We start from the raw sequence: 144,179 nt of genomic DNA on the forward strand, positions 1-144,179 counted from the left end.
TTCATCACCTGTTGTTCGGAGGCGGTGGTCTACATGCTGGAGTGCCCTTGTGGCCTCCAGTATGTAGGGCGGACCAAACGTGCCTTACATGTGCGTTTGAATGAACACATTGGGAATATCCGTAGGGGGTATACCCAACATTCGGTCTCCAAGCATTACCTGTTGGCACATAACAGAGACCCTACCAACACAATTTTTTGGGGAATTGACAAGTTCAATCCCCATTGGAGGGGAACCCATTTGGTAAGAAGCATTTCAAAGCTTGAAATGATGTGGATACATAAATTAAAAAGTTACATCCCTCATGGCCTCAATATTGAAGTAGACGTAAATGCGTTTATTGACAATGCTTGAACAATATATTATTGGTTGGAATAGCTTATATAGCTTAGGCCTCCTGCTGTTTTTTCGGATTGTAAACTTGGTGTGAGTTCCATGTGTCTCCGATAAGGGATTTTTTGTTTCTGTATCTGGGGCACCTTCATACATTTTTTCTATGGTGCTGACATTTTTTAATTAATAATGTATCAAACAAAACATTATACATCTTGGCCATATAAGCCCCCTTGTCCACTCACCTGGATCGTTCTGTCTGTGTCTATTCACATCTAATATTATTTTATATCAATATTATTTCAATTAATATTGTTAAATTTTTTTAATTTTAATATAAATTTTTGGGGATGGTTTTCCTACCCCCTTTTTTTCTCTCCCTTTTTTTTTGGTATATTCATTGAATTTTCATATTCAATGAATTCTTATATTTTTGTGTTTTTAGTCCATGGTCCTCAGATAACTTTGATGGTTATGGGTATAGGTCTGGCTTTACGTAGTAGTAGGGCAATTTTCATTTTTTCCCTCATGTAAAATGGTGGATTAGGTGACAATATGGGCATTCCAGTCCTTTTTCCCTCATCTAATATGGTGGACTAAGAGACAACATGGAGCTCAGACCGAGGCTGTCTGTTTAAGATTTGGTATATAGGCGGTGCGTCAGAACGCCGTCCCGCATCCCGTGAACACGTCCGTTCGTGACGAAACGCGCGTAGGGAGGTAGGCGTTCTGACGTCTCCGCGTTCTACGCCCAACTAGGAAGTGCGGGCGGCACACGAGTCCGGCCGGCTCGTTTTTTTTATACGATAGTTTTCTTCTATACACATGTGAGTGTAATATTTTATATTTTATTCCATTAAACTAAGTGGTTTTACGCTATGCGAGTGCCTTTTGAATTTTTTTTATATGATCCACGATACCCTCGTTTCCTGACTGGAGGCTTCGTATTGGAGATAGAAGCAGTGTGGTGCCTGTGACGGTTCATCCAGAACTTCTGTGCTGTTGCTTTGCTGATCTCATTAACACTGAGATCTATAACTCTGGTAAGCGGCCCCTCTTCTCACTGATGGAGGATTGTTTGGATTATTTTTCACACAGGAATTTGTGGGTGTTTACACCTTAATATCACCTTGGAAGAACTAACACTATTCTTTGGACAATTTTTGTTTCAATATATATAAATCCTTTGTTGTTTTTGAATACTATTTATGCTAATTTCATTATTGGTTTTGATCTAGTATATTTTTTTCACTTATATGATGACAAGATATTATTCACATATATAATTTATTATTTGAATTTCATTACTTGCATTTTTGTCACAAAAAATAGTTTTTTTCTCATGGTTATTGATATGGTTTTTGATTAGGTTTTAGTAATATTTTTTGTTTTTAGCGCAGCTCACTTTGTTCACTTATTTAGTTTGATATCGGAGTATTACGATTAGGGTTGCTGCTTATAGGATTTGTTAAAACATTTTTTTGTTTGAATAGCGCAGTTTACCATTTGTGCCATAAACAAAAATGTACCTTCTTTATCTCCACTCGTATCCATAGACACTGGTTTGGCAGCTGGGGCTTCTTAGCTGCCTTCTGGAAACGTTCTGTCCTCAGTGCCTTTGTGGATGTTCTTGGACTTCAATGTCATATTTCACATGTCACTCCGGCGCCACAATTATATCATAGGTACTGTCTCGACTCTTCTCACAGCATCAATCCGATGCTGCGTCTGTCCCCCAGCTAGCTCTGAGACCAAAAACTGTGTGATCAACCAATGCTAATTGCTCAGTTCTCAGTCTTCAGGCTGCAGAGAGCTGGTGGTTGTCAGTCACCGGCTCTCTGCTCTGCCCCTCCAGCACTCACTAGAGCATTGGGTTGTGGAGGAGTGGCTGGCTCAGGCTCTCAGTCTCTCCCTGAGAGGCTGAGCCAGCTGCCAATCCAGGCTTCTGAGTGGATCTCAACCATATATTAGGGATCTTTTCAGAGCCTGGACCTGCCCTGTGACAGCGGGTTCTGGCTGGCTTTTGGCTAACAATTGGTCACAGAAGTGCAGAACTAACTGGACTCTTGTCAACCCCCTGAAATATAGCCAAAATAGTTATGGCTATACGCCTTCTCTAAATTGCCAGCAGGAACATGTGCTGTTATGACATGTTTTGTGCTGGGCAATGTGCTTTCTCAATAGATCCTGTTCCTTTTGCTGGTACAATTGATTGTTCTTGGCTAGTTTTGAGAACTTGCAAGATTTTGGTTAATTCCTTCATAGAGGTCTTTCTGCACAGATATGTTTAAACGGCAGATAGCTATGAAAGCTTTGAAGTGTATGTATAACCAAAAGTTTTGGATAGAGTAGGGAATGATTACAACTTTTTTTCCTTTCTTTATCCTTGCTAGGTAGCATCACTCTCTCTAATTATCCTGGTGACTATTATCTCCAGGGACCTAAAGTGATGGGGAATACAAAACCCTAGAATTGTCACTAGAACAAGAGATGAGAGGAAATGCTAACTTCCTCTAGTGAACTGACATTTGCATTGAAGCCACAGCTTCAAGTCCTCTTTAAAACAGAATTCTAAGAAACTCAGTTTTGTGCAAGAAAAGTTTATTTTGAAATGCAGTTGGTACAAATACCTAAATCTATCCTTGTATTGGTTTACCATCTGTCCTCAGTACAACTCAATCTGGAAGAGGAAGGGTTAGTCCCCTCGACAGTCAAGGTACTTTGTGCAATGCTGTCAACCTGAGGATAGGATGAGTGCAGTTTGTGGAAGCAGTCAAAGTCAGCAGGTAGCCAGCACATGGATATGCATAAAATCTAGAGATGCGTGAGCGCCTGTAAGTCACAGCAGCTTGCAGCCAGAGTGACTCCACAAACTCTGTGTATAAAACCAATAATGAAGTGCAGCACTAAAGTAAAAAGGTGTATAACACATACAATATGTACAGGAATCCCCCAAAAAAGTGTATAACGCATATACTGCATATCAATCCAAATAAAACATGATGTCTATAGAAAGTTTGTTCCAATCCATCAGCAAAGTGTTTTCTCAAGAAATAATTGGATTGCTGTGAATGCGGCATATGAATAATACTGTACATAAGTATCATCCACATAAGGCAAATTATTTGCCTGTGACTCCGCTGCCATCTATGCACTCACCAGCGGTACCTAATGATCATGCCCATCACAATCCTCCTGGAATTTTTGGGTCTCTTAGGTCTCCACACAATCCATTCCGATATGCCACAGTACTGCTTAAAACACTGGCTCCATCAGATGCGGCCCCTCCTTAGCCTTGTCCAGGGAGGAATTCTCTACAGCTGTGCTATATTTTATGGGCAAATTAGTGTGAGGAACTTTACAAAGACCTTTCAGATCAATAAGAGTAAGGTAGAAATAATTGTAATATGATTTAACATTTTGACCATAGGTACCCTTACCATACCATAGCAGTTCAAATTGCAGTTGTGTAAAACTGGAACAGGCAAGGTTTAAACTACTGCAATTACTAGTCGGGGTTCCCTAAAAAAAAAGTCCCAAGATTCAAGAAAACAATTTCAGTATACGCCTTACTCAAAACGGTTCTATATGGAGACTGAATAAATCCTGATGAGTTTTTTTTTTTTTTTTTTTTTCCTGCTAAATATTTCCCTGATCAATATTTGCTTGAGAAGGCGGTGGACCCAGCCATATCACGCCATAACAAAACACTGACTCTACCCATTGAAGATACCCCAACATTTAAGGATGATTGGAAGCCCTTTTCAAATCTTTATTGTCATGAACAAGTCTTGCTATGCAGCCTGCTATATAGAGCTTCACGGATTAATCGTTTAAAAAATATAGATCGCGATTCAATCCCCCTCACAACCTTAATACAGCATTTCCCCGATTCGTGTTAAACAAGTGCAGAGCTTTCAAAATAAAAACTCAGCCAGCAAATGTTTATCAACAGCGATAAAGAGAAACAATGTATCCCTCGGTTCTTTTACATCAAAGGAATGAACTTCCGTATGTAAATGAGGTCAGTTTAACCACTTAAAGACCTAAACCTTTTTTTGACATTTATTGCTTACAAGTCAAAATCTGTATTTTTTGCTAGAAAATTACTTTGAACCCCCCAAACATTATATATCATTTTTTTTTTAGCAGAGACCCTACAGAATAAAATGGAGATCATTGCAATATTTTGTCGCACTGTAATTGCGCAGCAGTCTTTTCAAAAGCATTTTTTTTTTAGGAAAAAATATACTTCAATGAATTTAAACAAAAAAAAAAAAAAACAGTAAAGTTAGCCCATTTTTTTTTTTTTTGTATAATATGAAATATGTCACACTGAGAATCATGAGAGAATCGGGATCTTTATTCTAAACAAAAAAAAAAATTGTGATTCTCATTTTATCCACAATCGTGTAGCTCTACTGCTATAGCTATCTTGTGAAGAACCAGTATGCATGAGGCCTTAGTGAGCACTGACCACTGCATTTATATTTATTTTCATTGTATTTCAGTTTAAACCTGGTGAAAATAAAAAAGGAAATCGATTGTAAGACAAATGCATGGACTGCCATTTCTGACCTCATTCTAAAGCCTCGTACACACGATCAGATTGTTGGCAGGGGCTTGTCTGTTGACAGACTGTTGCCCTAAAAACTGACCGTTAGTACTCTCCTTCTGACAATTGTTCAAATTTCGGCCAACAGATGTTGGATGGCAGGCTAGTAAATTTTCGGCGGAAAACAGTCTGTCTGATACAAGTTGAAAGTACAAACACGCATGCTCAGAATCAGTGCTCACCAAACATGAAATTAGCAGAAGGGGCCCGATGGGTGGCACTCAAGAGTCGAAATACCTTGTAGTACGTCACTATGTTTCGTGTTTGTTGGCCCGCAATTGTGTCCCGTTGGTATGCAAGACAAGTTCCTGGCACGCACCCTTTGGACAAAAATCAGATGCTTGGTTGGCCAACAATCTGATCATGTGTACGAGGCTTTAGGATGAAAACTCTCTGGCTGTCATCCTGAACCTCTGTCCTCAGTACTTTGAGTCACTGGCCCAAAAGTGAAATTATAGCAAACTCAAAACTCGTGTTTTTCCTACTTGCTGCCAGTCAGAAACTGTTTTTTCTTAGCATATGTAACTGTGAATGGGTGATGCCTGTCTGAAAGGGACCTAAATTATCTTTACCTGTGTTGTGAAATTTTTAGAAATTAAATTCTCCACAATTCTGTTAGATACAGAGATGAATGAAGGCTTGTTTTTAAAGTGCTTTTACTACTTGTTAATATTTAAAAGTGTAATTCCAGGAAAAACGTAACTAACCTAAAATCTACACCCACCCCTTTTCTAAGACTATTCTATCTACTTTGTAAAAGGAAAGATGCCTATATTCACCTATTCTGAAGTTGATCGGTCCCAGCGTCAGTGTAGAGGAGGGCCACCCAACAATAGTAAACCTATGGGTGATGTCATTGCCCAGGCTCTTCAGCTGTTGTCGCTGTTCTCGCCTCTACCCAGAAGCCACTGCTGGAAAGATCATGTGATCATCAGAATATGTTAGTATAGGCATCTTTCCTTTAACAGGGTAAATAGAATAGGCATGGAATGGAGGTGGGAGTAGATTTCAGCTTGGGTTTTGTCTTGAATTACACTTTAAATGCTTTAGTGTGCATGGTCTGGGCATAGATTCACTCAAACAAGAACAAGGAACACATTTTGGCATTCTGTGAAAGCAATATTGCTTGTTCATGGCCATTAGTTTGCATTTACCATTGAAGTGTGAATGAATGCTGTTAAGTGTGTCATATCGTATGGGAACGTACAGCTGTAGCCCTCCTGTTGACTGGTCTGCTGGGCCAATCAGCAGGTGCCTGGTCTGCTACAACTTTCACCCTCCTCCATGACCTCCTGCCAGTCCATTGTGACTCTTCTCATTACTGAACCTTTCCTCTGACATGAATATGGCTCTTACTAGTTTAATATTGCTACTTTCTTGCTTGATTTTCTATGTCCTCGCAGAGGATCTTCCCGCACATCGAAAGTTTGAATATAAATACAGTTTCAAAGGTCCCCATATCACCCTTCCTGATGGAACTTTACCATTCTGGGAAAGACTTGGAGGTAATTTCATTCTATGACAGTTAAGAAATGCTGCTCTTTTCTAACTTGCTGTAAAGATTAAGCTCTTTAAGACTTTTATATTTCAGACGGGTGCCATTTGTTTTATTTATTACACGGATGTAAGCAAGCATGCAAGAAAAACACCACTTTAGGGAAGCCTAAAACATATTCTATTGTTTTGTTAGTTTAATTGTTTATAGGATAGAATTGACAGCACAGCAGCTCTCAAACCTTTGTTTTAATTTGTGTCATTTTATTTTAATACATTTCAAAGATTGCTGCACACATTTTATTTTCATCTTGCATTACAATTTTTCCTATATGTGATTGACTTATATGTATACATTATACACCATTGCAGAGAATGGTTGTGCAGTACCTCATGTCAAATTACTAGAAGTCCGTTTTCATTTGTTATCCTGCTCTGAGCTTCTCCTTGGCTGCTATTAGTTATTGCCTTTAATCATTTTTAGCAATACACCATTAACTAATCAAAGGTCTGTAGTGTTCTATAAGACTGCCCTGCTTTTATTGCATACCTAGTAAGCCTTTCTCTTTTCATAAAAATATGTTTTAGGCTTTTAGTTAAACTCGTGAAGGAAATATGGGGCCGCCATAGATGACTAAAATGCTGGTTACCTGGTGGTCATACTGAACCCCTGGTTTCAATGCTTTCTGAGTCACAAATACAAAGTAAATCTTCAGCAACTGAGGAGCTCCTTGTCTGCATTTTTTCAGAGACATAAATAGGCACTGGTGACATGCATAATTGTTTCCTGTGCTAAGGTAAACTAAGAGGTTTCAATTGCATAACAGCTGCTGAAAATGCTGGTTGCCTGGCAAAATTTCTTTGACTTCAGTACATTCTGAGAGGCTGACCTGAAGCAAGCAAGCACGCAACAAAGGAAGTTGAAGTGACGTCAGAACTCCTGATCGGCATACATAGTGTAGGAACTGAAGCTATTAGATCAGCATGACAGCCAGGAAACTAGCATTTTCAGAAGGAGAGGTCATTAATACATTTTATTACATTAATAAATGTAATCCCCAATTGACTTTTATTTTTATTTAGCAATCAGTGGTTGTGATATAAAATACTGTTTTTTCATCCTTGGTTGCATCTCAGTGCTCCTAATTTCCTGCAGCCACTTTCCACCTACATGCATTCACTCCAGGGATGATTGCATGGCCCTTTTTATATTTACACCGGCTGGACCACTGAAATGTTTTGTTTTTGTTTTTTTACCCCAAAAGTAAAGTTGACCTGAATGCCCTTTCACAGCCCACAATGAAAAGTTTTTTTTGGGGACTTTGAGTGAGGCACAAGACATGTGAGAAATTATGTAGATAATTTAATTGGCAAAAAAACTAAGCATAACTCATAACATGTGATACATGATTGAACATGGGTATTTAAATCTATATACAAAACGATGACATACAAAAAAATTCATATATGTATACATGCACGCACCTGCAATTGCATAGTTCCCCGTGAAAGTAACTGGTATAAAAAAAGCCAAATGCTTGTTTGGGTATGAATACAAATGTGTTATAGGATACAGATGATTCATAGTTGAGGTCAAGCTATGTTTTGAACATGATGACATTTAATAGGCTTGACGCGTTTCGTCGCAAGTTGCCACTCATCAGGAAAAAACTCATAGCTTATCTGAAAAGTACCAAATAAGATCTAATGTTTGGCCCAGATGGTAAGAAAAAAAGGTAGGGGAAACAAGATGTGTAGCTTCCTGGAATACTTGCATATGAATTTGTTCTTCATAAGCAGTATTGCAAGTCAGGGTCTGCGAAGTGAGTCTAGCCCAGGAGCTGAGGGAGTGAACCCAAGGAAGAAAAGAGCGCACCAACACACCCCAGGAGTACCCAGCCCACAACAGCACATAACCACGTTTGCTTTGAGGACCTTTTTGAAGGTCAGATCAGCAGGTTTAAATCATTACAGTGTCCCAGTTCAGTGATATATCTGCTAACTTTATTTTCTGTTAAAGCAGCAGACTTTACCTTGTAAGCACCAAAATCCAGGCAGTTGCATTCCAAATGAAGTCCATCTTTATTGTAGCATAAAAACAACTGGATACAGCTAAATAAATTAGAAAAAAGTCAAAGCGTTTCACGCTGTACCATCACTTAATCTTAAGTCAGCACTGAGTGATTCCTTTGATAAGCTTGAGAAAGTAACATCTATATTTTAGACATTCAGGTTCCCTTTTAGTTTCACATGCTTGTGTAGTGCTGTATTTGTTTGATAAACTGCATATACTCATGGTTACAGATGCAATTCCTGGTCCAGATGAAATTCGCCTCGTTCCATCGCTAAAGAATCACAAGGGATCAGTATGGACCAGAAGCGATTTTTCTCTTCCCCACTGGGAAGTGGAGATGTCCATTAGGATCTCAGGACATGGGGTCAAAGGAGCAGAAGGAATGGTGAGATCATGGAGCTAATATATAAATATTTGCCACTGTATCCAACATGATGATTTTATTTTTTTTCATTATTTACATTATACCATAGTACAGAACATCCTCCACATGAAAATTTGAGAAAACAAATTAAGGGTATTACAAAAGTATATGTAGAGATAGTGGGCTTATCAATTATGTCAATGTGCCCACCTGATGACCCAATGCATAGCTACCGTGCCTTATTTTACCACACCAGTCCCAACATCGAGTGCCAACATGCCATAGGGATTGAAACATCAATTCATTTTAGCTCTACTGTCCATCTCTCTCTTTATCACAAATAAGAGCTGCTGCCTAGGAGTGGAAGCCACACAACTCCATCTCTACCATCAGGAGCTCTAATGAAGACTGTTCACTCTAAGGTGTTTCCCCTTCAAGGTGAACCCTTGCCACTCAATTTTGACACAACTGTCAATCTCTGGTCTTTTGTTGTACCTTACATTTGTTTTATTTAGAATGGCTTTGACCTCTATTGTCCAACTACCTCCTCTAGCTTTGGCCTTCAGAAATGATTTTCCCTTGATATGAAACTAGGAGTCTAAGCCCTTAATGCTGACCAGCACTATTCTGCTGGACCTGTAGGTCTATCAATGAAATACCAAAGAATGTTGACCTTTGACGTGTCAACCCTCCCAATTATGACCACAAACATAACGGCATCAACAGTGCTGACTTTCCATAGTGGTTAAACATCAAGTCCTATTAGCTCTATTTCTTAAATGTCTTGTATTTGTTTTGAGGATTTGTATAAGTAATCTAAAAATACACCACTCAACAGCAAACATTTTCTCAATTTGACAGTTTTTTTTTCCACACTATCTTAAAAGTACTGGGTGACCTAGCTTTTGTTACTGTAAATATGAAAATTAGTAGGCTTTTTGGAAGATATGAGTTACATGATACTACCTATGGGTGGTGAATAAAGTAAGACGCTCTAATTAAAAAAAAAAGTTGAACAAAGCCGCGCTTAGGCAATACGGGAATCAGAAAGAGAGCAAAAAGCATACAAATATCTATATATACGGGTTGAAGCCCCCCAACCAAGAAATCCCCGCAAGGGTCTTTCAAAATAATCAATAATCTCAGGAGAGTGTGGAGTGTCTGGCGCTACCCGATATTAACGGTGAATACCACCCTTATTTCCACTAAGTACAATATTACCACAGTACAGTAAGTTGTTCGTTATAAGTTTGTAGAAAACAATCGTAATCATAAAAATTCAATAGACTGTGCATAAAGGGACTACAAAAAAATCTTCTAAAGTGCTTTGTGCAAGAATAGGTGCTACATATAATACTTAATGTGAGTCACATGCGTATTCACACAATTCCCTATATATGTTATATTATTCACTATCAATGAACCTCAAAAAAAATCCAGCTAAAGTGCAGCCTCATGAAAAAACAAAAACAATTGTGGCTATAAAGTTTGCTATATGTACCAAAAGTAAGACGCTGTACCTGTTTAGGCTTAAAGGTTAAAACCAGTGTAAGAAAATATATATAAACCAGTACATAATTATCTGTGACTTATACTCTTTAATCACTTTGCAGTGTTTAAACAAATAAGTGCCATATAGTACTCATCACCACAATTTAACAAAGCGTGTATATATCAAAGAAAATCCATAAAAAATTATATATGTATGAAAGGGTGAAAAATAAAAGTCCAAGAATATCCCAGAAATTGTCCTGTATAGTCTGTGTTTACTCTGTACACTTTATGCTGTGTGATATCGGTGAACAATTCTCTCCCCTCCCAAATCACCAGTACTCCATCACGTGTGGTAATAAAGATACACTCACCAGATCCCCTCTGCTGTATTGGTCTTTATGACCGAGGGGATCTGGTGTTTCTCTATTACCACACGTGGTGGAGCACTGGTGATTTGGGAGTGTAGAGAACTTCTCCACTCCCACATTTCTCCCTAACATCCAAGAACAGTTTGAGAAACAATGCCTTTTCCAGCATGATGGAGCACCTTGCCATAAGGCAAAAGTGATAACAAAGTGGCTTGGGGAACAAAACATAAAAATTTTGGGTCCATGGCCAGGATACCCCCCAGACCTTAATCCCTTTGAGAACTTTTATATCCTCTAGAGGCGAGTGAACAAAAAAAAACTCACACGTTCTGACAAACTCCAAGCATTGATTGTGCAAGAATGGGCTGCCATCAGTCAGGCTGTGACCCAGAAGTTGATTGACAGCATGCCAGGGCGAACTGCAGAGGTCTTGAAAAAGAAGGGTCAACACTGAAAATATAAACTCTTTGCATAAACTTAAAGTAATTGTCAATAAAAGCCTTTGACACATATGAAATGCTTGTACTTATGCTTCAGTATACCATAGTAACATCCGACAAAAGATCTAAAAACACTGAAGTAGCAGACTTTGTGAAAATGAATATTTGTGTCATTCTCAAAACTTTTGGCCATGGCTGTACAAGCATTCAGCCTGGTCTCATCTGTTTCCTGTCTGGCATATGCCAATTATGTGTTGTCTTATTGTATCCCTGATAAGTTCGGCAGATTTGTTGCGACAACTTGTCTTGTATCTGAGAAGCTTTGCCATAATAAAAAAAAAAAAAAGAAGAAAAGCACTGGGTGGTATAACAATTAAATCAAAGCACTACTATATAACCCAAGCACATACCTCCCAACTTTTTGAGATGGGAACGAGGGACACCTATTAGCAAAAATATGTATGCATAGGACACACACCCCTGCCATGCCTTCCCTAAAGGAGAATTATACCAAAAAAAAAAACATTGGCTAAACCCATAAGTGCTTTTTTTTACCACTACTATTCCTTTATACTGGCTTTTGAAATTTACAAATGTTGCAATTTCAAATTTGGATGAAAGGCTTAGCTCATGGAAACACATTTGAAAGATATTAAGTGCATTTTATATACAACTATATCGATCAGTCCAAAATGAGGGACAAATGATGAGGAAAGAAGGACAAAGGGACTTTGTTCAGAATTAGGGACAGTTGGGAGCTATGCAAGCAGAGTTGAAAAAAATTGCTTAAGAAAATTCTATGGCCAGTATCAAATGTGTTCAACTTTCAGAAAGTCTAACAACTTGCCGTTGTTCATATATGATGTGCGTTCTAGATCCCTTTGTGCGGTCGCAAGTTTAATGCTGCCAAATGGCTTCCATTATAAAGGGAGCAGAGAAAATTGATTTGTACTGTGCACTGCTAGAAGTATTTAATGTAATCCAGAGGAAGCAATCATTCTCCACTGCTAACTGGCAATATTATCTTCAATTATAGGCTCTGTGGTATACCAGGAAACCAGGGGACTTGGGTCCAGTATATGGCTCTAATGATCTCTGGGATGGACTGGGGATTATTTTTGACACATTTGATCATGATTTTATGGTAAGAGCAATAGTTTACATTACGATTTCCTTTAAAACCGGTCACAGGGCATTTGTGCGTGGTATGCCATAGCATGTATGTCCTAAGTGCGTGATAATAAATTACCTTTCACATTGTGTATTGTGTGTCCTCAGGGCATACTTTAGTAAGGGCACGGATGAGCACCTTACTAACTTGCAAACTTAGTGAGGCTTAGAAATTACTTCTATGGAGCAGGGATGGTGAGAAAAGTGGTCGCTTGGAACTTTTAAAATCCCTTTTCATAGTAGGCCTGTTTATTAGCATTATGTGATAGAGATAAGATTACATAATGTGGTGCTTCCTAATGATTGGGCACATTTTAAATGTAAAGGGACAGAATAAAAGAAGGACTTGACTGGCTATAGGTGATATGAATTGATCTTTAGAGCATTAAACTCCTACAGGAATGATGTATTGGAAAATACATAGGACACCATTTCTGTACCTTTGAAAATACTATTGGTAGTAGCCTGGCAGTCTTTGGCTTCAGCCATTTCTGAGACACCAATTAACCAAGTCAGAGGCTCAAGAAACATTAAAGGCATAAGGTCAACACAACAGCAAGGCAACTAGTTTTCAGGAGGAGTATGGCAGTGTTAGCTTTTGTATATCTCTCAGCACAGGTTTTCCTTTATGTTCTGGAGCCCAATTCAATAGATTTTTATTATATGTCTTACTGGGTCCTAGGAAACGGAACCAGAAAAAGAAAAGGGGACATCAAACCAACCATAGTGTATCAACTAGATTTATTGTAAATATAAAAGCCAATAAAGGTTGCACTCACAAACATAAATGAAAATGAGCGTCTCTCAGATCTGTATGCAGTCCAGGCATTGGTGGGGGTGGGTGACCAGATCGCAGCGCCTTCGGGGACTCTATATCCAGGGCCGCTGTGGGAAGGCACTGTGGAACTGGAAGGAGCAACCATAGAGAGAGACTAATGAAAAACTGCCAGGACATCTGTCATTGCAATGGCTTTCGGGAAAGAAATTTCTGACAAAAAGACCCCCCCCCCCCACCTTTATCTCAGGGACTGAGGGATCAAACTGCACACTGATCTGAGAAACATGCTCATCTTCATTTATGTTTGTAAGTGCAACTTTCAATTGCTTTTATATTTACAATAAATCTATTTACTACACTATGGTTGGCTTGTTTTGTTCACAGCCTCTAGCTTCCCAACCTGACAAGGGAGGCAGCCTCGCCCAGCCTGCAGTTAGTTAACCATTGATTAGAAGTGGCTCACAGCCTCCAGATTAAGTATTCAACAAGCTGACACTTGTATTACAACTCGTTGAAGTTTACTTTATTATTGGTATATCCCAATTACTAAAGAATTTTCATTTATGGGTGGATGTTACACTTTAACATCTAGGAGTTGCTTCCCCGCTCATGTTATCACCTTCCTCCTATGGTATTTTTTTTCTTCCTGTTGGAAGAGCGCCAGACATTTTTCTCTTTTTTTTTTATCTTTCTTTAGCTTTGGGTCTTAGGAAATATGTGTAGGACTGGCACATTCTGCTGCTATGTTGGTCCTTCTGTATTAGATACATCTACTGCTGAATGGATGATGGGAAATAGGGGTTCAGTCCACAAAAAAATAGTTTTAGACAGTGTGGCAAACTGTACACTTGCTTCATATACCCTTTGGGGACCCCGATAGTGGGAGTTGCAGGTCCCTACTCATTGCAGTTTTTACAGTTCTCCCTGCTGGAAACTGTATCCATGTAATATTACAGAGCACACGGTAGATACACACGAGTATCATTCCTTCTGCAGTAAAATCCATCAGATTTCATGTTGGGCTGGGAGGGGTTACAGGGCAAGGAACTCAACTGTTGACATTTTGCAGTGGTCATTTCCAGATATTTGAAAAAACAGTCTAATATTATCCACCTGTAACTGAAACTAGTTTTAGGTATATTAGCTTTAAAAGGTGTATATACTGTATTTTATACTTAAAGGGTTAGTTCACCTTTCCTGCACTTTTACCACAAAACTCTGTATGCATTCCAGGATCCCTAGCACATTACATTTAGCTGCTAAGCCAGTAAAAATGATCCGTTTTCTGCCCATATGTGTAGGCCTTGCATGGCATCAGCAAATCTCCTTGGTGCTTGAGCAGAACATTGGTTGTGCATCCTCAGCTGCCACTCCGGCTCATTCAAACTGTGCGTTTGCTCTCTTTCTATCTAGGGAAGAACACATTGGGCATGTGTGCAGTTTGTTCCAATAGTTTTTATTACAATTTTAAATCATCATACAGAAGTTTACGCTCATAGTCCCCTTTCACACAGGCAGATAGAATTCAGATTTTTGCTGCGGATAGATAAGTTATCTACCGCAGATAAACTCGCACAATGCTTTCCTATGGCCCCATTCACACACTGCATTTTAGCCATGGTTTCCTTACATGGGGTTTGATGCGGTTAGAAATAACTGCAGGTAATCGCAGTGTGCTATTTCTCCTGCAGATAGCAGCAGCAACAAGGAAACAAAAACAGGAAGCACATCGGAAATGGCAAAAATGTTCCAACGGAGCTAAACGCAGCTGCATGTAAATGCAGCTAATCGCAATGTACAACTCCAAGCGATCACTGTGCCTGGAGTCTTTTAACAGCGGCAGAACAGCCGCCCGTGCGAAAGAGGCCAAATAGTTATCATACAATTGTTAAAGCAAGGATGTGTTGGCCAACATGATCAGTGACCCTGAACCGTTAAACACCAACAAAACATAATTATCAAAAATATAATGTATTTAGGGAGACTTTTACCATCCCCTGGCAGCATCTTACCAAAACTTTTCCATATGGTATCACAGAAATGATTTTAAATTTTTTTTTTTTTACAAACAAAATGTTTATTAAGTTGAGAAAAAAAAAACTACAGGCACAAAGTACATAATACATACAGTACGTAAATAAAACGGAGTTACATCAAAAAATAAACCATCATTCTGAGTGGGAACAGCTGGTAGCATGAGCCAAACTAATGAAGAGGGTGCATTGTAATAACAAATAACACGGTCCAGTGGATAGGGGGTAAAGCAAAGCACTGAAACAGAGCAGCGCAGGGGGTACAGAGCAACATTACGGACAGTCTTGGGGGAGATAGGGTAAGGGGGGAGACCGAGGCGGCCGGATCCTCCAGAGGACAACTATATTGGGGATCAGGGATCAACCTCTATGTCATTACAAGTGGCTGCGTTACTTAACCATATATCCCATATCTTCCCATACTTAGCAGGGCAGCCCCTATGTGCATATATTTCCTTCTTATAAGGAAGGACACCATTGACGGTAGCTATCCATTCCTGCACACTCGGGGGTGTCCCTCTCATCCATTTCCTTGCCACCAACAACCTGGCAAGAAATAATACCTCCTGTAGAAAAGTGATATGGGGCTTGTCAAAGTCTGGATCTGGGAATATCCCCAGTAAGCACTGTTTGGGGCACATGGTCAAGGGGGATCCCATCTCATCATGTATAAATTTAACAATATGGGACCAGTAATCATGTATTACCGGGCAAGACCACAGCATGTGGAAGAAGGTACCGGGCGAGCCATTGCATCTGGGGCAGCTAGGGTCTTGTACCGGAGTAAACCGAGCAAGGCGGGATGGGGTGATGTAGGCCCTATGAACAATATACATTTGGGTCAGGCGGTCAGAGAGTTTGGTAGACACCTTTTTGCATGTAGTCAGAGCATCTTCCCACTCCTCATCCTCCAAGTGTCCCACGTCCCCGACCCATCTATCCCTCAGCTTGTATGCAGAGGCGGCCGCTACAGGACGGAGAAGATCATTGTAAAAGAGGGAAATTAGTTTGGAGGGGTCCTGCCCCAGCAGGGTAGCTAAAATGCCCGTGCGGTCCAAACTCGGGGGATGATCGCGAAACTGGGTCTGAAGGGCATGCCGGAGCTGGAGAAATCTGAAGAACATATGGTTGGGGATATGGAATTCATCTTTAAGCTGTTGGAAAGATTTAAGAACCTGATTACTGTAAACATCTGAGAGGTATGCCACGCCCTTAGATAACCACAGGCCACAGTCTGGTATCGACAACAGTTCCGGTAATCCCGGATTGTGCCAAAGGGGGGTGTGCGAGTGCATAGCGGGTCGTCCCAGCCTGCGTCCCACCAATTCCCATATCCTGCAGTGAGCATACAGCAGACCCCGGCGATTACGCAGCGCCTCGGGGTCCATAGGAGTCTTAAATAGCACTTGGTAGGGGTGAGTGTACCCAGCAGACAGGGGTGAGCACACCAGGGTCAGATACCGCTCCCGGTCCTGTTTGTCCAAATGAAAAAAGTGAGAGAGTTGGGCAGCTAGATAGTACAGGTTGAAGTCGGGTAACGCTGCGCCGCCCAAGTCGGTGGGACATTTCAATACCTGCCAGGACAGTTTATGTCGGTTCCGCCCCCACACGAAGGAGTTAAGGATCGCTTCAATGTCTTTAAAAGTTCGAAGGGGTAGATATATGGGGGCATGCCAGAGGACATACAAAAATTGAGGAAGTACAATCATTTTTATCAGGTTAATACGGCCCATTATTCCTAGGGGGAGTTTAGCCCATGTTTGTGTTTTGGTTTTAAGAGTCGCAATTAATGGCTCTATATTAAGTTTAATGATTTTAAAATTTAAAAAAAAGAAAGGAAAAGAATCAGAAAAGAGCAGAGTAGGGTGGGTCCCCTCACAAAATAGCCCAGCCTTCAGTGAACCTGGAGATAAGCAATCTAGGGATTCCACACTTTCTCAAACCTAGCTTGCTTATCTTGTCGAATACTAGTCAGTTTTTCATTGATCATAATCCAGGATATCTTGTGTTTCACCAGGTTAACTTTTATTACAGGTGATTTTCATGCACATGCAATAGTTATTGCATGTGTGCAGTTTGGACAAGCCAGAGCAGCCTCTGGGAGTGTGCTTCATATATTCGGCCCAGGTATTGAGGGTTTTTTGCTGACAGGCCATGACCTACATATATGGATGGGAAAAGGAGTACCTTTTTACCAACTGAGCAGTGAGTGGTATGTAATGTACTGGGGATCCTGTAATGCATAGATGGTTCTGAGGGAAAGGTGAACTATTCCTTTAAATTAGAAGAACATATTTGCTCCCTCTTTGTAAAGCCTTGTTTTCTTTCAATCTTTTACATTAGTATACATTCCTTTTCCTTTTTTTCCACAACTGCTAACCAAAATCTCCAGTTTAATGCTTTTTTTTTGCCCAGGGAAATAACCCAGCAATAGTTATTGTGGGGAACAATGGAAAACTTCAATATGATCATTTACGGTATGTACAGTGTTAATAAAATGGCTATACAATGTAATATCTCTTAGGTGGGGATTAAATATTTAGGTGAAAAATGTGTATAAAGAAGTCACACCAAATATATAAATAAATAAGTGTCCTTAAGAGACCATTCTTAAGGGCTAAAAAGGAGAAATATATGTGAAACAAGAAAGTCCAAAGGAAACAAATCACCCACAATTCACTTGCTCCACCAGTGTCCCCTCAATCACAATTCGTAATGCTTCCACCTCCACCGCCATGTGGCACCAAATATTAAAGCCTCTTACTGGATTCTGTGGCCCGTCACCGTCATATAGTATGGTCAAATGCACATGTTACATCTCCTTATGAAGGGAAACTCAATGTGATGCAGTCAGGGTTGGTTCATCAGCAGGATGAAAAATAAAAGGCATATACGCCCATAGTGTAACCCATAAACATTTATTCAAAAAATAACAAGTGAAACTTGCAAAGGGATTCATACTAATCAAATCCTTAGGCAATAGGTTTAAAAACTTGCATATAACAAAAATATGTAGAAGAATATATATCGGCACAAACTGATGAAGAAATTCTTATTTTATATATATATATATATATATATATATTTTTTTTTTTTTTTTTGGGGATATATATTATAACAAACAGTAAAAACATAGCTTTTTTTTTATTGTCGCTCTTTTTGTTTATAGCACAAAAAATAGAAACGCAGAAGTGACCAAATACCACCAAATGAAATCTCTATTTGTGGGGGGGAAAAAGGACATACATTTTGTTTGGGTACAGCGTTGCACGCCCATACAATTGTCAGTTAAAGCGACAAACTGCCGTATCGCAAAAAAAATAACTGGGGGGTAAATCCTTCTGGGGCTGAAGTGGTTAAGCGTGTATTTGTGTCCAGTTTTAACTGTCAATTTTCTGTGAATGACATTTGTAGCTTAATTTCCTATGAACACCTTCACTAAATGTACATATTCCCAATGTCTGCAATTTCTGGATTGAGTATTCATTGTTACAATTTACCATTTCTATGCATTTGTTTGTTTTTCCACAACAGTGATGGCTCGAGTCAAGCTTTAGCAACTTGCGTTGAACATTTTCGCAACACAATACGCCCATTTAAAATAAAGATAACATACTACAAAAAAACATTGCAGGTAAGAGACCTAAGTACCATACCGATAACTGATACAGTGGGCAAAATAAATTATTTGATCCCCTCTAGATTTTGTAAGTTTGCCCACTTACAAAGAAATGAAGGTTCTATATTTTTTTATCATAGGTGTATTTTAAATGATAGAGAAAATACCAAAAATCCAGAAAAAACACATGATAAAAAATGTATAAATTGAGTTGCAGTTCCATGAGTATAATTATAATAAATAATAATAATAATAATTTGATACCTAGGCAAAACATGACTTGGTGGAGAAACCCTTGTTGGCAAGCACAGAGGTAAGACGTTTCTTGAAGTTAGTGACCAGGTTTGCACACATCTCTGGAGGGATTTTGGGATCATCTCTAAATCCTAAAGATATCTTGGCTGTCTCTTGGCAACTCAAAGTTTTTGCTCCCTCCATAAATTTTATATAGGATTAAGGTCTGGAGGCTGGCTGTGTTTGGAGGAAGAGAAAATGATCACTATGATCCCAAGAACACCATCCCTACAGTCAAATACGGAGGTGGAAACATTATGGTTTTGGGCTGTTTCTCTGCTAAAGGTACAGGCCGACTTTGCCGCATTGAGGAGCCAATGGACGGGGCCATATATTGTAAATTCTTGTATGAGAACCTTTTTCCCTCAGCCAGAACACTGAAGATGGGTGGTGGATGGGTCTTCTAGCATGACAATGACACAAAACATACTGCCATGGCAACAAAGGAGTAGCTCAAGAAGAAGCACATTAAGGTCATTGAGTGGCCTTGCCAGTCTCCAGACTTTAATCCTATAGAAAATTTATGGGGGAAGATGAAACTTCGATTTGCCAAGAGACAGCCAAAAAACCTTAAGGATTTAGAGAAGATCTGTAAAGAAGAGTGGACCAAAATCCCTCTTGAGATGTGTGCAAACCTGGTCACCAACTGTAGGAAACGTCTTAATTCTGTGCTTGCCAACAAGGGTTTCTCCACTAAGTCATGTTTTGTTTGGGGATCAAATACTTCACTCACTGCATTGCAACTTAATTTATAGCATTCGTTTTATGTGTTTTTCTGAATTTTTGGTTGATAATTTGTCTCTATTATTTAAAATACACCTATGAAAAAAATTATAGACCCTTCATTTCTTTATAAGTAGGCAAACTTGCAAAATCTGCAGGGGATCAAATAATTCCCCCACTGCAAAAACTATTATACTTGTACAGTGCGTTGTGTTTTATATATATATATATACACATCAAAAGTATATAAGGGTGATAAGAGCGGCAAGAAGAATGCAAAGGCAGTGGGTGGTGTGTCGGCAGTCCTAGCCCTCTGCATTTCTCTTGAGGGCGCTTGGCCTTATGGAGAGTGGGGCATCCTGTCCAACCACATAGCTAGCCTTGCACAGCATGTAGGAAGATGGGACAAAGTACTACAAAATTAACAAATAAAATAAAAATGAATCTAAGAAAAAAAAAGTTTGGGCTTTACATACACTTTAATTATATACAAAGTCATGCCGATGCTAAAATTAGAAATACACTATACATATTTTAGATGTCCTAACTGACAGTTTGAAACTAAATGATCATTGCTTTCTATGGTATACAAAAAAATATATTCTCATGTGATATTCTAATTAATACCTTTTGATTTATTGATAAAGATGCAGCGATAAAATCAAATACAATTATCACAACATTAACAGCGCTAGAAAGCAAATAACTTACGAGTATTGGTGCAATTAGATGTAGACCACACAAAATGATAAATCCATATGTGCCAGAGTCCCAACAAATGTCCATATAGTAAATAAGGTGCTCCATGACCCCTCAGAATTGCAGGGAAGCCTTAAAGCATATACACCATCACCGGAAAAAGAAACCTCGTGCTCAGATGTGATCCCCGTTGGTAATGCACTTACCAGAAACAGTCCAAAAAATAGCCTTAATATCTCCTGGTACACCTGGATACATTTCTATTCTGATGAACAAATCCTTTCATGAGATGGCAATGCATTGAACCTGGTCTCTTCTTATGGTGTGAAAAAGGATCCTGTTTTTAAATGTTTTACTGTAATTTCTTTAAGTGGCTAACCCAATGTTACATGTAAAAAAAAAGAAGAGGGAATTCACATAGTGTAACACCGTTTTATTGGGGACATGACCACAACCGATAAAAATATGCTTACAAGAAAGTTGAATAAAAAACCGCAATAACAGTATTAAGTCTTTACTTCACATTTCATGGCTTTCTCACCGCTTCCTGATGTTACTGAACGCAATGAGAACCGGGTTGACACAGATTGGGACTGGCAGACAGGGGAGCTGTGTGGCCACGCCCTAACGTGTTTCGTAATCATGTCTTCCTCAGAGTGGCCAAGCAACACAGTTCATCCCTTATATACTCCAGACGGATGAGAGATTAACCTCCACCCGGCCGGAGTGTCAAACGCCAGTGCGGGCGTCACCTGCTAAACTAAACGTCAGCCTTCAGACTGCACACAGAGCCACCCATACTAGCACCATGCAGTACATAGACTGCGCAGAGAGAGGCACATATTGGCCCACACTAGTTAAGATTCTACAAGGATGCAGGCTAGGGGCTTAATCAAACTTCAGTAAATACATAGTAAAATGTACATCGGAGAACATTAAATAGCGAGTAGACTTTCAAAAAACAAAAATTGCAAAAGGAGACATTATAAAACATTAATAATACAATGTAATTGTAGCACATTATACAACAACAATGCAATCCAATTCCAGAACATAAATTGTCAATGTTAGGACGTGTGCCCGCTGTGATTATCAAATGCACCGCAGCAAAATCGCATCCCACATAAAGTAAAATAGCACAAATGTGGCAATACATAAAATATATATTATGCAAAAATATTAGCTATTCTCACTTTCTCTGCAACTAAATTATATGTTTGTAAATTACACCTTCACTGCATCTCAAACGCAGTGTCATGCATAATACCGAATCCCCATCCTCAGATGTAAGGTCGGTATTAAAATTAGAACATATTAAAAATATATATAAGCAGCAAATAAATTAAAAATGGATATAAGGAGCAGATAAATAAAAACCACATATAACCAATCAGGGAAATCCTATAAAAGTTCAAATGAAATCTTATATTAGATCCCTAATGAATAAGAGTTCCAGAAATATCCTGGCAAATAGTCTATATTTAGTCCACCAAGATTAGTTATAAAACTTGGTCTCCAGAGAAAAGTATTAATACATACACCCCCATAATGCCACTCTGCACGACATGATCAGTTATTAAACCTGGTCTACAGAGAGGAGTATTAATATATACACCTCCATAATACCACTCTATAAGGAAAGATAAAAATATAATTGAGCCTATACTAAGAAAACAAGGTCCAGATCAATGTCAATACACAATGATCTGATTGCAGTAGGCCCAAAAAGAAGACATTTAATTAAAACAGCTAAAAAAAACAGAACCTAATAGTCACTAATGAACCATTTTAAATCTAAATCGATATTCATTCCATTAGGACTAAGCGTGTTGGTCAACAAAATCCACTGGGTCTCGCGTTTAGACAATTCACGCACAATGTTGCCGCCTTTCCAGGATGGATATAGTCTGTCTATTCCCCAAAACTTTAGACCTGCTGGGTCTCTCCCATGTTTCTGTCTAAAATGTAGAGACACTGTGGTCCTTATAACCTATTAGAATATTGTAAATATGCTCAGAGACACTGTTGGCCAATGTCCTCTTGGTCCTGCTAATATACATTAAGCCGCAAGGGCATGCCAACGCATATACGACATGGGTAGAGAGACAGGAAATAAATTCCTTAATCTCAAATTCCATGTCATTAGCTGTAGCCCTAAACCTATTTAAACCTCTAATGTGGGTGTTCACTTTTTGGCATGCTTTGCATTTTCTGCAGAAATAAAAATCAGCATGGTCCCAAAACATCTAGGGCCTGGTGGGGGGGATCCAAGACCTTTTTTACGACTTTGTCACCAAACGAAGATGCCTCCTATAGATAAATGGAGGGGCATCTGGAAGGACTCCATTGAGAACTTTATCCATCTTCAGAATGCCCCAATGCCTTCTGAAGATCGATTCCACATGATTATACTGTTCATGAAAATGCTAATAAAGCCCCATTCATGCTTTGTATTCTGAATTTTTGTCCTTGTTTGAGACAGAATTCCAGAGTGACCTCACCGACCTCTTTGATCACCTAATCCAATCATTGGGAACTATACCCTTTCTCTACAAATCGGCTCTTAATCTGTTGTGCCCGCACAACATAATCTGATTCACGGGAACAATTCCAAATGCGCATGAATTGACCCTTAGGTATGTTGCGCAGCCACAGGGGATGATGACCACTATTGATCGTAATAAAACTATTCCGATCAGTGGGTTTGAAGTATGCTTTAGTAAGCAATACATTTTGACTCCTAATAATGGTCACGTCCAGAGAATGAATGGATTCCCTACTCCAATTAAACTCTAATTTAATATTAATCATATTAGTGTTCAGTCACTCTGGGAACTCTATCAGTGAGGTCTCTGACCCCTGCCAAATAAAAAACGGGTCATCAAAATATTGTTGGTAAAACATAAGCTCCTCCTTCTTACCGCAATAAATCCACTTGTCCTCCCACTGGCTCATAAATAAATTTGCAAGACTGGGTGCAAATTTTGCGCCCATTGCTACTCCATGTCTTTGGTTATAGAATTTACCATTATAGCAAAAATAATTGTGCCTAAGGCAAAATTCTAAAACCATCCTGAGAAACCTGAGAAACTTTTTTGGAATTTGAGGGATATCGTCCCTTCAGCAAACGGCCCAATTAAGAGCGAATAATGCGCCGTTATGTTGAATAATGGTGTATAATGATGATACATCCGTAGTTACTAAAAAGGTCTCAGCTTCCTCAGGAAAAAGCTACCTCTTTCAATAACTTCAAAAAATTAGTAGTATCCTTCAGATAGGCCTTTGTGCTAATCACACTCATTTGTAAGAAGTGATCAAGATATTGCCCTATTCTTGATGTAACAGATTAAATTCCATTTAAAATCGGCCTACCCAGGGGCTCCACTGGATCTTTTTGAATTTTGGTAAGGTGTATATAGTGGGAATATGATTGAAACTCTGTGTTAAAGAAAGCTTCTCCTTTTTAGTGAGAACCTTCATATAGAATCCGAAATCCACTAAGTTGAAAAGGTCTATCCCCTAATTATTTGTGGGGTCCTTCTCTAACTATGAATATGTATGCTCATCTTCTGAGAGCATAGTTAACAACTGGGAGTGGTAAAACCTTTTCTCAAGGATTACCAACCCCCCCCCCCCCCCCTTTAGCAGGGCAAATGATGACATTTTTTTTGTTCTCAAGGACCCTGATGACTTGCTGAATGTATTTGGGATGAATACGCTTTTTAAGAGTTAAACTCCCCAAATCATTTAAGATCATTGTTTAAACACCTCTACCAGGTGATTTGCTGGTTGTGGAGGATTAAACAGAGATCTATTCTTAAGACCACTGTCAATACCCACCGTATCTGCTCCTTTCCTTTTCCTTATATTAAAATTATTGGTTAGAAAATATTTTTTCATATTTAACTTCCTGACATATTTGTGCATGTCAATGTATACGTTAAGTTTGTTTAACGTTTTTTGCGATGTGCATCTTAGTCCCGCATTGAGTATATTCGTCTCCTGAGTTAACACTGCTTGACTCAAATTATAAATCCCACTCAGTCCACCTCCTTTTTTTTTTTTGGTGGACCCCATGTTCTGTTCTGCACCCCCTTTGTGCATTATCCTTGGAGGGCTGCCTGGACTGTATGGTTTTTCCCATTCTGGAGGGTTCCACCATTCCTGTGTATTTTGTGGATAACGAGGTTGTGAGGGTTGCCCTCTCCAGGGACGGTTCCCTCTGCCTTTCCCTCTCTAATGACCTCTCAAACCCCTCCCTAAAAAAGGAGAGGGGTGGGGAGATTGTGGGTAATAACTATTTTCCATGTTTTCCAGAGGCTCATAATAATAATTTTGTGTTAACAGTATAAGCACTCTGATACCCAGAAACAGGGGGATTCATAGGTTGAGAATAACCATTGTTTTTACCTCTGGGGCATTGTTTATTAAATAGTTACATAGTTAGGTTGAAAAAAGACACAAGTCCATCTAGTTCAACCACAAAAAAAAATAAAAAATAATATCATACAATCCCATATACCCAATTCTATACCGACAGTCGATCCAGAGGAAGGCAAAAAAACGCAGCAGAGCATGATCCAATTTGCTAAAGCAGGGGAAAAAATTCCTTCCTGATCCCTGAGAGGCAATCAGATTTTCTCCGGATCAACTTTACCTATAAATGTTAGTACCCAGTTATATTATGTACACTTAGGAAATAATCCAGGCCTTTCTTAAAGCAATCTACCGAGCTGGCCAGAACCACCTCTGCAAAGTCTATTCCACATTTTCATAGCTCTTAATGTGAAGAAACCTTTCCGTATTTGGAGATGAAATCTCTTTTCCTCTAGATGTAAAGAGTGCCCCCTTGTCCTCTTTGTTGACTGTAAAGTGAATAACTCAACACCAAATTCACTATATGGACCCCTTATATATTTGTACATGTTGATCATTTCCCCCCTTAATCTCCTCTTAAGAGTGAATAAATTCAGTTCCTCTAATCTTTCCTCATAGCTGAGCTCCTCCATGCCTCTTATCAGTTTGGTTGCCCTTCTCTGCACTTTCTCCAGTTCCCCAATATCCTTTTTGAAAACTGGTGCCCAAAACTGAACTGCATATTCCAGATGAGGTCTTACTAATGATTTGAACAGGGGCAAAATGATATCTCTCTCTCTCTGGAGTCCATACCTCTCAATACAAGAAAGGACTTTGCTCGCTTTGGAAACCACAGCTTGGCATTGCATGCTATTATTGAGCTTATGATCTACCAAAACCCCCAGATCCTTCTCTACTATGGATCCCCCCAGTTGTACTCCCCCTAAAATGTATGATGCATATTCTTAGCCCCCAGGTGCATAACTTTACATTTCTCAACATTAAACCTCATCTGCCACATAGTCGCCCAATCAGACAGAGCATTGTGGTCGGCTTGTAAACTGGAGACATCCTGTAAGGACGTTATTCCACTGCATAGCTTGTTGTCATCTGGAAAGACGGAAATGTTACTTTTGATCCAATATCATTCATAAAGATATTAAAAAGTAAGGGTCCCAGCACTGAACTTTGGGGTAAACCACTGATAACCTTAGACCATTCAGAGTAAGAATCATTAACCACTACTTTCTGAATTCTGTCTTTTAGCCAGTTTTCTATCCATTTACAAACTGATATTTCCAAACCTGTAGACTTTACCTTAGACATGAGCTGTGTGTGTGGAACTGTATCGAACGCTTTTGCAAAATTCAAGTATACCACGCCACTGCCACCCCTCTGTCCAAGGTTTTACTTACCTCCTCATAAAAAGAAATCAAATTTGTCTGACAACTTCTGTCTTTCATGTCTGTTGCTTAAAATATTTTTTTCCTGCAAGAACTCGTCTATGTGGTCTTTTATTATTCTCTCCAGTATCTTCCCAACTATAGAAGTTAAACTAACAGGTCTATAGTTACTTGGTAAAGACTTTGTTCCCTTTTTAAATATAGGCACCACATTGGCCCTGCACCAATCCAGTGGTACTATTCCTGTCATTAATCAGTCCCTAAAAATTAGATACAATGGCTTTGAAATTACAGAGCTCAATTCTTTTAAGATCCGTGGGTGGGTGCCGTCAGGTCCAGGTGCTTTATCCACCTTTATTTTGTCCAAATATTTCTGGACCATATCACTTTTGAGCCATTGTGGATTTGGGGCTATGTCACTACCACCCCCATTATGGACATGAGCTCCCCCATGCTCCTTTGTATACACAGAGCTAAAGAAAGTATTTAATAAATTAGCCTTCTCTTTGTCCCCAGTCACCCACTCCAGATTATTTTGTAAAGGGCCTACATGCTCAGACTTGACCTTTTTACTATTAATATATTTGAAGAATTGTTTGGGGTTTGTCCTACTATCTTTTGCAGTCTGTCTTTCGTTTTGACATATTCTGTTATATTCTTTGTAACATTTAAATGACACTAGTGTTCCTTCATTTTTATATTTTTTAAAAGCTCTTTTATTATAGTTTATAGCTTTTTCAAGTTTGGCCGTGAGCCACATAGGTTTTATTTTTAGCCTTTTAAACTTATTGCCCATGGGAATATACTTTACAGTGAGATCACAAATAGTCTTTTTGAAGAATTCCCATTTCTGTTCTGTGCCCATTGATGCCAATATTCTCTCCCAGTCTAGGTCCTGGAGAGCAGCCCTAATCCTTCAAAAATTTGCTCTCTTGAAATTAAGTGTTTTTATCTTTCCCGTATGTGATTTTTGCTTACAGCTAACATGAAATGAAATCATGTTATGGTCACTGCTACCCAGGTGTTCCTTTATCTGAACATTAGTAATACGCTCTGCATGGTTTGAGATTACCAGGTCCAACAGAGCATCATTCCTAATTGGGGTCTCAATAAACTGGACCATAAAATTGTCCTGTAATAGGTTTATAAATTTTTGCCCTTTAACTGTCCCAGCAGTGCCATTACTCCAGCCAATTTCTGGGTAGTTAAAATCCCCCATTATTATCACTGTCCCAGCCCTTGCAGCCCTTTCTATCTGTGCAAGGAGCCGAGTCTCCACCTCCTCATTAACATTGGGTGGTCTATAACAAACTCCAATGATTAACTTTGAACTACGCACATCTGTATGCAGTTCTACCTATAATGCTTCAGACTCATCACACTCTCCGTCCACCAGGTCCTCTTTCTCACTTGTTTTGAGATCACTTCTCACATACAGACAGACCCCTCCACCTTTCCTTTTTACTCTGTCTTTCCGAAAGAGTGCATAGCCATGAATATTAATAGCCCAGTCATGTGAGGAATGAAGCCAAGTTTCAGCAATACTGATTACATCATAGCTCTCCTGATGCACCAGAGCTTCCAACTCACCTATTTTGCTTGGCAGACTTCTGGCATTGGTGAACAAACATTTTGATGCTTTAATATATTTTGACCGGTCACATACTATCCTCTTGGGTGTTCTGAGATTGCTACTAGGACTTGCTACTATACTTACCTTGGGTTTATGTGCTTTGTTCACCCTACCACTAATGCCCCTAATATTACCCTCTGGAATATTTTCCACACTGATTATCTCTATCTCTGGATCCCCCCCCCCCCCCCCCATCGCCTAGTTTAAAAATCCCTCTAACTTTTTGCCCATCCTTATTCCCAGCTGATCTGCACCCTTCTCATTTAGGTGCAGTCCATCCCTTCTATAGTACCGGTTATCGACTGAGAAGTCGTCCCAGTCCTTCAGGAACCCAAACCCCTCCTTACTACACCAGCTCTTCAGCCACTTGTTTAATCCATAATCTCCCTCTGCCTTTCTGGTGTGGCTCAATGTACCGGTAGTATTCCTGAGAATACTACCTTGGAGGTCCTTTTCCTCAATTTAGCTCCCAAGTCCCTGAAATCATTCTTTAGGACACTCCATCTGCCTCTGACTTTGTCATTGGTGCAACGTGCACCATGACAGCTGGGTCTTCCCCAGCCCCTCCCAGTAATCTGTCCATCAGATCCGTGATGTGCTGAACCCCGAGCGCCTGGTAGACAACATACAGGTCGGCGCTTCAGGTCTTTGTTACAGATTGCCCTCTCTGTCCTTCTAAGAATTGAGTCCCCTACCACCAGAATCTGTCTTTCCTTTCCCTTCGCTCCCCCCCACTCTCACTGGATTTCTTCCGCTAGCAGCTAGGAGAATCCCTCAGCTCCAGCAGCGCTGGTATCTTACTGGGATCACCAATGCCACTCAATGGAGCGTACTTATTGGGATGCTCCAGCCCTGGATTGGCCTCCCTGGCACTTGCCCCTCTACCCTTCCTGACTGTTATTACCCCTCCCTCTATTGCCCAGGGGCAATGGCATTGATCCAGACTCTCTGGTGTGTGCCCTTGCCAGTGGCATTATTGTATTAGATCTAGTGTCATTCTCATTTCGATGATCATTCACCGTATAGTTAACCCTAGCACCCCCCTTCCTGCAGACCTGGACGGTTTATCCATATCCTGCCAAAGATAGAATTTTTTTTTAAATCGCATATGTCTCTCTGAAATTTTTTTGAGTTTTTGTAGAAAATTTGGATTTCAATGGCATCCTCACTGCCTTGGGTAATTCTCTTGAGAAACAGGTGCAAATCTGGTGGGATATCTGCACCTTTGTGCATTACTTTAAGGAAAGAAATTATTATGCGGAGTCTCAGATAGGTAAGTTTGTCCCCAAGATGCTCTGCACAACATTGATTCCATGTCTGAGTGGTTAGACTTCTTTAATGGAGTTGGTTTTAAACTACAACAGCTAGTTTTGAAACGGAAAAAGAAAAAAATTATCCTGTTAGAAAAAAAAATTAAATTTTTACAGGAGATATTGGGTCCTATTAAGGGAACACAACAATTGATCAACTTCAATAATGAAATTGAAAAGAGAAAACTCAAAATTTCGGAGAGACATATGCGATTTAAAAAAAAAAAAAAATCTATTTATTTTTGGCAGGATATGCCACGTCTGAATCTGCTGAAGGGGGGGGGGGGCTAGGGTTATCCCTACAGTGAATGATCATCGAAATGGGAATGACACTAGATCTAATCCAATAATGCCACTGGCAAGGGCATGCACCAGAGAGTCTGGATGCACCAGAGAGTCTGGATCAATGCCATTCCCCCAGGGAAATAAAAGGAGGGGTAATAAACAAAGTCTTAAAAAGATTATTTTTCATTATTCATCCCAAATACATTCAGGAAGGCATCAAGGCCCTTGAGAACAGAAAAAATTTCATCATTCGCCCTGCTGATAAGGGAGGGGGGTGGTAATTCTTAAGAAAGGTTTTTTACCACTCCCCGTTGTTAACTATGCTCTCGGATAAGCATACATATTCACATTTAGAGAAGGACCCTTACAAATAATTATAAGATGGACCTTTTCAACTTAATGGATATTGGATTCTATATGAGGGTTCTTACTAAAAAGGAGAAGCTTTTTTTTTTTTAACACTGAGTTTCAATCATATTCCCACTATATACACCTTACCAAAAATTCTGAAAAATCCAGTGGAGCCCCCGGGTAGGCCGATTGTAAATGGAATTGAATGTATTACTTCAAGAATAGGGCAATATTTTGATCACTTCTTACAAATGAGTGTGATTAGCACAAAGGCCTATCTGAAAGATACTACTAATTTTTTGAAGTTATTGAAAGAGGTAGCTTTCCCTGAGGAAGCTGAGATCTTTTTAGTAACTGCGGATGTATCGTCATTATACACCATTATCCAACACGACGACGCATTATTCACCCTTAATTGGGCCTTTTTTCAAAGGGACAATATCCCTCAAATTCAAAATAAGTGTCTCAGGATGGTTTTAGAATTTTGCCTTACACACAATTATTTTTGGTATAATGCTAAATTCTATAACCAAAGACGTGGCGTAGCAATGGGTGCACAATTTTCACCCAGTCTTGCAAATGTATTCATGAGCCAGTGGGAGGACAAGTGGATTTATTGTGGTAAGAAGAAAGAAGGAGCTTATTTTTTACCAACGATATATTGATGACCTGTTTTTTATTTGGCAGGGGTCAGAAACCTCACTGATAAAGTTCTCAGAGTGGTTGAACATTAATACTTTTCTCCTTTTACCATCCAAGCAAGAACATCTGCCAAGTTTGAGAACCGATAACCTTTGTTCATCGATTGAACTCTGTTCAACCCTCGGACATTAATTGTATGTGTCAGCTCACAACTTCCACCTTTAATTGCAACTAGGATCATCCTGCTAGTTCTGTGTATGTGTCAGCTCACAACTTCCACCTTTAATTGCAACTAGGATCATCCTGCTAGTTCTGTGTATGTGTCAGCTCACAACTTCCACCTTTAATTGCAACTAGGATCATCCTGCTAGTTCTGTGTATGTGTCAGCTCACAACTTCCACCTTTAATTGCAACTAGGATCATCCTGCTAGTTTTGTGTATGTGTCAGCTCACAACTTCCACCTTTAATTGCAACTAGGATCATCCTGCTAGTTCTGTGTATGTGTCAGCTCACAACTTCCACCTTTAATTGCAACTAGGATCATCCTGCTAGTTCTGTGTATGCGTCAGCTCACAACTTCCACCTTTAATTGCAACTAGGATCATCCTGCTAGTTCTGTGTATGTGTCAGCTCACAACTTCCACCTTTAATTGCAACTAGGATCATCCTGCTAGTTCTGTGTATGTGTCAGCTCACAACTTCCACCTTTAATTGCAACTAGGATCATCCTGCTAGTTCTGTGTATGTGTCAGCTCACAACTTCCACCTTTAATTGCAACTAGGATCATCCTGCTAGTTCTGTGTATGTGTCAGCTCACAACTTCCACCTTTAATTGCAACTAGGATCATCCTGCTAGTTCTGTGTATGTGCTTTTGGTGATCTATGCTGCTGTCAAATTCTTTACCTCTGTCCATATCAGAATGATGTTTATTTAACTTTCTTATTGTCTCACTATACCTAAAAATTTAGGAGCTGTTCTTATCTTTATGGCACTGACCTTTTCTGCTCTCTTGCTCTTTCTTGTAGTGAGCCTTGGTGTGAAAAGTTGATTCTGTTAGCCATGTGTTCCTCCTATGCAATCCTGACTAATTAATTGGCAATACCCCCACCCAAATTCAGTATAAAATCAGGGTTTACATAGGGGATGCCCAGGCAGGGGTTGCATTGGCCACTAACATCTTGGATAAAGTATTCATATTGGATTAAGTATTGCACTTCTGCTCAGCACTTCAGCGATTGCACAAAGCGAAAATACACAAGAGACTTCAGCAGAACATTAAACAGACTACAGGTGACCTGATTCTCCAAACTTTTTCTTCTCCTATTCATGCTTCCTCTCAATCTCACCACTCTGTATCATGCACTCTCTATTTTTCCTTCTCACAGTTGCATCGTCTCTGCTTAAATTCTCACTCCTTCACCCACCTTCTCCACCCCACAGCTTACATTTATCACCCTCACTCCTGTCTTCACCTTATTATTGCACTCATCAGCTCCTGCTAACTCTAAATCCATATACCAATAAAGCCTGCAGGCCACTGGGACATGTCCTCCCACATAAGTCACACTCCCATATCACCTCTCTCACCCTTCTTCTCCTAACTTCTGGAGATATTTCCCCAAATCCTTGACCACAATCATTTACCTTCGGCCAACATACCCAGCACAACCCATCCTCTGCTAGCAGCCGCAATCCACAAAATCTCATTTCTATTCCTCTTCAGCCTAGAGCCAGCCTCCCCTTCTTCTGTGCCCTTTGGAATGCCCGCTCTGTTTGTAACAAACTCACCACCGTCCATGACCTATTTATCACTAATTCCCTGAACCTACTTGCAATTACTGAGACCTGGATTCAAAAATCTGACCTTCCTTCTCCTGTGTCTCTCTCCTATGGTGGCCTCCTGTGGACTCACTCTCCCAGGCCTAGTGGACGGAAAGAAGGTGGTGTTGGAATCCTCCTATCCTCTCAAAGCACTTTTCAGGTTCTTCATCCACCCCCCTCTCTGTCCCTCTCTTCATTTGAAGCTCACTGTATTCGCCTATTTTCTCCGGTTTCATTGAAAATTGCTGTGATCTATCGGCCCCCTGGACCGGTATCAAACTTCCTTGACGACTTTTCTGCCTGGCTACCCTACTTTCTCTCCTCTGAAATTCCAACACTCATTCTTGGTGACTTCAACATCCCTGTTAATCTTAACACTCCTGCTACTTCTAAGCTGCTGAGCCTAACCTCCTCTTTTGATCTAAAACAATGGACACGTGCTTCCACTCACTCTGTTGGCAACTGCCTTGACCTCATCTTCTCCTACCTATGCACTCCGCACACCCTTTCCAATATTCCTTTGCCTCTATCTGATCACCACCTTATTAGTTTCAATCTCTCCTTGTCTGCCTCCTCCTTACCCTCCAACTACCAAACTATTACCCGTAGAAACCTTCGCCATCTTAACCCTTCTCTTCTTTTCTCTGCTACAGATTGTCTCTACGACAAAATCTCATCCTTGTTATGCCCCAACTTGGCTACTTATGTCTACAACAGTTCACTGTCATCCACCCTGGATACCTTGGCCCCCCTTACTACGCACAGAATCAGGCCCCGACCACTACAACCCTGGCAGACAGACAATACCAGAAGCCACAAAAAACGTAGCCATGCTCTTGAGCGTCTGTGGCGTAAAACTAAGTCACAGCAAGACTTCAGCCAATATAAATCTGCCCTCCAAAAATACCATTCCTGCCTGCACGCTGCCAAACAGACCTACTTTATCACTCTCATTAACACCCTCTCATGCAGTCCCCGTCAACTCTTTTCTACCTTTACCACTCTACTTCGTCCTCCATTACCCCCACCCACTAACTTACTCACTGCCCAGGAGATTGCTTATCACTTCAAAAATAAGATTGAGACGATTCGTCTCGAGATCTCCGCTCTACAGACATCTCCCTCACCTAACACTCCCTGTCCTCCTGCGCAATCAATACTTTCCTCTTTTGACCCAGCTACTATAGAGGAAGTCACTAAACTTTTTTCTAATGCCCACTTAACCTCTTGCCCCCTGGACCCTGTTCCTTCTCAAATACTACGGTCACCATCTGACTCAATCCTACACTCCTTAACTCATATCTTCAACCTCTCACTCTCTACTGGCATCTTCCCCAACCCTCTAAAACATGCACTAGTCACTCCCATACCAAAAAAAGGCCTCAGACCCCACCAATCTTAACAACTTAAGACCCATCTCTTTACTCCCTTTTGCCTCCAAACTCCTTGAACGTTTAGTCTACAAACGACTGAGCAACCACCTCATTGAAAATAACCTTCTCGATCCTTTTCAGTCTGGATTTTGCCCACAGCACTCCACAGAAACTGCCCTCCTAAAACTCACGAACAACTTTCTAACAGCCAAAACCAACGGTCATTATTCCATACTCTTACTCTTGGACCTTTCTGCTGCCTTTGATACAGTTGACCACCCCCTCCTCCTCAAAAAACTCAATTTGCTTGGTCTCCATGGCTGCACTCTCCGTTGGTTTGAATCTTTCCTATCTCATCGCACCTTCAGTGTCACTTACAACTCCACTTCCTCTTCTCCAACTCCCCTTTCTGTTGGGGTCCCCCAAGGTTCTGTCCTTGGACCTCTATTATTCTCGATCTACACGTCCTCCCTGGGTCAGCTGATAGCCTCCCATGGCTTTCACTACCATTTAAATGCTGATGACACCCAAATCTATTTCTCTACCCCTCAGCTCACTCCATCAATCTCCTCACGCATCGCTGATCTAAAACCGAGCTCTTAATATTTCCTCCCCCACGTACCCCTTTGCCTGACTTCTCTGTCAAGATCAATGGCACATCTATCAGTCCATCGCCACATGCCAGGGTGCTAGGGGTAACCTTAGACTCCGAACTGTCCTTTCAGGCCCACATACAAGCCCTGTCCAAATCATGCCGCCTTAGCCTCCGCAACATTTCCAGAATACGCCCCTTTTTACCTAATGACACCGCCAAGCTTCTAATTCACTCCCTGGTCATCTCTCGCCTCGACTACTGCAACTCCCTCCTCATTAGATTACCTTTACACAGACTATCCCCCCTCCATTCCATAATGAATGCCGCTGCCAGACTCATCCACCTTACCAGCCATTCAGTGTCCTCCACCCCTCTCTGCCAATCCCTGCACTGGCTTCCACTCACCCAACGAATAAAATTCAAAGTGCTAACAATAATTTACAAAGCCATCCATAACTCTGCCCCCAGCTACATCACTGACCTAGTCCCAAAATACCAACCAAACTGCCCTCTTCGGTCATCTCAAGACCTCCTGCTCTCTAGCTCCCTTGTCATCTCCTCCCATGCTCGCCTCCAGGATTTCTCCAGAGCTTCTCCCATCCTTTGGAACTCCCTACCCCAATCTGTCCGACTGTCCCCTAATCTATCCATCTTTAGACGATCCCTGAAAACCCTTCTCTTCAAAGAAGCCTATCCTGCTTCTAACTAACACTGTTTTACTTCCTCCATCAGCTTATCCCCCACAGCTATTACCTTTTCTATCAATTGCTCCTTCCTTTTTTGATTGTAAGCTCTAACGAGCAGGGCCCTCTGATTCCTCTTGTACCAAATTGTAATGTAAATGTAATGTCTTCCCTCATGTTGTAAAGCGCTGAGCAAACTGTTGGCGCTATATAAAACCTGTATAATAATAATAATAATCCGAATAATATTAAATTAGAGTTTACTTGGAGTAGGGAATCCATTCATCATTATCTGGATGTGACCATTATCAGGAGTCAAAATTTATTGTTTACTAAAGCATACTTCAAACTCACTAATCGGAATCGTTTTATTCCGATCAATAATGGTCATCATCCTCTGCGGCTCCGCAACACACCTAAGGGTCAATTCATGCGCATTGTTCCCGTGAATCAGATTATGTTGTGCAGGCACAGCAGATAAAGAGCCGATTTGTAGAGAAAAGGTATAGTTCCCAACGATTGGATCAGGTTGGTGAGGAATCTTGCCTTGAAGCAAGGACAAAGCATGAATGGGGCTTTATTAGCACTTTTCATTAACAGTATAAGGATGTGGAATCGATCTTCAGAAAACATTGGGGCATTCTGAAGATGGATAAAGTTCTCAATGGAGTCCTTCCAGATGTCCCTTTATCTATAGGAGGACACCTTTGTTCGGTGACAAAGTACAAACAAACCCAAGGATAAACCGAGGAAAAAACCAAGCTTTACTTACCACCAGCCCACAGACAACCGAATAACCTGTCTAACAGTATGCCTTAAAAACAGGGGTTTAGTTCAGCACACATTTTCAAATGCATGCGTAAGCCACAGAGCCCCGCCAAGGCACCCCAGTATCTGTGGTACTTAACACTAACTTATAAGTGTCCCCACAGTGTAGGCACATGCATTCTGATGGATAGGTGAAAGCAGGTGGACTGAAGGAGAGCCACCCCTTCTTAAAGGTACAGGAGCACACTGAACATCCAGAACAATGGCAACACAGGTGTCAGTGAGATGCCTGACCAAAGAACACAACAGTGATACATAAAGTAGTAGACGTGCATTCATTTTCGTCCGAATGCATTTTCTTTATCGTTTTAACAAACAATAACGAAAGTGCAGAATCCGAAAAACGAAAAGATCCGACATAAATGCTTTATTTTCGTTTTTGTTGTGACAACAGTTCAATATAGATAGGAGATTCGACATGATGCTGACAATAACAATCCGTGTCTATCAAACCTGTGGTCGAATGTGCCTAACCTTAACTCTATTAGTCCAGGATTATTCTACATAGAGAAAAGATTTGACATAGAGAGAAAAGATTTGACATAGAGAGAAAAGATTTGACAGAGAGAGAAAAGATTGCTGCTGAAATTGGGTGGGGGGAGTAAAATAAAAATAATGATGACGATGATAAATGTTACTGGCCGAACGTAACCAAAGATGAGAGCAGTAAAATAGATAGATCTGTTGTGTAGGTATTGGATAGGAATAGTTCGTAGAATCAATAGGACCTTTAAGATTACTTTGGAACCGGAGGCTAGGACCTGTCTTTTAGGGATTTTGGAGGAGGGCGGAGTTTCTCCCTTGGTAAGAACGGCAGTATTAAGGTGCTTATACCAGGCTTAGACGGCTGATAGCAATGAATTGGCAGACCAGGAACCCCCCCGCATTTGAAGCATGGGTTAATGCTATTGACTCTACAATCTGGTGTGAAAGAGAGGTGTATATAAGGCAGGATAATCTAAGGAAATATGAGGAACTATGGAGCCCTTGGTTGAGTGAGAGGGGTTGCCCGGTGGGGGTGTGGGGGGGGATGCTTCCCTCCCGTGTTGGTGTTGGTGCGTTCGGCGCGAACGGTGTGCACGTGGGGGGTGGGTGGGCTGGGATTAATGGGTTGATTTAAGGGCAAGGGTGTAATAACTTGAATGATACACATGACCTTTGTGTCTGTTTTATCTACTGTTTTTTTTTTTTGTTTCTGCTGTTATTAATTTTGAATGAGATAATGGTGACAGTGTGTTGAGTACATCACTTTTGCAGTTATTTAAGTGGTTGATAATTTAATAAAAATAAAGAAGTTAAAAAAAAAAAAAGATGAGAGCAGTAAAATAGCTAGAACTCTGTACACACGTACAGCCAACTTACTTTCACTTATGATTGCTAGCAGAGAGAGACACACACTGAATCATTTCAGAAGACGGTCAATCTCAGCTGGTCCGTTTGTCAGAGAATCTATATTATGTAGCAATTAAGCATAAGCACAGAAGCAGAAAAAATAGTGAAGCAAGCTACAGTTCAACTTTAACTTTTTCATAATAATCTGCTGCTATTGTGTTAGTGTTGTGAACCTGATAGTGATACTAGTGTTGCTAGTGTGTTTTGATAGCCTCAGAGGCTGCCCGTGTTGTAGGAGGGGGGGGGGGGGGTATTTATTATTCTAGATTCTATATTAAACATTGAGATTCTATATAGATTCTATATACCCTTTCTTGTTACTTGTCTGATCAGTGATCACTATCAACAGTCCATTTTCTGTTTGAACTATATACATTCAACATGAACGACAAAGATTCGACAAAGCAGTGAAAAACATACAAATGTTGAATCTTTGGCTTATGGTGTCTGTCAAAAGTTCTAAGAAGATTAGACGGAGCAGCTAAACTATACGGAGTCATACAGTTTAGCTGCTCCATCGATTCTTCTTTGAACATTCAACAGACACCATCAGCCTCAATGACGGATTCGGCCTTAATTATTTTGGATTTTCGGACGAATGTGATTTTTTTCACGAAAAACAAAATAAATAAAAAAGAATTTCGGGAGTAACTAAATAAATGTATTTTTCGTACGAAATGAAATTCCGAAACGAAATATTTCAGTGTGCACATGTCTACAAAGTAGTAAAAAAGGTCTTGTATCCCCTCCACCAGGCCCCAGATGTTTTGGGACCGTGCTGGGTTTTTTTTCTGCAGAAAATGCAAAGCATGCCAAAAAGTAAACACCCGCATTAGAGGTTTAAATAGGTTTAGGTCTACAGCTAATGACATGGAATTTGAGATTACGGAATTTATTTCCTGTCTCTCTACCCATGTCATATATGCGTTGAAGTGCCCTTGCGGCTTAATGTATATTGGCAGGACCAAGAGGACATTGGCCAAGAGAGTCTCTGAGTATATTTTCAATATTTTGATAGGTTATAAGGACTACAGTGTCTCTCTACATTTTAGACCGAAACATGGGAGAGACCCAGCAGGTCTGAAGACTATATCCATCGAGGAGAGGAGGCAATATTGTGCATGAATTGTCTAAATGCAAGACCCAATGGATTTTTTTTGACCAACACACTTAGTCCTAATGGAATGAATATCGATTTAGATTTAAAAAGTTTCATTAGTGACTATTAGGTTCTGTTTTTGTAGCTGTTTTAATTTCTTCTTTTTGGGCCTACTACAATCAGATCATTGTGTATTGACATTGATCTGGACCTTGTTTTCTTAGTATAGGCTCAATTATATTTTTATTTTTCCTTACAGAGTGGTATTATGAAGGTGTATATATTAATACTCCTCTCTGTAGACCAGGTTTAATAACTAATCATGTCGTGCAGAGTGGCATTATGGAGGTGTATATATTAATACTTTTCCCTGGAGACCAAGTTTTATAACTAATCTTGGCGGACTAAATATAGACTTTTTGCCAGGATATTTCTGGAACTCATATTCATTAGGGATCTAATATAAGATTTCATTTTAACTTTACAGGATTTCCCTGATTGGTTATATGTGGTTTTTATTTATCTGCTCCTTATATCCATTTTTAATTTATTTGCTCCTTATATATTTTTTTTTAATATGTTCTAATTTTAATACCGACCTTACATCTGAGGATGGGTATTTGGTATGATGCATGACACTGTGTTTGGCTGGATTTACACCTATGCATTTTTAGTGATTTTTGCATTTTGCAGATTTGTACTACAGTCCATTTATCATGGTTTCCTATGGAACACGTTCTGTAGAGCAAATCTGCAAAATGCAAAAAAGCACAAGAAATGCATAGGTGTGAATTCAGCCTTTGAGATGCAGTGAATGTGTGGTTTGCAAACACATATTTTAGTTGCAGAGAAAGTGAGAATAGTAACTATTTTTGCATAATATATATTTTATGTATTGCCATATTTGTGCTATTTTACTTTATGTGGGATGCGATTTTCCTGCAGTGCATTTGATAATTGCAGCGGGCACACGTCCTAACATTGACAATTTCTGTTCTGGAATTGGATTGCATTGTTGTATAATGTGCTACCATTACATTGTATTATTAATGTTTTATAATGTCTCCTTTTGCAATTTTTGTTTTTTGAAAGTCTGCTCTCTAATGTTCTCCGATGTACGTTTTCCTATGTATTTATTTAAGTTTGATTATGCCCCTAGCCTGCATCCCTGTAGAGCCTTAACTAGCGCAGGATGTCATGTTATGGGCATATTTCATTAATGGGGTGGTGTCCAGTACAAGCATGGGAGAGTGCACGCATTGGAATTATCTTTACCCTGTTTACAGGTGGTCCAATATGCATTTAACATATGGTTCGGCATTGCGGGACGCACTGTGACTCTCTCTGTGCAGTCTATGTACTGTGCGGATCTAGTGTGGGTGCTCCGTGTGATGTCTGTGTATGTTGGGCTTTTTATATTGCTTTGTACGTCCCTGGTGCCTGAGGCTATGTGTGCAGTCTGAAGGCTGATGTTTAGTCTAGCTGGCTGCGGTGCCGCCCACGCTGGCATTTGACACTCCGGCCGGGTGAGGGTTAATCTATCATCAGTCTAGGGGATATAAGGGATGAGCTGTGCTGCTTGGCCACGCCCTCTGAGGAAGATATGATTACGAAACGCGCCAGATCGTGGCCCCGCAGCTCCTCTGTCTGTCAGTCCCAGTCTGTGTCAACCTGGGTCTCATCGCGTTCAGTAACATCAGGAAGCGGTGACAATGACATGAACTGTGAAGTGCAGACTTAATACTGACTTCGCTGTTTTTATTCAACTTTCTTGTAAGCATATTTTTATCGGTTGTGGGAATGTCCCCAATAAAACGGTGTTTCGCTATGTGAATTCCCTATTTTTTTACATGCAACATTGGATGAGCCACTTAAAGAAATTTTCAGTGAAACATTTAAAAACAGGAACCTTTTTCACACCATTGGCCCCTTTGTGATAAGTGCATTACATACGGGGATCACATCTGAGCACGAGATTTCTTTTTTTGGTGATGGTGTATATGCTTTGATGCTTCCCTGTGATACTGAGGGGGTCACGGAGCACCTTATTTAACCTATGGACTTTTCTTGGGACTCTGTCACATATGGATATATATTTATGTGTCGTCTACATCTAATTTCACCAATACTCTTAGTTATTTGCTTTCTAGCACTGTTAATGTTGTGATAATTTTATTTGATTTTATCGCCGCATCTTTATCAATTGTTTTCCTTTATATAATAGCTGCTACAGTGCATCAATTTCTTTTTTTTTCCTTGAGCGCTAGGATCAGTGATATACGTAGTGTTTCTGATATACCTTCTGATTTATATTTAAAATGCTTTTAGGTGCTTTTATATATAAGACTTGTGTTTTTTCATACAGCAGTGAGGCAAATGTTGTTTTTTCCAGTCTGTATAGCAATATAAAAATAAGTAAGTCCGATTTGATGAAAAATTATTTAAAACGGAATTCCAGAAAACAGAAAATCTTCCCTAGTAGTGGGACTGCACCTTCACTGCAAGGGTTATCTGCTCGCTTAGCCTAGGGGACATGAAAAAAAAAACACATGTACTTACCAGTACCTCCTCTCCCCCAGCAAATGATGCCCCTCTCCGCTTTGTCCATCAATGTCCTCTGGTCCAGTGCAGAGCTAAGGGCTCTGCATCGGTCTACATGACATTAGAGGAACTTAGACCCATCAAAGCATGTAGAGGGGGGAGGCTGTGAGGGCTTGTCTGGTAGCACATTGAGGCCTGCAGGAGCAGAGAAGGAAGTGTTCTGGATTTAAAAGCTTATTCTGAAAACTATCAGACATTAAAATGATTTTTCCACAACATGGTAGTAAAGATGATCTGTTTAGTTACACAAGATTGCCACCTAGTGACACATTAGTAAAATGCTAAATCTTTATCTGTAGCTGCTGTGAGTGATACATACATCTCACTGCACTGTCTAAATTCAAAAAATATGTAATGCTCAACTGTAGAACGGATCATAGCTACAATACAGCTCCTCTATAAAAATAGATTATAAAATGTACAAAATATAATGAGAAATAAAATTGCATGTCCGGAACCAAAATTGTTTTCTATAACATTGGACTAAACTAGATAGGATTCAGGAATAGTAGGATTGTTCCTAGCAGACCTTCACTTCACTTTTCTTTAAAGTGGTTCTAAAGCCTAAACATTTTTTACCTGAATGCATTCCTTGCATTTAGGTAAAAGATGTTTAGGCATCAAAGTGACAAGGGGGCCGGGTCCCGCTGTCTCTGTCCTTGGACGCAGCAGAAGTGGCTTCCCATAGGGGGACCTTGACCGAGAGGAGGTGCCAGGAGCACTGGCTGGGGACCAGAGAAGAGGAGGTTCGGGGCCACTCTGTGCAATTCCTTTGCACAGAGCAATGCATGTATAGAGATTTTATTTTTCCCCCCCTTTACAATCACTTTAAACTAGATGTGCAGCTTTGGTAAGACTACAAAGACAACAATTGTGCATGCACTTGCTCTCTCTCTCTAAAAATGCTTTAAGTCCCCATTCACACCTGAGTGATTTTCTGCTTTAAGCTTGTAGCTCTAAAACACTCAACAAACCAAATCCCATTAATTTCAATTACCCCTGTTCACATCTGAGCGTTCTGTCACCTGAATTAAAATGCCTGTTATGAGCAAGTACATGAGCGTCTTTTTGGCAGATTGGAGGCAGATTGGCCCTATATATTTCAATGGGAATGCCTGAAAATGTGCTACATGAGATTTTTAGGAGCGTTTTGATGTTTTATATTGGCTAAACAAAAACCCCCGAAGCAGTAAGATTCTTGTAATAAGCTTCTAAAACGCATGTAGTACACTTCGAAAAACGCTCAAAAATGTTTAAAAAAAAAAGCCTGAAATCCACTCTGCTCAGGTGTGAATGCAGCCTAGGTGAATATGATATGAGTTACAATGCATCTGTTTTCAGGTCTCTGTGTACACTGGTATGTCTCCAAAAGACAGCGCCTATAAGGTTTGTGCAGTAGTTCCCAACATGGTGCTCCCATCCACTGGATATTTTGGAGTCTCTGCAGCTACATCAGCACTCGCTGGTATGTTTCATTTCTGAAAACCAAAAATATTTCAATTGAAAATTTTGTCTTAATGTGTATAATGATTTACATAATTACATACAAATTATATGGTTAGCACACACACACAGGCTCACACACATATTGTACATTAACAACATTTTTAACAGGATTCTGCCAATTTGTAAACTTCAGACCATTAGCAGAACTCCGGGTGTGCTGTATTAGCAGTGGTTCTCAACCTTAGTCCTCAAGTACCCCCAACGGGCCATGTTGTCAGGTTTTTATTTACTTTGCACAGCTGCTTTAAAGCAATATCAATGAGATAGTATTGATAAGAGCTATTTTATCTAAGGGACATAGTGCCTTGGGGCAACTTAAAGTGGTTGTAAACCACGAATGTTATTAAAAAAAAAAAAAAACTGCAAGGCAGTGGCATAGTGTGCTAGTAAGCAACACTAAACAAAATCCTTACTCTCCAAAAATAATCCATACACATTCACAAATTCTTGGACTTGTAATTTTATTTAATTTCTGCCTTCTTGGAACATCCTCTGTAAGCTCCTGATCTCTAGTTTTCCCCTTCACTTCCACTTGTTTGGAACGAGCAGTGCAGGTTGGTTGCAGTCATGTGAACTGCCCTATGAACACTACAAATCCCACAGTCCACCGTCCAAGTATGAAAGAGTAGCAACAAAAGAAATTTGATGATTTGGTAGAAGCTGAGAGTAATAGAAGGGATCTTTTTGTGTTAAGAATAAAAACTTGAGTAGATTTTTTTTCCCCTTATACCAAAGTTAGTGTGACTTTAATGATCTTTACAGAGATCACAAAAAAAAAACTAAGCTTTGATGGAAGTAGCTGCTCCCTGACTCAACTCACATACAAGGTCATGGGTCGTGGAACAAAGTAACTGCCCTGTATATACCACAAAACCTTCAATATACACCACACACAATATTTTCTTTTCTTACATCAAGGGACACAGAGCTATAGTAATAACTATGTGGGTTACATTGCGTATCAGGTGCTGGACACCTGGCACGCCCCTTAAGGCGTGAACTTCCCCCATATAACCCCTCTCATTACTGGGGGTCCTCAGTTTTTTCGCCAGTGTCTAAGGTGTTGGGCACGTGTAAGGATGTGTTGTACTGAGCTCCACGGGCAGTAATCCTTTGATGAGGGCCAGCCATCCTGACTGGATCCGATCTGATGTCTCCGGAATGGACTAAATAAATGGTACCCGGGCCTCGTCATCCGAAGACTCGAGGTTTTGCTTGCGAATGCTTTTAAAGCTGGGCCAGTACTTTTTGTTAGCAAAGCCAATAAAAGTTTACTGGCAGGGTCTTCTCGCAGGTCCAGGATTGCAGGATTACCTGAGTGTACCCCTGTTCCTGAAAATTTCATTTCAAGGTCTCAGAGCCTACCGTGAAGGGCGAAGATTGGCTTTTTTAACTCTGATAAAACCTTGCGCCGAGGAAAGGTAGGGAAGATTTTCTCAGGAATCTCTCCTTCCATGTATTGTGTTGTCATGTCATGTCTATGTGTCACCACTGGAGGCTGTATTGAGCACTCACAATTCTGACGCTGGAAACAGCAGAAGCTTTCACTCTCTTCTCCATTCAAGCCAGCTCAGACCCTCAGGTATGAAGGGGGGTTCTGATCCCTTCCAGGGCCCCCAGATTGGTGGTTTTTCTGACTCCTTGCATGCCAGCCAGCCGTTCGGGTGAGGGGAAAGATACTACGATTCTCAAAGTCTGGCAGGAATGTTAGGAGCAGAGGGAGTTCTGCGATTTTCTTCTCTAGGTTACATCTAGAGTTTCAATAGCCCGGATGGCCCAGTCGGCTTTCGATCTGAGGGTCCGGGGGTTCGGGTCTTGTTTGGGTGCTGCCTGTGGGGTCCTTGGGGCTGCTGATGTGGCAGTCTTTATGCAAGAGTGTCCGTCTCCTCAAAGAATGCTCCTAAGGTTCCAGAGAAGAAAAAAAGAAAAGAAGCCCCTCTTTCTGGACTCTGGATCAGCTGTTATCCCAGTCGGTGATATCAGAGATTGCCTTAGTGGAACAGGGTTTTTTTGGCTCAAACCTTTTAAGGTCCCAGAGCCAAACAGAGAGGTAAGACCCATTCTAGATCTCGGAGATCTGAATCGGCACTTGAACATCCGATCCTTTCATAATTCAATCGGCTGTGTCCATCCTGCAAGGAGGGGAGTTGCATATCTCCATGTGCCATAGTTTCCCGCTTACCAGAAATCTCTGCGGTTTGAAATATAAAATAATTTTTATCAATCGTGGCACTGCCATTCGGCTTAGCCACAGCACTACGAGTGTTCTGAAAGATTCTGGCACCTCCTTTAGCCAGGTTAAGGGCTCAAGGCATAATGGTCCTAGCCTATTAGAAGATCTACTTTTAATAGATCATTCAGTCTCGGGTCTAAAACCAGAGTCTGATCTCAGCTGTAGATTCTCCTTAAAACCATCAAGGAGGTTACTTGGGGGCTTGTTATAGATACCATATAGTAGAGGGTATTCTTACCCCAGACGTGAATCGGTTCCATTGTAGGACTAATTCATCTTATCAGGAAAGGAAAATTCCTTCATTCGGCTGCAGGAGATTTGTAGGGGAAATGGTGGCCTCCTTCAAGGTCGTCCCTTATGCGCAGTTTTATTCAAAGACTGCTTCAAGACATCATCCTGTCGGTCTGGAATAAAGAAGATTCAGGCCTTGTTTGTTTCCAATACGCTTGGCTGCCGACATAGGTCAGAGCCTAAATTGGTGGTTGTTATCCAGCAGGAGGGAAAATCTTTATCCTGCAAGGTGTTAACAGATGCCAGCCTTCTAGGCTGGGGAGCAGCACTGGAAGAAGATTCTGTCCAGGGGAGATGGTCCAGGTTGGAGAACCTTGCCTATCAACTTTGTTGGAGGTTTCAGGCAGTACATCTGGCCATGGAATCTTGGCGGTCAGATTACGGGACTGTCCTGACAGGATTCAGTCTGACAGAGCCACGGCGGTGGCTTACATCAATCACCAGGGGAGGCACGAGAGGTCTTGCAGCCCAAAAAGGAGGTGAATAATGTTCTAGCTTTGGCAGAACACAACACTCCTTGCTTATCAGCAATTTTAATATTTCAGGCGTACTACTTGAGAACCCAACAATTATTTCCAGGAGAATGATCTCTTCACCCCGACATCTTCCTAGCAATATGTCAGATGGGGTACTCCAGACATGGACCTATTCACGTCCAGATTCATTAATAAGGTCGACAACCTTATGTCAAACAAGGGGACCGCTAGCAGGCGGAACAGACGCATTAGTCTTCCCAGGGGATCAGTTTTCACTGATCTATGCATTTCCACCAGCTCTGCTACTTCCGCATCTTCTCCGCAGGATTAAGCAGGAACAGAAGGAGGTGATTCTGGTGGCCCCAGCCGGGTCCCAGAAGATCTTAATTTATCAAGATCATAAAGAGAGCAGTAGAAGTCCTTTGGACTCTGCCAGACCTCCTTGCACAAGGTCCGGTATTTCATCCTATGGGCAAGGAGTTTAACAGGTTTGACTGTTGAATCCCACTCTATTAAAGATTCCAGAGTCACTTACTATAGAATCTGGAAGGCATAGGTTTCTTGGTATGGATCCAGGGGTTGGCACCCCAGGAAGTATGTCAATAGGCAGGATTCCTGCATATGGGATCTGAAATGAAGCTGGCCTTGACTTTTATCAAGAGCCAGATGCAGGTCATGTCGATCTTTTCCTATAGCCTCTTGCTTCCCATTCTTGGTGCGTAGCTTATTCAAGGGGTAACACGGTTTATCCCCCTATCAAGGCACCTTTAAATCCTTAGGATTTAAAATTGGTCTTTTCGGCTTTGCTGAATCAGCCGTTTGACCCTTACAATAAATTCCCTTGGTTCTTTGACAAATAATCTTTTTTGCTTGCCATTTATTCTGCTAGAAGAGTATCAGAACTAACGTCTCTGTCTTGTAAGAGCCATATTTCATCATGCATAAGGATGAGGTGGTTTGATGTCCTAATCCTGAATTCTTACCAAAAGTGGTAACATGTTTTAATTTAAACCACGTTATTATTCTTCCTTCTTTCTCCCCAGAAGCCTTGATCTGGGCAAGAGAGAATACTACAGTCTCTTGATGTAGTAAGAGCGATCAGAATCTATTTAAAGGCGACCGCTCAGATTCGCAAAACACAGGTTTTGTTTGTACTGCCAGAGGGTCCAAAATATGGACAGGCAGCATCAAGATCCACTATTTTCCAGATAGATTTGTCAAGTGATTGATCAAGCTTCAGATTAAAGAAGAAAATTCTTCCTTCTCATATTAAGAGCACACTCATCCAGGGAGATTAGTGCCTCTTGGGTGGTGCATCATCAGGCCTCTATGGCTCAGATCTATAAGACCGCAACTTGGTTTTCAGTGCAGACATTTACCCGATTTTATCAAATCAATATTAAAGTTCATGAGGATATTGCCTTTGGGCTGCAGTATGAGTCCTCTGGCCTCCTGTTTCCTTGATTCTGTCTCCCCCCCCCCCCCCCCTCTTCAGTTGCCATTGCTATGGGACATCCCACATAGTTATTACTATGGCTCTGTGTCCCATGATGTAAGAAAAGAAAATAGGATTTTTAAAACTGCTTACCTGTAAAATCCTTTTCTTTGATGTACATCAGGAGACACAGAGGTCCCTCCCTTCTTCTTCTTATACACTTTGATTGCTTGGCTACAAAATTCCCAGTAATGATGGGAGGGGTTATATGGGGGAAGTTCAACCCTTAAGGGGCGTGCCAGTGTCCAGCACCTGATACTCCGATATAACCCACATAGTTATTACTATGGCTCTGTGTCCCCTGATGTACATCAAAGAAAAGGATTTTACAGGTAAGCTGTTTTAAAAATCCTATTTTTTCAACTAATGTTTACAGGTTAGAGGGGCACCATTTGTTTTTCTAGTAGATATTGAAGATGGAGATCTTTACAATTTCTCTTGCAGACTCTATGTATACGTATGCGTAAATGCCCAAAACTCTCAAGTGGGCAGGAATTAAGGCACAAAGATTGTATTGATGGAGTATCCAGCACGTTGTGAATCAGCCTATCAGGCTCCATCATAATTAAAATATTACTTTTAAGTGGATTGACTCTTTACTGGTGTGTCTGTAAACCCATCTTTCAGATTTTAGTACTATTTATACATTGATCTTTTACATCTGAAATAGTTTATAACTGATTCTTCTTTTCCATAGATGACCATGATATCATGTCCTTCATGACATATAGTCTAAGTACCTCGTGGGAAGAGGTAAATATTAATATATAATGTGTATTTAAATGGTGTTAAATAAGCATTTTTGACTTTTCTTGGAGTAAAATACAGGCTCCTTAACGTCTTGACCATGGATTATATGCTACCACATTAAGGTGAGAACACTGGCAAACAAAGTTGTTAGGACAGCCAATATAATCCCTTCCACTCCCAGGTATTCACAGTTTTTTGGCAACCAATCACGGGGAAATATCAGGGCAGAGGCGGGTGTCCTGTATTGTACACCAGGAAAAATTTTACAGGTAAGTTAAAAAAAACTTTTTTCTTAATCATACAGTGCAGGATGCTAACTATAGTTTGAGCTAACAGGCTCAAAACAAGGGAACCAGGTTCCCATTTCCAAGCAGCTTGAAGCTCCTTGCAGCCGAATCTGACATCAGCAGAGGCTTGTACATTCACCAGTGGTAAAACTTTACAAACATGTGAATAGGAGAGCAGGTGGCAGCTTTGCAAATGTGAGAAAGACACCTGGTGCTAAAAAGCTCAAGAGGCATCGACTAGACGTAAAGTGAACCTTAACATGGAAAGTAGGATTCCTATTCTTCAGGGTGTAAGCCTTAGATTTAACCTGCCTTATCCATCTAGAGATGGTGAGACAAGATGCAGAACAGCCCTTACAAGAGCCTGCAGGCAGGAAAAACACAGAATTCAAGGCCCAGGTAGATGCAGTGGCCAAGTGATAACCTCACACTGCACAAACTACATATAAACAAGAAGTATATTTTTAGAGTGTTTTGGAGCAAGACCTAGAGAAGAAAGGGTGATGTGCCAATTAAGGTGGAAGGAGGAGACTTGGGGCCTCAAAACCATCTTGTCTTTATGAGGAACAATGAATGGGGAAAGTATAAGGCTGCCAGGTCTGAGATCCATCTTGCTGACATAGCCACACGAAAAACTTCTTTATGAGTAAGGTCAGCCAGGAGAATATCATAAATACGCTCACAGGGAGACCTCTGTAAAGTCAAAAGAACCAAATTAAGATACCAAGGCAAGACAGGTGTACAAACAGAGGAAGTGATATGGGCCATCCCCTGAACAAAGTCCTTTACTAGAGAATGAGTGCCCAGCAGTCTCTGAAAGAGAATGGACAATGCAGAGACTTGACTCTTCGGGGTGCCAAAGGCCAGATATTGCTTCAGCCAAGACTGGAAGGAGGATTGGATACGTCCCACAGAGTGCCATCTAGGGTGAAACCTCCTTGCTTTCAAGGTGCAATGATGGTCCTTGCGAGAGGTTAATTTCTTAGCTTTAAGCATGTAGGAATAATGGAGCCAGGAATATCCTGATCTTGGACTTGGGTTTTGAACAGTGAAGCTGTCAAAGCAAGCAACTTTTAAGCAAAATGGTAGACCAGTCCTTGAGACATCAGGTCTGATTAGTTTAAAGTGCCCACAAAGTGTCTCCCGGGAGTTTGAGAATTTTCAATTTCCAAGTTTTTCTGGGTTGATTTGGTGCCACCAAGATCACCAAAATGACCTACATCTCCATCCTGTGAGGCAGTTGAGGAAGAATCTGTAGTGGACAAAGGAGTATATCAGCCAGTACTAATCCCACAAGGTCACCAGTGCATCCACAGCAAAGTTCTTTGAATCCCTAATCCTGGCCACAAACTTGTCCCCCTTGTCATTGAAGATGGATACCACTAGATCTCTTTCCAGCATCCCCAGAGGAGACAGATGTTACAGAACACTTTGGGGTTAAAAGACCCCTACATCCGGACGCTGATGACTGACTAAGTCAGCATCAACGACCATGTCCCTTGGACTGCTTTCTTCCCTTGCAATTTCCCTTGTTGGGGTGATGCAACCACAGACCAGGCTGATTGCATCCAGAACTTTTGGACCTGCAAGAAGGTGTTGAGATCGCTCAAGTCTAGGTGGTGAGAAATGCCCCAATTGAGCTTCAAAACAGGTTACCATAAAAGCACTGAAACTGTTCCTCACAGGGATTTACTGAGGAAGGAAATAGCTGGATCCACCACAGGCACGTTCTACTTTTTATTTTTTGGTAGACTTGCTCTACTGAATGCTGTTGTGCAAACCACTTCCTCATCTTCCTCCCCCTCCACACCCTTAACAGGAAGCAATGCTGCTCTGATGGATAAGTCAGACAGTGACTTATCAGGGGATGCTGACTGACGGCACTTACACGTTGCACGGCCTCTGATCTTTATGAGAGCAGTTAAAATAGAGGCATGTGGGGACTGAGATCCTGAGACCCAAGAGTTTTTAGATGATAAACCTCACCCTGTCCATTATGTCACCTCATCCCATTTCCTTTCTGTCTGAAGTTTGTCATGAGGGTTAGGGGATTCCTTTTGGAGTTCTCACAGCCTCAAACAGTGCAGAGACTGTTGGGTGGAACAGAGGGGGTGCAACTTTACAGTGTTCCACAACTGAGGCTGCTGGAAAATTTGAGGGCTGATGCGGAGACCTGAGCCACAAACTGGTGCAGAATAGAAGCTGGAGCTTTAGTGTGCCTGTGTTCAGTTTTTCAGAGCAATGGGCGAGAACAGTTTGCCTCCAACAGAGGGGATTATGCACACAGAACTGTCCATTGCCAAAATGTGTCTCAGAACTAACAAGTTGTGCACATTATACTTATGACTGCAATGGAACATTTAGCAGTAATCAAGCCCAACAATACTCAGTGCTGGATACATCCATAATGCCATCCCAATAGATGACAAAAAGAGTGAAACCTAGTCGTCTTGATAGTCCATAATCATTTATTGCAGTTTACAATGTGGTAGCTGGAAGATAAAAAATGTACAAGGTATGTCAGGGGCCAACAATTCATTTTCATCAGGTCTCAAATGAAAATTACAATGCTTCCCATATAACTAAACACTCCTAGGTTGCGAAAGACAAAGTGCTAGATATAATACTGCACAATTATCTTTGGCACATGTCTATCATGACTGATATAGAACACATTTCCCAGGAGCTTTTAGATTAGAGTCCAATATGAAGCATTGTCATTTTTATTTGAGCATTGGCTACCTTTTATCTTCCTGTAGCAAAAAAAAGATTATGGACTCTTAAGACAACCATCTGGTGCTTTTTTTTTGTGTCAATAAATATGTGTAGATCTACTTTGTGAGCTTACTGGAGATGCGCTGTAGGCTGAGCAGCATATCTCTGTGTATGCCTATACTGCTGTAGCTACAGTGAGAGAAAAAGGTATTTGATCCCCTGCTGATTTTGTACGTTTGCCCCCTGACAAAGAATTGATACGTCTTTAATTTTAATGGTAGGTTTATTTTAACAGTGAGAGACAGAACAACAAAAAATCCAGAAAAACACATTTGAAAAAAGGTATAAATTGATTTGCATTTTGAAATAAGTATTGGACCCCTTTGCAAGACATGATTTAGTCCTTGGTGGCAAAACCCTTGTTGGCAATCACAGAGGTCAGACATTTCTTGTAGTTGGACACCAGGTTTTCACACATCTTAGGAGGGATTTTGTCCCACTCCTTTTTGCAGATCCTCTCCAAGTCATTAAGGTTTAGAAGCTGATGTTTTTAGTAACTCTAATCTTCAGCTCCCTCCCCTTTTTTGCTATAGGATTAAGGTCTGGAAAGTGGCTAGGCCACTCCATGACCATAATGTGCTTCTTCTTGAACCACTCTTTTGTTCCCTTGGCTGTGGGTTTTGTGTCATTGTCATGCTGGAATACCCATCCATGACCTATTTGGAAGGAAGGAGATTCTCACACAAGATTTGAAATTGCATGGCCCCGTCCATCATCCCTTTGATGCGGTGAAGTTGTCCTGTCCCCTAAGCAGAAAAACACCCCCAAAGCATAATGTTTCCACCTGTTTGACTGTGGGAATTGTGTTCTTGGGTTCATAGGCAGCATTCCTCCTCCGCCAAACATGGCAAATTAAGTTGATACCAAAGAGCTTGATTTTAGTTTCATCTGAAACACTTTCGGCCAGTTCTCCTCAGATGTTCCTTAGCAAATTTCAGATGGGCCTGTACATGTGCTTTCTTGAGCAGGGGACCTTGCGGGCACTTCAGGATTTCAGTCCTTCACAGCGTAGTGAGTTACCAATTATTTTCTTGGTAAATATGGTCACAGCTGCCTTGAGATCATTGACAAGATTCTCCTGTAGAGTTCTGGGCTGATTCCACACCGTTCTCATGATCATTAAATGTCCACGAGGTGAGATATGGCATGGAGCACCAGACCAACGGAGATTGACAGTTATTTTGTGTCTCTTCTATTTGTGAATAATTGCACCAACTGTTGTCACCCTTTCACCAGCTGCTTAGTGACGGTCTTGTAGCCCATTCCAGCCTTGTGTATGTCTACAATCGTGTCTGTGACATCCTTGTAACGGCTCTTTGGTCATGGCCATGGTGGAGAGATTGGAATCTGATTAATTGTTTCTGTAGACAGTTGTCTTTTATACAAGTAACAAGCTGAGATTAGGAGCCCTCCCTTTGAGAGTGCTCATAATCTCAGCTTGATAACCTGTATGGAAGACACCTGAAATCTTGCTGATTGATAGGGGATCAAATACTTATTTCACTCATTAAAATGCAAATCAATTTATAACTTTTTGAAATCAGTTTTTCTGGATATTTTTGTTGTTATTTTGTCTCTCACAGTTAAAATAAACCTACCATTAAAATTATAGACTGATAATTTCTTTGTAAGTGGGAAAAATGTACAAAATCAACAAGGGATCAAATACTTTTTCCCCCTCACTGTATGTATATAATAAAGCTAGCCATAGACAGATAAACAGGGACTGTTCAAATTTCGATCAGTGTGTAGACAGAAGTCGACTATGTGATTGACTTCTGTGAAAGTGACATGCTGGAAAACTTTTGTTGATCAGCGGCTGCAGTTGTCAGCTTTTGTTGACAGAGGTAGGTACAGCTGTAAGGATACAATGTCCTGATGGGGAAGGAGATTGCTCCACTTGTGGGGGTGGTGAATCTTTTCAGTTTTTTTGTTTTCAGCCCACTGACTGTAAAAATAAATATTGGTCTATGCCTGCGTTTCATAACTCCAGTACTCAAGGTGACCCAACAGGTTATGTTTTCAGCATTTCCCTCCGATGAAACTGCTGTGGTAATTACTAAGCCAGTGAAACTGATCAAATCACCAGTGCAAAATAATGGTAAGCCTGAAAACATGACCTGTTGGGTCGCCTTGAGGACTGGAGTTGAGAAACACTGGTCTATGGCCAATTTAACTAAAAATAATAATGATACAGTAAGTATTTTGTACAAAGACATTTGTAACATTTATTTACACAAGAACTGCTTTTCTCCCCATACAAATGCAAATACAAGTGTAGCACTTATCCCCGAAGGAGCTGCTGGTTTTATTTAGGCCTGCACTCTGCTAATAAACCCCACTAACTTGACACAGTCCCCTTGACACAGCTGTGGTGCAATACAATACAGTACAATATAATATAACACAATATACAGTGGGGCAAAAAAAGTATTTAGTCAGCCACCAATTGTGCAAGTGCTCCCACTTAAAAAGGTGAGAGAGGCCTGTAATTGTCATCATAGGTATACCTCAACTATGGGACACAAAATGTGGAAACAAATCCAGACAATCACATTGTCTAATTTTTGAAAGAATTTATTTGCAAATTATGGTGGAAAATAAGTATTTGGTCACCTACAAACAAGCAAGATTTCTGGCTCTCACAGACCTGTATCTTCTTCTTTAAGAGGCTTCTCTGTCCTCCACTCATTACCTGTATTAATGGCACCTGTTTGAACTTATCAGCATAAAAGACACCTGTCCACAACCTCAAACAGTCACACTCCAAACTCCACTATGGTGTAGACCAAGGAGCTGTCGAAGGACATCAGAAACAAAATTGAAGACCTGCACCAGGCTGAGAAGACTGAATCTGCAATAGGCAAGCAGCTTGGTGCGAAGAAATCAACTATGGGAGCAATAATTAGAAAATGGAAGACATGCAAGACCACTGATAATCTTCCTTGATCTGGGGCTTCACGCAAGATCTCACCCCATGGGGTCAAAATGATCACAAGAAGGGTGAGAAAAAATCCCAGAACCACACGGGGGGACCTAGTGAATGATCTGCAGAGAGCTGGGACCAACGTAACAAAGGCTACCATCAGTAACACACTACACTGCCAGGGACTCAGATCCTGCAGTGCCAGACATGTCCCCCTGCTAAAGCCAGTACAAGTCCGGGCCCGTCTGAGGTTTGCTAGAGAGCATTTGGATGATCCAGAAGAGGATTGGGAGAATGTCATATGATCAGATGAAACCAAAGTAGAACTGTTTGGTAGAAAACTGAGTTGAGCTGAGTTGCAACCAAAGAACACCATACCTACTGTGAAGCATGGGGGTGGCAACATCATGCTTTGGGGCTGTTTCTCTGCAAAGGGAACAGAACGACTGATCCATGTACATGAAAGAATGAATGGGGTCATGTATCACAAGATTTTGAGTGCAAACCTCCTCCCATCAGCAAGGGCATTGAAGATGAAACGTGGCTGGGTCTTTCAGCATGACAATGATCCCAAACACACCGCCCGCGCAAGGAAGGAGTGGCTTCGTAAGAAGCATTTCAAGGTCCTGGAGTGGCCTAGCCAGTCTCCAGATCTCAACCCCATAGAAAACCTTTGGAGGGAGTTGAAAGTCCATGTTGCCTAGCTACAGCCCCAAAGCATCACTGCTCTGGAGGAGAACTGCATGCAGGAATGGGCCAACATACCAGCAACAGTGTGTGAAAACCTTGTGAAGACTTACAGCAAACGTCTGACCTCTGTCATTGCCAACAAAGGATATATAACAAAGTATTAAGATGAACTTCTGATATTAACAAAATACTTATTTTCCACCATAATTTGTATATAAATTCTTTCCAAATCAGACAATGTGATTGTCTGGATTTGTTTCCACATTTTGTCTCTCATAGTTGAGGTATACCTATGATAACAATTACAGGCCTCTCTCATCTTTTTAAGTGGGAGAACTTGCACAATTGGTGGCTGACTAAATACTTTTTTGCCCCACTGTACCTCTATTGACACTTCAGGATCCACTGGCTCCACCTGCTGGGAGAAAACAATACTCCACACAACGGGGTACTTAACCAAAGTATATTTTACTATAAGTATTGGCAAACAGTCGGTTACAATAATTGTGCTGTTATCCGAACATAGAATGACAGAACAATAACTTTTGATATAACAATTATAAACAATATAATTGCAAGGGCGCTCCCCCTACTTTTATAGCTATGTGTGAGATCTCACTTAAAGTACTCAGTCTCTTTGGTCTTCTTGTCTTCGCTAGCAATGATAATTCCTTATAATTTGTAATCCAAGGGTTAAAGTAATTAACCACTTCCCATCCGGCCAATGTACATATACGGCCGGGTGTGATTGGCCCTCCTGATCACATTACGGCCGTGTCCAATCACAGCCGTCATGTGATGTAGACAAACCGCCGGTTGCTAGGCAATCGGCTCTCCTCTCCTCACACAGAAGTCGTTGCTGAGGAGAGGAGAGCAGATCGCTGCAGCCGGCTGGTGATCAGTGAGTATGAGCTGTTTTTACAGCTTTTTACTAACTGATCACCAGTCTAGTGTAAACACACATCACCACACAGTGTAAACACACGTCACCACACATGTCCCCAAAACACACATGTCCCCAAATAATAAAAAGACGTCCCCAAATAAAAAAACACATGTCCCCCACATATGTCCCACTAAAATCACATGTTCCAATGATTATCTGCACACATATGTATGTGATCACCTGCACACATATGTACATGATCATCTGCGTACATATGTCCGTGATCACACAAACCAATTATTATACACTTAACGGATTTTTTTTTACCAAAAACATGTAGCAGAATACATTTTGGCTTAAATTTATGACTAAATTTGATTTTATTGGATTTCTTTTAAAATAGAAAAAAGAAAATATTGTTTTTTTTCCAAATTTCCGCTTTTTTTGCGCTTATATCGCAAAAAATAAAAAACGGAGTCGTGAATAAATACCACCAAAATAAAGCTCTGTTGATAAAAATGGAATTTGGGTACAGTGTAGCATGACCGCGCAATTGTCATTGAAGGTGCGAGAGTGATGAAAGGTGAAAATTGGGCTGGGCAGGAAGGGGGCGAAAGTGCCCTGTAATGTAGTGGTTAAAGTTCAGTTAAGGATGATCTTAGTGTTGCTCCCGTAATTATAATACAATTCTTGAGATATGATAATAAGTAGGCCTTATGCCTGCCTAGTGTCAGTTGCTATACTCCTCCTCTGTGGAACTATGGATCCCAGCAAGGCCTGTATATAAGTCTGACTAGGTGCAAAGTTTAGTAAACTGTGGGCCGCAACCCGCTCACCAACTGGATCGGAAGCTCGGTATGGTAGCTCTGGTCCGGTGTTTGCAGCTTGCTTCTATGTCAGCCGGCTCCATCACTCCGTTCCGTTCCAATAGGTGGACCTGGTCTTCCGATGCTCAAACTAGGGTCTCTGGATCTTCCCAATCCGATCACTGTGTCTCTGGCACTTCAGGTCACTTACTCAACCGAGCAGGGTTCCCTTCCTTAAGGGCAATAGGCCGCTTCCTCCCGGAGGCCTCCTCACAAGTCCTCACAGGTAGGCTTTGCATTCCCAAGAGACCTAAGATGGACGCTCGGGCTCCTTTTATGTCCTACCCAGCATGCACTGTCAGAGAGGTTGTCCATGGGTAGGTCATCTGGCATCCTGGGTAAAAAGGTCAACTCTCCAGTGTAAATAACTGTCACTTCCTGTGCCAAGTTCAATGCTGTGATAAAGCAAAAAAATCATTTAAGTACACTATCAGTGTTTGGCCGCTAGATGGCACCAAACACTAAATGCTAACATAATTTAGTAGGCAAGGAAGCCAGCGCTACACAAGCATGGCTGTATCCATGCCTATCTTCTTATTCAGGTTTCATACTATAGTTAAATATCATAAATTGCTGCTTTCTCTCTATATTTGTTTAAAAATGTATTCCATTTTTGTTCTTTTCATCCTAGTCTCCAGGATCGCAGATCCCAGCTGAAGAAAGGGAGAAGTTTGAGAAAGAGTTTGAAGAGTTTCAAAAAGAGCTAGAAAAGAATAAGGACGAATTCCATAAGAGTCATCCCATACCAGGTTCATACTTTCCCTTGCAGGTGTAATCTAGACCATGTGTATATATAGACCATTACTAGTATTAAAAAAAAAATAATAATAATCCAGTATATATCCTATATTTTGTAGATGCTATAACTTTTGCGTAAACCATTCATTATATACGTTTGATTCAAAATAATTCATTAAGCATATAACATATTGGCCTAAATTTATGAAGAAATTCGATTTTTTCAAAATGTTTTAATTGGATATGTTTTATAGCAGAAAGTAAAAAATGCTATGTTTTTTTTTTCAAAATTGTCAGTCTTTTTTGGTTTATAAGGAAAAAAAAACAGTGGTGATCAATTACCACCAAAAGAAAGCTCTGTGGGGAAAAAAATGAAATAAATTTAATTGGGTACAGTGTTCCATGACCGCGCATTTGTCCGCTAAAGTAACGCAGTGCCAAAAAACAAAAACTGGCCTGGTCATGAATCTTCCAGAGGTCAAGTGGTTATAGGAAGTTACAGTCCAACCAATAAAGTCCTATCCACCCACTGTACTTTGATGCACAGCTTACAGCAAAGTTTCTGGCCCTGTGTAAAGTGCAGCTGCACATTGTGTGTATCCAGCATTTTCAAAAAATTTATATTTGTGAATGCTTTGGACAAACTCTGCCAATGTTTCACCTAAAAAATTGTTAGGTGAAACATATCAGAGAAGTAGGACCCAGGTAGGTCTGGATGTGTAAGTACAGTAAAACCTTGGCTTGAGAGTAACTTGGTCTAAGAGTGTTTTTACTTGATAAACGAGCGATGTCTTGATGTACGAGTAGCATTACATCACAACTGAGTATACAAGAGAAGAGAGGCTCCTCTATGTGTAGCCATATGGTTATATTTAATGAAGGTACAACATTTAGCAACTCATATGGTTGATGAATAAAAGAGGCACATCTGGGGTAAAGCTGTCCACATAGACCATCCCCCGCGCCGCCATCATCCCTTCCATGCTGTGTGAGGATGGTCTATGTCAGGCATGTCCAAAGTCCGGCCCGCGGGCCAATTGCGGCCCGCGGTCCGGTTTTGAACGGCCCGCCTAGTTGTTTAAACATATACATCTTTTGTGGCCCCCGGCGATCTCCCAGCGCCGGGGCCACAAAAGATGTATAGTCCGGCTGCCTCGGAGGGAGGAGACGGGACGAGTGCTGTGCACACAGGAGGAGAATTTCCTGTTTACACGGCAGCTGTAATAGGAAGTCCCGTCTCTGCCATTGGACGACTGTGCTGTCCATCAAAGGAGGCGGGACTTTCTCTTAAAGAGGCCGTTGTGTAAACAGGAGATTCTCCTGTAAGATGTCTTTGGCACTCGTCCTGCCCTCCATGGCTGCACTGATGGTAATGGTGGCTGCATTCCTGGCAATTGCAATTGTGGAGCTGCATTCCTGGCAATGGTGAGTGAATTACTAGCAATTGTGGCTGCATTCCTGGCAATGGTGGGTGAAATTCCTGGCAATGGTGGGTGAAATTCCTGGCAATGGTGGGTGAAATTCCTGGCAATGGTGGGTGAAATTCCTGGCAATGGTGGCTGCATTCCTAGCAATGGTGGCTGCATTTCTGGCATTGGTGGATACATTTCTGGCATTGGTGGATACATTCCCGGCAATGGTGGGTGCATTCCCGGCAATGGTGGGTGCATTCCTGGCAATGGTGCCTGCATTCCTGGCAATGGTGGCTGCATTCCCGGCAATGGTGAGTGAATTGCTGGCAATGGTGGCTGCATTCCCGGCAATGGTGGCTGCATTCCCGGCAATGGTGGCTGCATTCCCGGCAATGGTGGCTGCATTCCTGGCAATGGTGGCTGCATTCCCGGCAATGGGGAGTGAATCCCTGGCAATGGCGGGTGAATCCCTGGCAATGGCGGGTGCATTCCTGGCAATGGCGGGTGCATTCCTGGCAATGGTGGCTGCATTCCCGGCAATGGTGAGTGAATCCCTGGCAATGGCGGGTGAATCCCTGGCAATGGTGGGTGAATTCCTGGCAATGGTGGGTGAATTCCTGGCAATGGTGGGTGCATTCCTGGCAATGGTGGGTGCATTCCTGGCAATGGTGGCTGCATTCCCGGCAATGGGGAGTGAATCCCTGGCAATGGCGGGTGAATCCCTGGCAATGGTGGGTGAATCCCTGGCAAGGGTTTCTGCATTCCCGGCAATGGTGGCAGCATTCCCTGCAATGGTGAGTGAATTCCCGGCAATGGTGAGTGAATTCCCGGCAATGGTGGGTGAATTCCCTGGCAATGGTGGGTGAATTCCCTGGCAATGGTGGGTGAATTCCCTGGCAATGGTGGGTGAATTCCCTGGCAATGGTGGGTGAATTCCCTGGCAATGGTGGGTGCATCCCTGGCAATGGTGGCCGCTGCATTCCTAGCAATTGTGGGTCTGCAGATAGACACTGATCCTTGTTTTGCTTCACAGTTCTTTATTTAAAATTTTAAGTTTTTTTTTTCTGAAGTTTTCTTAAAGTGAAGGTGCGTGTTATACGTCAATAAATATGGTGTATCCAAATAATACACTTGAGCTCATCTATTCACCGCACACAGCCACAAAGGCAAGAGAATTCTTGTGGGGAAGTGTATTAGTGCTCTGATGGACATACTTAGACCGAATTTTAATGGTTCAAAGAATGTCAGGCAAAATGGTCGGCCCTCGCGCATGTTCAGTTCATCAAATCTGGCCCTCTTTGAAAAAAGTTTGGACATCCCTGGTCTATGTGCACAGCTTTCCCCCGGATGCCCACATACTTAGATGTGCCTCTTTTATTCATCAACCATATGAGTTGCTAAATGTTGTACCTTCACTAAATGTAACCATATTGCTACACTTAGAGGCGCCTCTCTTCTCTTTTATACTCTGTAGCTCCTGCTGCCATTTTGTTTCTAATCCCCCTGTGGAGGCTTCCATTTATGGATGGACATTGTATAGCTACACAACCTATCACATTGCTACAATCTTTTTACTGTATATGGACTATAAACTGAAAGACTTATGAATAAATGGTTGTGGAACGAATCATCTGAGTTTACATTATTTCTTATGGGGAAATTCACTTTGATATACGAGTGCTTTGCATTACAAGCATGTTTCCAGAAGGAATTATGCAATCCAAGGTTTTACTGTATTTGAAAATGTTGGATAACACAAAAATATTGGATTTGACAATACATTCTGGGAGCAAATAGGCTCCCTACATTTTATCTGTAATCTTGAATTTTTGAACGAGACGCCTAAATCGCTGCAATAATTTATTTTTCTACTCAAAACTAAAAAAGTGGGGTTGAAGTCATGTGTCTGAATGATATTATTAATGTCTTCTGTCTTTAATCAGACGAGAATGCATTTGAATCAGACAGTCAGCGGGAGTTAGAGATGGTTCTTTACGGACAGGCCCGGCTGCTGGAGGAGCTGAGAGTGCTGAAGACCAGACTGAACATGACCCTTGAGGAGCAGTTTAGACACAGAAGCATTTTAATAACCATGAAAGCCAATGAGACTACTACTGTGAACACGGAACACGTGAGTATCTGCCCTTCTCATTATGTGATAATGTTGTTGTGGTCTATGTGAGTCACTGCTACCACTGCAGACATTATTATTTGAATATTTAAAGTATTTTATGCACAATTAAATTTCTGGGAATACATAAACCTAGAAATAATTCAGGTATAGTAATATATATGAACTCTAGCCCAGTTACTATAGAGAAAAACAACATTATTTGCAGCTTACAAGGTCCCCCTCCTTCCTACTTACTTCATTCATTCATTTACTTAGACTGCTGTTGTCTTAAACCGCTTATCATTTCAAGGATTAAAAGCTTAACTCTCTTTTGCTGTTTCCTGTTTTCATTTTGCAACAATGATAAAATGTTTATCAAACGTTCTTGTTGTCCTGCACAGATCAGGGTATATAGAATAGCTTGTTACATTTAAAATAAATATTCAGAATCTAGTCAATTACAATTCTGCAATATAAAATCATGTGGAGGAATGGTTAAAATCCTGGTCTGGACAAAACTGCAATATGAATTATGCCTCCCTAGAAATACACTATATGGTCCAACATTTATGGGCCCCTGACCATCACACTTAGGCTGCTTTCACACTGGGGCGAGAGCAGCGTCGGCGGTAAAGCGCCGCTATTTTTAGCGGCGCTTTACCGTCGTTTTAGCGGCGGTGTGCGGGCGCTAGCGGGGTGGTTTTAACCCCCGCTAGCGGCCGAAAAGGGGTTAAACCCGCCCGCAAAGCGCCGCTGCAGCGGCGCTTTGCCGGCGGTATTGCCGCGGTGTCCCATTGATTTCAATGGGTAGCAGCGGTATAGGAGCGGTGAATACACCGCTCCTTCACCGCTGCAAAGATGCGGCTGGCAGGACTTTTTTCACCGTCCTGCCAGCGCATCGCTCCAGTGTGAAAGCCCTCCGGCTTTCACACTGGAGTTAAAGGGGCCGGTTTTTTTCAGGCGTTACACAGGCGCTATTTATAGCGCTGTAACGCCTGAATACCGCCCCAGTGTGAAAGCAGCCTTAAAACGCAAAACTTTGTGGGCAAGCTGAATTCCATGCACAAAACTTTAATTTAAATACATAGCTCCCAACTGTCCCTGATTTCGAGGGACTGTCCCTGGTTTGGAGCAATGTCCCCCATTCCTCCTCATTTGTCCCTCATTTTGATCTGATCTATATAGTTGTATATAAAATGCACTTTTTATCTTTCAAAAAGTGTTTCCCAGTGCTAAACCTTTCATCCAAATGCTAAATTGCTGCATTTGTAAATTTTAAAAGCCAATATGAAGGAATAATAGTGCTAAAAAAAAGCCCTTGTGGATTTAATTAACCTTTTGTTTTTGGTTAATTCTCCTTTAACCATTTGCTTACTGGGCACTTAAATCCCCCTCTTGCCCAGACCAATTTTCAGCTTTCAGCGCTGATGCACTTTGAATGACAATTGCGCGGCCATATAACACTGTACCCAAATGAAATTTTTATCATTTTTTTCCCACAAATAGAGCTTTCTTTTGGTGGTATTTAATTACAGCTGGGGGTTTTATTTTTTGCTAAACAAACAAAAAAAGATGCAAAAAAAATAAATAATAATAATAATAATTTTTCTTAGTTTGTTATAAAATTTTGTAAACAGGTCATTTTTCTCCTTCATTGAAATGCGCTGATGAGGCGGCACTGGTGGGCACTGATAGGCTGCACTGGTGGGCACTGATAGGCTGCACTGGTGGGCACTGATAGGCTGCACTGGTGGGCACTGATAGGCACAGTTAAGGCGGCACTAATAGGCACAGTTAAGGCGGCACTGATAGGCACAGATAAGGTGGCACCGATCGGCACAGATAAGGCAGTACTGATGGGCACAGATAAGGCGGTACTGATGGGCACAGATAAGATGGCACTGATGGGTGGCACGGATGGGTGGCATTAAGGGGCACTGATAGGTACCACTGATAGATGGGACTGATGGGCACTGATAGGTGGCACTGATAGGTGGCTCTGATAGGTGGCACTGCTGGGCACTGATTGGCGGCACTGATGGGCACTGATGGGCACTGGTAGATGACACTGATGGGCACGGATATGTGGCACTGGGGTGCAGCACTGTTGTTGAGGCAGATTGTGGGCACTGATAGGTGGCACTGTGGGCACTGATGGGTGGCACTGTGGGTACTGATGGGTGGCACTGTGGGCACTGATGGGTGGCACTATGGGCACTGATGGGTGGCACTGATCGGGGCACTTTTTTATTATTTAGGTGACACTGGCAGGGGGCAGGTGGGCACTGATAAGCTGGCCGTTATCGGGACTGATGTCCCGATCGTGGCCGCCGGTGATCAGCTCTTTTCTTTCTCCTCGCGTTTTCAGCGCGAGGAGGAAAAATAGCCGATTACCGGCTCTGTTATGTCACATGATCAGCTGTCATTGGCTGACAGCTGATCACGTGGTAAGGGGTTGGGATCGACCCCTTGCTCCGATCCGTGATCAGGCGAGTCTCATAGACTCGCTGATCACAGAGCACGCCGCGCGCGCCCCTCAGGGGGGCACGAGGCGACGTCAATAGATGTAGTCCCGGCAAAGCAGGTCCGTGCTGTAGCCGTCATTCGGCTATAGCGTGGATCTCTAGTGGTTAAGGGGGTGTGACAGCGGGTGTGGCAGGGGGCGTGTCCTATGTCTACATACATTTGCTGGTAGGTGTCCCTCATTCCCATCTCAAAATGTTGGGAGGTATGTAAATATATTCCACAAAAATCCACTGCATGTTTACCAAATGCCTTTACAAGCCTAGGTATTACTTTGTAGAAGTAGCATAGACATCATCAATGTGCTGCACATGGTGCAGAAAGCAGAGCTGTGGGTGGGGTCCAGCAAGCCCACCCACTACAGGCGGTCTGCAGAAAACTATAGGAAGGGCAGTGCTGGATGAAACTCTGTGGAGACCCCTAGGTAGTGGAAACCATGGGGTCCCCCCCTCGCAGGTTTCTGGAGGTTTCTAGTGGGACAACATTGACTAAGTAGTGTGCTTGTTGGCCACTAGATGGAGATGACCATCATTACTGTACATTAAACGTACGTAAGTTTCATAGTTTCATAGTTTCATAGTTAGTAAGGTTGAATAAAGACACCAGTCCATCCAGTTCAACCTGAGTGTCTACAGTTATCCCCATCCCTGTACATTGCAAACTTACATTGTTCCTTACCCTCAAGGAGCCCACAATCCAAGGTCCCCATTCATATACTAGGGCCAATTATTATTTTTTTGAACAGAAGCCAATTAACCTACCTACATGTCTTTGGTTTGTGGGAGGAAACCGGAGTGCCCGGAGGAAACCCACGCAGGCACAGGGAGAACATGCAAACTCCAGGCAGGTAGTGTCGTGGTTGGGATTCAAACCAGCGACGCTTCTTACTGCTAGGTGAGAGTGCTAACCACTACACCACTGTGCCGCCCCGAAGAAGTTGCACCAATATTTTTTACAAACTGATAGCTGAAAGAAGATGAGCGTTTTAGGCCTCATGTACACTGCAGCTGGTAAACGGATGTTTAGGAGCAGTTGGGCATTTTTTTCAGCAGCCCTTGAACTCTCCTCTGTTATCTTATCAGTACATGTACACAGGGTCCTTTAGGGCCGGTTCACACTGCGGCGCGAGGCGAGGCGACACGGCTCGCCTCGCCTCGCTCCCGCAAGTCGCCCCCATTCTGTACAATGGAACCGTTCTGAGAGGAGCGACTCGAGTCGCTCCGACTCAGAAAAAAGGTTCCTGTACTACTTTGGGGCGACTTCGGGGGCGACTTGCATTGACTTCTATACAGAAGTCCTCTGCAAGTCGCCGCTGAGGTCCGTGCAAGTCGCGGCGAGGCAAGTCGGAGACGCCTCGCCGCGCATCGCTGTGTGCACCGGCCCTTACAGTCGTTTCTAGGCAGTTGAGTCTAGAGATTTTCTTTGGAGAGCAATAAAATTCATTCAGAACGAATGTTCAGAGGCTTTTGAAACGCAAAACGCTTGTAACAGCTTGTGAACGCATGTAAATGTTAATAACGCATGTAAATTGTTTACAGGTGTTTTTAATTTTTGACTATTTGGAAAAAGAAAAGCTTCTAAATGCAAACGCAACCAAGCGCGGCATATAAATGCGGCAAAACTGACATTTTTAAATGACGGTTACTATTTGTCAAGTTAAATTGTTCAGGAAAGGTTGTACATTAAGCCTAAGAGACAAATTGTCATGTGACCCTTATGTCTACGGTTTATGGACTTTAAGTTGTTACTGGGTACATTACATTAATACAGTATTTTCTTTATAAAGTTTTTAACCGCTTGCCGACTGACATAAGGGCACGTACAGACATCCTAACGTGCCCGCGATCTTCTCACGGAGAGGAAGAACGGGGAATGCTGATGTAAACAAGCATTTTCCCCAGTTCTGCCTAGTGACACTGACACTGATCACCGCTCCCTGTATTCGGGAGCGGTGATCAGTGTTGTGTCGCATATAGCCCCTCTCCCCCCACAGTTAGAATCACTCCCTAGGACACAACCCCTACAGCACCACCTAGTGGTTAACCCCTTCACTGACAGTCACATTTACACAGCAATCAATGCATTTTTAATTGCACTGATCTCTGTATAAACGTGAATGGGCCAAAAGTGTCCTATCTGTCCGCCATAATGTCACAGTCATGATAAAAATTGCTGATCGCCGCCATTACTAGTAAAATAAAAAAAATATATATTAATAAAAATGCCATTAAAATATCCACTATTTTGTAGACGCTATAACTTTTGCGCAAACCAATCAATAAACACTTATTGCGATATTTTTTTTTACCAAAAATATGTAGAAGAATACGTATTGGCCTAAACTGAGGAAAAACATTTTTTTTATATATTTTTGGGGGATATTTATTATAGCAAAAAGTAAAAAATAATGCGTTTTTTTCACAGTTGTCACAATTTTTTTGTTTATACCGCAAAAATAAAAACTGCAGAGGTGATCAAATGCCACCAAAAGAAAGCTCTATTTGTGGGGGAAAAAAGGACGTAAATTTTGTTTGGGAGCCACGTCACATGACCACGCAATTGTCGGTTAAAACTACGCAGTGCCGAATTGCAAAAAGTGCTCTGGTCTTTAGACAGCCAAATGGTACACGGCTTAAGTGGTTAAAGGATTTGTAAAGGCAGAAGGTTTTTTTTTTTTTATCTTAATGCATTCTATGCATTAAAATAAAAAACCTTCTGTGTGCAGCAGCCTCATACTTACCTGAGCCCGATCTTCCTCCAGCGATGTCCACAAGACCCTTGGCCGTCTGGGACCTACTCCTGATTGGCTGAGACACAACAGCAGTGCCACTGTCTCCTGTGGCTGTCAATCAAAGTCAGTTAGCCAATCAAGAGAAAGAGGAGGCGGGGCCTTACAGCAGCTCCATTTCTGAATGATAAACGGAGCTGAAGCTCGACTCAGGTGACCACATAGCAAGCTGCTTGCTGTGAGGGCACTGAACGGGAGGGAGGAGCCAGGAGCAGTGAAGAGGGACCCAAGAAGAGGAGGATCGGGCTGCTCTGTGCAAAAAAACTGCACAAACCAGGTAAGTATAACATGTTTATTTGTTTTTTTTTTGTTTTTTTTTAAATGAGACTTTACAATCACTTTAATGTAAAGTTTTAGTTTCTTTAAGTTGATTAAGTTTTTTATCTTTTGTAAACCATTTAAGAAAGCTTCATTGTAATTTTCTTTCAAGATCAAATCAATATTATTTTTTCTTCTTTTGTCGAGTGGCCCTTAAACAGTGTAGGGCCCATAGGCTGGTGCCTAATCTGCCTTTTTGGTATTCCGCCACTGAGGAGGGAATAGTAACAAGACCAGTCACTCAGTACAAGTAGAGAGCCCAGTGGTGACTGGTCTTTATTACAGAAAGCTGACACACAGACAAAGTTTCACAGTGGATTCGAGATCTGGAAGGAATACACAAAGCATATCAAGATTCAATTAAGAATGCTCATGAATCCTGTATTTAGACATCTTGGATTTATTCCAGAAAGGTAATGTTAATGTAACACTCCAGGCAGGAAAAAGTATTACTTTTGCAATGGGGCCTTTTCACATTGGAAGGGTTAGAGTATATGTAAACCACCTTGTAAAACAGCCCATTCAGTTTAAAATAGAAAGGCAAAACATTTGTGTATATTGTATATATATATATATATATATATATATATATATATATATATATATATATATATATATATATACATATATATTATATACATTTTTTTTATAAATACCTTTTTTCCCCTTCCTTAGAAGTTATCACATACCTTCTGTTCTCAGTTGAAAAAGTATCCCAGAGAGCTTGGGAAGGAGAAATAGCAGCATAATGATCTTCCCAGTGAATGGCTCGGGGGGACGTGCGTGTCAGAACAAGTCTGATCATTGGAGGGGAACAGGCTGAGTTCTCATCACAGGTAGAAAACCGACCACTCTTATGCCTAGTTTGGTCAGTTTTAATAGGAAAGCAGGGCGACTGGCAGGAACACTGGGATTTCACGCAAAGGAAGCATTACAAAGAAACAGGATATTTTTTTCATACAATTACATGGTACAGCAGGCACATATCATATAAAATGTTGGGGTGACATATTCTTTAAGTGCTTTTTAAATTTAGGTGTAGAGGAATGAGATACAATACTTGCCCTCACTCTGGCAGGTTCCCTTAGAGTGTGGCCAATCTCCAGAACCCAATTCTCTAAGCTCTGGCCGACAGTTTCAAGCTGACATCAAGTGCAATGAAGGACCAATAACCCTGCATTCTACATGAAGATAGCAAGGGCCCACCCACAAAGGGCCAGTACTGCCTGAGTAAAGGGTTAGTTTTAAAGTGCATTTTCAGGGCATTTAGGTTAGACAACCCATTTTAAGACTTGCAGTTGGGAAGAGGCCTTAAAGCAATAGTAAACCCGCAATTTTTTTTTTTATTTTTTTTTTTTTTTACCACCTGCAAAGCAAAAGGCATAATGAGCTAGTATGTACCGCATACTAGCTCATTATGAAATACTTACCTTAGAACGAGGCCCCGACATCTGGCCCGATCTACGCCGAGGGAGCTGACATGCTCCCTCTGCGTTTCTTCCGGGTATAGCGGCTCCGGCGCTGTGAGTGGCCGGAGCCGCAATATCGTCACTCCCGCGCATGCGCATGGGAGATTTCATCCCGGCCGGGCCGGCCACTGCCGGACTTTCAGCCGAGAATCCCCTTGTGCGAATGCGCCGCTGCAGTGAGCGGCGCATACCGAGGGGAATATCTCCTAAACCGTACAGGTTTAGGAGATATTTTTTTTTACCTACAGGTAAGCCTTATTATAGGCTTTCCTGTAGGTAAAAGTTAAAAAAATGAGTATACAACCACTTTAAATACTGTACATTTCATTGAGCCGTGGTAATAGCGCCCCCTCAATCGTCCCCACTTTTCTGTAAAGGCAGCAGATGGGGGTGTTCACATGACACTATCACAAAGCCCCTCCATCTAATTTGGAAAGCAGTACCATCGCCGAACGCAACCCATTCAAGTAAATAGGGATGTTCTGTAAATGTCCCGCCACAGCTGTGAATTTCCTCATTGGTGCAGCACTTACTGGAAATAGCTAGTTAGGTACTGTCCCCGGATGGGAGGGTAAAAGTTAATACTTTCCCAGTTCCTTGGCTTTTGGCGGGTTTTTCTCTGGGTCCGACCCACTGATCTTGTGTTATAAAAGAGGGACAGTGGTCCGGGGCCTAGGGGGTCTGGAGCCGTAATAGGCTAGAAAGAGCTGAGAGTGTCCCTGGAGAGGTCTGGTGCCCTTAAGCAAAAGAGAAGGAGAACAGCACCTGTGAGAAACAGAAGAATGTTGCTTACTACTACTGGGATGTAAAGGTCATCAGAACTTGGGGTTTACCCTTGTTAGGTGTGACTACTGCAAGTCACCTATTCATCAAGTTATGTTACCGTTTCCCAATTGTTATTAGAGTTCTTATCTAAGCAAGGAGACACGGAAAGAAGTTCTCAGTATATCTGCTCAGAAGGTCGCACCCAACTCCGAGGTTCTTTATTAACACAGCTCTTTTATACACTCAAAAGACAGGCGTTAGAAATGTTGAAACAAAACAACAACTTCCATAAAAGGCAATTTCTAAGTGTCTTCTGCTTTTAGAGTTGATGTGGCAGATGACCCTTACGACATGGTTTCCTCTTATGTGTACGTGACTGCACCCATCCGGACTTAAGGATGATGTGTCTTTAAGATACTGAGAATAAAACAGACGATAAGCATTTAGTGAAACATACTGTCAACCATCTTGGTTTCTTATACCTTGATCCTCACAATTTCCCCCTTTGACATCACCCTTCCCTCTTACCCTGGGTCCACCTGAACAAGTTCTAGTCGGCCTATGTCCAAAGTACTCTCCCTGACTGCGAGTTGTCAGAGGGGTATACACCCATCCCCCTGGATAGTACCAACATCTAAAATTCAGGAAGAGTGGCTTTTCTGAAAGATGGGTGATGTCAAGGAACCAAATCCACCTATCTTATCCAACTTATCAACTTACAAAAGTTCCATCTTTTCTACAGCATTTACCTTGGCTTTCTTGCAAAAGCACATGAGCAGTTTAAAGCACGCATAAAGAAGAAATACAAATAAAAGCACCACTATAATTGTCATCGCTGCCTTCTTAAGCCAAGAGAATAACCCTGAGAAGCTAAAAGTTCCACCAAACGGATCCCAGTCACGGCCAATATTACGGGCCTTCTCCTGTAGATCCTTTACTTCCGTGCCGTGTCGTGCAATGATGTCATAATAGTCGGGTATCTCGATGCTGGTGTTATGTATCCAAGTACAACATTCATAGTCTTCTGTAGCCTCACAGAGTCCTGTTAATGCTGCACTCATACTTTCAATTGCTAACTCATGTAATTCTATTTGTTTTGTGATGGCTCTGGTCTCTAGATTTAACTTAGTAATGTCATCAGAGTTTTTCTCCAAAATATCATTAATTATTCCAGTATAGTTATTTAGTCGCTTCATTAAGTCTATACCCCATCCTGTCCAGGACGGGAACCAAGCCCATGTCATGTCCTGCTCTAAGAATATTTCTCTCTTGCTACGATATCTGAGGGGATATCTGGGGTGCATACTAGCTTCTAGTAGGTGATCACCTCGTTCATCACCCACTACTCCCATTACGGGTACCAAACTTGCGAGGTAGCACCATCCCTGAGCCCTTCTAGGTATCCAGGTATAACACTTATCCCCACAACAGATGTATATATTGTTTCCTAGAGCTACTGATCTTGAACTGATATTATTTCTATAACGAGAGGTGTATCCATAGAGGGATAAGTTGGATACTAACCACCTAACATTATTATCCACAATGTTAGTGAGGAAGTCAGATAATGTCTGGTGTGTGCTGGAATTACTGGGGTAGAAGCTTCCATTTAATACGACAATGGACAAATTAAACTTGCTGTCTTGGCATTCTCTATTTCCTCCCGTTGTGTTCCCTAAGTTGAAACACCAGGCAGGGGGAAAGGCGAGACCATTTGATTTAAACATTACTGTCTTGCTGGTATTTGTTCCAGTTATGTTAATGCTACTGTTAGCAAGGTCAGTATAATTTATAGGAACTGCCATCAGTGGTATTTTTGCTGTACTGGGGTGTAATTTACTGCAAATCCAACATTTCTCATATCCTGACTTCCGAGCATAAGCATATTTAAACTTCAGTAATAACATTTTTTTAGAAAATCCTTCATCCTTGTGAATTTCATTCTGTGAGGTAACCAAACTATTGGTCAGGATTACTGAAACAAAAAGAATAAAAAGATACATGTTGTCATTTGCCAACTGGCTCCTTTTTACAGTGTGAAGCGTGGATCCAGGCTGCTTTACCCTCCAACTTGACCGATGTGGGAGTGGTCAGCAGTACTTGATATGGTCCTTCAAACCGTGGCTCTAAAGCTTTTCTGGTATGTTTCTTTACATAGACCCAATCTCCGGGGCTCAGCGAATGAGTACCTGCTATTGAGTTAGGGTCTGGAAGAGAGGAATACACACTTTTGTGGATCTTAGTTAGATGCTGTTGTAATTGTATCACATATGCAGTCAAACTATCACATTGCAATTGCATACTCTGTGGAAAGTATAAACCTAGTCTGGGTGCATTCCCAAAAAGTATTTCATATGGGGATAACCCTGTTTTTCCCGTTGGAGTATACCTTATGGAGAACAAAGCTAAGGGTAGGCATTCAGGCCATGGTTTATTTAACTCCTGCATAGCTTTTTGTATTTTTAACTTTATTGTACCATTTACTCTTTCTACTGATCCTGAACTCTGTGGGTGGTAAGGGGTGTGGAAACTTTGTTGAACCCCTAACATAGCCATTACATTCTGCATGATTTCTCCTGTAAAGTGTGTTCCCCTATCTGATTCTATGGTTTCAGGAAGACCAAACCTAGGTATTAACTCTGTGATCAGTTTCTTCGCTGTGGCTTTCGCTGTAGCTGATTTCACTGGATAACTTTCTGGCCAGCCTGAAAATAAGCAGATGCACACGAGACAAAATTCAAATGGGCCGCTCTTAGGCATTTGGATATAGTCAATTTGCAGTCTCTGAAAGGGATACTGGGCCCGAACCTGATGTTTACGTGGGGTTTTCACTCTCTGTCCTGGGTTATTTAACAGACAGATTTGGCATGCAGCACAGTAGTTCCTTGCAGTACTACTGAATCCAGGGGCTAGCCATCCTTGGCTTACAATCCTATACATAGAATTGGAGCTGACATGAGTGGGCAAGTGGACAGCCGCTGCCATTGCGGGGTATAGAGAGGCGGGTAGACATATTTTGTCTCCCTCTCTCCATACATTGTCAAGGCCTGGTGCAGCTCCCTCCTTAACCCAACGGTCCTTCTCAGTAGTCCCTGCTTGTTCCTGTAGTTCGATCAGCTGCTGCCATGTGGTTTCGGGCATACTCACCTGTACCGTGGCTAAGGTCTCAGGGCTTACTTCCCCTAGAGCTGCCTTCTTTGCAGCTAAATCTGCAAATGCGTTTCCTTTTGCCTCAGTTGTTTTTGCGCTCGTGTGTGCCGCTATCTTCATAATGGCTACTCTTCTAACTTTTTGAAGATTGTTCAGGACTCTTTTGATTCCTTCACCATGTTTAACAGGTGTGCCTGCTGCTGTAAGGTAACCTCTAGCTTTCCATATGTGACCATAATCATGTGCAACACCGTAGGCGTATGCAGAATCAGTGTAAATGTTCCCTTCTTGTCCCTCTAAGTGTTCTAAGGCTTTTTCTAAAGCTGTTAGTTCCGCTTCTTGTGCAGACATGTGTGCTGGTAGTGACTTTGCCTCAATTACCTGTGTGTCCGTTACCACAGCATAACCTGTGTGATATTTACCTTTGTCATCGGCAAATCTACTACCATCTATGTACAGTGTGTGTTCTGCATTTGCAATGGGTGTGTCTGTGACATGTGGGAACCCCGTGGTCTCTTGTTCCATAAGTTGAAAACAATCGTGTTCATCAGATGTTATGTCATGAAATGAAAGTGTGTCAGAATCCTGAGTTTCTTGTGCTGTGCCTTCACCATTACTCCCCCCTGTCAAATCTGTCTGTAAGGGTAAAAGTTGTGCTAAGTTAAAGGAAGTGCATCGCTGGAAGGTAACATTGGGAGGTAGGAGCAAGGTGCATTGCAGACGCAGCTGCCTCGCCATTGATATGTGTTTTGGCTGAACTTGTGACAAGATGGCGTGTATGTCATGTGTGGTATGTACCACTACAGGATTGTCTGAGACAATTTCTGAGGATTTGTCAATGATAATTGACACTGCTGCGACTGCTCGTACACAGGACGGTGATCCTCTAGAGACAGGATCGAGAGCCGCTGAGAAATATGCTACCGGCCTTTGTTTGATGTGTTGTTGTGTCAACACCCCTGTTGCGTGTCCCGTGATTTCAGCAATGTACAAATGAAATGTTTTGGTATAGTCAGGGATCCCGATCGCAGGTGCCGAAATTAGTAACTTTCTTAAGGTGCTAAAAGACTTATGACCTGCTTCTGTGAGTACATAGGGTACTATTTTCAAGCAATCATATAATGGCTGCATCAGAGAACTGGCATGTGGTATCCATTGTCTACAATATGACACTATTCCCAGAAACATACGAAGTTGCTTAAAGTTGCGTGGGACATTCATTTGTCTTATGGCCTGGACTCATTCTTCAGTGAGGTGTCGGGTACCCTGGGATATACAGTGGCCCAAAAAGACAACCTTTTTCTGGCATACCTGTAACTTAGTTCTATTCACTTTGCACCCTTTTTCAGCCAGGAATTGTAACAATGATAGAGTGGCTTTTAAACAAGTATCGTTATCCAGACAACATAACAATAGGTCATCTACATATTGCAACAATACACAAGTGTCAGGTGGTTGCCATTCCCCCAACACTGTCTGTAGGGCTTGCGAGTATAGAGTTGGCGAATGCGCCATCCCTTGCGGTAGGCGTGTCCAGGTCAACTGGCGGTTTTTGAGACGGAACGCAAACCACGGTTGACATTCCTTCGCCAGGGGTACAGAAAAGAAAGCATTAGCCAGGTCTATAACAGTAAATGAGGAGCTATCTGATGGTACTTCTGAAAGTAAAGTATGCGGGTTTGGTACTAGTGGCGTTATTGGGGCCAATATTTTGTTTACCGCCCTTAGGTCTTGTACCATTCTATACTTTACTGGGCCATCCCCCAATGTCTTTTTCTTGACTGGATACAATGGGGTATTGGCTGGTGACTGTATTTCTTTTAATGCTCCACTTTTGAGTAGAGCCTCCACTTGTAGTTCTATAGCTGCTTCCTGGGGCGCACTGAGTGGGTACTGTTTCTGCTGGGGGAGAACTGCTCCTGGAATCAGCTGTAGAGTAACCGGGGGTATGGGCAAAAGCCCAACGTCTGCTGGATGTGTTTCCCATAGCCCTTCCGGAAGGCTAGACAGAATTTGATCTATTTCCGGCGAGGGTGTATTGGACGGTTCTGGCTCTTCTTCCAAACATTGTATTTTATTACAGATTTCTATACCCTCTGGGTCATCTCCTATTGCTAGGGTGACCATACCATCTGGATGATAAGTAATGTTTGCTCCTATTTTCTGAAGAATATCTGCTCCTAATAAATTAGTAGGGGCTCCTCTGGAAATCAAAAAGCGTGACAAAAACATGTGATTCCCTATTTTTACTTTTAAAGGTTTAGTCAGTGGGGCATCGGACAAAAGACCGTCATAACCACTTATGGGTATGGTGTCACGGGAGGTCATGTGTGGAGGGACTACTGAATCAGATAATAAGCTGCGTGATGCTCCTGTGTCAACTAAACAAGGAATATGTTTACCTTCCACCTTCATCAACATGTGGAGCATTTTATTCTCTGATTCAGCTAGGACTGGGGCAAGTCATGCGGTCGGATCGTCCCTATCGTTGGTACGCCTCTGTCTGTTGTCCCTCGTGTCTCTGTCCGTGTTTCCTTCCTGTTCGTCCTTTATTCTTTTCCTACAGTCTCTTTTTATATGTCCCACCTTGTTGCAGTAATAACAGGTAAGAGGTTTACGGGAGGAATTCCCTCCTTCATTGACCCGGGCAACAGTGTTAACTCCCGGTGTCCTTCTGGGTTTAGTTTCTGCTAAATCAGCCTCTATGCCTTGTGCTTTCTGCAACAATGTTCCTCTGTCCCGTATGGCTCTCCATTCGGGAGTACATGCCTTCAGTTTGTCACCTATTTGGGGTACTAGTCCTTCCATAAACTGTCGATTGAAAGCCCTAATGGTGACGGGTAAGGCTAAATCTAGACCTTCGTCAGCCATCATGCTTTCCATGTTGAGGTAAAATTCTGTAACAGTCTGACCTGGGGCCTGTTTTATGGGCGCTGTCGAACCCCTTTCCTGCTGTTTCCTTTGGCAAAATTCTCGTAACTGATTAATAAACAGGGGTCTAGAGTCTATATGACGGGGGTGTACTCCTGGTGGATTTGCCGCTGGATCCCCTTGTGGTCTATGTGGAGCAATTTCATTCATAAATTGATTAAACATCGTTAGTGTCATTTTATGTCTACACAAATCTTCCCCATCTTGCCAAGCTGCTTCATGTGTGTCTAGTAATTGTGTCACGAATCTACAGAATGCGGCAGGTTTTGCTACGGGATCAGGAGCATTCTGTATTAATGCCATAAGAGTGTCAGCCGACCAAGGTGTCCATGTCCTCAGAACGACTTGTTGAGTCACTGTAGGTGGCTGTCCTGCTTGACCCGCATTTGGATTATTTACTTGTATTACCCTAGTCCGACTGTGGACTGGAGCTACGGGCTCTGGTCTTTGAGCTCCGCAATGTACACATTCCTGTGCCCAGTCTGTATTCTGGGTACCGCATACTCGGCATACCCATCCTCTTCCTCTTAAGGAAGGATAAAGTTTTGGTCTTTCGTTACCCGGTGTGGTAGTGGTATAAGGAGGTGGAGTACCTTCCGTTTTTACTCCATCCTCGGGAGCAGAAGGGAGACTCTTGCGTCGGACCTTCATGTCCCATCCACCCTGTTCATGACAATACTTCCATCCCTCCTCTTTAGCCCTGTTGGAAACCTTAATTAAACATTGTATTTGTGATACCCATCTGTTCTGCAGGACCTCTCCCTGTCTGTCTCTCTTTATATTCTCCCAACCTTCTACACTTAGCCCATTTTCTCCATCCATTCCAAATTTCTTGAGAACCCTATTCGTGCCCTGTGCCTTGTCCTTCCCATACAACATTGTAATTATGTCTTTAACAGCACAACATTTCTGAGATTCCTCCTGGGGTTTACCATGTGTCTGGCCCATTTTGACAGTCCTGCCTAGGTGGCGTTTGGATCACTTACTAAGTGTCTCGTTGCCTTCTCCTCCTAGGGTGCCAAAATACTAAAACTTTGTCTGGGGTACTTATTCTGAAACCGAACTACTTCTACACCCCAACCAGATAAATGCGACTACTAATACAACAGAAACAATAATCACAATCATCACTTGTAGGTGGCCAAACACATATGACTAGATCTCCGGGACTTTGTGGAGACCTTATTCCCTTCCCTTTAACATGGAATTTCTCAGCAATCGTTTCTTATTCCTGCTTTATTGAGGCAGTCAGGACTTATACTTTCAACCCGTTTTTAGGCTCATGAATCAAAAAGCGTATATCAAACTTAAGTGTCGGACCCCCCAAGTACTCTTACGAGTTAAGGGCGCATTCCGTTACTCATTGGGATGATATATGTTTCAATTCACACCATACAAACAGGGCTTATCTCAGTCACAACAGACAGATGACAAGGAGACAGACAAGAAACAACGGTAACATAAGTCAAATATTAAATTCAAGACTCGCTTACTACAGAGGTTGGTATTACCTGAAGAACAATACAGACAGATCGGGTGGGCACAAATCTAAGAAGCACAGAGTTTATAAGAAAATAAAGCTTTTCTTACCTGCGCAGGTTTTGTCTGTGGTTCCTGATGTGCCCGACCTCTTCGTTCCGTCCTTATGTTCGTTCGCCTCTTGTAGTTTCTTTAGCGATGTCCCTGTTCGTGCGCCAAAATGTTAGGTGTGACTACTGCAAGTCACCTATTCATCAAGTTATGTTACCGTTTCCCAATTGTTATTAGAGTTCTTATCTAAGCAAGGAGACACGGAAAGAAGTTCTCAGTATATCTGCTCAGAAGGTCGCACCCAACTCCGAGGTTCTTTATTAACACAGCTCTTTTATACACTCAAAAGACAGGCGTTAGAAATGTTGAAACAAAACAACAACTTCCATAAAAGGCAATTTCTAAGTGTCTTCTGCTTTTAGAGTTGATGTGGCAGATGACCCTTACGACATGGTTTCCTCTTATGTGTACGTGACTGCACCCATCCGGACTTAAGGATGATGTGTCTTTAAGATACTGAGAATAAAACAGACGATAAGCATTTAGTGAAACATACTGTCAACCATCTTGGTTTCTTATACCTTGATCCTCACACCCTGAAGACACCAGCTGCGGGAGAATGCCTCTGATGCACATTAATTTACATGGACTCCTTTGCAGGTAGGCTGGGGCAGCACATACCCTGAGTTAGGGATGTAGGAAAGAATGTTTCCGTATGCTGGACTTTGTAATGCCTTTTGCACTTTTTCCAAGTAAAGTTTTAAAATCTTGTTCCCGCCTGGTCTGAAGTTACTGAAAGGGGTGTAATGCAAGTAACTGGCACCAATGTACAGCTCAGGTCACTAAGGTACTTTGGGGTATAAAGACATCAGTACCAGAGTTAATGCGGTGTGCAGATACAAGTGGTTACCTAGGGTAATGGAAGGTCACCAAGCAGCCTTTCATTTAGCGTGTGCCTGGGATAGGTGGGATAGCTGCATGAAGAAGGGAGATGATGTTGGCATTCTCTCCATGAGTGGCCCTTCTCCTATAGCAACAGGAACAGACTCATGCCACAGAGGTCCCCAGCCTATTCCTAGGTACGTAAGAGATAAGTAAAGTAAAGTTTGCAATATCACGGCAGGACCCCCATACCTTTACTGGGAGTGAGGTAGTGGTGATACGCTGGACAGGTGGATGTGAACAATGCTCAGCATGTCCCTCCTAAATGCAAGTTACAGAGAAGATGTACATTGTCACGGGGGCCAAGAGTTAACTGGAGAACTTGCATGACCTTGCAGGAAACCCATGTAGAGGCGAGCAGCACCCTTTCATATTTGTTTTTTGGTACACTTTTAGGACATCACATTATATTTAAAGGGGTTAGATTTTCTTTTTTTTTTAAATCGCAATCATGTTATACTTACCTGCACTGTGCAGTTTGGCCCCGATCCTCCTGTTCTGGGGTCCCACAGGGGGTTTCGGCTCCTTCCCGCTAAACCTAACCCCCTCTGGTAAGCTCTTTCCTGAGGGGGTTAGCTTGCGGGCGCGCTCCCGTGTCATACACTTGGCGTCCATAGTCACAAAGTACATGACTCGGTCCCGCCCCCCCCGGCGGCCTCGTCATTGAATGTGATTGACAGCAGCATGAGCCAATGGCTGTGCTGCTATCAATCTATCCAATCAAGGGCCAGACTCATCGGAGAAGAGGACACCGGGGGACACGCACAGCAGGTGAACGGGCTCAGGTAAGTAAAACGGGGGGGCTGGGGGAGCCCATGACAGCGAGGTGTTTTTTCACCTTAATGCATAGGATGCATTAAGGTGAAAAAACACAAACCTTTACAACCCCTTTAATTATTTATCAATAGGTCGCGTGAAGATTTTCACGGTTGTTTTGCATTTAACTGGAGAACAGTTATGGTGCAATTGTACACGGTGTAGATTCATCTCTAAAAGCAGAGGTCCACCTTAAAGTCGAGTATTCTCCCAGGGCATTAATGAAAATGACACAAAAGAAAAGGTACCCCATGTGCTGTAAAGTGATACTGCTACAGGTGCCTAGCATAGCCCAGAAGAACCCACCCTTGCTTGGCGCCCAACAATGTGGGGGACATGGAGGACATGACGACCACCACAGCACCCTACCGTTGCTACACACGTATCCCATAATAATCGTTTTTTTTTTTGGTTTACATATCAAGCAATTGCTCCCTAGGGGGGACTTTTCCGTAGATAGGCCTGAAAAGTTCTTAGCACAGATCCATCCTAAAGCAACGCATGCACAGAGTTATTTTATTACATTGAACATATAGTATTTACCCTGTGACTGGGGAGACTGAACTGATGCATTAGGTAGCATGCTACTTTGTTTCTGAAGAGCCTGTACAAATATGACAAAAGTACATTATGGAGTCTGTTTACACCACTTGCACAGAGAAAAACAACAATGCTAAAATAAAAGGGGATCTCATTTTATGTAATATGATTTATGATCCTATTATTTCCCACAGGTGCACAGTTCTCTGGATACAGTGATGAATGGGATGCCAGATCTTCTCACCATGACAAAAGACCTAAAGTGAGTATGATGATTTCCACTGTCCATAACGATGAGTGCAAACAATAAAGACTTCATTCAGCCTTCTTTTTAAAGCAGTATTAAACCCAAAATGAAAATTTTAATATATTGCAGCTTAATCATTATTAGATGTAGTGTCTGCATTTGTTTTCTTTTTTTAGGCTTTTTCTCATCTGTTTTCACCAGGTGATCTCGCCAGTAAAATACCTCTTTTATTACAATGCCCCCACTCAGGATGAAGGAGCACAGGGGGCACTTTGGACAGCAGCATTGTCAGTCTGGGGGAGAGCAATCTTAGATGTATTAGCAAATTAAGATACACTAACAAATTGAAGCTGAACTCCAGCTAACACTACTAATTACAGCAACAGTTTTGTTCCTTTTGGGATAAAGATTTTATGTGAATAAATAAAAGCTGACCACTGTAAGCACCCCTATCGGTGCTAAATGGTTTGTCTCAACCCTCTAACTGCTACATCCGCACGACTGCTCTTTCTGTTGAAAAACAATGCACTTACTGGCCAGGTGATAATAAAGGAAGGAAATCCTAAAAAAAGAAAGCAAATGCAGCCACCACATCTAAGTGTTGGTAAGCTGCAATTTAATGTTTGATTTTGGATTTAATAGGGCTTTAATTTGAAATTACCATGAGGTGTCTTTATTTTATGATGCCTGCATTCGCATGTGCTTGCCTTTATCTGTGAATGGAGACCACATGTCTGACACCCTTCATAGAGATAGGTTGCAACACACCTATTCTTGGGAGCCCTCTACCCACTACTCCTTTAGAGAATATCAAGAAAACAACAGCATACTACTAATTCCTTATCACTGTTTTTTGCTGCATAATGTTGCAGAAACTTGTTTTGTATGTATTACTGGGCTCCATACACAAAAGGAACACGCATATAGGCAGAATCAGATCCTTCCTGGTGTCTTCCTTCCAATCAGCTCTGCAGGACCTCTGGGTTCAGCTTCTCTCTCTCTAGGCCCCCAGGTCGACCACTCAGAGCCACACGCCCACCTCCGCAGAGGAGAGGGCAGGCGCCCCCTTCCTCCTGGACTCTGTTCCCTGGCTCAGTTAACTCTGAGGACATGTACTCTGGCCTTATATAAAATATCCCAACATGCAATTCAGCACTTTCCCTCTGCCATTTGCCATGGCTGTAGGAAAAAGCCAATGCAATCACTTGTCAGGTCCCCTCCCACTGTTCAATATGCCTCCCTATGCCTCCCAGTGGGGGACAGTCAAAACAAGCTGAGCTGCACCTGAGTACAATGAACAGACCTAACCAATAGATCCTACTCTCTGGTAGGCAGAGAGCACTTTGTTTTACCTGACCGTCTTCTTGGTAAGCAGAAAGATCAAAGACTAAACTCTCCTCTAGCACCTACCTAGGAGGGTGTTACACACATGTATCAAGCTTCAGGTGTTTGTTTCCTGGGCTGGGCAAGGGGAGGAAATTGTGCATTTCCAGGCACTTCCATTAAACTCTATGGGGCTAAACACATCTGAATATGGTGAAATAAAATTGTACTTTTTGTCGAATAGAGTGATTGATCGTACATAGAAAACAAGCAGAAAAATGCTCAAGTGTGAATAGGGGCATAGCAGATCTTGTGACGTGCTCCCTTTTCTGAATGTAATCTCCAGCAATCCACCACCACTTTCATTTTAGGATTATAGGAACTGATGTATATCTCTTCATTCTAGTTTAATGGCAAGCTGCTCTTATGAAAGCAGCAGTGGCAATTATTCTGTATATTTCTTCTAGTTCATGAACCCACATATTTGTCTACAGTAAGAAATGATGGTATAATATTAATATTGTAGTGACATGATATTCATATTCTAAATTGGCAAATTAATACACAGGTCAGTAACTCACCCTTTGGCTTTGTCTTGGCACAGGCTGGGCAAGCTTGTTTTCCTTTTTAATGCATGTACGCATTATTTAACCCATAGGCCATAGTGCCACTGATTTGTGTGCAGCCGCGTCTATATCTTATTTACTTGTGATTTGTCTTGCTAGTGAATCTGCATATTAGGACTCGGGGGGAAGGACTGCAAAACTTAATGTACAATGACCTTGGAAAGCATGACCCTTATTAAAGTCTATTTATAATTTTACTTTTCCTTCCCAGGGGCAGTTTTCTATTTACTAATGACTATTTTAAAGCAGAATTCTCTTAAATTGTAAGGGCTCAATTTGACATATGGCAGCACTTGCCACCCCTGTGTAAAATGACCTGCAATTTTCAGAGGGTGGTTGACAGGCAGCTGGGAGGCATTGCCTCCTTGCCACCTGCTCTAATGGCGGCCTCGTCATGTATACAGCCCTCAGCGCATGTCCTTCTTTAAGTGGATAGTTGGGGGGGGGGGGGGGCAGAGAAACCGCAGCTTAACTGCCTGCATTTACTGGCCCCTGGCTGTATGCCTGAACATGGCCCTAAAAATGACAATTACAGATATTACTTGTATATGCTTGAGTTATGGTGTGACCTGTGCTCTTATCCCTAAATTTGTGACTGCCTATGTCTTTACCTTTGACACACAAGATCAGCAGAAAAAACCTTTTGTCCTCTCTGCACATGTGGATACACACATGTCAAAGTCCACTGGGGAGTAAAGAAAACTCACCCCTCTTTTCAGGTCTCCAGTTTTTTTGGAGTGAGACTCCTACCTACAAAAAAACATTTCTTTGCCTTCACCTAGGTTTCCAAGATTTGTTATTCAACCAGCACTATATACTGTGCAGTTTGATATAACCAGGACTGAATTCACAATGGGCCATTCAGGGCAGCTTCCCCTAGCAGAGGCGTATTTAGAATCTTCAGGGCCCCGGTGCAAGAAACCATGAAGGGCCCCAACCATTGCTAGGTCTACAAAAGATCTGGGACTAGAGCCCATACCAGTGAAGTAAGGAAAGTCATATGCTTGGACGGGCATACACATATATATAACGTACATGTGTGTGTGTATTTACATAGAAAATATTGTTACATATCTGAGTGCGGATCCCCCCTTACATCAGGGTCCCCTCTCACTTCTTGCAAAAAATTCTGCCTCTTACTTTATTGAAAGATGGCAGCCTGAGTTGGAGTTGGACTTTAAGCAACATATTGTACCTGAGTAAATATTTATTTTACTTTACTCATTTATATAGATCCAAAACCTTTCATAGCGTTTTACAGAGTACACGGAATAGTAAAATGGAATGAACAAACATGACATTATGGGTTGTCATAGAAAACAGAAGCATAGAAAATCCATGCAAACAATGGAAGGCATATAACCTACATTACAACACAGCAATGCTAACTGTTTACCCAGATTATGTCTAAAACAACATTTCTTGTCTGACCATTAGTCTGTATATGGGAAAATTTTGTAATCGGGAGAAAGAATGAGCTAGACTATAAATCATACTGTATGCGAGGTGCATTCTGATCTTTCACGCAATAATCCTCTTATAGAAGTGAAGTTCGCAAGATTGCTGCCAAGGCCAAAGATCTGCCTTCATCGAAGGAAGCAGCAAATTCTTCCCCTAATCCAGCCTCTGCCAAAGAAGTTAAGGAGGATTTTGTTAAAATAAAGAGAAGCCTGCAGGACCTGGTCAAACGTTCGGTGAGATGATGGAAACAAGTTACTCTGGAACTAAAATTAATATTTTTGTTTAAAACGTGGCTATGGCAAAATATAAATGGACTGCTATCCCAACAATGATCTGTTCAATGCCTTATAGCCTTGCCTGTCTTTCATTAGAAGTTAGTTGTGAATCTTTGTTTTTTTTTTTTTTCATTTAATTACAGTTTTCTAGTTGTATGAGTTTTTTCATTTATATGATTTATACTTTTTTTCCTCACCAAAAAATCACACATTTTTCCAATTAGATTCAACTGGAAAATGGGATGTGTACATTATGTAAACATACCTTTTATGGGAAATTATTAGCTTAAAAAAACAGCAACAGACACACAAAATAAACACTAGCGCTACTCTTTTTCATTAAAAAAGAATTAGGTTTCATTTCCAGAGGTGAGGAGCATCCTGACGACTCTCGTGATTATTAAAAGATGACTAGTATCCACCACGACTTCCATGCTAATTATTTTAAGGTATTGGCCCCGTGGGGGTCTTACACTCTTCCAACTTTGCATCTGACCAGCCTGGGCCTCTCTAATTGACCCCACTCATCTCCCAGTCTGGGGGAACTTTTCCCTTCTGCCCCACTTTTTCCTCCCCCCTTTTTTTTCCCCTTTCACTTCCCTCTTTCTCCCCTGTTTCCTGGTCCCTTTCCCACCCCATTCCCTTTTTTTCCCCTCCCTTTTTTTCCCCTCCCTTTTTGTAGATTTCTCCCCTATTCATGCATCAGGCCCCTTTCATGATGCCGGGCACATGAATTACAGCAGCGGAGGTTGTTTTTTTAAGCACCTGATTAGAGCTAGAGGCTCTAATAGGCTTCAAAATAGGGTGGGCTCGTGGCACAAAACATTGCGCCAGGAGCCCACTCAGATGTTACAACAGCGAATGAATATGCGCTGTTGAAGCACTGATCCTCAATCCGGCCAGTCAGAAGCAGGTCTGAGGCCCATTTTCCGATTAGCCAAACAGAGAAGAGTCCCAATTTGCCCAATTGGAGGAAATGGAAGCCGCCACAATGCCCATGGAGAGCAGAGGAAGGGAAAGCCGCCACCAAGCAAGGGAAGCCACCAGTGAAGTGCTGCCCACCATAGATGGGGTAAGTGCACCAGACCCATCCGACCGACTATTTGCTGCCCCCCCAAAAAAAATTACCACCAGCCACCACTGCATCCAGCTAATAGCTGCAGTTAGTGACAGACATTTGTCTAACCATGATTACCCACATCTACCCATCTGTCCTTAACCGTAGATGATCACAGGATGTCAGATTACATCCAAACATCTACAGACAACTACTGTTGCCAGCAGCCTGTCATTGCTTTGTGTAGGCTAAGTAGGCAGATATTTGCAAACACCTGTAATTCTGTCCACTGGAATTCTTTGAATTTTGACACCAGAATTTGCACTATAGCCTTAAAGCAATGTTCCAGTCGAAATTCTTTTTTTTTTTTTAAGTCAGCAGCTGCAAACACTGTAGCTGCTGACTTTTAATAACACTTACCTGACCAGAGAGCCAATGTCGGCCCCCTAAGCCGATCCGTCCATCAGATTGGGTGCAGACGCCACCATTCCAACTAAGGGAAACCAGCAGTGGAGCCTTGCGGCTTTGTGAATGGCCAGCTTGTCTTCTGGGACACACACAGGTCCCAGAAGACAACAGGGGGCTCACCGCAGAAGAGGATGTGACGTCCTTGGCCACGGCCCAGCTGGTTCGGAAGTACTTACAAAAAAGGTGCGAGAGAAAGTAAAAAATTATTTTTAAATATCCAAAAGCGAGTGGTGGAGAGGTGGTCTTTCATTTAAGACCACCTTTGAAATTGGGTGGAACTCCACTTTAATTGCGAGTGGGAATGGCGCCCTAAAATTAGTTGTTATTTATATGGTCAGATCAAGTAGAAATCACAGTAATATTAGACACCTCCTAGCCACTTCTTTTCCCCTAAGGTTCCAACTAAACCACGCTTATCTAGAGAAGAGTTTTTCCAGTAAATCTTTCTTTCTACACATATGACTTAAACATAGAAAAGTTCAGTTCTAATGCAAGAAGCTCCTCCTTTGGCTGAGAAAGTAAGAGCCAAATGTATAGCGCTCTGTGATAAAAGGCAGAATAGTCCAGTCAACAATGTTCTGGTTCTTTTGTTTCTCACTCACTGTACTACCAAATTATATGAGTAACACAGTGGCCTGCTTTTGCTTTCCTGGTACCATCAGTTGGCAAAATCTGCTGTGAAAGCCACAATAAAACGTGGTACTTCCAGGTTAGGTTGGTAAGTGTACACTACCCCCTGCCATTCACTTAGTAGTGCTTGATGCTTGAGCAATAAATCACCAGACCCAAGTTCTGCCACAGAAGGGCTTGCATAGCCCTAAATGTGTGACTTTCACAAAGTCTGTATTTATATAAGAATTTCATGGTGTCTTCAGTACCTGGATCAAAATATCAGGCTGGGAACAAAGGAACAGGTACCTTCCGGTGCCCACTTTATAGTCTCTGGGGCTGATATACTGAAGGCAAATAGACTGTGCATTTAGCAAGTGAAGTTGCTTAATGGCTTGGTAAATAAGGTGGTGCTTCACTTTCGCAAAGAATACCCAATCACATGCAAGGATCATTTTAAAAAAAATGCATTTTTACTTGCACGTGATTGGATGATGGAAGTCCGCAGAGCTTCCCCTAATTTACTAAGCATTTACTCATTTACTTGAGCAACTGCACTTGCACGTGCGAAGTGCATAGTCTGTTTGCTCTTAGTTAATCCACCCTTCTGTGTTATTTTATTCCCTTTAAAGTGGAACGTCAGTCATTTTTTCAACTTTCCATCTATTAAATCTTCTGCCCTTGTTGTTTTAACTTTGGATAGTAAAACATTTTTTTCTGCCAGTAAATATCTCATACAGCCCACTTCCTGTTTCTTGTCTGGTAAAAAGCCTAGGCTTATGACATCATGCCCAGCTCTCTCTTACTCTGGTGAGAGTTTGCCAGAAAGGAGGGGGGGAGTCATAAGAGGGCCAATGACAGCTGCAGAGCTGAAGGTGTGCCTCTGTGTAAATCCAGGAAGTGAACAGGCAACAGCTTCAGTTGCCCACAGTTAAAATGGTTGCAGCCAGACTTAGTGGAGGGAGATTTCTGCAGCATATTTGGCAAGTACAGAATCACAGTATATATAAAATAATATGCAAAGTGGTTGGAGGGAAGCTTCAGAATGGCAAAGATGTTTTTAGTACAAATTATGTGAGCAGACTGCAGTTCCTCTTTAAGTAACATTCTGAATAGCCTTTAAATTCATTCCACTTTTAGTCAATCCATTTAACTTTTTTTAATTTGCTCCTGCTTTGAATTACCTTGTTTTCTTACTTTAACATTTTCCTGTTATTAGCCTAATATCTTTCCTCTGACTGGTGCTCTTTATTATTTTTCACCAGGAATTGGCCCCACGATGTCCTTCAAGCACAGCCCAAACCTCCTGTTTGTCCAGTAGTGTTTTCCTGGCATTTCTGCTTTTGCAAAGTATTTTTACTGTAGCTTATATATTATTCAGGTGAGTCATTTTCATCTTTCCGTGTGCTTCTCAAGAGGTATACATCTTATCATAGGACTGCACTGGCAAGTGTTTGATGTTTAGTTGTACACAGTTGTGTATTTAGCTCTTCCCATTCATGAATATTTATGTATAAAATGATATGTGTTAAGTGTAAACTGCCATCATCTGAAATCATGGGCTTCAACGGACTAGTAAGAAATGTAAAGTGGGACTCCAGACAAATATATATAAATTTGTATTTTGGATAGCATGGTCAAAACTCCCAATCAGGAAATTTCTCTTTGTTTCCTGTCCGGAAGCTCATTGATTCCAGGACAGAATGTGGTGGGAAAACAAAAGCTTAAGCAGGCCATAGATGGAGCGATTTTCTTTCTTGCAACCATGGGTTCACTTGATTCCTCCACCAACACAGTCAGTGTTGATGGCGAAATCCCTCCCACAGAGAGCCATTGTGTTCTCGTGGCTGAGGGAGCCGTCCCTGCTGGGAGAATGTAGTGATTACTGCTAAGTGGCTATTACAGCTGCTAGCAATAATTGCATGTAAAATCTGACAGGCTGGTTGTACCCAAGTTGACTGATTGATCAATCATTGTCCATACATGGTTCAAATCTCAGCCGGTCCCTGCTGTAACGGCCGAGATTCAAACTGTCTATGGCCAGCTTTACAGTTACCGGAACAGGAGAGGAGGGGAAATCTTTCAATGGAAACACCAGTTCTGGTGATTACTATCTAAGAAGGGAGCTCAATTTGGTGAAATTTCCTTCTACTTCCAGTAGTGTATGTGGGGCAGGAAATCAACCCTACCTTACGCTGTTCCAAACTTGTAAAGAACATTTTGGTTGCAGTTATTTAAAGCTCAGAACTTAGTTAAAGTAGAACTATAGGCAAGACTTTTTATTTTCATTTTGGATAGAGTAAAGGAGGGTTATAACCCCTATCAGATTTTTAATAGCCATCTATGTCCCATTGCAGAGATTTCCCTTCACTTCACTTTAACTGGCCATTAACTTGGTCATACAACACTGTACCCAAATTAAATTTATATCATTTTCACAGAAACAGAGATTTCTTTTGGTGGTATTTGATCACAACTAGGGTTTTTATTCGATTTTATACAAACAAAAGTTCAAAAATTTTGAAAAAAAAAATATTTTTTAATTTCTGTTATAAAATATATCCAATAAAATCAAATTTTTTCATATATTTAGGACAAAATGTATTCTGCCACATGTCTTTGGTTAAAAAAAAAAAAAAGAAATCCCAATTAAGTGTATATTGGTCTGCATCTACAAGCCATGGTATATATACTGGAATTTATGCAGCTATAGACGCTTTACTAGTAATGATCAGCAACTTTTAGTGTGGTGTGTTATCTGGTGCCAACCTACACTGACTGGGAGGGACACTAACTGACACTGATGTCGCTAGTGACACTAAGGCGGCGTACACACGCGGGGACTGTCTGCCGAAACTAAGTTCGTCAAACAGTCCGCTCAAACTTTTGAATGAACGAACACGCCCACACACGGCACTTTTTGAGCGGACAAATACGGCAAACTTTGTTCGTCGTACTAAGTCCGCGCAACTTTTGAAATGAGCGGACTCGCCCACACACGAGGCAACAGTCCGCTCATTTCGAGCGCGTGTGCAGGTAGACGGGGCCCGCGACGGAGACGTCGCGGGCTCCGCCGCCTGGAATGGACTTAAAGGGGAACCCCAACGCCGAAAAAAATCGGCGTGGGGGTCCCCCCAAAGTCCACAACAGACCCTTGTCCGAGCACGCTACCCGGCCGGCCAGGAAAGGGGGGTGAGCGAGCGCGCCCCCCCTCCTGAGCCGTACCAGGCCGCGTGCCCTCAACATGGGGGGTGCCTTGGGGAAGGGGGGGCCGCGCGGTCCCCCCCACCCCAAAGCACCTTGTCCCCATGTTGATGAGGACAAGGGCCTCTTCCCGACAACCCTGGCCGTTGGTTGTCGGGGTCTGCGGGCGGGGGGCTTATCGGAATCCGGGAGCCCCCTTTAATAAGGGGGCCCCCGGATACCGGCCCCCCACCCTATGTGAATGAGTATGGGGTACAATGTACCCCTACCCATTCACCTGTAAAATAAAAGTACCCAAAAAAAAACAACACACGAGATAAAATATTTTATTGCACAGCTCCGGGGGTCTTCTCGCCGGACTCCTCCGCTATCTTCTTGTAGCTCTTTTGCTAGCGGAGGAGTCCGGCTTTCTTCCTCCCCGCCGCCGGCCTCTTCTCCCGACTTCGGGGGTCTTGTCCCCCTCTTCGGTTCTTCTGCCGGGCCACCGCGCCTTCTTATAGCTCTTTTGCAGGCGGTGGCCCGGTCTTCTGTCGCCGCCTTCCGTTCTTCTGTCGCCGCCTTCCGTTCTTCTGCCGGGCCACCGCGCCTTCTTATAGCTCTTTTGCAGGCGGTGGCCCGGTCTTCTGTCGCCGCTGTCGCCGCCGCCTTCCGTTCTTGTTCTTCTTCTTGTTCTTCTTGTTCTTCTCCAGGAGATGTTGACACGTCGCTCTCTCCGGCCGGAATGCCAGAGCCGCGCTGAGCGGCCACTTATATAGTGACAATGGGGCGGTGTCACATGGTATATGTCACATGGGTTGGTCACATGGGTTGATGTCACATGGGGACTATGACATCGTAAGGGGCGGGGTCACCATGTGACCAACCCATGTGACATATACCATGTGACACCGCCCCATTGTCACTATATAAGTGGCCGCTCAGCGCGGCTCTGGCATTCCGGCCGGAGAGAGCGACGTGTCAACATCTCCTGGAGAAGAACAAGAAGAACAAGAAGAAGAACAAGAACGGAAGGCGGCGGCGACAGCGGCGACAGAAGACCGGGCCACCGCCTGCAAAAGAGCTATAAGAAGGCACGGTGGCCCGGCAGAAGAACGGAAGGCGGCGACAGAAGAACGGAAGGCGGCGACAGAAGACCGGGCCACCGCCTGCAAAAGAGCTATAAGAAGGCGCGGTGGCCCGGCAGAAGAACCGAAGAGGGGGACAAGACCCCCGAAGTCGGGAGAAGAGGCCGGCGGCGGGGAGGAAGAAAGCCGGACTCCTCCGCTAGCAAAAGAGCTACAAGAAGATAGCGGAGGAGTCCGGCGAGAAGACCCCCGGAGCTGTGCAATAAAATATTTTATCTCGTGTGTTGTTTTTTTTTGGGTACTTTTATTTTACAGGTGAATGGGTAGGGGTACATTGTACCCCATACTCATTCACATAGGGTGGGGGGCCGGTATCCGGGGGCCCCCTTATTAAAGGGGGCTCCCGGATTCCGATAAGCCCCCCGCCCGCAGACCCCGACAACCAACGGCCAGGGTTGTCGGGAAGAGGCCCTTGTCCTCATCAACATGGGGACAAGGTGCTTTGGGGTGGGGGGGGGCCGCGCGGCCCCCCCTTCCCCAAGGCACCCCCCATGTTGAGGGCACGCGGCCTGGTACGGCTCAGGAGGGGGGGCGCGCTCGCTCGCCCCCCTTTCCTGGCCGGCCGGGTAGCGTGCTCGGACAAGGGTCTGTTGTGGACTTTGGGGGGACCCCCACGCCGATTTTTTTCGGCGTTGGGGTTCCCCTTTAAGTCCATTCCAGGCGGCGGAGCCCGCGACGTCTCCGTCGCGGGCTCCGCCTACCTGCACACGCGCTCGAAATGAGCAGACTTCCCTCCGAGCGGGAACAGTTTGCTCATTTCGAAAGTAGCCTACACACGGGCGGATTGTTCGCTCAAACCAAGTTTCAGCGGACAGTTTTTCGGAATTTCCGAAAAACTTTGTTCGTCAAACTGTCCGCTGAAACTGTCCGCTGAAGCCCCACACACGAGCGGACTGTCCGCTGAAACACTGTTCAGCGGACAAAGTTGAGCCAACAGTCCGCCCGTGTGTACGCGGCCTAATACAGTGATCAGTGATAATATTGTACACTGTACTTATGGCACAAATAGGTGACAGGGGTGATCAGAAAGACAATCAAGGGGGTTAACTGTGTGCCTAATAAATTAATGTATGCTGCTTTTACTGAGAGGATCTGGATGTTTTTTCTCCCTGAATTTGGAGTTGATTTTAGGGAGAAGAAACAGCCAAAGCACTGTTCTGTATGTTTGTAAACATACAACTCTGTGCTGTGGTTGGCCACAGCTGATCAGCAGGTATACAGCCAAAATCATTAGCTGTAACCTGCTGACAAATTTGTGGTTTGCACAATTACAGCACAGATCAGGAGTGGGCATGCGCACATGCTCCCGAAAAGCAGAAACCCTACCAGTATGTTGTTGTGCCTGACCTTGTCCCACCTGCTAGCACTCAATGTATTGTTAGTGGGCGGCAGGTGGTTAAGGCATTTTATTATAAGTCCATCAGTTTATAGACCCCTTACCATCACACTTTATTACCTTAAAAAAAAAAGCCTGATCCCCTGCGCTTCTATGTGTACATAAATATATGTGCAAAAAATAAATAAAAAGCTGTAATAAAACATGACCAATAACTCCTCAGGTTTGCCATTGTGTACCTAGTGGCATTCTTATATAACGGTGAAATGTAAAAAGTGGGTGAATGGTGCAGCACTCCCCTATAGGTACAATATACATTTCACAATGCAGGCACACCATATATATAAAGCTTTAAAAATCACTTGAACTGGTGAGATGCATTAAAGCTAGGTAAATAAATCATACAAATAAAAAAAACTGTCAATGCTATAGAACAAAACACCACTGTGCTATGAACAACAGTGACAAACAATATACTCCAATGATTAAATCTACTTGTTAGATTGTAATACGCAAAAGTCCAACTATTCCGTGACTGTAAAAAACACAAAAGCTCCAGTGCCTGCCACCTTCCAAATAATGCGCTCACTTCCATTCAAGACTTACAGCAGGTCAACATGCGCCTTCCCCTTTGAATGGAGGTAAGCGCATAATTTGGAAGGTGGCAGGTGCAGGAGTTTTTGTGTGTTTTTTTTTTTTACACGGAATTCACCGAATAGTTTCTTCATAATTTTGGACTTTTGCGTATTACAATCTAGCAAGTAGATTTAATTATTGGATGTGTATATTATTGTTTGTCACTGTTCTTCATAGCACAGCAGTGTTTTGTTCTATCTCATTGACAGGTTTTCTGATTTGTATGATTTATTTACCTAGCTTTGATTCATCTCACCCATTCAAGTGATTTTTTTAGGGCTTTATATATATAGTGTGCCTGTATTGTGCAATCTATATTGTACCTATAGAGGAGCGCTGCACCATTTACCCACTTTTTAAACTTTATTAACTTCCTGGAAAGACCATAGAGAATAATACAGTCGCTGTCCCCAATATTGAAGGAATACACTATACTGTGTATAAAATAAAAATTGGTGTTTACAGTTTCAATCTGTACCATGCACATTCAAGCAATACAACACCAGTGCAAGCATGTAAAAAAAATCATATGAACAACAATGGATTTTATAGTATAATACACATTTGATGCTTTGAAATCACATGGGAAAAAAGCCTAAAAACAAAACTCCTGTGAGTTTTTGCATTTCCACCAGTTTGACTCCTAATTTGGCAATAGAAGTTATGTATAACCCTTCCATATGTCATTCCTGTTCACCAATTTGTCCTGTGCTGGGTTTAAAATGCAGCTTTTTATGTTTTTTTCTCCTCTGCTGAAAATAACCTCACAATGAATTCTGAAAGAACAGACGGCAAAACAGAATGATCTCAACATACAAATGTGTATCTTAATTATGTGATTTCACATCTATGCCAAGCAAATGTTCCCAGTCTGGGCATCTCCATCAAATGTACATGTTTTGCTGACCCGCATATGGGTGTTTTATCTTGGTGGATAGAAGTGAATGGCTCATTAGTGTTGGTCAGTGGCTACTGCATATTTCATGTAGTCTGGTCATACGTTGAGTTGAGCCTCTGCAAACCTCAGTCATCATTTCAAAGAATTAAACATAAACTTGAGACAGTCACTTTAAAAAGATATTAGCACATATACTTTTTTTTTTTTTAAATAGCAATTTTACTGATTTTCAAAAATGTATCAACAAAGGTAAATTCTTTGTACGATAAGTTACATGAACAAAAGCAAAGTGTTTACAGAGGAAATCCACCTGAGGTGGGAGAAAAATACTACAACTGTAGTCAATGGTACTACAGAATATGTCTAAGTTGAAAAAAACAAAATAAGATTAACCTCAGCTAGAGATCAATGCGATATATAGTAAGTCATTACTAAGATCGCAGTGCAATTTATAACAGCAATTGGATAATAAAGAAGAGAGAAAAGAAGAGGGAAAAAAAAAAGATCTTAGCGGTGACTGGTTCGCTGTTTCAAGGAGGGTCTTCCTGGAGATGCCATAACTCCCAGACTTGGTCATGAGCCTCCAATCTATTTTGTAATCTAACAGTCTTTCTTTCTATCAGTTCCACATCTTTAATTCTAGCGTATAGGGCCCCTGAAGAGGGAGGGGGCCGCCGTTTCTAGCTGAGAGCAATTAGACATCTCGCAGCCGTAAGGATGCGATGAAGCAACTTCCCACAGACTTTGGAGATTGCTTTCGGGGGGAGGTCTAGGAAAAATAACTTTGGTGTCATAGGGAGAGTTGCCCAAAAAAGAAAGGCTGCCCAAGAGTTGCTGGACAGAATGACAAAACGGGGGACAATTAATGGGCAGTTCCAAAAAATGTGAAGGAGGATGGCTTTTTCTGCCAGACAATGCCAGCATCTGTTGGAGCTGGAGGGGTAAATGGAGTGGAGTACATCTGGTGTCAGATACCAAAAAAAAAGGATTTTATATGACTTTCCTTTGTACAAAGTACACAGGGAGCTTTTAGCAGCCTGGGACCAAATAACCTGCCAATCTGCCAGAAAAATCTTGTCTCCCAATGGATCATGCAAGAGAGTTTACCTTGGGTTTGGATGGGGTAAGCATTCAGCAGTTTATAGATATCAGAAATCGTGGCCTTTCATGCCGTGCCTTCTAGAGTGATACGCTCAAAAGAGGACGGGGCCGAAAATTGTAAGTTGGGGGTTATTGCTTGGGCATAATGATGGATCTGTAGATATCTGTAGAACACTTGGCGAGGCAGGCCAAATTTATCTTGTAATTCAGTAAAAGGTAATAGTTTACGAGACCTAGGGTCTACCAAGTGGCCAAAATGGAACAGATTTCTCAATGTCCAAGGAGAGGACATGGAGTAGGTGAGGCTCGCCAGGCATTTTAGGATTATACATGAAGGAGGCCAGCAATGATTTTTCCAAGGAGAGGACATATTGGCGAGACAGCTTACGCCAAAGCATTCTGAGATAACACATTGTTCCTAACACCTGTCTAGGTGCTACCTCTGCATTTGCATTCCAAAGGATGCTATTAGGGTGTATAGGAGCTAACCACAGTTTTTTCAATTTCCGTCCACCTGTTAAATGAACATTGTGTAAACCAGAATGCAATCGCCTGAAGTTGCGTCGCTTGATAATATTTGATAAGATTAGGGAACGTTTGGCCTCCATCAGTGCATGAGGACATGAGCACTGAGCGGGGGATCCTGTGCCGCTTATAATTCCATACATATTGCAATAAATCGGTTTGCAATTTTTTCAAATGGTCATAGGGGACTGGTATGGGCAATTTTTGGAATAAATAAAGAAGCTTAGTGAGTATAGTTATCTTGACAGAAGCTATGTGTCCCAAAAAGGAGACATAATGCTTCTTCCAACGCTGCACCATTAGCCTAATTTGGCGATATGGGGGGGGATTTTCTCCTGATACAGTGTGGTGAAGGTTGGTATGGTGTTTACTCCCAAGTACTTCAGAGGGAAAAGTAGACATTAAGTGTTTAACTTCATCCTCAGGAATGTTAAGAGGGAGGGCACCTGATTTAGAGGCATTTATTTTATATCCCGAGAGAGGACTAAATCGATCAAGTAAGTTTGGCAGGGAGATCCTAGGTTGGGTCAGGGTAAGGATGATATCATCCACAAACAATGACATTTTAAATTCCTTCCCCCTAACCGATATGCCCCGAATGACGGAAGATCTACGAATGGTCGCCGCCAGAGGTTCCACACATAGTGCAAATAGTAAAGGGGAAAGCGGACAGCCCTGCCAAGTACCATTTGTGATGGGGAAAGGCCAAAGGGGGTTTTCACCTGGGACATTGGGTTATTATAGAGATGATTATTGCTTGCAGGAAGGCCCCTTTAAATCGAATATGCCATAGGGTCGCCAGGAGAAAGGAACAATCAAGACGGTCAAATGCCTTTTTCCGCAAGCACATATACCTTTATTGTATGATGTACTGTCTGCACACATGTGCTTTTTAGGTATCTTCATGTTGTCCATACCTAGGCTTCATCTCTCTAATCTCAGAGCTGTTCTGGAGCCCATAGGAATCAGGAAATTTGCCATAGAAAAACTGCAAACAGGATGTATGTTAGCCTGGTGCAGCACTCACTCAGAGGAAGTCTAGCAAGCCTGAATGAAGGGGGGCTTGGATACACTTTATGCACACCTTTATGTACAATCACAGGTACATTTTTATAATGTCTGCACAGTTAGGCTGCCTACTTCTGATCTTTTTACAACTGAGCAGATCCACAAACTGCACTGTGCATTTATGAAAGACAGGAACTACAGGTCTTAGTCCAAGCTGGAAGCTTCAGGCCAGACAGATCCACATGCTCCTATCATCACTCCTCTCTGCTAATGGTATAAAAAAAAAAAGGCAAGCCACACACTGGCAATAAAACAAGCTAGAATCTGATAAGGGCATTATTCTTGACAACTGCTCAGTACATACAGTGGGAAAATTTTTATTTATTTGATCCCATGCAGATTTTGTAAGTTTGCCCACTTACAAAGAAATGGAGGGTCTATAATTATGCACAAGGCTGAAATGGGCTACAAGGCCACCAGCAAGAAGCTTGGTGAGAAGGAGACAACTGTTGGAGGGATTATTCACAAATTTGAAAAATACAAAATAACAATCAATTGCCCTCAGTCTGAAGCTTCATGCAAGATTTTGCCTCATGGGGTAAGGATGATCATGAGAAAAGTGAGGGATCAGCGTAGAACTACACAGGAGGAGCTTGTGAATGATCTCAATGCAGTTGGGACCACAGTCACCAAACAAACCATTGGTAACACAATGCTCTGCCATGAATTGAAATCCTGCAGCACCTGCAAGGTCCCCCTTCCCTGAAGAAGGCACATGTACAGGCACATCTGAAGTTTGCCAATGAACATCTAAATTATACAGAGAAGGAGTGGGATAAAGTGCTGTGGTCAGCTGAGACCAAAATTGAGATCTTTGGCATTAACTGGATTCGCCGTGTTTGGAAGAAGAAAAAAAGCTGACTATGACCCTAAAAACACCATTCCTACAGTCAAGCATGGAGGTGGAAACATTACGCCTTGGGGCTGTTTCTCTGCTAAAGGTACAGGCCAACTTTGCCGCATAGAGGAGCCAATGGACGGGGCCATGTATTGTAAAATTTTGGATGAGAACCTTCTAGCATTTGATATTTCTCCTCTCTTCCTGTGCAGATTACCACAGGGGTAATGATGATGAATGTCCCTAAATCTCTTGGATGCTCTAGCCTTGAGCAGTGCTGGGACAAGGCCATTTGGTGCCCAGGGCGAAGATAGCAAACTGCCCCCCCCCCCCCCCGTTTTTAAGAGGCAGCAGAAGCAAATCAGCAGGCAGTGCTAGCGCAGGATGCGGACCACCCAACCCCCCCACAGTGGAGTCCATCATAGGTGGCAGTAAGGGCAGGGCGGGGGGAGGGGTCGAGGGCTGCCAATCACAGATAGGCACACTGGGACTGAGCTGTCCTTACTGTTTGTGACACTGATGATCAGGAGGAAAGGAAGGAGAATGGATGGGATGGGACAGGGGGTGGATATGAATTTTAGGAAAGTTTTGTCCACTGTCTGCAAAATGCGTCCAAATCGTGGTAAAATCGTGTTGCAATTTTTCTGCGCTTTGCGTTTTCCCACAGCCGGCAGTCAACCTAGTCTGTGTATACTATACATGAGCCCTTAAGTGTTCCTTTTGCACTCTGTGTCCCCATTGCAGGATCTGCTTCTTCTGGCAACTACACAGGGAGTGGATCTTCACTACTTTGACACATACCACAACAAAAACCTGAGAGGTTCCAATCCTTCCCCAAATATAAAAACAGTTCTGGCTGGAGTTCATGTTGTTTTTTTCTCTTCGGGCCTAGATACCACATTTCTTTGCAATTATCCATGAGAAGCTTTGTATATTGATAATAATAATAGCAGTCCCCATTTATGCATTTTAATGATCTCAAGTAACCATAAATTAAATATATACAATATTATACTTGTGTACATTGTAGTACTGAACACACATGTATAAGGCTGAAGGAAAATCCTAGATAAGCCTCTAGACTTACAGTAAGAAAACCCGTGTGAGGAGTATTTCATTATGCGTTTAAGTGGTTAAAAGCCCAGTCAGGCAGACTGAATACCATATGTCCATTGTATCTTATTTGCTTGACTAACCCTTTGACTTCTATAATTCTCAGTATTCCTAATAATGCCGGAGTGACAGCTGAGATTAGCATAGCTGCTTACAGAAATTCAGGTCCAGATTTTTTAAGATATGTCATTAAACATGTTTTTTTTCTTTTTGTCATTCAGATATGTGGATTTATTAGTCTTATCTGTATCATTCCCACAATGTATTTTTACTGTCTAGATTAATTAATATCTAATCATTTGATATACTTTTTATACAAATTAAAAAGATAAGCACTGTGTGATACAAAAATAAAGCTAATATTAAGCTAAGATACAAACTGCACAATACAAATTTTGCAATATTTAATAATTACCGTATTTATCGGCGTATAACACGCACCCCAAGTTTAGGAGGGAATTTAAAAGAAAAAACTTTTAGGAGGGAAGTTTAAGGAAAAAAAATTACATTTAAATGCCCATCAATGCAGCCTTGTCAGTGTCAATTGTAGCCTTGCATTGCAGCCTTGTCAGTCATTTTCAGCCTTCTATTGTAGCCTTGCCAGTCATTTGAAAATGATTTGATTTAAAAATGGCACTGCCGAGATACAGAGCGGATGTCCTGTGTATCTCGGCGGCGCTCGGTAGTTCTCGGCCGCTCTCGCCGGCCTTCAGGTATTTTCGGTCGCAATCGGCTATTTTTGGACGTTCTCCGAGAATGGCCGAAGATAGCCGAAAATACTCAGAAGCCGAAGAGAGCGGCAGAAGGGTATAGAAACAGTGGGGGATCGGCGCATAACACACACCCCCCATTTCCCCCTGATTTTAGGGGGAAAAAAGTGTGTGTTGTACGCCGATAAATACGGTACATACCTAAGAAATTTTTTTTTATTTTTTTTTTGTATTTCTGATAATAAATGTAGCCCTCTTCTTCTCTGTGTGGTTGAGAATAAGTTGTGTTACAGGCTAGCATTAAACATCTCAGGGTGATATCCTTGGCTCATTGGGCAGTAGAAATAAAGTTAGACATGTTATAAATTATTATGATTTTATTTGCTCAATAAACTTTTACAGCGAGGGTTAGGAGCACAGGATATGTAAAAATAGAAAAAAAAGCTCAGGTCTTCTAATAGCATTTAAAGTGTCACTAAACCCACATAAGAAAACAAAAAAAAAAAAAAACTATTGATAAATGGTATATTACATGCTGTTTATACTCACTCAGCCATTAGGAGATTATTTTTCTGTATTCTGCCACAAACCCGGTTGATCCTGTTGCTCTCTATCTCCCCCTTCTGTTTTTGTCCCCAATATAGCTAGGGGTTTTGCAGCTGTGGTGGCAGCTCTGCAGATGCTCAGTTTTCAGTGAGTTTCTCTGCTGAGCATTTCCTCCCTGTCATATCTGAGCATCCACTGTGACTATAGAGTTACACATGTGAGTGTATACACAATGTTAAATGACAGCCCACTCCCTCCCTCCTCCTCCTCCCCCTCCTCCTCCATGCCCTCTAACCAGCTAAACACAATGGAGTGGGATATTACATGTAGAGTAATGGAGGCTTCATCTCCCTCTTATTCTAAGACACAGGCTGGAGGGGTGTGACACATTTGTATGACAATTTAAAACAGTTTATTGATATTATTTATTTTTCCTCTGTATTTTTTTTTTTTTGAACATGTCACTAGCAGCAGAGCACTAGAAGCTCCTCCTGCTTAGGTTTCCTTGCAGACAGGCTGGGAAAGATCTGGGTCATGTGACAGATGTATATCAATTAGGAAAAAAACTATTTAGAAGTTTTTTTTTATTTAAACAAAATAATTTCATTGCATCACCCACATACAGAAATAGAAGAGACCATGTAAATTAAACAGCATGTGTTTAGTATTGCTTTAATGTTGTTGATAGCTCTTTAGGTGCAGCGTAGCAGATTTTAGTGACTATAAAAGCAGTCCCTGTCTGTTGGTAACAGTCCTTAGACCTCCCAACTTTCTGAAATGGGAGTGAGGAGCACTTATTAGCAAAAGTATGTAGGTATAGGACATGCCCCCTAAAGGAGAATTGTACAACAATGATTGGTTATCCCTACAAGTGTTTTTTTTACCACTACTATTCCTTTATACTGTCTTTTTGAAATTTACAGATGCAGCAATTTAGAAATTGGATGAAAGGTTTAGCACTGGGAAACACTTTTTAATAGATAAGTAGTGCATTTTATATGCAACTATATAGATCAGACCAAAATGGGGGACAAATGGGATGAAAAGAGTGACAGAGAAGGGCTTTGTTCCATATAAGGGGCAGTCCCTTGAAATCAGGGACAGTTGGGAGCTATGCATAGATCGTTCTCTAAGAAGATTCTAATCCCTTTACCTTATGTGAGCAGTCACAGGTACCTTAGTTGATAAGCAGTACGGGCTTCATGCGAGCGATGCCTACAGGAAGCAGCTTCTCCCAAGCGATCCATGACACTGTTCAGCACTGAAGACATCTCCAAATTTACATTATACTGCCAGCCATCCCTCTGTCAGGGTAGCTACAGTACAAATAAAATCCATTGAGCCTTTAGCACAGGCTTCCAGTTGGGACAAGGCCAAAGACAAATAAGACCCTTCATACATTGGCATCCTGACCAAGCAGAAGCCCAGGAGAGAAGACCATTTCTGAAAGTTTGCACTAAATATTTATCACCCTCCCTTGCATTATTACTACTGTAGACAAATCAACATCAGGAGACATAAATAATTAATGTCCAAAATGTAATAAAAAAATTTAATCAAAGCTCATATAATACTAAATTTACCTAGGGGCACTCTGTCCTGGCAGGGTTCCTGTATAATAATTAGTGATGGCCGAACGGTTCGCCCGGCGGTCGTTTCGCGGCGAATTTCGGCTGTTCGCGGTCCACCCATTCGGCGGACTATTGGCGCCGTACGCCCGGCGGACTTCCGTGTTTACTGTGTAAAAGAACTTTGACCTATGATGACACATCCATCATGGGGTACAGGACAGCCAATTGAGACATTACAGCACATGGACACTTGGACATTCCCCCTAACTTATAAATACACCCGATCCGGCGGCCATTTTACATTCTTTCTTCTGTCACTATAGGGAGAGGTTGCTGTGTGGAGCAGGGAGAGATTACAGTGACCCAAATCGCTAGCTATTTGGTACACAAAAGTTATTTTCAGGACTGGTATAGGTGTTAGGTGTAGTTCAGGATAGGCAGTGCTGTGCTAGTGATTGTTGCAGCAGCCTGAGTGTCTTTTGTCAGTTTAGAGAAAGGGACAGGACGGTGTGTGCTGCAGGGACAGCCAGTTTAGTCATTAGCTGTTACTATCAGGTCCACAAAAGTGCTATTTCAATTATTGTTCCAGTAGCCTCTGTTTTGTCAGTTTATATAGGGACAGGCAGGAAGCAGTGTGTGAGGCAGTGAGGGTCAGTTTAATCAGTAGCTGTTACTATTAGTTCCACAAAGGTTCTTTTCAGGACTGGTATCAGTGGTATGGTAATAGGCTTGTACACGTATAATATTCTTTCTTCCAAATATAGAAAGAATATTATACTTGACTACTGCCCTTCTGCTGCAGTCTGCTAATCATTCACAACCCACTTGTTCCACAAAGCTCCTTATAAGGACTGGTAACTTGGTCTGTCTAGGGTGCTACAGTACATAGGGTTGAGTGAGGTACAGTCTGCCATACTTGTTCCACAAAGCTCCTTATAAGGACTGGTAAGTTGGTCTGTCTAGGGTGCTACAGTACATAGGGTTGAGTGAGGTACAGTCTGCCATTCTATAAGGACTGGTATAGGTCCACAATACATAGGGTTGAGGTGCACTACTGCTGACCGCTGCCCTATACTGCAGCAGTCCTTCATCGGTATAGGGACTGACGTACAGTCTGCTAATCACTCACACACAACCTACTTGGTCCACAAAAGTCCTTATAAGGACTGGTAACTTGGTCTGTCTAGGGTGCTACAGTACATAGGGTTGAGTGAGGTACAGTCTGCCATTCTATAAGGACTGGTATAGGTCCACAATACATAGGGTTGAGGTGCACTACTGCTGACCTCTGCCCTATACTGCAGCAGTCCTTCATCGGTATAGGGACCGACGTACAGTCTGCTAATCACTCACACACAACCTACTTGGTCCACAAAGGTCCTTATAAGGACTGGTAAGGTATAGGGTACTACAGTACATAGGGTTGAGTGAGGTGCAGTCTGCCATTCTATAAGGACTGGTATCGGTCCACAATACATAGGGTTGAGGTGCACTAATGCTGACCGCTGCCCTATACTGCAGCAGTCCTTCATAGGTATAGGGACTGACGTACAGTCTGCTAATTACTCACACACAACCTACTTGGTCCACAAAGGTCCTTATAAGGACTGGTAAGGTATAGGGTACTACAGTACATAGGGTTGAGTGAGGTACAGTCTGCCATTCTATAAGGACTGGTATCGGTCCACAAAACATAGGGTTGAGGTGCACTACTGCTGACCACTGCCCTATACTGCAGCAGTCCTTCATCGGTATAGGGACTGACGTACAGTCTGCTAATCACTCACACACAACCTACTTGGTCCACAAAGGTCCTTATAAGGACTGGTAAGGTATAGGGTACTACAGTACATAGGGTTGAGTGAGGTACAGTCTGCCATTCTATAAGGACTGGTATCGGTCCACAATACATAGGGTTGAGGTGCACTACTGCTGACCGCTGCCCTATACTGCAGCAGTCCTTCATCGGTATAGGGACTGACGTACAGTCTGCTAATCACTCACACACAACCTACTTGGTCCACAAAGGTCCTTAGAAGGACTGGTAAGGTATAGGGTACTACAGTACATAGGGTTGAGTGAGGTACAGTCTGCCATTCTATAAGGACTGGTATCGGTCCACAATAAATAGGGTTGAGGTGCACTACTGCTGACCGCTGCCCTATACTGCAGCAGTCCTTCATCGGTATAGGGACTGAGAGTTTTGTCACAGGGTCATTTAAAAAATGACAGGCAGAGGAAGAGGCAGGCCCTTCTGCAGGGGTGGTAGGGGTAGGGCAGGAGCAACAGGCTTGAGCCAAAGTGGGAAGTTGCAGAAGGTGTGTTCAATTACTTTAAAGGACGCACCAGACTTGGTTGAGTGGCTCGCTCAGCCTTACTCTTCTACACCCTCCTCATCCTCTCGATCTGCACCCTCTTCTTCACTCTCTGCTATGTGCACCCCCAAAGACACTACCACCACCACCACCACCACCACCACATACCTTCTGCTTGAGTCACAGGAATTATTTTCCGATCCATATCAAGACATTTCTGATGCGCAGCCACTCTTGGTATTGGATCAGGAAGAGGAGGCAGCAACAACCCACTACTCAGCAGTCTGACGACAGTACCCAGATCAGCCCAGATCAAGGAGGAGGTTGGTCCCCGGTGTTGCTGCCTACTCCGAGATCTCTACTTATAGCGGTGGGGAAGGTGACGTTGATGATGACGTGTCTAGTGATGTCACGTGGGTGCCCACAAGAGAGGAAGAGGAGGGGAGTTCAGAGGGAGATATGGACCAGCATATAGGGAGGAGAAGCAGGAATAACTTACATTGCACAGGAGGGACAAAGCAGACTGCAAATGTATCAGGAGCGAGTCATCGACCATGTACGGTCACATCTGGCGCTCCCAGGACACCGGCACATGGCTCCGCAGTATGGGCTTTTTTAACATGTCCGCTGTTGACAATAGCGTTGCCATCTGCAATCTTTGCAGTCAACGCATTAGTCGCGGTAAGCCCAACACTCACCTAGGGATGACCGCCTTAAGAAGGCACATGAGCAGCCATCACCGAGCCGAGTGGGAGCAACGGAACACACAAAGCCACACTGCAGGCTCTCACCGTCCAGCCTCGTCTTCTACTTCTCCTTCTCCTCTCTCCTCACAATTGTCCTCCACTCCACCTTCCATCACGCCAAGCTCACGTTTTTCTGCAAAAAGGCAGGCTTCCGTGGGCCTAATGTTCGAGCGTAAAAAAATGATGACGCCGGATAACCCTCTTGCCAACGGTTGACGGCTGGCTTGTCAGAACTGATAGCCCGCCAACTACTGCCATATAAACTGGTGGACTCGGAGGCCTTTCGCAAATTTGTGGCCATTGGAACACCACAATGGAAGGTCCCAGGAAGGAAGTATTTCTCAGAGAAGGGCATCCCAGAGCTATATGGCCACAGACACGTGGTCTAGCAAACACGGGCAGGGAAGGTATATCACTTTTACTGCCCACTGGGTGAACCTTCTGACGGCCGTCAAGCATGTAACCCGTGGCACCCGTGTAGATTTGGTTTTACCGCCACGGATTGCATGCAGGGCTGACTCTTCTTCTCCTCCTCCTCCTACTCCATCCTCCTCCCTCTCCTCCTCAGCTGACTCCTCCTTTTCCGCTGCTAGCGTCTCTTCCGCTGCGCCGCCCAAGCTCCCCAGAACCTATTCAACATGCCAGGTGAGACGTTGCCATGCCGTGCTGCGTCTGTTGTGCCTGGAAGCCAAGAGCCACACTGGCCCGGCACTCCTTTCAGCTTTGCGTTCACAGGCAGATCAGTGGCTAACACCGCTCAATTTGACAGTTGGTAAAGTGGTGTGTGACAACGGTGCCAATCTGCTTAGCGCATTGAAACAGGGCAAAATCACGCACGTGCCATACATGGCACACATCTTAAACTTGGTCGTGCAGCGATTCCTTGTCAAATACCCTGGGGTCCAGGACATCTTGCGGCAGGCAAGGAAAATCTCGGCCCATTTCAGAAGATCTTACACGGCCATGGCTCGCCTTGCTGACATTCAGCGGCAACACAATCTGCCGGTCAGATGTCTTATTTGCGATTGCCCGACGCGATGGAACTCAACCTTCTATATGCTTGATAGGCTGCTCCAGCAGAAACGTGCAGTTAACGTCTACCTGTATGAACTCTGCGGCAGAACCGGTTCTGGGGAGCTGGGTTTTCTTTCACCGCACCAGTGGCTGCTCATGCGCGACACATGCAGACTTCTGCGCCCATTTGAGGAGATCACCAAACTGGTCAGTCGCAGCCATGGCGCCATCAGTGACATGGTACCTTATGCCTTCTTTATGGAGCGTGCATTGCGTCGTGTCATTGATCAAGCTGTGGAGGAGCAGGAGCGGGAAGATGAGGAAGTCGCAATGCTGGATGAATTCCCAGGGGGGGCTACTCTATCTGAGACAAGTGAACAACAGGAGTCTGAAGAGGAGTCAGAGGAGGATGGTGCCGGGGCGGATGAGGAGGAGCAAGAAGAGAATGCTTTAAACCTTTCTGGGATCCCTGTTGTGCGTGGATGGGGAGAGGAGAATGAAGAGGATGACATTATCCTGGATGATGAGCAGGAGCCAGGCCACCACACCGCTTCTACGTTAGTGCAAATGGGGGCCTTCATGCTCCAGTGTTTTAATAGGGACCCCCGTATAAAAAGCATAAGGGTCAAGGACCAGTACTGGGTGGCAACGTACTTAGACCCCCGGTACAAACACAAAATGGCTGTCAGAATGTAGCACTTCCAGGCCTTGCTTCGAGAAATGCTGCATTCTGCTTTTGCGTGCGCTGGCAGAAGAGCAATTCCCACTCCCAGAGAAGGAGTTGCGGGTACCAATCCAACAGCACCTGCAAGAAGAGGCCGGTTTGAAGATGTGTTGGTGACTTCGGATATGAGGTAATTCTTTCAGCCGACCCATCGACAGGTGTCATCCGGATCCAGCATCAGGGAACGCCTAGACCGTCAGGTGTCCGACTACATCGGGTTAACGGCCGATGTGGACGCTCTGAGGAGTGATGAACCCCTGGACTACTGGGTGGGCAGGCTTAACCTCTGGCCAGAGCTTGCCCAATTTGCAATCGAACTGTTGGCTTGCCCCTCATCCAGTGTCCTGTCCGAAAGGACGTTCAGCGCAGCAGGGGGGATCGTGACCGATAAGCGTACTCGCCTAGCTCACGACAGTGTTAACTACCTCACATTTCTAAAAATGAATGAGGCATGGATCTCGGAGGAATTCAACACATGTGACCAGTAGACCATGTATATGTCTATAAAAAATTTTTTTAATCGAGCACAGAGACCTTCTTTCTTCATTTGGCTCACTTCCTTGTCCAAAAAAAAGCACACCGTACTATATGCCCGTACCCTCCTCTTTGAAGAGGTTGAGCGGTGTCATATTTCTACTGGGGCTGCTTATTATGAGGGGCTCCCACCATCCCTGTGCTGTGCTGACATCCTCCTGGGGCTGTACCTCTGCTGTGCATATTATGAGGGGCTCCCACCATCCCTGTGCTGTGCTGACTTCCTCCTGGGGCTGTACCTCTGCTGTGCATATTTTGAGGTGCTCCCACCATCCCTGTGCTATGCTCATTATGAGGGGCTCCCACCATCCCTGTGCTGTGCTGACTTACTCCTGGGGCTGCTTATTATGAGGGGCTCCCACCATCCCTGTGCTATGCTGACATCCTCCTGGGGCTGCTTATTATGAGGGGCTCCCACCATCCCTGTGCTATGCTGACATCCTCCTGGGGCTGCTTATTATGAGGGGCTCCCACCATCCCTGTGCTATTCTCATTATGAGGGGCTCCCACCATCCCTGTGCTATGCTGACTTCCTCCTGGGGCTGCTTACGGTGCAGGTGTCAGTGCTGTATATCACGGTGCTGATGTCAGTGCTCTCTGTCACGGTGCTGCTGTCAGTGCTGTATATCACGGTGCTGGTGTGAGTGCTTTATGTCACGCTGCTGCTGTCAGTGCTCTCTATCACGGTGCTGCTGTCAGTGCTGTATATCACGGTGCTGGTGTGAGTGCTTTATGTCACGCTGCTGATGTCAGTGCTCTCTATCATGGTGCTGCTGTCAGTGCTGTATATCACGGTGCTGGTGTGAGTGCTTTATGTCACACTGCTGATGTTAGTGCTCTCTATCACGGTACTGTTGTCAGATCACTCTATCACGGTGCAGGTGTCATTGCTGTATGTCACGCTGCTGATGTCAGTGCTCTCTATCACGGTGCTGCTGTCAGATGACTCTATCACGGTGCAGGTGTCATTGCTGTATGTCACGCTGCTGGTGATCATCTCCTGCACCCTCTTCTTTGCCTACCCTGGTCCCTGACCTTCCCTCTCCTCCATTGCCTTCATGCGCTCCAAAGTCCTGAATTGTCACAACAATTTCCCATATAAAAAAAGAATGCTTGTAGTTGTTGATCCCAGATTCACCTCATACATGTGTTATGTCATTGGCCATGTGGTGGGACTATGTTTGCACAGCTATTAATTATTTTGTGGCTGCAAATTTGACCTGTAGGTTTGCGAAGTTCGCCTCCCATTGAAGTCAAGGGGCCCGCCGCGAATGTTCCGGTTCGCGAAAAGTCCGTCAGAAGTTCGTCCATCACTAATAATAATAATAAAAAAGAAAAATTTCCCTTAAATGAAACCCTGTTGATCTAATATACCACATCATATTATGAACAGATCTGTGTCTGTTTCCCATACTATATACCCCCATGGCATCTCCCATGGCCTATATAATAGAACATGGCCCCCATCTTTAGGGCCATGTACCATCACACAGGAAATGTTATGTTTACCAAAAAGTCTCTGTCAGAGCCATGTCATTATCTTTTCTCTATCTGGATCCCTGAAACAATCTGTACAACGTGATAAGTAAGTGACTGTTTAGCACAGACACCTGCCAGAGCTGTCATTAATATATTCTGGTCACAGATGGTGTTTTATTTAGGGGTTCCATCTGGAGAAAAAAAAATCCTGCTCCCTCCCCTCTATGGATCTATCCCATTTTCATCAGAGAGCATGTGTTAACCACTTCACCATCGCGATACATTTGGAATATATGGTGTACTTTTTGAAACATGTTTCCCCAATCTCTTGTTATACTTTTAAACAGAAAAAAAAGCTTTATTAGTATTTTCCAGTCGTGTATATAGTCAGGGATCATAGCCAGAACAAATTATAACCTATGTATACAATGATTTCTAGTTTATGGAAATTAATCTCAGTCCTGGCAAGTTCAAGTACTATTTTATTTTTATATTACGCTTCTTTTTTTTACATCATTATTTATATACAAACATGAGCTTATGTTGTCATAATTCACATCCCACGTATGTGCAAAGCACTCACATACACAGATTATCAAAATTGTTATTGGAATGTTCAAAGGTCCTTGCTACAAGCACAGGAATAAACTTTTGGCACTGGACGCTATATCCTTTTTAAGTGATTTCACAAGGGTCTTTAATAACTTTTGTTAGGTCTCAGGCTGACCAAATCTTCATTCAACAGTCTGTAAAATTTCAGTCTTTGAACTAAAAAATAAAAAAACAATGGAAGCTTAGAGTTGTTTATGGGAAAAATGTTATCGGCTAAATCCCACCAAGATATGTCTTGGGGATCTTCCACATGGGTGTTCAGAGGTGGAGGAAAAAAACAGACGGCTGAGCTGCGGTTTTATTGGCCACCGGCTAACCCCCCTGACTTCTAACATTATAGCCAGGTTGGGCTTAATACATGCTGCGGCCACTTTCATTTTATCTCAGTCTGCAGAGTTCGACAAGGTGGTCACATGCTACAATATAAAAGCAATAGTATAGTTAAAAAGTACATTGTATTATTTAACAGCAATCCCTGAGCTCCAATCAAGTGCCTAGACACCTTATTTGAAGATCTGGCTAAGAAAAGTATGCAAACTATTTCAGCCACAGACAGGAAGATGCTTTTCCATTAGACCCATTCACTCTATGCTCCTGGAGCTACATTGCTTAAAGCAGGCCCATCATGATGACCAGCTGAAATCTATTGTTTGCAACACAGATAAACAATGCAACACGGGTTAAGGCTAGTCAACTCAAGTGCATTTATCGCACATCAATACGCAATAAATGCAACACAAACAGTGTTTCTGCACCTAGTGATTACTCAATTAGTCTATACACTGTAATATTCTGGCAAGTCATAGAGTAAGAGACCACTGCAGGGAGGTTGAGCTGCATAAGGCAACCTGTATATGCATGTCCAAGAATATGAGGCTGTGTGGACCTTGTCCCTGGACCAGCAACTTAGTCTAGAACATACAGTATATGCTGAACCTGGATGATGAACAAAGATGGTGTCATCCTCCAGGGGAGGGAAAAAAATTATAAAAGTACAGGTGAACTGTGATCTCTGTGTGAGATGATAAATCCCTAAGTGTTTCATGTATTACTTGCAGGGAAATCCCTCTGAAATTCGTCTACTTTGATTGGTTGTACCTCTCATCAAATGTTGCAAAATGCTATCCCATGTTGGATGAATACAGTGGTATGGGCACTGCAGGAAAGACAAAATGCATTCAACTATCCAGGTCCTACCAAGCAACTGTATTTCAATACGTGTAGAACATTTCTTTATCATAAATAAACCAATGTGATTTTTTCCATATAGCCCGAGAATACCGTGTGCAGCATTGTGCAATGTCAGATTTGTTTCTACAGGATTACGACTAATGGAAAAAGAAATATTCTGATCACATTATTGATTAAAAATATAAATAATCATATCTGGGCCAAGCATTATAGGGTATAAAAATACAGAATATGGCTTGGTCCAGATGAATAATACACAATGAATGGTTTATTAGTGAGCCTGTGAATGGAGCAGTTTCTACTGGCAATCACAGTATTATATTTATTCACTGAAGGTGAGGATTAAGGTGGAGATAAATTCTGAAAATATAAACTGGTGAGAAAATTTCTGTTTGGAAGTAGCTAAGAATTCTAGGTGCCAGAAGTACGTGCTCAGGTGTAACATCACATGTCCCTAGGCTTGGAAATCCAAAATATGGGCCTACAGTTACTATATGCTTGTATTTTACATCTAAGTAATATGTATTGAAGAACTTTGTGATTAGGAAACATTTTTTTTTTTTTTTGTAGATAGAGAGCTGTTAGAGCTATGAAAGAAGTGATGAGGAACTTCCTGACACAAGTAATATATTCAGGGATCTGCCTGTGACAAAACGAGACAGATGGTCTTTGAATAACAAGCTGAGTCGATATCAAGATTCCCTGAATGCATTGAAAATTAAAACCCACGAATGCAATATGATATTTAATATAAAAGTTTAAATTAAAGTGGCTGTAAAGTCAGAAGGCTTTAAGATAAAAAAAAAAAACCTTCTGTCTGCAGCAGCCCCCCTAATACTTACCTGAGCCCCATTTTGATCCAGCGATGTTGCAGGAGAGACTCGGCTGAGACAGCAGCAGTGCACCATTGGCTTCCGCTGCTGTCAGTGAGCCAATGAAAAGTGAAAGGAGGCATGGCCTAGCCTCGGCTCCATGTCTGAATGGACACAGGGAGTTGCTGCTCCGCTGCCCACATAGCAAGCAGCTTGGTGTGGGGGCACTCAGCTGGAGGAAAGAGCCAGGAGAGACGAAAGGGGACCTGAGAAGAGGAGGATCTGGGCTGCTCTGTGCAAAACCACTTCATAGAGCTGGTAAGTATGACATGTTTGTTATTTTTAACAACAAAAATCAAGCCTTTAGTATCCCTTTAATTTACTTGTATTTTTTTTGCTGCTGTTTAACGATTATACATTTTATATATATATATATATATATATATATATATATATATATATATATATATATACAGTGCTTTGAAAAAATATCCATACCCCTTTGTGAAGTGGAAGGAAAATGATAAATGGTTTTCAACATTTTTACAAATAAATATCTGAAAAATGGGGCATGTATTTGTATTCAGCCCCCTTTACTCTGATACCCCTGCATTGTGACAGGGAAAGCTAGTCAGAGTTGATGGGAAGATGGATGGAGCCAAATACAGGGCAATCTTAGAAGAAGATAGTACAAAAAAATAAGTGAGAAAGCTGGGCGTTAAATGGTAGTTCCCTGGTGATTAAATATACAAATATATCAATTAAAAAAGCGTTTATTTAAGTATAAAAGACAAACATACACAAGAAACTAGGGCAAACGGCACATAAATGTATAAAATCACATGCGTGTACAGTAGGTGGTCAGACATAACAACAAACATAATATAGGGAGCTTGCCAACAAGCACCGTGACACCCAGGCCACTTCTTCAGGGCTTCATCCCATGAGTCTGGCTCCACAGATCTGATATACATAAAATAAAACAAACATAATCAACATACTGTATACATTAACCTAATGCCATACATTGCCTTATATTTCCCCTTCTCACCATTTCATGGGATAGGGAAATGTATGACATTAGGTTAATGTATATGTTGATTATGTTTGTTTAATTTTATGTATATCAGATCTGTGGCGCCGGACTCATGGAATGAAGCCCTAAAGAAGTGGCCTTGATGCTGCGAAACATGTTGGCAAGCGTCATATAATATGTTTGTTGTTATTTCTGACCACCTATTGTACACGTGATTTTATACATTTATGGACTCCTATTTGTCCTAGTTTCTTGTGTATGTTTGCCTTTTATACTTGAATAAATCAATTTTTAATTAATATATTTGTATATTCAATCACCAGGGAACTACCATTTAACTCCCAGCTTTTTCACTTAATTTTTTTGTACTATTTAGGGCTGCTGTTTCTTTATGGTTTTCAAGCTGTTCTAGTCTTGGACCTTGACTATATATCTACTTTCTTGTTCTAATCCTAGAAGAAAACCTGTTAGAGTCTGCAAAAGACTTGAGACTGGGGCGGAGGTTCACCTTAAAGCAAGACGATTTTGTCCGACGGATTGTGTCCGAAACTGTTGCATACACACGGTCGGACCAAGTTGTCGGAAAATCAGATCGTTCAGAACGTGATGACGTTATTTCGTTAGGACGGGACTACGTTCACGCTAGTAGCCAATAGCTTTGATGTAGGAATTTGATCTGAGCATGTGTGGCACTTTGTCCGATCAAAATTCTCTACACATGATCGGAGTATGTCCGATCGGACCAGTTTGTCGGAAAATATTTCCAACAAGTTGGAAAATTGGGTCCGACGGATATTCCCATGGAAACAGTCCGATGCATACCACACACAGTCGGATTATCCGACAAAACAGTCCGATAGGACACATTCCGTCGGAATCTCAGATCGTGTGTACAAGGGCTTAGAATGGCCCAGTCAAAGTCCAGACCTAAATCCAATTGAGAATCTGTGGCAAGACTTGAAAATTGCTGTTCACAGGCGGTCTCCATCCAATCTGACTGAGTTTGAGCTATTTTGCAAAGAAGAATGGGTAAAAATGTCATTCTCTAGATGTGCAAAGCTGGTAGAGACATCCCCAAAAAGACTTGCAGCTGTTATTGCAGTGAAAGGTGGTTCTGTTTTGGATCAGAACAAAAGTTTGATATTATTATATCTACCCCTGATCAGATTGAATATAAAGCATGCACGCTGTGAAGTAATTACGCTGACACCAGTTCAGCATAAAATACTGTCTGTTTTAATTAGTTCCTGTTCTCAACTTATATATTAATGCCCGGATATTTCGTTATCAAATTAGGCAGACTTATGCAAACTACAAAATAACCACAAAAAACATATACATCTTATGATAGTACATGACAGTACATAGATTTTAAGCTGGGTCTTTGTCCATATAGGGGAGTCGCATTATTTTATAGCCATATAGGGTATCTTGCTTCTTGACATGGATGTCATATCTTGGATGTAGAAGCAGGTGCTGTTCCATGATAAAGGAGGGGTGGGTTGTGCACATTATCTATTGAATATGAGTTTAGGGCTAATAAGCAGAAGCTTGTTTGAAACATGTACTTATATATTTAAAAGCATATATGGAATAGACATTTCATTGTGATATTTCAATCCTATCCATTACAGTTCTACAAAGTATTGACTCAGGGGGCTGAATACAAATGCACACCACACTTTTCACAGATTTATTTGTAAAACATTTTGAAACCATTTATCATTTTCTTTTCACTTTACAATTATGTGCCACTTTGTGTTGGTCTATCACATAAAATCCCAATAAAATACATTTGTAACATGACCAAATGTGGAAAATTTGATGGGGTATGAATACTTTTTCAAGGCACTGTACATGCTTAAAATGTTTCCGTGTCTTTCATTTTCCACTGGCCCCTTTACGGTCAGAGATGCATCAACCAGTGCTTTGAATGGGCACACCAAGCAATGATGGTGTTTCAACAGGTCTGACTGCGCACACTTTTTGTAGTGTAACTTTAAAGCGGGAGTCCGCCGGGACTCCGCGTTTTTTTTTTTTTTTTTAAAGTCAGCAGCTACAAATACTGCAGCTGCTGACTTTTAAAATAGTGACACTTACCTGTCCAGCGCGCCCGCGATGTCGGCACCCGAAGCCGATCTCTAGATCGACACTCGGGTGCTGCCGCCGCCATCTTGGGTATGGGAATCAGGAAATGGAGCCTTTCGGCTTAATTTCCCGGTTCCCTACTGCGCATGCGCGAGGCGCGCGGCGCAATCAGGACGGTCCCCGCTGCCTCTGGGATCTGTGTGTTTCCCAGCAGGCAGCGGGGCACTTGCGCAAAGGGGCGGGCACTTGCGGAAAGGGGCGTAATCTACGCCCCTTTCCACAGACAGCTATCCCGGAAGTGGGTGCAGTTACCTGGATTATCCAGGTAACTGCACCCCCCTCCCCCCTGAAAGGTGCCAATCGTGGCGCCGGAGGGGGGGGGATTCCGATGAGCGGAGGTCCATTTTAGGGTGGACCTCCGCTTTAAGTTAAAGCGTGCTCCTTGAGATTAGTTGCTGTATATAGACGTGCTCCGTGTGATAGAAAGCTGCAAACTTATTTTACTATAGGCATGTGCAACATTTCTTTTACAACCTTTTATTTAATCATACCCTATCCTCAGGTCAGATTATGTATGCTGGAATTGGTGTCTCTGTTATATACAGACTGGGAGCATGTAGTATGGTTTGAATGAAAGTCAGTCCGAAATGTACCTTGGTATAGTGTATCTATAGGCAAAATGTCTTCTTTGTTTTTGATAGCATGGGAAAGGATTAGAACCCCTGTCAGATTTGGCTCTGTTGGAGAGATTTTCCTCTGCTTCTTGTTTTGAGGACAACAGAACAGGAAATTAGGGAAAATCTACCAATGGAAAAAATGGATGTCAAAAAACAGCTGACAAGGGTGCTAGCATTCCTCTGCTTAACTTAAAAAAATAAAAAGCAATTTAACTTCTGTAACGGATGACATTTTGGACAAAATGTCACACACATGTAAATTTAGTTTTTGCCTCAGAACAGTAGGGGTTCTGAGGGTTAATTTCATAGGTTGGCCTTAACTTGAGTTTGGCAGGGTTGTGTTAGAAGTTCTGCCTGGTCATGTGAACAGTGAGGGGCACATGACAGGCTAGAACTAGGCCTGGTTGGACATTTTAGGTATCAGCCTTCTCTGAACCAATCAGTGGGAGTGCCGGGGCCCGCTGAGGATTCTGGAAAGGGGTACTTAAGAAGAGTGGGTCACGTGGTTCAAGGAAAGGAGTTTGTGAGGCCTGTGTGGTCTGTTCTGGATCCATGACCGGGGTAGCCCCGTGAGGGGTCCCGGTCACGGGGTATTCGACATCCCACAACATGTTCCTGTTAGATGCCCCCGATGGACCTGCTTGGTCTGGGGTAGGGATCCGTCTGTTCCCGAGTCTCGGAACCTGCTGGTCCAAGGCGCAGTAACTGAGGGAGGATTCAAGGTGTCCGGGTGTGCTCTCGGCTTGGAGGGGCACCACAGCTTGTGGAAGTGACCCGGGGAGGACTCTTCGGAGGAGGGCCGACAAGTGGCATCCTGAGAAGTGCCTGGTTACTGAGTTGGGAAGGACATTGACAAATTTACGTTTTCCAGTACCATTGTGGAGACAGAGAACGTTCCAGGTACTGAGGAAAAGGTTCCTATTCGCCCTTAGTTACAACTTGTACACGTTCATAGAATTGCTTCAAGTTTTGAGTCAACGTGCTGACTGCCATGATCTCTGGCTAGGGATCTGTTCAGCCTTGAAGTACCCAGCTGTGAGTGGCTACTCTCTGGGTGGAATTAGAGACTTTGCTAGACCTGCAGTTCAAGGTGCCTGAGTTCTTCACCCATGCCCTCTGTTCCAATGAGAGACTGTGTTATTGGATGTTACTACTGAATAATAAAACCTTTCAAAAAGGACTTCATTTGTGTCAGCGTTCAAGTTGTTGGGTATCAACCCTGGGAACCCCTAGACATGAAAGGACAAGCCAAGCGGAGGTAACCATTAAGCCCAATAAGTCAAGACCGCTCTGCAAGGGTTATGGCCGCTACACTTCTGTTTGTGTTGCTGTTGGAGAATTGGCTTCACTGGAACAGTGAGTGAGGGTGAAATCCCTGTAATAGAGCTCCAGTTCTAACCCTTACCCACGTAATCTAAAATGAAAAAAATGGTCATAGATACACTTTAGAAGATTTTTTTGGGTGGGAAATTCCACTATGTGTCTTCCCATTCACACAGCATGCCTAAAAAAATTTAAAATGTATTTCTTACCTTTTTAGATATTTCTCAGGAGGAGGCATCATGGCTGACTGCGAGGTTTGGAACAATGTAATGCCGCCTACACATGACAGGACTTTCCGGCTAACTAGATCCGACGGTCTTCCCCATAGACTCTCGGTGGAGTTCCGACGGACGTTACGAATGAACGGACTTGGCCACATACGAACGGACTAAGTCCGGTCGAAAGTCCGTTCGTTCGAACATGGTGAGGTAAATGGGACTAAAAAATAGCCAGTAGCCAATAGCTTCCCCTGCGTCATATTTGGTCCATCGGACCAGCACACGGAAAAATGGCTTTCCCGATTTCAGTCCGTCGGAATTGAGTCCGTCGTATAGATTTGAAACATGTTCTATTTCTAGGTCCGCCGGAATTTGTACCCAAGAAACAAACGTATTAGCCCACACACGATCGGATTGTCCGACGGACCAATCCTGTCGGACCTAGTTTGCCAGAAAGTCCGGTTGTGTGTACGTGGCATTGGAGTGAGCCCAAGTCTGTTTTCATTACCATACAATGCAAAAACCTGGTTGAAGTTGAAGAACTAGATGGACTTGTGTCTTTTTTCAGCTAGACTAACTATGTAGCTACTTAAGAAACCCAGCTTCTTCACCTTTAACCCTTTGTTAGGACAGATAGGGGTTGATTTACTAAAACTGAAGAGTGTAAAATCTGATGCAGCTGTGCACAGAAACCAATCAGCTTCCAAGTTTTATTGCCAATGCTTATTTGAACAAGCAGAAGTTAGAAGCTGATTGGCTGACACGTAACAAATTTTGCACTCTCTAGTTTTAGCAAATACATACCCCACAGTGTTCAAATCTAGCTCGAATGATAAATAAGATCTGCCTGCACAGTTTAGAGGGGGAAGGGCAGCAAACACAACTGCCCAGTCCCCTCATATGCACATAGAACTATATAGGAGTTTTCCTTGCTGAAAGAGAAAAGAGCATCTAAAAAAAGTAAGCTGCAACTTTTAAATTTGTTTTTAAGTTATGCTTTGCTGTGAAAAGGGTCATGCAACGAATATACATGTCAAGCCCCGGCACTGAAATATGGAACCTCAAAAGACAAAATAATTACAAAAAATAAGGGAAACAGTGAGCATGGTTTTCTTTTACTATGTTATATTAACTGTACTTTTTTTTTTTTTTTTTATAAGAACCCAAAAGGATTCAGGCTCCAAGAAATTATACTGATGACTGAAGACTTTGATGCGGACTACATGGGAATATCCTGGAAGAATTGCGTTTTTATTTTGTAAATAGCATTTCAGAAACCTAAATGTCAGCAGCCATTGAAATCATGTTAAGAACAATTTGAAATTGAAATAAAGTGTTAATAGGTAGGATATTCTTTTATTTTGTTTTTCATTGCTCCTTGCTGGACTCTCGGAACCCTAGACTGGAAGTATTTCTAAAGCCCTATACGCACTATCAGATTTTCTGCTGATTTTTTTCGTTCGGATTTACCAAACCATATAATATGAGGTCAAACCTTAGGAGTTTCAATTTGTATGCAATGAGGCAGGCCCTCATGGTTTGGCTAAATCTGAAGACAAAAATCATCAGACAAACTGATAGCATAACATTGCTGCAGATAACATTATTGCAAAATCCTGTTAAAACAAAATCTTCACGTAATTATGACCATTGAATGTGTATGCCAAAATCTGTAGAGATTTCAGCCAACATGCGCTATTTATTAGATGCTGTGATGAGTTTTCAGGGTTCGCTTAAATGTGTAGGAGATAGCCAGACAGATTCATGTAGAGCGTTCCAAAGGATGGGAGAGGCTCTGGAGAAGTCCTGGAGACGAGCATGGGAGGAGGAGGCGGCAAGATAGCTAGAGAACAGGCAGTCTTGGGAGGAGCAGAGAGGACAGTTTGGGTGATAATTTAATGTATTATACTATAAAGTATACTGTATATTATACTGCTGTTAGGTGACAAAGATCAAGATAATCATAACAGTATATGGGCTGTCGTGTACTCTATATACTGCATGTGTATAAACTTTATACACATGCAATATATACATGGCAGCCCAAGTACATTTACGTGATCTTGATCTTTGCCATCTGACAGCAGTACAATTATTACAGGTGAAAATGTAAAGGATAAAATTGATGACTGCCCAACACATCTGGACACCAGGCTTGTTATGAAGTTCCTGAGAAAGTTCCAGTGTGCTTAAAATGGGAATCTGCTTCTACTAGCTTGTTTTTGAACAATGTACTAAAACCATTACTTAGTTATCAGGTAATGAGTAAAAGGTCTACTCACTAAATCTTCATAGACACAACCAGATAAACTTCCTTGAAGGGCCATACAGCGATAATCTAATAAGGATCAAAGCTAAAATGTAAAGCACTGACAAACCCAAAGCTTTTTTTTTTTTTTTTTTTACCACCTGCAAAGCAAAAGGCATAATCTAGTATGCACCGCATACTAGCTCATTATGAAATACTTACCTTAGAAAGAGGCCCCGACATCTGGCCCGATCCACGCCGAGGGAGCTGACATGCTCCCTCTGTGTTTCTTCCGGGTATCGCGGCTCCGGTGCTGTGAGTGGCCGGAGCCGCAATATCGTCACTTTTTTATCCCGACCGGGCCAGCCACTGCCGGAATTTCAGCCGAAAATGCCCTTGTGCGCATGCGCCGCTGCAGTCAGCGGCGCATACCGAGGGGAATATCTCCTAAACCATACAGGTTTAGGAGATATTTTTTTTTACCTACAGGTAAGCCTTATTATAGGCTTTCCTGTAGGTAAAAGTTAAAAAAAATTAGTATACAACCACTTTAACATAGAAATAAATAGAAGAGAACACAGCCTACCTACTAAGATCTTTTTGTTTTCACATCGGACAGTTCTGAAGCTTTATCCATCAAATGTTTTGTCATTTAAAATGTAATTTAAAATTGCAACAGTTCATTTTTGAGGCATTTCTTTATCTTATGAGGCACTTAAGGTAAACTTTTGCCCGGCTACAGACATTAGAGTATTTCAATTCTCTTCACAAGCAGTAAAAGATCTTTAGCTGCATTTACTATGAAGTCATTTATCAACAAAAGATCACAACAGTGACTGTAAAGTCTGGGGTCAGTGGGTCTCTAAGGACCTGGTCAAACTAGCAGTTGGGGGAGGCCTTAAACCTCACATTTGAGCTGCTCTTTAACCACTTTTATCCAATACCCCCTTTAGCTGCAGAGGAAACAGCCAGGGGTGTGCGCTTCACATGGCCATAATGCTTTGCTTCACAGCTGCAGCAAAAATGATAACCCTTGTCAAGTAAATGCGATGCATGTGGTTGCAGTGTGCTAGTGCGGGGTACAAGGGGTTACAGCAGGAGATGTGCAGGTGATACACCGCCTCCTCACCCCCTGTCAAATGTTCTCAGAAAAGCAATCCAAACACTAATTGCTCTTCAGAGAGCAAAGCTAGTGTAAATTAACTCTAACAGCTTAGAACCACTTGTGTGTTTAGATTAGTAGGCTGGCAAATTTCCAGGATTAGGTTTTAGTGTAATAGAAAGTAATAGGTAAAGATCGAAGATTTCATTGTCTCTTTTGTGAACTTTGAAGATCATTTCTCCACAATGACTATAGGTACAGAGGCGAATGTGTATCTGTGTACTCGTCCAGCTAGTAGGAGACCAGCAAGAGGAGTGAGGGGACTCCACACCATAGGCTGCTGCTGACAAGGTGGGGGAGGGGGTATGATCCTCTGTCCTCCCCCCCCCCCCCCCCCCGCCTGGAGCTGTCTGCAGCAGTGGTAATACCTACCAGTGTTTAGGAAGGACTGGATGATATGGCTGCATGGAACCCTGAGAGATGGAGGAGCGCTGCATGGTAGAGGTTAATGGGACAACAAACTCCAACTCACAGCAAACCCTGAAAAAGGAGGATGGGAGCAGAGAGTTTTCATGTGCTTTGAGACACAGAGGGCTTGCTGTGTGGGGATTGGAGTTGGACATATCTATATGCTGTGTGCGCAGAGACTGGAGACAGCCACCGAGGACTAGAGTGCTGGGACTGAGCTTTGAGGACTAAATTGCAATGACTGAGCCACTGAGAATAAGGTTCCTGAGGACCGATGTCAGAAGAGTGTCCAGTACAAGGTGTCGCTGGGTGCCAGGGCTGGTGAGTGGTTGCAGCTGTGCTTGCTTCACCACTGTTTTTGCAGTTCAGTAGAACAGGACACTCCCTATTTGCCCAAAAATCACTGCATGCAGACAAAAAGGAATGGTAAGAAGTGCACCATCATATAAGCTGGACTCAAAATTTGCCGGTCAGGCTCCACATACTGAACAACATCCCAGGGGTACCTACATACACATATCTACACTCAGGAGGATATACACAGAGTGCTGGTACACTTTTTGATCATTTGTTGAAGAGGCATATTGTGAGACTTTTCCTTACTGTTTCTGCTGCTTGATGCTTGATGCTTCACTGTTTGTGCTACTCTTTGCCAATGATGCTGATACTAGGTTAATTTTGCTTAGTACCATAGTGATTTTGATTAACTGGCATCACTGGCGTAGCTACAGTTGTTGCAGTGGTCGCAATTGTGACCCCACCCCTGCTCCAAGGGGCCCATGTGGCCCCCTGTCACATTATTCCATGTCACACTGTGTCACTGGGGAATAGTAGTCTCAGAGGGCCTGGGCTAGCTAGGAGTTGTAGTCTTTTCCTGCAGACAAGTTTGGGTGTTGTGGGGAGGGATGGACTACAATTCACATGATGCTTTGTGTCGGTGATGTCATGGGGTGCAGTGCAGGGCTAACGGCTAGCCTGGGCACTCTCAGTTTACTTTTAGCCAGTGACACAGTGTGACAGGGCAGGTTTGGTGGAGAGCAGTATTTGGAGTTCAGGAAGTAGGGAACAGAGAGGGAGACTTCAAATAGTGTTCAGTGGAGCTGAGAGTATGCATAAGGTGAGCTGCCTGATGCAGGCAGAGGAAATGCATGGTGATTATTCATCCACTGCCTGACAATGTTTATTTGTATGTGTTGCATGGTACTGCAAGTGCTTGTTGTGTGTACACTGCAGAGCTGCCTCTCAGAGTCAAGGGAGACTAATTCTGGAGATCTGTACAGTTCTATGCTGTGAAAAGGGTCTGGAAGAGAGTTAAGTCTGTACTAAAGCTGGGGAGGAACCAAGGAAGGGCGATCTTTATTAAGAGGGGGCCTATATTGAGGACAGGCTATATTGAGGATATGGGCTGGCAGGAGGGCCTGTACTGGGGGGGGCGTCAGGGGTATGTACTGAGCAGGGGGATTTATACTTGGTGGATAGGGGGATCTGTACTGCGGAGGGTCCATGCTTAGTGGAGAGGGGGATCTGAACTGAGTGGGGGACTATACTTACTGGAAAGGGGGATTTATACTTAGTGGAAAGGGGGATGTCTGTACTGAGGGGGGACTATACTTAATGGGGAAGGGGGTCTGTACTGAGGGAGGGGGGTCTGTACTGAGGAGGTTGGCTGACAGGGAATATCCTAAGACAGATGGCCTCTCCAGGCCTCTGCGAACTCTGTGTAGAAGTATTCAAAAGAATGAAAAGGTATGTGAAAATTTAAACAGCTTCTCCAAAATCTTTAGAATTACCTTCTTAATATGTAATAAAGCTCTGAAATAACTCTTTTTCCACTTGGAGTATCTTTGCGTGCGGTGAAAGTGATGGTTGGGGGTCCCAAGGTCAACTTTTGCGTCAGAGCCCACAAGCTTCAAGCTACGCCTCTGACTACCATAATCAGTTAGTTTATTGCAAACAGACTTCTTTACCTGTTCATTGATTTTTGTAAATTGCCATTTATTTGCCTTGTGATAATATACATACTTTATTTACAACGAAGTAGTCTGGTGCCTATTTCCTATATGCTAATATAGATTTGGGTAGCATTCTAATGCCACATACACAGGATCGGAATTTTGGCCAGCAAAAGACAGATGAGAGCTTTTCATTGGAAAATGTGACCGTGTGTAGGCTCAATCGGAATTTAGCTGGCCGAATTCGGAATCTGGTGTGACCGCGTGTAGGCACTTGAGCGTAATTGCGTCGGGAAAACCATCAGACCTTTTTCCGACCATAATTCCAATCATGTGTATGCGGCATTATAGTCAAACTCATAGGTGTTTGCAACATCTTTTTACCTAAACCCGTGTTTTCAGAGGGGGCAAAGCAATTTTCAGAGTCATGGCAAAGAACAAGGAGGCTGTTCAGGGGTAAGCACTGCAAATGCTTTAGCATGCATTTTCTGTGCATTGGTTCTTTTAAATTCCCACTTTCTATATGGCAAATGACAACTACAGTAGTGTTCCCACCTATGTGCATTGTTCCTGTCTGATGTTCAGGTATAATGTCACTGTTGCATTTTCATGGGGTGCTCCTGAGACTTCAAAATAAAACACTAGCTTATATGCTGTCTGTCCTTATTAGCTACCTTGAGTTTGTGTATTACCTAGCAGTTTACTGACAGTTCCTTGGATTGGCCTTGACTAAAGTATTATCTCCTGCTGACCCACTGCTGACCCATGACTTGATTGGGACTTTGACATTATCTTCTGCTGATCTGTGGCTGACCTTCACCCTGTTGCTAACCTTTGACTTATTCTTGACTTGCTACCTTCTTCTCTCTTTCAAAACACCCACCGCTGTCTGCTCATGACTGTCCCTTGGAGCTTTCTCCTAAATGTGTGTATATCTCAACTTTCAGGCCACTAGTGCAACATGGGATTGCACAAGTCGCGTGACAAGTCAAATTCAATGTTTCCAAATGAGTGGAGAGATATACAAGTGGCTGGTTCCCACTCAGCAGCTTATTATTTAGAGGCCACAGAGTCCAGCTTTTATATCAAGAGTGGATTAATAGAAAAAAAAATGATATGCATATGACGTAGTGATATTACACTAAGAGATTAATATTACAAATCGTATTTGGCTTGGAATGTAATGCTAGATAACATAGCGGTAACAGATGTCATATTAACCTTGCTTTTTTAGGGCTCACATTTTAAAATATAATTATATACAGCTCACTAAAACATATATACCAATACCAAAGTGCAATTTAGCATGATCCTATATACAATCACAAATAAAGTGATTCCATTTTATACTAATATAAATAAAATATATCACTTTCCAATTCATATTTTCGATGTAGCAACATAAAGTGCTCCAATACTCTTAATATTTCATAGATATACATCCTCCCATAGCAATCTCTAATTATAATAGTGACAAAAAAAAAGAAAAAACACATAAAAATCATTGTAAGAATAAATCAATTAATCTTGTATAAAGGGCGTTGTGCAATCCACCACACCTCCATATTATTGTTAAAAAATCCAGAGCAACTAATTTCCAAGAACAATGTCCTCCAGCACAATCTGTGTTAACTATATCCAAATTCTGCTTTTATCCTTTCTACACCTCCTTCCCCCATGTATTTAAAATTCACCAGACCTCTAGCCCCCTTAAATTATTAATAAGAGGGTCTAAAGCCCTTGTTTTGTACATTTTTTTTCCATTTAATCAGGTTACTCCCATCTAGATGCAATCATAAGTCAGAAACGAACAGTATCCCATCACTTAAAACCATTTATTTGGAGGTAAACATAATACAAAATATTTCACCCACATTACTTGTGCCTGGCCCGACACTCAAGATAGTACCACAGAGCACCACTCCAATAGCGCTTCCTGCCTTTGTGCAAGGTGCGCTCCAACAACGTGGACTGACGTCATATGCCAACCCCACCCAACCTGTTTAGTCTTCCAATGCATCGTCAGGAGTGCAGGAGAAGGCAAGAAGTGCTTGAGGAATGGCTCTCTATTACACAAATAAGGCTACTATTCTGGGTGGTGGGTTGGGCACAAACAAGTGAAAATGCCCTGAACAAAATATCTGGAAAGATGCTGCAGTCTTGTACAGTGTTAAAAGCCTGCTTGGGCTGGCTCTAGTCAGTTGTAATTTACATAAAACTAAAATTTAGATACATTTTGAATTTCTTTATCATGGGTGCAGCATTTTCTAGACTTCATACACATTCACTAACCTATTTTGTTTGTTGCCTGCAGCTGCATTTTTAACCTCAAAGAGCTAAAAACAACGTAAAAAAGGGTATGAAACAAAATGAAAGGGTTTGTCTATAAAATCTCAATATTAAAGTTCAGGTAAACTCAAAAATTACATTGTAATATGTTCCACATGCACACTCTTACCTTTATAGCTGTATTATTTTTATTTATGCTCTTGCTATATTTAAAAAAAAAAAAACTGCTCTTCGGATCCCTGTCACCTGCTATTCATGGAGATAAGACCAACTAATTGGTTTACAAAGCGGTGGTGGCATTGTCAGCCCACCATGCACACCCTTGCTGTTGTGTAGACACGTGTGTTATCATAGCAAAACTGCATGCTGTGAATTTTATATAATTTCCATGTGTCTATGTGTGTAACATGATGGTATCACATTGTTCTTATGTGTGAGTGAGCTCTCCTGGCTGGAGGCCCGGTTACATCACCGGCCCCACAGTAGAAGGATCATGTCTTCTCAATTGCCAGTGACACCTGTCCCAGCACGGACTACAGGATAATTTTGAGGTTATATAGCATTGAACTGGGATTTTCTCCAACATCTCACTCACACACACGTTACATGTTACACTTTACTCTCATAGCCTGAAGACATGGAGGGAAACTGTTGTATACTTCGCAACACCGTTACATACCATAATCCATGCCAGGTCCCTTGAACCGGTTCCGTTCCGCAGCTGTCCTTAATATAGGGACCCTGACGCCCAAAAGGGCAAACCATAGAGACACCAGTCCACTCTTCCTACAGAACCTCCATCTCCTGGCCACCTCCTCCTCCTCCACCTCCTCTCTCCAGCTGGATGCTCCTTCTTCCTTTTACATTTTACTTTACATCACCCAAAAAGGTTAACATGAATATTTACACTTCGTTCCCTATTCACTGTAGGAGCACATTCTCACTCTCTTCACAAAGTAAAGTAAGTAAAACAAACCAATCAATTCACTTAACCAGTGACTTCTTTAACTGAAGGATTTAGCTGTTCATACAGCTTCAATGCTTTCAGTAAAATTCTCAAAATGGTGCAAGTTTAAGCAAATATAAAATGTTCTAGTGTCTTCATGCAAAGTCCATAGTCCCATACCAGGGTCCAGTTCCTGAGGTAGCCCCAAACTTGGTATCACAATTAGGGATGAGCTTCGAGTTTGAGTCGAACTCATGTTTGACTCGAACATTGCCTGTTCGCCTGTTCACCGAACAGCGAACAATTTGGGGTGTTCGCAGAAAATTCGAAAAGCCGTAGAACACCCTGTACAAGTCTATGGGAGAAATCTAAAGTGCTAATTTTAAAGGCTTATATGCAAGTTATTGTCATAAAAAGTGTTTGGGGACCTGGGTCCTACCCCAGGGGACATGTATCAATGCAAAAAAAAGTTTTAAAAACTGCCTTTTTTCGGGAGCAGGGATTTTAATAATGCTTAAAGTGAAACAATAAAAGTGTAATATTCCTTTAAATTTCATACCTGGGGGTGTCTATAGTATGCTTGTAAAGGGGCGCATGTTTCCTGTGCTTAGAACTGTCCCTGCACAAAGTGTAATTTCTGCAGGAAAAAAAGTAATTGAAAATCACTCGCGAATATAATGAATGGTCGGCTCCCCGTAATACAGAGAACAGTCATTGAAAGTCATTGATTAAAAAAAAAAAAAAAAAAAAGTGTGGGGTTCCCCCAAATTCAATTACCAGGCCCTTCAGGTCTGGTATGGATTTTAAGGGGAACTCCACGCCAAAAAAAAAAAAAAAAGGCGTGGAGTTCCCCCTAAAAATCCCTACCAGACCCTTTATCTGAGCACGCAACCTGGCAGGCCGCAGGAAAAGGGGGGGAGCGAGAGACCGCTCCCCAGAAACCTGCGTTACATCAGAGGGGAGCGGGGTCACCCGTACATCACTAGGGAAGCCCGGCTTTCCACATGCATCAGAGGGGGCGGGGTCAGGTGATAGGTGGCCCCGCCCTCCTGAGATAAGAAGTGTCAGGCTGCCAGGATTCCCGCAGTGTCTCCGGTGGAGACAGAGGATGGATGCACTGCGTGGGAGGGAGATATCACCCCTCGCTGGACCCCGGAGAGATGATCATCCGTCGCTTGATAGCAAGAGTTTTCCCAACAGTGTGTGTCTCTTTTTTAAATATTTTTTACACTTTCTTTTTGAAATGGTAGTGGTACCTTTGTACCCCCTTACCATTTCAAACAAGGAGGGGCGGGATCTAGGGGTCCCCTTGTTAAAGGGGGCTTACAGATTCTGATAAGCCTCCTACCTGCAGACTCCCACAACCACCGGCCAGAGTTGTGAGGATGAGGCCCTTGTCCTCATCAACATGGGGACAAGGTGCTTTGGGGGGTGGACCCCAAAGCATCCTCCCAATGTTGAGGACATGTGGCCTGGTACGGTTCAGGAGGGGGACGCTCTCTCGTCCCCCCTCTTTTCCTGCGGCCTGCCAGGTTGCGTGCTCGGATAAAGGGTCTGGTATGGATTTTTAGGGGGAACTCCATGCCATTTTTTTAAAAATTTGGCGTGGAGTTCCCCTGAAAATCCATACCAGACCCTTCAGGTCTGGTATAGATATTTGGGGGGAACCCCACGTAATTTAAAAAAAAAAATTGACATGGAGGTGGCGATATTGACTTCCTGCGCTAGTCCCGTCTACTTGGAGTCACGTTCAAAATGAACGGACTTTACTCTGTGTGTAGGCAAGTCCATTCATTTCAAAAGTCCAGTGGACCCCCGCCTTAGTCCAGCGGATTGTCCACCGGAGCTAGTCCGCTGGAAAAGTTTGGTGGTGGGTGGACGTGTGTGGGCAGGTCCGCTCCTTCTGGAAAGTCCGGGGACCTCTGCTGCAAAGTCCGGTGGGTTGTCTGCCGGACTCAGTCCGCCGGATAATCTGATTGTGTGTACGCGGCATGAGAGGCACTCAGGTAGTAGTAGTTGCTATATAACATAACAAAAACTGTATTTTTAATGGCGTACTTTAAAAAAGCAAAATGTTTTAACTGTGTGTAATGCCTTATCTGCACCTGTTTAAGTTGTGAAGTCTCGAGTCTCATGACGGATTTGGATACATCAAATTCTTCTACATATCAGCTTGGAAGAGTCAGCATAGAGAAACATTCACCCACTTCTGAATCTCTGTTCTTGTGTAGTTATGCAGAGTAGTTCCCTTGTGTTCGTCATTAAAGTGGTAATAAACCCCCCAAAACAAAAGTATTCAATTTCAGCTCGTAGAGCTGTTTATTTTTTTTTTATAAAAAAATTTCTTAGATGTGGTGGCTACATTCGTTTTCTTTTTTTTCTGCTTTTTTCCTTTATGTTCATTTGGTGATCCTGCCAGTAAATGTTATCTTTCACCTTCCTTTAATAGACCAAGCTATCCAGACAAATTAGCACTTATTGGGACAAACTATTTAACCCTGACAGTGGTGCTTGCAATGGTCAGCTTTTATTCATTTATGTAAAACGTTTAATCCCAAAAAGAATTAAAAGAACTGTTTGCTGTAACTGAAGAAGTGTTAACTATAGTTTAGCTTCAACTTGTTAGGTTCATCTAAATCTTCTAGTCTAAAGCCTAGTATACACTATTAAGCTTCTTTCACACATGCAGACCATTTGTTTGATCAGTTCAGTCACCTTTCTTCAAAGAAAAAATGTATGATGTTTACATCAGTTTGTCATTCATTTTTCATCCATTTTACATCTTTTTTTGCATCTGCCAGCTAGAGTCCTTAACCACTTGAGTCCTGGAGCTAAACTTTCATGCAAAAACAGACTGTTTGTCTGTTTACATCTGTTTTTCATATGATCCATTTTTTTACAGAAGAAAAATAGGGCATTGATCTGTTCCAAAAACAGATGTTGACGGAAGTGGATGTAAATTAATGATCATCCATTTTACCTTTGAGATGCATTGATGTCCGTTTTTTATCCGTCAACGTATGGATGAAAAACGGACAAACAGTCCATGTGTGAAAGGTGCCTTCCTTTTTTTTTCCATTCAACCCAGCGGGCTGAACAAAAAAACAACTTAAGAGCTCAGAGGGAGCTGCTGCACTAACTATGCAATGTTAGTACATTGTTCTGCCTCGCTGAGCTATTATGTTCTGTTGGGGACAGCCCCCCTCCCCCCCGCCAGAACACACCGGTCAGCGCTCTTATCCATTGGCTGAGAGAGCTGAACGGATACCGATAGGCAGACCTTTCTTGGTCATGCCCCTTTGACAGAAGCCAGCCGAACTGGCTGCCGTACACATGGGCCGAATGTCGGAGAGTTTCTATTGAACCGCCTGATTTTCGGCCCGCGTGTATGGCCCTGAACACACCCTTTTCCCAGACTGACAATGCTGCTGTCCAAAAGAGTTTGCTTTACTACATAGATAACGTGACTTATTTGATCCAAATATCACATGTGATATTGAAAATCTCAATAAATTATCAGTTTATGTGGTATTTATAGCAAACATGAGAATGGAAGTTCTTCCACAAGCCAACCAGGCTGTGAATGACCTCAGGTGGCCCCACGCCTTGGTTTACTTTGGCAGCAGGGACCCCAAGATGCACTGGTAATTTCTTTCCTTGCAAAGAGCATTGCATATTTTAAGACTATTCACTATGTAAAGAAATAACTCATTTTCATGAATTAATAATGTTAATGTGTAATGTGCTGTTTTTGGCAGCTCAGCTGCATCAACACAACTTTCTCCAGTCTGTGAACCTGAGAGTCTGTCAGATGGTTATAATCCAGCCAAATACTTTTTACCCAGTACTGCACCCACTATTGGATGACAGTTATATCTAGCAGCTTGGCTATACTGTTACCAGTGCTCTTGCATTGATCCACCTGGGGACACTTGGCCTACCTTGATGCCCCTTGTGGCCCTGCAGGCCGTACTACAGCGCCCTCTACCTTAGCCCGAGCATATTTGAGGCAGCAGAACTACTTGGTTTTATGATTTCTGCCTTGTCCATTTTTAAAGCAGTATATTTGACTTGAATACCTCCATACTTACCTTATGAGCATCCCTGAAAAAGACTGTAAAGCCTGAATTTCAAAGCCATACCCCCTTTTTAACTTCCAATTTTTTAAAATCTAATATGTAATAAAAATTTTATTTTTTATATTCACATTTTTTGCAGTTTCCTTTGTCTGATATGCCAACAACAGTCCCTATTCCATTGGAGGGAATTCTTTTTTATTTTTTTATTTTTTTTTAACAGAAAAGTTTTTATTTACCTCCAAAAGCAGAAATAAGTAACGTACATACAAAGTACACATAATATAACATGAAATTCAACACAACAGTATACATTAAAGTGGTTGTAAACCCTTACAAACCACTTTGACCTACAGGTAAGCCTAGATTAATGCTTACCTGTAGGTCCAAGAAATATCTCCTAAACCTACACGGTTTAGGAGATATTTGCCGAAAGACAGGCACCACTGTCTACGGCGCATGCGCCGTAGACAGCGGTGTGCAGGCGCACTGAGTGTGCCGCTGTCAACTGCGATATACCGCGACTGGTGGCTCCCCTGCGCATGCGCGGGAGTGACGTCATTGTGGCTTCGCTGAATGACAGCGGCGGAGCAGCGAGACCCACCGAGAAGATGGACGCTCCGGACTACAGGGGACAGTGGTGACTTCGCTGGCTCCTGTGTCCGGTAAGTGACACATAATGGACTACTATGCGATGCATAGTAGTCCATTATGCTTTACCTTTGCAGCGAATCAAAGAGGAAGTAAACTCATCAGGGTTTAAGACACACAGTTAGATTTAGTACAAAAATAAATGATACACCTCTAATTACTCTTGTAACATTATTAGATGCAATTAATCTAGAAGAATTGTCTACTTGCTTGGTGGCTCAGTTTTTTGTTTGGAATGGACTGACAGTATCTTTACCCCTGGAATGAAGCGAAGGGGGGAAGGGAGGGGAGCCAGGGATAGGCTAGTAAAGGGGGTGGAGAGATATAGTTATATCCTCTCATATGCTCATTCCTTGTTCAGAGGTTCTCCGGAGGGTATTCTTTAATTCCATTAGTAGAGGGATTGTTGAATGAGGTGTGACAATTGAATTCATGAAATGCTACAGTGGTGAGTCACACAGCCATTCACACTTGAGCATTTTCTAACTTGTAACTTGCACTCGCCTCGGTGACATGTAGGGGTCAGCCCCTAGGATTACTGAACTATATTGCACTGTGTTCCATCTATAATATATACAGCCTGCTATTTCCAGTTTAGCCACAAGATGTCACTGTTGCTGCCGACCCTTCAGAGGAGAGGAAACAGGAAGTGGCAGTGAGAGAGAACTGTGAGGAGTGTGTGGGCAGCTGAGGAATTCCTGTGCGGAGCTGAGGAAAAGTCAAGTCTGCCCTGAGGAGAGGGAGACTTTGTGTGGATAAAGAGTCGCAGTATCCAGCTAAAGATCGGGCACCTCGGGCAGAGAGAGAGAGCTGTGGTGATTTTGGGCCGCATCTGTGTTCATCCATCCGTCCCAGACGGGCAAGCTGCAGCACTAGGAACTGGACTTCACCTGCCTCATGAAGGAGGCCAAGACAAGGGACCCTCCAGCTGTCTAACGAACTGTGAGTGAGCACCGGTGCTGGATTGTGATAGGGAATAGTACAGTCCCTACTGAGATAGTACGTTGTAGAAACGTGTCCCGATAAGCGGGAATTAGGCAGGACATATTAGAAGAGGGTAGCCTGTATCACTGTGCATGTGTTGGCGGGAAAGCCATTTTGTGTACCACATTCCAGTTAGCCTTACTGTAAACTACTGTGAATTGTTAATACTGTTATCCTCCTCCTCCGGCCATTATATCTTACTGTTTAATAAAGCCGGTTTTTGTTTCAGCCTCCTTGTCTGCTGTCCCGTACTTGAAACCTGCATTGCGGTCTCCTATACCTCTGACTGCTACAAGTGGCGCTGCGAGCAGGGTACGGTTACAGAGATGGAGGCGGCTGAAGGCAACGTACCTGATGTTGATGTGAATGCCTTAGGTAATGGTGGAACCCCTACAAGGACCCTCCCTATGGGCATGCTTTTTAACTTGTTGCCAAAATTTGATGGCCAGAACATGTCACTGTCAGACTGGGTGACGAGATTACAGAGCGTTGCTAGAATTTACAATGTCAGCCCAGAGCTACAGGTGGAAATTGCTTTGGCTGCCCTGGAGGGTGAAGCGCGGAAAACTGTTTGCTTACAACCGGAAGCTACGCGCAGTACCTTGAAAGAGATTGTGCGCTTTCTAGAAGAAATATACGGTGAAACAGCTAGTGCGGGCCACCTCCGGGCAAAGTTCTTCTACCGGGTACAGCAGGAAAATGAAGGGGTCTCACAATATGCAACGGCTCTACAGGAAGTACTGGCTGAGATACAGAAAAAAGAGGCAGACGGGATAACCGCCATGGGATCCGCAGACCGGATACTGAGGGAACAATTGATCCTGGGACTCTACAGCTCTCACCTGAGACAAGCCCTACGGGAACGAGTCAGAGTGGACCCTACACTGAATTTTCGGCAAATATTGGCTGAGGCCGTGGAGCGAAGTAAAGAAGAAATTTATGCCTCTGGAGTGATACGGACCCAGACCGCCTCCCTCGGGGTTGCGAAGAATGAAGAGGTCCTGGTTAGAGTGGTGCAGGACCTACAAAGCTCCCTGGGTCTCATGCATGAGAAGTTGACGCAAATAGAGAGACGGATGGATTTGAGCTACCCCCCTGAGGTTGCATATCTGGGGCAACAACAACCTTATCAGACTGCCTCGATGGTTCCTGCACCAGAGCATCCTTACCCACGTATTCCCACCTACCGAGTCCCTCAATATCCTCCAGTGAGCTCGGCCAGTCCAGGCCTACGGGCGCCTCCCGCACACAGACAGAGAGAACAACGCAGAGAGGCTCAGTGCTGGCGGTGTGGAGAAAAAGGACACTTCGCTAGAGAATGCCGGAGGGACCTGCCTAGACGCCCAGAGCCGGCGTTAAACTTCAGGCCCCCGCAGTAATGAGGCACACTGCGGGGGAAGTAGAGTGTCAGGCCACTCAGCACAGCTCCGAACACCTGGTTGCAGGATGTCCCACCATAAGAGCCGAGTTTGAAGGCATTCCAGTCAACTGTTTAGTGGACACCGGATCACAGGTAACGACCATGCCTGAGTCATATTTCAACCGTTACTTTCAAGCACTGGCCAAGCCAGAACAGGGGACATTGATCCGGGTCACAGCAGCTAACCAGCAACAAATCCCTGTCACAGGTGTCGTATGGATGAATGTACGTCTGTGTGGACAGGAAGTTGGAAAAAAAGGTATCCTGCTGGTCCCTGAAACCTTCAAAGAAGATGTACCGGTGATAATGGGCATGAATATCCTGCGAGAGTTGGATCAAATTATGTTCACTAAAAGGGGGCCGGGCTATTGGAAGAATGCCACTCCACACAAACCAACGCAAAAGGCATTTCAACGGTTAATCCGGTTTTGTGGGACACAGAAGAGTGTCCCAGTACATCAGTCTGTAGGAAATATTCGAGTGCCGGGAAGGGCTACCCTTACCCTCCCTCCTGATCGGGAGACTATACTGACTTTGCCCGTGGGAACCTCCCGCAACCTTGAAGGTATGGAGGTGATCATTGAGCCTGCAGGCCTGGGAGAGTTAGGTCAGGATGTCCTAGTGGCCCGGACACTGGCAGTAGTCCAAAATGGACGAGTACCCATAAGAGCTGTAAACGTTGGACAACGGGAAGTCTCTCTGGTGCCAGGAGTGGAACTGGCTCGCGTGTACCTACATCGGGGAGAAGTGCTGAGTCAGGGAGAAGTGACTCTAGCTCCGATAGGCAATTCTGCTTGGACCTTGGCAGTTACTGCAAAGCCTGCAGAGGCACCGACCCCAGAATGGAATGGGACAGTCATCTTGGAACAAATGGAGATAGATGTGAAAGCTCTAAGTCCGGATCATTTACGAGCAGTTGAAACCATGCTGTGGGAGAATCAAGCTGCGTTTGCCCGCAATGCCAATGACTTTGGTTGCACAGATGCTATCACACATGAGATACCGACGGGGGACACTCCCCCAAGCCGAGAGAGATATCGACAGATTCCACCCAAGTTGTATCAAGAGGTGAAGACATTGCTGAAACAGATGATCGATTCAGGAGTGGTTCGGGGTAGTCAAAGTCCCTGGGCAGCCCCAGTGGTGCTTGTCAAGAAGAAGGATGGCACCATTCGATTTTGTGTGGATTACCGGAGATTGAATGCGTGCACAGTGCGGGACTCATATCCTCTGCCTCGCATCGAAGAGTCCCTAACAGCCCTAGGGCGGGCTAAATACTTCTCCACCTTGGATTTAGCAAGTGGATACTGGCAGGTACCGGTGGCTGAACAAGACAAGGAAAAGACAGCATTCATACTTCCCATGGGTCTGTTTGAATTTAATAGGATGCCATTTGGGCTGTCTAATGCCCCAGGAACCTTTCAGAGGCTGATGGAAAAATGTCTGGGAGATCTAAATTTTGAAGCTACCCTGATATACTTGGATGATATTATAGTGTACTCTGCTACTTTTGAAGAACACTTGGCCCGATTAGGACAGGTACTTGAGCGACTGCGGGCCCATGGCCTGAAGATAAAGCCAAAGAAGTGTCATCTCTTCAAGAAGGAGATCGAGTACTTAGGCCATACGGTGTCCAAAGACGGGGTGCTGCCATCCCAAAATAAAGTGGCTGCCATTCAACAATGGCCGGAGCCTAGAACGCTGCGTGAGTTGAAGGCCTTCCTTGGTCTGACTGGTTACTACCGGCGGTTCATCAAAGACTATGCAAAGATAGCGGGCCCTCTGAATGAGATTTTGAGAGGAACTGCTGGGCAATCCAAGAGTCAAAGTGTTCCCTGGGGACAGAAGCAAGAGGAGGCCTTCCTGACCTTGAAAGAGGCTCTGACATCGGCCCCCATCTTGGCTTATGCTGATTTTGACAAACCATTCTTCTTATCTACTGACGGTAGTCTCTACGGACTCGGGGCAGTGTTGTCACAGATACAGGACGGACACGAAAGAGTGATTGCCTATGCCAGTAGGTCCCTGCGGGATACGGAGCGAAACCCTCATAACTATAGTTCCTTCCGGCTAGAGCTCCTTGCCCTGGTGTGGGCCATGACAGAGAAGTTTGCCGGTTACCTTACAGGGGCTAAAATCTTTGTACGGACTGATAACAATCCCCTGGCCCATCTGGATACTGCTAGACTGGGAGCCCTGGAGCAACGTTGGGCAGCTCGCCTTGCAAAGTATGACTTCTCAATTCGTTATCGCTCTGCTACAGAGAATACCAATGCTGATGGTCTGTCGAGGGTTACTTTTGAAACTCCATTGGGAGAGCTTGATGAACAAAAGGAAGAGGATGAAATTCCAGACTTCCGCAAGTTTACACCTCCAGCAGTCGCAGCACAGACAAGCGGGGAGGCCCGGTCCCTGCCTAAGGCATTAGCAAGAACTAATGAGGAATGGGGGCGAATACAAGATGAAGACATTGGACTGCGACAGATAAAAGGTTGGGTGGCTCGGCAAAGAAAACCAGACAGAGAGGAAAGGGCTGATCTTGATGCTGAGATGAAGTCAATTTTACATCAATGGGACAGACTAGAGGTTCATGGAGCTGTTCTATACCGCAAGTGGCAGCAGCCTGCCGATCTGGAGGCAAGATGGCAGGTTGTCATACCAAGGAGTCTGGCACTAGAGATAGCCAGGGAAGCTCATGAATTTGGAGCTCATTTCGGGCCAGTCAAAACTTACCAGTGGCTGCAGCGTTATGTGTATTGTCCACGACTGGAGGTCGTAGTTGAAGAAGTCTGCCGACAGTGTAGAGTGTGTGAGCTTACTAAAAGCACAGAGCAGAGGGCACCCATACAGCCCATACAGACCAAGGAACCGCTGGAGGTATTGCTGATAGATTATCTCCTCGTGGGACAGTCAGCCAGAGGCCCACAATACTGCCTGGTCATGATTGACCACTTCTCCAAGTTTGCAGTGGTCACTCCAACTCGGGACCAGACGGCTGAGTCTGCAGCTCGGGCCATCTGTCAAGATTTCATCCGGGTCTATGGATGCCCGAAACGGATTCACTCAGATCAAGGAGCATGCTTTCAAGGGAAAGTGATGGAGGAGTTACACCGACTGTATGGCATTGGAAAATCCAGGACAACTCCATATCATCCCCAAGGGAATGGGGCCTGTGAGCGCTTTAATCGGACTCTGCTTCAGATGCTGAGGACCTTAGAGGAGGACAAAAAGACACACTGGCCAGACTATCTGCCTGAATTAGTCTGGGCCTACAATAATCGTGTCCACACTACCACCGGCTATACCCCATACATGCTACTGTTCGGTAGAGCCGGACGAGAAATTGTCGAATTGAATTTGGAACAGCCAGAAGATGTGATAGAGCGATCAACCACCTCATGGGTGAAAGAACACCGCAAGCGACTCCAGACCATCTGCCGGTTAGTAGGCCAGAGATTGCAAGAAAAGACTTATACTGACCGTCCTCCCATCCAAGAGATTCCGTTGCAACCTGGAGACCGGGTGCTGGTTCGAGAGAAACGGCCCAGAGGCAAGTTGAGTGAGCGTTGGGAGGTACAGCCGTACAAAGTGATCAAGAGAGTGTATCCCAATGGTCCAGTTTACGAAGTTCGTGTTGAGAATGGGGAGTCGGCTTCAAGGGTTCTACATAGGAATATGCTACGGCCATGTCGGTCAGAAGATCGGATACCTGCACAGAGGACACCACTCCCTGCCCCTTCCTCAGAATTTGTCATTTCCGATGGGAATAATATTGAAGACTGGTGGATTGTTCCTGACTCTGCACGTGATGAAGCCCCTGTTATAGAACCAGTACCAGCTCCAAGGGAGGAAGGACAAGTCCTAACAGAAAGACAAGACCTTCGGAGATCTAGTAGGTCTACTGCAGGGGTTCCACCAAACAGGTACAATGCTGATCAGTTTATTTGGTCTAACTGTATGTATTATGAACAATGTTGTGCTGCCGTTAAAGATTGATTTAACCCTTTTCTTCCCCATGGACTATATAGCAAGGCCGAGGACGGCCACCTTTAAGCGGGGAGGCATGTAGGGGTCAGCCCCTAGGATTACTGAACTATATTGCACTGTGTTCCATCTATAATATATACAGCCTGCTATTTCCAGTTTAGCCACAAGATGTCACTGTTGCTGCCGACCCTTCAGAGGAGAGGAAACAGGAAGTGGCAGTGAGAGAGAACTGTGAGGAGTGTGTGGGCAGCTGAGGAATTCCTGTGCGGAGCTGAGGAAAAGTCAAGTCTGCCCTGAGGAGAGGGAGACTTTGTGTGGATAAAGAGTCGCAGTATCCAGCTAAAGATCGGGCACCTCGGGCAGAGAGAGAGAGCTGTGGTGATTTTGGGCCGCATCTGTGTTCATCCATCCGTCCCAGACGGGCAAGCTGCAGCACTAGGAACTGGACTTCACCTGCCTCATGAAGGAGGCCAAGACAAGGGACCCTCCAGCTGTCTAACGAACTGTGAGTGAGCACCGGTGCTGGATTGTGATAGGGAATAGTACAGTCCCTACTGAGATAGTACGTTGTAGAAACGTGTCCCGATAAGCGGGAATTAGGCAGGACATATTAGAAGAGGGTAGCCTGTATCACTGTGCATGTGTTGGCGGGAAAGCCATTTTGTGTACCACATTCCAGTTAGCCTTACTGTAAACTACTGTGAATTGTTAATACTGTTATCCTCCTCCTCCGGCCATTATATCTTACTGTTTAATAAAGCCGGTTTTTGTTTCAGCCTCCTTGTCTGCTGTCCCGTACTTGAAACCTGCATTGCGGTCTCCTATACCTCTGACTGCTACAGACAGACCAGTTGACGCAGTCTGTATAGAGTAGTAGAAGAAATAACACGTGTGGGTGTTGCGCTCTTAGTTGAAAATGAGTGACAAGAATCTGGAGCAGAAGATTAACATCAAAATTTGTGTGAGAATTGGCAAAAGTGTGAGTGAAACATCGGTAAACATTCCATGAATAAATCAAGTGTTTTTGAATGGCATAGGCGGTTTTAGGAGGGCCTGGAAAATGTCCGTGATGATGCAAAAAGTGGGCAGCCAAAAACGCAAACGACAGATGCAAATGTGGCCACAGTGCAAACCCTCGTACGCTCATGTTTTTTTTTTTTTTTTATCACAAGGGGATAGTTCATTACGACTTTATAGAACATGGTGCAACAATCAACCAACATTGTTACTTGAAATTCTGAAAAAGTTCTGGGAATCTGTTCAGGGGAAAAGACCAAACTCTAACCTGACAAGTGGATCCTTCACTGTGACAATGCTTCTGCACAATATTTTTTACAGTCCATTCTGGGAATTAAATTGTCACACCTTGTACTCTACACTCATCTGTAAATGTTTACTTGTAGTGGATATATAGTACAGCAGTGATTCCAACCTCAATTATACACATACTGTACCTTCTCAACTGTCTGATATTCATTACAATGAGTGAAAATATTCTCTCTATCTAAATATTCTAGCTCTAGCAGCAGCTGCCAAAGACTATAATAGAATTGGTAATCAGCCCAGTTATCAGACAAAGAGTAACTGTAACTTGCAGTTTACTATACAGTTTACTATACAGTTTACTATACAAATTTAGAATCACTAATACAAAACAGACAAATGCAAAACTATTTTGAGGTCACTATTCCAAGCTTGTAAGTTAATCTCTTATGCATTGGAAATCTTCAAGCTCGCTCGTGCTGAATGGAAACTTCAACTCAACACCACCCTGGGTATGGAACAACGAAAAGAAAAACCCCCAACTGGACTTTAAAGGCACTGGCGTAGTAATTTGTTGAAAAATATATAATTTATTACACATAATACAAAAACTCACAGTAAAATATATATATATATATATATATATATATATATATATATATATATATATATATATATATATATATAATGATTACAATAGCTGTAGAAAAAAATCACCACACAGATTACACTATAGAATTCTCTGGGTTCATCTGACGCATTTCATAGTATCGAGTAACTCTTTTTTCAGGGGTATTATGGGAAGATCAGTCATGTGTCTACAATATAGTGGTTTCAAAAGGTCAAACTAATTTATCATATAACAATCAGGGGGACCCTGGGGGAGTCTGGCATTTTGTTCAGTCTCAGTCGCATCACTTATATGCAATTTCAAAGCATATCAACAAAACCAGCCATTTTAATTGGGAGGTTGATGGAGACACATTTCTGTCTGTGTTTGTTTTTAATAGTTCTATGGAATGTTTTCATTGGTGACACCACTACAATATTTGTGAGTTTGCTCAAACACATTTAATGCAGATATATTACTGTATATTGTACCACTGATTGTTATATGATAAAACATTTTTTTTTTGACCTTTTGAAACCACTATATTGTAGATATATACGACTGATCTTCTCATAACACCCCTGAAGTAAGAGTTACTCAATACTCTGAAATGCGTTGAGTGAACCCAGAGATTTCCATAGTGTAATCTGTGTGGTGATTTTTTGTACAGCTATTGTAATCATTCCAATATATTTTACTGTGAATTTTTGTATTATGTGTAATAAATTATATATTTTTCAACAAATTACTACACCAGTGAATGAAGTCCACTTAGGGGGTTTTTCGTTTTGTGTATAATTAGTTTGGATGTTGGCACTCTATAAGAATATGATCACAGATTCAATTTATTAGGTATGGAACAATATACACTGATCAGTCGTAACTTTATGGTATGCATCTAATGTTGAATAGGTCCCCCTTTTCCCAACAAAACAGCCCTGACATGTCAATCCATGGATGCCACTAGACCTCTGAAGGTATGCTGTGTTAGCTCACACCAAGCCTTCAGTAGCAGATCCTTTAAGTCCTATACAAGTTGAGAGGTGGGGCCTCTATGGTTCAGACTTGTTTTTTTATCACATCCCTCAATTGGACTAAGATCCAGAGAATTTGGAGGCCAAGTAAACACCTTGAATTTGTTGTGTTCCTCAAACCACTCTTGAGCCATTTTTTCTGTTTAGAAGGGCTCATTATCCTGTTGAAAGAGGCCACTGTCATCGGGGAATATTATTTCCATGAATGAGTGTACTTGGTCAGCCACAACGCTAAAGTAGTTGGTATGTGTGAAGTAACATCCAGATGAATGGCAGTACCCAAGGTTTCCAAGCAGAACATTGCTCAAAACATCACACTGCATTTGCTGGCTCGCCTTTCTATCATACTGCATCCTGATGCCATCTCTTGCCTAGGTAGGCAATGCACCCAGACATCCACATAATGCAAAAGAAAACATGATTCATCAGATCAGGCCACCTTCTTCCGTTGCTCTGTCATTTAGTTCTGATGCTCACATGCACATTGTTTGCTTTTGGCTGTGGACATGGGTCACCATGGACACCCTGACTGGTCTGCGGCTACACAACTCCATATACATCAAACCGCAATGCCCATTTTTCTGCATTCAAAACATCAACTTCAAGGACAACAAATTTACTTGCTGTCTAATATATGCCACTGACTTTCAGATGCCATTGTAATGAGATAATAAAATGTTATTCATTTAAAGTGGCTGTAAAGACTGAAGGTAAAAAACCTTCTGTATGCTGCTCCCCCCGACAGCCCCCCTAATACTCACCTGATCCCCTTCTCGATCTAGCGATGTGCACGGGAACCTCGGCTGTCCTGAGTCTCTCTCTCCTTATTGGCTGAGACACAGCAGCAGAAGCCATTGGTTCCCATCGCTGTCAGTTACAGGCAGTGAGCCAATGAGGACAGAGCAGGGGGCAGGCCTGAGCCACAGCTCTATTTGTCTTATGGATTCATAGAGGGAGGCCCTGAGGAGCAAGCACACACCAGTGCACCCATAGCAAGCTTCTTCTTATTGGGAACACTGGTCAAGTGAGAGAAGCCAGGAGAGCCAGCGGGGGACTCGAAAAGAAGAGAATCAGGGCTACTCTATGTGAAACCACTGCACAGAGCAGGTAAACATGAAATGTTTGTAATTTTAAGAAAAAAAAAAAACAACAAGCCTTTTAATATCACTTTAACCTGTCAGTGTTCATAAATTTAGAGCTGATCGGTATATATATACAGGGCACCCCAAATAAATTTGAGAAGTTTTGGGGTGCATGACTTATAACCCCTTGGATGCCCACTCTAAAGCTATTAACTCTCTCTCTGTGCTAGAGTATTCACCTTCTCAAACTGTGTCTTTACCTTTTTCTTAAGTGCTTTCTACTGTTTAATAGGAGATGAAGCTGATGAATGGGCCCTTTGATGCTTTCCTCCTTTTTTACGATTACTTTGTATGGTGGTCAGGAGTAAACTCATCATAATGTGATAAAAACGTAATCTAGTTCTATAATTTTGCTGGAGTGATGTGTCACAGATCAGCTGCGGAGCTGATCTGTGTCTCACCTTTACTGCAGTGGGTCGGCTGGCATCTGTTGTCCACTGTCTGGCGTTCAGCTCTGTGCACTCTCCAGCTATGGGTGTCGACGCCCTTCACCTGTTGCCTAATATATGTTTCCTTCCTGCTACTTCCTGTCCAGCCCCTCATGTGCTTCTCTATTTAAATCCCTTCCTAACTAGCTACCATTGCTTGAGCAACGTTTGTTTCTGAAGCTCCCCTGTGTAACCTGTTTTACCTGACTTCTCGTGAACTGATCTTCTGTGTACCGACCCGGCTTGTTCTGATTATGTTGTCTGCAGCCCGCCCTGACCTTGGCTCACTACCTGGCTTTCCTTGCTTCATCCATTCATCCTTGTCTACAGTGTCTTCTGGTACTTCCCTAGCGAGCAGGGTGAACCTGGGGGTTGTGACCTGGGGTCAGCACGCAGCTAAGTCCAAACCTTCGTGAGAGGGTCCCTGGAGGAACACCGGCTAAATCTTAGTTTACACGCCCTGGGGGATCCCGTGTCCCCTGCTCGCCTGTGGGTTCGCTGTAAGTATACCGTGACATGATGTTACTTTAAGGCACACTTTGTGAAGTGAAAGAGGGTATTGTTTGTTATGGAACATTCTATAAAAGTTGATCTAAATGAAATAATGCCAAACTGGATTGAAAATGAAAAAAGCATGCACACACTGCAGAATAATACAAAACTGATTATGAAAACTGCAAAAAAAATGTGCTCTTCACAGCAATGTCTCTGCAACCTAATCAGGCTAACGTGTGAGATCTGAGGAAAAAGTGGAAGCTTTGAAACGCGTCATCTGACACGTCCGAACAGCACTTCTGGTTCACGGACTCCTCCGAACTTGCTTCCACGCTGGTACGCATGCCTTTAGCAGACACCAGGCTGGTTATACACGCCTGTCTGCCGACCCATGCTCTGCCGACCCATGCTCTGCCGCTTGGTGGGACGCCACTCTGGATGTAACCCTGGACCCTGTAATGACCTTACAGACCACAGACTTCACCATTACTATTACCATATGCTTGATTCTCACCTATACTGTGTGAGTAGCCACTTGGATTTTGTTCTTAAATAAATAGTTCGCTATATATTGCACTTAGTCTAGCGCACCTTGTCCCTCTTTTTTCATAGTCTTTATAATACTCTATCACAACATGATATCACAACAAACAGACGCGCGTTGGTTACCGAAGTGACGGCACACTAGTGTGTGCACAAGAAGGATTATATATATGTGTGAGCGAGCATCAAGCAATGACATGAACACATTGCTGAGTGGTCTTTCAGCTTATTCCTGTTTGCCTGTGCCCTGATCCGTTTCCTGCTTACCTTTGACCCGGCTTTACCTGAACTCTCCTCTCGACTTCCACCTGTCTACCTGTGATCTTGGCCTGTGCTTGACCTTGCTCCTGTCTCATGCTCTTGTACCTTGCTGCCCTATTGTGTACAAAACCCAGCTTGTATCCTGTTCCTGCTCCAGTCTCATGTTCCTGTACCTGCACTGCCTGACTGTTGATGACCCCCTGGCTTATGTGCCGGCTAGGTTCCTACCTAGTGATCAAGAGTTCCAGTTCCGGGTGCCTGTCTGGTAATCAACGAGCATCGGGTTCCTGTCAAGCCTCAGCTGGTGCCACCTTCTATACTGGCCCTTGTGCCACTCTGTGTTCTACACTCCGTGTTATCTCTACCAGGGGTGTTGGACAGGAGGTGCCAGAGAAGCCCCTCTACAGCTCGATCTCCACCAGGTACGTAACATTGAATTTAGCTGAGAATTTCTAGTAAAAACGTTCAGAGCACAAAAAATAATCCCCATGAGCAGCATTCCTCTCAGTGAAATCCAAGGTAGCTCTGGTAACACAGGCAAACCGCTGGAGGCATCCAAGGACAAAGGTCCACCCCACTTAAACCGGAGCACCCTGGTAGCACTTGGGAAGGGATTACCCACTGTAGGTGGGTCTTCTGGAACAGCTGTGTGCTATTAGGCTCTGGTCCAACTGCCTGAATGCTGGTTATGACAGTGGAGGGCCTCTCACTTGGCACAGATCCCTTGTCCAGATACCTCTGTCTTATAAGGTGTGGTCTCTTGGAGCTGCTGAAGGAGAGAAGCTGAAGAATTTATACTCTCTTGGCATGTCCAGGAACCCAGGGAGTTGTGAGAATGGAGTTAAAGTGATATTAAAGGCTTTTTTCATTCCTTGGAGCCGGGAGGTGGGGTAGGGTTTATGATCATATGACTGCCATGATTTGCTGCAAGCAGCGATTGGAAGATTTCCAATAGCAGCTGGTAGCTTTCCCGGGAGCGTGCTCTCAGCATATCTGTTTTTGCATTAAAACATGCATTATGCGTGCGCTCAGTGCCAAGGCCCACCTGCTGGGAGGCTACGTTTTTGCGTGTGGCCTGCACCAGGAGGTTAATTAACAAACATGTTATACTTACCTTCTCTGTGCAGTGGTTTTGCGCAGACTAGCCCTGATCCTCTCCTTTCTGGGTCCCTCGTCGGCTCTCCTGGCTCCTCCCTCCTGTGGTGTGCCCCTACAGCAAGCAGCTTGTTTGCACAGCCGCTGTTCTGCGTGTCCATTCATGTGGGGCATGGCTCGGCCCTGCCCCCACTCTCTCTGCATTGGCTTACTGGTTGTGATTGACAGCAGTGGGAGCCAACGGCTGCCGCTACTGTTTCAGCCAATGGGGAGTGAGACGCGGGAGAGCTGAGGCTATCATGCACATCACCGTATCAGAATAGAGTTCAGGTAAGTTTTTGAGAGAGCTGGGGGTGCTTCTGAACACAGAACGTTTTGAGCCTTTACAACTACTTTAAAGATCCCTGCATCTGCTTCTGAGCTTAGGAAGTAAATGGACACCCCCGCTATAGTACTAGTGTAGCCAAAATTATTTAAAGCTGGGTTCTCCAAACTTTCTAAATAATGGTCCAGTTCACTGTCCTTCAGACCTTAGTGGTAGAACATTCTCCAGCGTCAGTGGGAATAAACAATGCCTTAGGCTTGGTGGCCAGTGGGAGCCCAAAATAATGACACTGTGGACAGTGGAGGGGGGAATAGTGCCACATCGTTGGTTTCATTGGAAGAACAATGTCTCATTGTTAGTGTCGTTGTGAGGAATAGTACCCCATTATTGGTGTCCGTGGGAGGAATAGTGCCCATTTGCTGGTGTCAATGAAAGGAATAGTGCCCAGTCATTGGGAGTAATGGTTACTCAATGCTGATGTCAGTGGAGGGAATAGTGCCCCAAGGGCTGGATAAAGTCAAGCAAAGGGCCAGAGTTTGGAGACCACTGATTTAAAGCATACAGGATGAGTCCACTACTGTCATCTTGGGTGATTAAACTGAAGAAGTGTTGTAATTACATGTTGGATTTTCAAGGGGTTTGTAGAAGTACCATATGAATTGACAGTAAGCAAAACCTTCAGATATTTAGATGGAAGTGTGTGAGTAGACTGCAAAAGCGTTACTCTAAATTGTGATCAGCATGATAACAGTTGGAACTTAGACCAGATGGCAGTACGCAGGTAAAACTAACTAACAGACAATGTATTCCCTTTTTACTTAAATCCAAAATGAGTAACTAGTATCCTTTGTTTTGTGTAATTTCTAACTGTTTACTGAACCTTGCAGCAAAGCTAAATAACAGAACATGAATATTCTCTTATTTATACCTTACAATAACATGGAGAGACATGGCATTAGAGAAGATGCTAATAAGACATTTAGTTATACATTTGTAAAGCAAATACAATATCCTTGGGTTACATCACATGGCTTTAAAATGTACAAGGTTTTTATATGCAGCTTGTGGTGTTTGCTTGACATTTGAGCCATATGATCACAAAGTTACTTGTAATATTATAGATCATTGTGCTAAAACTCACTTGATGTAAATTGTATATAATTTGAAGATGATGACTATCAGATATAAGGGAAATATATAATTAAAGGATAGGGAGATTTCTTCCTTAGACACAAGTTGTAACAGACTCAAAATGAGAAATTGAGCAACAAGGTCAAAGAATTCATAATAGCCATGACTATAGTATGGCTGATGCTGCGCTGTTATTCTAATAACCACCTGCATATCGTACCCTTTCCCATTAAATGAGACCACACATTTTTGGAGCAATTGGTGGCCGTAGCAGCCCCTTTATTATCAAAATATAATTAACATGTAAACCAAAACAACAATATAACAACATCCTTTTAACTTAACAACCCTTAGCACGTTGGTCTTCCACAGGACATTCCCCCTCCTCACCCATTATCATATTGATCAAACAGGCACTGCGGTGATATTACTGTAACTAGGCCTCAAGCTGACATGCTAGCTCAAAGACATACCAACTCTTGACCGCAGTGCACCCCATTACCAGTTACCATATAGACCCTCGCTATATGGCATATCAGCAGCGAGCCCATATCTCCAATGGGTCCCGCATCAACAATTCTCTGTGGGGAGGGGTTATCTTCCTTTGCCTGCACCGACCAACACCCGCCACCGCAATCAAGGATAAAACCTTATCCTTGAGAGCACCTCCACACCCTCAAAGCTCGCTCAATCCCATCCTGTAAGCCAAGAGTCCACAAATCAATGCCAACCGCATTGAGGTGTACCCCATCATCCTTCAGGTACCGCCACGTATCCACCTCCAGCTCCAAATGTCGAACAGCCAACCCCCCATTGCGCACTACAAAACGGCTGACCTCCTGGTTCACCTTCCTCCTGGCCTTGTTGATCTTATCCACCGAACGCGCAAATCGCCACTGAGTCCTGGCCACTATATCCGACCAAACAATAATCATTTGCGGGAAGGCCGCTCGCAAGCGCAATAGATCATACTTAATGTCCCTGGTGACGTCCAGCTTAGTGCGGAGGCCCAGATCATTGCCCCCCACGTGCAAAACTAGAACGTCCGGGGCCCTATCGAACCCCGCAAAACGATGCACTTCGTGCACCATCCTGCTCCATAGCATGCCCGGAAACCCAAACCATTTTACTAGCGCCTCAAGCCGTGAAATGCCTAACTGCCTGCCATCTGGTCGCACATCACCCCTCCTGGCACCCCAGCAGACGTAAGAATGGCCCATAATCCAGACCAAACCTGGCGCAGCACCTGTAAGAAAGAAACAAAAAACACACACCCAAATAACAATAACCACACATGTGTCACACGAACCCATGCAAACACCACCAACCCGTGCAGCTAAACGCCCACCAATTCCGGCCGCACGTACGATTTGAACCTCCGCGACTCCCAACGACCAATCCGTTTCACCGCCGCCTCGTCCAAGCCCCACCGCACCGCCTCCGTCGCGCCCCCAATCCGAAAAGAATGAGAGGAAAACTTGTCCCCCCCCAAACCCAAAGCCCGCAGGCACTTCTTGAAAACCCCGATAAACTGGAACCGGGAAACAAACTCCCCATTAACATGTACCAACAAAGGGCCCGGACACGCCGGCCGAACGTACAAGAATTCACGCAACACCAGAACCGGGCAGAGCCCGCTGCCCGGAATTGCGAATACCACCACTTCCTTCCCTTTACCACCCTGATCCGTCTTTGACCTACGGATCCGCATGCTCACCCGATCATCCCCACAAACCACATCCTCAAAAAACAAACCCCCCTGCCCCTTCCTGGAAGGGCTGACCAGCTCGCCGATCCGGAAAGCTCCAAAAAATGCCAACACGAATGCGGCTTTAAACAAAAGCCGCTCATAAGCCGAAAAACACACCAGCCCCAACCGATCGCACAGCCTACCCAACAGATCAAAAGACACCGGTCTCCTGGTGTCCTTCACCTGTCGGCCCCGCCGGTAACCCCTCATCACTTGTCGCACCCAGAAATCCTTCGTGTAATCCACCTCCCCCCGCAGCTTAAACCAAAAGGCCAAGCCAGCCAATTTTTTCCCCATCCGCGAAATCGATACGCCTTCCTCCAAATTCCGCGACACAAAGTAGAGTACCATCAAACGTCGGTCTCGCACATCAGCCCCCACCTG

At 42.9% G+C, this 144,179-nt stretch overlaps 1 protein-coding gene across 1 annotated transcript; it reads left to right on the plus strand.

The window, feature by feature from the left end:
* The first annotated feature begins 6,229 nt into the window (after positions 1-6,229).
* On the plus strand, positions 6,230-114,944 carry LMAN1L (lectin, mannose binding 1 like). Its single transcript, XM_077473060.1, has 13 exons — positions 6,230-6,453; positions 8,747-8,901; positions 12,219-12,326; positions 17,579-17,640; positions 18,698-18,797; positions 42,216-42,339; positions 47,573-47,628; positions 56,687-56,804; positions 60,149-60,336; positions 78,285-78,352; positions 81,830-81,980; positions 85,422-85,537; positions 114,756-114,944. Exons 1-13 carry the CDS (start codon positions 6,288-6,290, stop codon positions 114,790-114,792), a joined length of 1,449 nt encoding a protein of 482 aa, XP_077329186.1. The 5' UTR covers positions 6,230-6,287; the 3' UTR covers positions 114,793-114,944.
* The last annotated feature ends 29,235 nt before the right edge of the window (positions 114,945-144,179 follow it).

This window comes from Lithobates pipiens, unplaced genomic scaffold (assembly GCF_037356315.1).
Source record: "Lithobates pipiens isolate NorthernLeopardFrog02 unplaced genomic scaffold, aLitPip1_a1.2 Scaffold_8, whole genome shotgun sequence".
Classification (NCBI taxonomy): domain Eukaryota; kingdom Metazoa; phylum Chordata; class Amphibia; order Anura; family Ranidae; genus Lithobates; species Lithobates pipiens.

What these genes read in the sequence shown, in the direction of transcription:
- LMAN1L (XM_077473060.1), top strand. Translation starts at nt 6,288, where the DNA reads ATGAATATGGCTCTTACTAGTTTAATATTGCTACTTTCTTGCTTGATT. An exon ending in TCAAAGGAGCAGAAGGAATG is followed by an intron (nt 8,902 to 12,218) that starts GTGAGATCATGG and finishes CTTCAATTATAG; the next exon opens with GCTCTGTGGTATACCAGGAA. An exon ending in ACTACAAAAAAACATTGCAG is followed by an intron (nt 18,798 to 42,215) that starts GTAAGAGACCTA and finishes ATCTGTTTTCAG; the next exon opens with GTCTCTGTGTACACTGGTAT.